The following is a 144,179-nucleotide window of genomic DNA, read 5'->3' as shown; positions in this document are numbered from 1 at the left end:
AGAGGCCCCCAAAATTAAAATTGTTTCATGTATAAGGCATACACATTGTGAAGAAGGCTAAGCTGAAAGATGTCTGCCTGGCATACATAGGGTTCAACTTTGACATAGGATGGCTTGAGATTTCAGAGTAAATTCTAGGCTGGTTATCATGACCATTAACGGAACATAGGCAGCTGCCATATACCGAGTCAGACCATTGGTCTATCTAGCTCAGTATTGTCTTCACAGCCTGGCAGCAGCTTCTCCAAGGTTGCAGGCAGAAATCTCTCTCAGCTAGGGATAGGGCAAACATCCTACTGAACTTTGGGTATTGTGTACACTCCGTATTTTTGATTGTGTGTGAGCAAACAACTAGGTAGGAGTTTGGATAACTTCATAGAGGAGAGGTCTATCAATGGCTACTAGTCAGAGGGCTATAGGCCACCTCCATCCTCAAAGGCAGGATGTCTCTGAATACCAGTTGCGGGGAGTAACAGCAGGAGAGAGGGCATGCCCTCAACTCCTGCCTGTGGCTTCCAGCAACATCTGGTGGGCCACTGCGCAAAACAGGATGCTGCACTAGATGGGCCTTGGGCCTGATCCAGCAGGGCTGTTCTTAAGTTCGTAGGTAGGTAGGTGTGGTGTGTGTGTGTGTGTGTGTGTGTGTGTGTGTGTGTGTGTGTGTGTGAAGAGCTGGGTCAATGGTGTTGTGCAGCATTTTAACAATGCAGGAGGAAAAGCTGTCCTGCCCAGCTCCCCTCAGATATGATCACTCCCCACCCCTTCTGCCTAGTTGTTTGCTCACACACGATCAAAAATTAGGGGTGTGTACAGCTCCCAAGGCTGAGTAAAACAATTGTCCTACCCAGTTATTGATTGTGTGGACTGCCTTTTGAAATTCTGAGGTAGCATATCTTGAAAGGGCAGAAAATGACAATTTAAAGCAGCTTTGTTTTACTGTTGCACATTTACATGCAGGGTTGTTCAGCACAAACTTCCTTAAATGACCCTTTAATTCTGAACACAATGTTATTTTAAACTGCAAGGGCCTTTAGAAGACTGCCAAAATCATAGCAGGCTCAGACCTTAATGATATGCTCAGATCCTAACCTGCACTTTCTGTATTGATGCCTATTTTAACATCTGAAATGGGGACTTGATGTTTCCCCTGTGCAGAATACTGTACCTCTTGAAGGATCACCCACACCTGCCCAAAGACAGAGAATCTGCACTTCAGACATTAATCTTATGTGGAAATGCAGAAATATGACTCATGCTTCCTATACTTATGCATATTATTAACATCCAAATGCACGCTTAGAGACAGACAAAAGGGCTCCTTTGTTATGTGGCAGATCCCAATGTAAAACATAATTTGTGTGGATGTGTATAACTACTCCTGAGCCTAAGGAATTAAAAAACAAAACAAAAACAAAAACCTATGAATGACTCTTTCTTTGGCTTAAGTCTGGCTGTTGTGCCAGTCCTGTTAGTAACGTCCAAGGCAGCTTGTCAGAAATGCCAGTTCAGGTGTTTTCCCTATACCTTGAACTTGTATTGTGCAAAATCAATCTTTCCTAAACCTTTGTTGCCCCCTGGTGGAATTTCCTAAGTGCACATTTACAAGCATACTATTTCATTGGTAAACATGCTGCATACAAGTGTACTGGGTATATCTGTCTAACCATCAATAGATATACATGCCATCCTGAGAAAGGGAATCAGGCATCATTCCAGGACAAACACTATTTATTTATTTAACATATTTTTATACCGCCCAAAACCATCTCTGGGTGGTTTACAACAAAATAAAAATAACATTAAACATTAGTTAAAAACAAAAACAAGAAATTTAAAATATGACAATTTAAAATTTTTAAAACAATATTCTAAAACAACATTAAAAACAATCAAAACAAAACAATCAAAACAGTATCAGTTAAAAGCCTGGGTAAACAAGTGCATCTTTAAAGACTTTTTAAAAATTGTCAGAGATGGGGAGGCTCTTATTTCACTAGGGAGCGCATTCCAAAGCCTCGGGGCAGCAACGGAGAAGGCCCATCCCTGAGTAGCCATCAGACGAGCTGGTGGCAAATGCCGATGGACCGACCTCTCCTGATGATCTCAATGGGCGGTGGGGTTCATAACGAAGAAGACGTTCTCTTAAATACTCAGGGCCCAAGCTGTTTAGGTCTTTATAGGTTATAACTAACACCTTGTATTTTGCCTGGAATCATATCAGCAGCCAGTGTAACTCCTTCAATATGGGAGTAATATGGTCTCTCTTAGATGCCCCAGAGACCAGCCTGGCTGTTGCATTCTGAACCAACTGTAGTTTCCAGACTGCGTACAAGGGCAGCCCCACATAGAGCATATTACAGTAATCCAGTCTGGAGGTTACCAGCAGATGTACCACTGTTCTGAGGTCATCTATCTCAAGAAACGGACGCAGCTGGGGTATCAGCCGAAGCTGATAGAAGGCACCTCTGGCCACTGCCACAACCTGGGACACCAGGGAGAGACTTGGATCCAGAAGCACCCCCAGACTGCATACCTGTTCCTTCTGGGGAAGTGTGACCCCATCCAGAACAGGCAGATCAAAATCGTCTCCCAAGTTTTGACCCCACACAATGAGTACCTCTGTCTTATCTGGATTCAGTTTCAGTTTGTTATCCCTCATCCAGCCTATCACCGACTTCACACAGGTATTTAGGGAGGTTATACCCTCTGCTGATGATGCTGACATGGAAAAATAGACTTGGGTGTCATCAGCATACTGATAACACCCTGCACCAAGTCTCCTGATGATCTCTCCCAGCGGTTTCATGTAGATGTTAAACAACATCGGAGACAATACGGAGCCCTGAGGGACACCATACAAAAGTTCAGATTTTGAAGAACAACAGTCTCCAAGGGACACCATCTGGAACCTGCCCGGGAGGTAGGAGCGGAACCACTGCAGAGCACTGCAGTGCCTCCCAACCCCCTCAGACCCTCCAAAAGGATAGTATGGAAAGCCGCCGAGAGGTCCAAAAGGACCAACAGAGTCACATTTCCTCTGTCAATTCCCAAGTGGAGATCATCCATCTGACCGACCAAGGCAATCTCCACCCCATAGCCCACCTGGAAGCCAGTTTGAAATGGGTTTAGATAATCAGTTTCCTCCAAGACTGTCTGGAGCTGGGAGGCCACCACCCTCTCAATTACCTTGCCTAGCCACAGAAGGTTGGAGACAGGCCTGTAGTTACTCAGCTCTGAGGGATCCAAGGTAGGCTTCTTCAGAAGCAGTCTAATAATTGCCTCCTTAAGGCTAAGAGGCATCCTACCTTCCCTCAGAGATGCATTTATAATCTCTACCAGGCCTTCTACAACAACCACCCTGCCAGATAGTATAAGCCATGTTGGACAAGGGTCGAGAGGACAGGTGGTGGACCGCACCATTCCAATCAGCTTGTCCACATCCTCAGGAGTCACAAATTGGAACTGATCCAACCTAACCACACAAGAGTCGTCGCTGGACACCTCCACATCAGACACTAAAATAATTGTGGAGATGGAATCTAAGTCGGCCCGAATATGAGAGATTTTCCCCACAAAGAATTCATTAAACACATCACAGCAGGTAATCGATGGTTCCAGATTCTGATTCAAGGGAGGAGGGACACATACTAGCCCTCTCACAACCCTGAACAACTCCGCCAGAAGTGAACTTGCGGATGCAATACTTGAAGAGTTAATCTAATCTTCTTTTTATTCTTGTAAATACGACTTTTTGTCTAGTCCCTAGCATATGTCGAATAAAATAAATAAAAATAAATAAAATATGTCGCCATCTTTAGATCTGTATTGCCCCTAAAACATGTTGGAATTTGTGCTTTTTGAAAATTATGGCTATCTAGAAAAGCGTATTTCCCTTTTGGTTTCACACAGTCCTTTTATGCATTTTAACCTTAGATTTTGCTACAAAGGCCAAGTACTTTCATCATAAATTGGACATTTGAAAAAGCAAAAGATAAAGATCTAGCCTCTGCTTCCTAATCTAGAGGTTTCCACTTCCTGCTGACATCAAAGTCAGTGCAATTAGGTCAGAACACATTCCTCAAGATGTGTCAAAAACCAAAATCAATATGACACATCACATTGCTGTACTTTGCTAAAAAGCAGGTGGATTCTTTCTTTCTTTCTTTCTTTCTTTCTTTGCTTCTTCTATGTTCTTTCATACATCAGTTTACTAAAACTGCAAAGGAGCAGAGTTCCTTGACCTAATAGCCCACCTCTTGAATTGTTCATATATTGCTTATCATAGTGATCAAGAATGTTTAGAACACTTTTTAAAACATATATATTCTGCTTTTCCTCCAAGGAGCCCAGAGCGGTGTACATAGTTCTGTTTCTCCTCACAACAACCCTGTGAAGTAGGTAAGGCTGAGAGAAAAGTGACTGGCTCAGAGTCACCCAGCAAGTATCATAGCTGAATGGGGATTTGAATTCGGGTCTCCCCAGTCCTAGTCCAGCACTCTAATGACTATACCACGCTGGTGAGAAGTATTTTCATAACTTTTTTAAGGATAATGATCAAAGCAGAAGCAGGTTTCAGGGTACTAAATATGACCCAAAAGTTATGGAGAGATCACCTTGTTGTTGTAGCATACCTCTTAAAGAAGAAGAGTTTCCTGGTCTTTCAGCTTTTTCTAAATAAGAAAAAATTAGCCATCACTAGTTTTCCCACTTGACCTATATTTCTTGAGCTTTTAACACCTGGAGCAAGTTGTTGCATGGATTTAAACTGTCTGGATTAAAACTGAAGGAGCACTTTTACTTTTCCACTCAAAAGGAGAAGGTACACACACAGACCCAGTCAGACGCCTGTGAGATAGCCCAGTTAATATTCCGTTCTGGCATCCTACTATTTGTCCAGTCAGCCAGGACTTGGGAATGGTACTGTGCTTTCTGGGCAATGATGATACTCATGGATTTCCCCACACATGTCAGCTACATTGTAGGCTTCATAAGGGAATTCCTATGTATCATTTTTCCCTCTCTTGGGTTGATGATGTTTCTCATATATTGGGGTGTGGGGGGTAGAAATCAGTGTTCCATGGGCCTCCATGTTCCAGTACATAGAGTGGTGGATGTACCCAACACAGGAGCTGAAGTCTTCTGAGCACACTTCCAAGCACACTAGTGTGCCTGACACACAATTTGAGAAGCACGCATGGACTAGAAGGACAGAGCAGCAGCCTGGATAGTGCTAAAACACAGAGCAGCAGCCTGGATAGTGCTAAAATACCCGCAGTATAGAAGCACCTGTAGACTTAGGAAACAACACATTTTAACTATGTTTTTAATTCACTCTCTAAGCTGCTAGATTTCAGCTTACCAAAGCCTCCTCAGTTCATAAGGACATTGACCCTAACATGGGATCAATTACTGCCATTTGCAGATATTCCCTTCATGTGTAGACTAGACATGTGAAGAGAGGAGCAGGGCTGTACCCACTGGCCCTGCTCCCAACATCATCATAGCCCACTAGCCTCACAGGCATTAGTTTGAAGGTCTGCACTTAGCCCATGTATGAGGGGACACCTGCAAGGGCCTATAGTTTTCTGAGTGTAATCACATTCAGTGAATTTTGAGGCCTCATGCAGACTGAGGTTCACAGCGAATTTTGAGGTCTCATGCAGATGCTGCCTTTGAGGAACATGACAACATGACTTTCAAGTTACCAGTTATGAGCAGAGATTATGAGCCAAAGTCATTCATCAGTACTAAAACCCTTGGGTTGCTTTTGTTTGGGTTGCTTGTGGGGGGTGGGGGGGCACTTTCCAAGCCTTCATCCTCATGGTTCCCAAGTTGAATTGATGAGCTGCTGCTCTCTTCTCTTAAACAAAAGGCATTTTGGACAATATCTAAAAAACGCCCATGCAGTACAGCAATGGCCCAAGCTATTATGGTGCCTGAGGAAGAAATAATATAACCCTACCATCTATTTGTGGTAAAAAGCCAATAATTGCCAAATTGCTATCCTTCACAGATAACTTCAGAATTATTGCCTGAGGTGGATTGCCTCACCTTCTAATGGTAAGATGAGGCTGGACATTAGCAGCAGGGTGGTGGTGGTAATCAGTTTCTGCTTTACACTCTCATGCTGATGCTATGAACTTATCCTCAACCCAGTCTGAGCTTCTTCCACTTGGAATCAAGTGCCAGCTACAAGTACTGCAGAAGCCCAGCAAAGAGAAAGGGAGAGTCCATCTATCTCCCACCCAGTGCTGCCTGGAGTGAGAGACCAGGTGGGTGCTGGGGATCCTTCTGCTGTTGCCTGCCTGATTTTGCTTCCCCTGTGGGGCTGCAGCCTCAAGTTAACATCTGTGGGAAGTGTGGGCAGGACTGGGACCAGCTCCTGAGTGACTCAGCTGTTCCTTGGGTCACCAGCTCAGTTTTGGGCTTTATAGGAAGGCTCCTTGTGGTGGCGGGTCCGCCACCAGCAGGGTCGCCACCCAAGGGGCGACACAAAAGGGGGTCGCCCATTTGGGGGAGCCACTTCAGGGGAGAACGAAGGTGAGGGCGAGGGCGAGAGGGCTTCTGTTTAATTAGTTTTAAGCTGTTTTAGACTTAGGTTGAAGTTGCTGTAATGTTTTTGGGTTCGTCAGAAGATGAGGGGACAGGGGGTGCCTTCGTTGACTATGGGGCAGCCATCTCGGTGGTGGTGGGGAATAGAAGAAGTAATGTTGGCAGGTCAGCGGGCCGTTTCAGGGGCAAGGGCAGTCAGAAATTTAATAGCTGTCTCCCCCTCCTTCCAGCTGTCCTGCCAGCTCTTTGACCTCGGAGAGCACTGCCAACAACCCACATAGCTTTTCCCTGCTCCTCTGTAATGTCAGGTCAGTCCAAAATAAATCTGCTCATCCATGATATGATCATGGATGAAGGGGCCGACCTGGTATGTATTACCGAGACTTGGTTGGGGGAGGCTAGTGATCCAGTTTGGTCCCAGCTTCCCTCCAGGATATTCTGTAGAGGAGCAGGTGAGAGGAAGTGGGCAGGGAGGTGGGGTGGCTGTGGTCTATAAGGATAACATCTCCCTTACCAGAGTCCCTGTCAGGGTATCAGACCATATTGAATGTGTGTACTTGAGTTTGGGGACCAGGGCTAGATTGGGACTTCTGTTGGTATACCGATCACCCCACTGCCCAGTGGAATCCCTTACTGAGCTCACGGACTTGGTCACAAAACTCACGTTGGAGTCTCTCAGACTCTTGGTGCTGGAGGACTTCAATGTTCATTTCGGGACCAATTTGTCTGGGGTAGCTCAGGACTTCATAGCGGCCATGACAACTATGGGCCTATCCCAAGTGGTTTCTGGACCAACACATATTGCAGGTCACATGCTTGATTTGGTATTTTACTCTGATCAGGGTGGTGTTCTGTGGGTGGGGACTCCTGTGATTTCCCCATTGTCATGGACGGACCACCATCTGGTTAAGGTTGGACTTACAACCACTTTCCATCTCCACAGGGGCAAGGGGCCCATTAGAATGGTCCGCCCGAAGAGGTTATTGGATCCACTAAGATGGCAAGAAGCCTTGGAGGGATTTAATGTTGGCTTTGCTGGTGATCCTGTTGATGCCCTGGTTGAGAATTGGAACAACTTGCTCACCAGGGCGGAAGACACAATTGCTCCCAAGCGTCCCCTCCGGCCCACTTCAGAATTGGCCCCTTGGTATACGGAAGATCTACGGGGGCTGAAACGGCAAGGTAGGTGACTGGAGCGCAAGTGGAGGAAGACTCGACTCAAATCTGACAGATTGCGACATAGAGCACACCTAAAGATCTATGCTCAGGCAATACGTGCGGCAAAGAGGTGGTTCTTTTCTGCCTGTATTGCCTCTGCGAGTTCATGTCCAGCGGAGTTGTTCAGGGTTGTGAGGGGATTACTATCTGCCCCCCTCCCTTAAACCAGAATTTGGAGTCATCAGTTACCTGCTGTGATGTGTTTAAAGAGTTTTTCGCAGATAAAATCTCTCAGATTCGGGCCAACCTAGATGGAGACTCGACAATTAATTTGATGTCTGAGCTGGAGGTGCCCAACGACTCCTTTTATGTGATTCGACTGGATCAGTTTCAGTTTGTGACTCCTGAGGATGTGGACAAGCTGCTTGGATAAATGAGGCCTACCACTTGTTCTCTTGACCCTTGTCCAACATGGCTTGTTCGATCTAGCAGGGAGGCTGTTGTAAACAGCCTGGTGGAAATCATAAATGCTTCTCTGAGGGAGGGCAGGATGCCTCCTTGTCTTAAGGAGGCAATCATTAGACCTCTTCTAAAGAAGTCTGCATTAGATCCCTCGGAGTTGAGCAATTATAGGCCTGTTTCCAACCTCCCATGGCTGGGCAAGATAATTGAGAGGGTGGTGGCCTCTCAGATCCAGGCGGTCTTGGAGGAAACTGATTATCTAGACCCATTTCAAACTGTCTTTCAGGCGGGCTATCGGGTAAAGACAGCCTTGGTAGGCCTGATGGATAATCTCCAATTGGGAATTGACAGAGGAAGTATGACTCTGTTGGTCCTTTTGAATCTTTTGGCAGCTTTCAGTACTATTGACCATAGTATCCTTCTGGAATGTCTGAGGGGATTGTGGGTGGGAGGCACTTCTTTGCAGTGGTTCCACTCCTACCTCACAGGCGGATTCCAGATGGTGTCACTTGGAGACTGCTGTTCTTCAAAATCTGAACTTTTGTATGGTGTCCCTGAGTCCTGTTGCCCACTTGCCACCAGATGTCAAGGGACTATAGCACCTGGCACGGTCCTTATTGACCCGGGCGACGACCGATCCGGTATAGATTTATTAAAATTACGTCTCACCATATTGTTGATGGGAGAGGCACTCTTTGTCTGGCTCCTCTGGTGAGAACTGTCCAGTATGGTTGGACCTCTGGCATAGCTCTCACCTTACTCAGAGCACACAAGCCCCACAACCACACCAAGGTATTGCCTCACTAGGGGGTTGTTGTTATATTATTATTATTATTATTATTATTATTATTATTATTATTATTATTAGATTTTATTTGTATACTGCCCTTCCAAAATGGCTCAGGGCAGTTTACAATTAAAACAAACCACTAAAACAGTAAAGAGCTAAAACAAATTAAAAAACAATATAACAATTAACAATTTAAAAACATTTTCAAAACAAAAATAAACAATTACAGTATTAAAAACCCCGAAATTGGGTTTTGAATTTTAAAATAAACCAGAAATTAAAGCACTCAAAATTTAGGAATCTGAGAAAACTTGGGTGAAAAGATGGGTTTTCAGGTGTTCTTTGAAAATTGCCTGAGATGGGGAGGATCGTATCTCAGCAGGGAGTGCATTCCACAATCTCGGGGCAGTGACCGAGAAGGCCCGTCTCTGTGTAGCCACCAAACGGGTTGGCGGTAACTGGAGACGGACCTCTTCAGATGACCTCAATGGGCGGTGGGGCTCATAATGAAGAAGACGCTCTCTTAGGTACCCAGGGCCTAAGCCATTTAGGGCTTTGTAAGTTATAACTAGCACTTTGTATTTTGTCCGGAAACCTATTGGCAACCAGTGTAACTCCATCAGTAAAGGAGTAACATGTTATCTCCGAGATGACCCAGAGACCAACCTGACTGCCGCCTTCTGAACCAACAGAAGTTTCTGGACTATGTACAAAGGCAGCCCCATGTAGAATGCATTAGAAAAGTCAAGTCTGGAGGTTTCCAGCAGATGTACCACAGTTTTGAGGTTGTTGATCTGCGGAAATGGGAGCAGCTGGCGTATCAGCTGGAGCTGATAGAAAGAACCCCTGGCCACCGCCTCAACCTGAGAAACCAGGGAGAGGTGGGAATCCAGAAGTACTCCCAGACTGCGAACCTGTTCCTTTTGGGGATGTGTGACCCCATCTAGAACAGGCAGATCAAAATCGTCTCAAGAATTCTGACCCCGCACAATAAGTACCTCAATAAGTACCACAATAAGTACCACAATAAGTACCCCGCACAATAAGTCATTTTCCAAGGGGACTCACTATCCCCTCTGTTGTTTGTAATCGCCATGACCACACTTTCACAAATACTAAACAAAACAGGCCTTGGATACCAAACATCTAAAACATCAAGTAGATTAAACCATCTGCTGTACATGGACGATCTGAAGTTGTATGGAAAGTCCCAGTCAGAAATCGAATCACTGCTAAACACTGTCCGTATATTCAGTAGCGATATAGCAATGGAGCTTGGACTAGACAAGTGTGCTGCATTAATAATGAACCGAGGAAAAATAAGAAAAACAGAAGGAATAGAACTGCCCAATGGAAGCAAGACCAAGAACCTGGAAGAGAAAGAACCTTACAAATACTTGGGCATTCTCCAGGCTGATAACATCGCACACACTGAAGTTAAAAGAAAAATGGGAAGTGAATACATCAGGATAGTTAGAAAAATCCTAAAGTCCAAACTCAATGGCGGGAACACCATACAAGCCATAAACACCTGGGCTATACCTGTTATCAGATACACTGCAGGAATAATAGACTGGACCCAGGCAGAGCTAGAGACGCTGGATCGTATGACCAGGAAAAATCATGACCATCAATCATGCTCTGCACCCCTGCAGTGATGTCGATTGGCTATACCACCCTCACAGCTCAGGTGGAAGAGGAATGCTGCAAGTCCATCAAACAGTAGAGTAGGAGAAAAGAGGCCTTGAAGAATATATCAAGGAGAGTGAAGAAGATGCACTTAAAATGGTCAATAACACGGAACTATTCAACACCAATGAAAGAAAGCAGGCTTACAAGAAAGAACAAGTCAAGAACCGAGCAGAAAAATGGAGAAATAAGCCACTGCATGGTCAATATTTGCACAATATAAGTGGAAAATCAGACATCACCAAGACCTGGCAATGGCTTAAGAATGGCAACTTGAAGAAAGAAACAGAGGGATTAATACTGGCTGCACAAGAACAGGCACTAAGAACAAATGCAATAAGAGCAAAAGTCGAAAAATCCACCACAAAGAGCAAGTGCCACCTTTGTAAAGAAGCAGATGAAACCGTGGACCACCTAATCAGCTGTTGTAAAAAGATCGCACAGACTGACTACAAACAAAGGCATGACAAGGTAGCAGGGATGATACACTGGAACATCTGCAAAAAATACAAGCTACCTGTAGCCAAGAATTGGTGGGACCATAAAATTGAAAAAGTTGAAGAAAATGAAGATGTAAAAATATTATGGGACTTCCGACTACAAACAGACAAACATCTGCCACACAATACACCAGATATAACTGTAGTCAAGAAGAAAGAAAAACAAGTGAAAATAATCGACATAGCAATACCAGGGGATAGCAGAATAGAAGAAAAAGAAATAGAAAAAAATCACAAAATACAAAGATCTACAAATGGAAATTGAAAGGCTGTGGCAGAAAAAGACCAAAATAATCCCAGTGGTAATTGGCACCCTGGATGCAGTTCCAAAAGACCTTGAAGAGTACCTCAACACCATAGGGGCCACAGAAATCACCATCAGCCAATTACAAAAAGCAGCTTTACTGGGAACAGCCTATATTCTGCGACGTCATCTATAACAACAGCAACAACATTGACAATAAAATTCAGCCATCCCAGGTCCTTGGGAAGGTCACGATGTCTGGATAAAACAAACCAATCAATAACACCTGTCTGACTGTGTAAATAAATAATAATAATATAGGCCAGTTGAGATATTTTATCCCACCTCATGTATGAATACTACTACTGCTGCTGCTACTGCTGCTGCTGCTGCTGCTGCTACTATTACTACTACTACTACATATGATTGTAGTCATTTACAATCCTTTGGGATCTGAATAGCATGAATAAAATCTCAAATCATTATTCCATACTGGAACAGTGTGACCGCTAAAACACGAGATACTAAGTCTGTACAGCAACAAAGAAATTTTGGATGCTTCATAAATTAATCATCCAAGTATATCATCAGCCAGCCACTGTCCTTCCTCTATGCTGCACCCGTTTTAAATTCTGCAAGGAGGCGAGGCTGTCCCCAGAAGGGAGCGTGGGGCCAGGCTGAGACAACATTTGGCACCTTGCCTCAGTTGCCCCAATACTTGAGTCACCCACCCCTGCCCATCTTTGATCAATAAAACTTTTAGTTCAACCTGAGATGAGTCATCTTCACATTATACATATTTTATTTTAAAATTATTTTTCTCCCACCTTTCCCTATTAAAAACTAGCAAAGGTTGGCTAACAGAAAATTAGCAATATAAACAGCATCATGAAAATAACAGTCTAAAAGTAGTAACCTAAAAACAGGAATAGTTTCCCTGTGTTTCTAGATATGCATCCATGCATCTTCCATGCATACTCTGTTCAGTATTAAATTTAGTGTTAGTTCAGATCATGAACATGGGAAGCTTTCGCTTACTGATTACAATTAGTGGCTGACATGATCCATAGACCTCCAGTGATGGAAAGGAGGGCTGAAGATCTTCAAACAGCCTTCTGCATGCCTGTGCTGAAGGCTGCTCTGAGCCGTGGCTTAGGTGTGGGCAGGGAGGAGAATTGATGTTCTTGTCTCTCCCCTCCCCGCAAAAGGCCTTGTAGAAATATATATAAATATACCAGCATGACCCTCAAGAACAAAGTAGAAAAGGCCTTTGGAGGGAGAGGAGAGATGATAAAACCACTCCCCACCATGCTTGGTCCACTATGCAAAAGTATCTTTGGCACAAGGACACTGAAGGCTGCTTGTGGATTTGCAGCTGAATGATTTGCAGTGGATTTGCATCACTGAAAGGCTGCAGATCATGTCAATCTTCATCATTATTAATATTCATATACTGCTTTTCAGCAAGCAGTATTTTTGACAATATGTCAAGAATCTAGATCACATGATTCATAAGAACTTAAGAACAGCCCTGCTGGATCAGGCCCAAGGCCCATCTAGTCCAGCATCCTGTGTCACACAGTGGCCCACCAGATGCAGCTGGACAAAAATTCTGGACAAAAGGCTTTGGCAAGTACAGGTCCATTTATTTCCCTCGCTCTTTAATATGTACATTAAACCACTGGAAGGCGATCAGGAAATTTGGACTGAAGTGTCATCAATATGCAGATTACACTCAGCTGTTATCTTGCACTGTCATCTCATCCTAGGGAGGCAGTGGATGTTCTGACTTGGGTGTTGAAGGCAGTGATGGGCTGTGTGAGTACCAGTGAGTATCTAAAGAGCTATTACCATAAGTCTCATTTTCCTGTCTTGACCATTATGCATGAAGAGCCAAAAAGAAACAATAAACACCCAAGCTGACACCAAGTTTTAATAATCTATTCCATTTGGTCATTATGAAGGCAGAACACAAAGAAGAGTGAATCACTAATGGCCGCTGTTGTAAACTGTATATTTAAGCAATGAAACTGACTATTTCTTGTTTGGATGGTGATTCCTTTGGCACATGAAATATTATTTGTTTATTTTAGCTTTAGAGCCTTTGGCAAAGAAGATTTGGCAAGAGCAAAGAATCCATGGCATTAAGATGGCCAATCAAGAGCATAAAATAAAACTGTATGCTGATGATGTGGTCCTTACAATTACCTGACCAAAGGATTCCCTGGATATAATATTGGAACATATAAACCAATATAGTAAGGCTTCAGGATACAAGATTAACAAAAGCACAACACAGATTATTATATGGAACTTGTCTGCTATGGAATTACTGTATTTGAAAGACAAGACTGGATTTCAGACAACAGCAAAACCTATTAAATATCTGGGGATTAATCTCACAGGGAACAATAAAAACCTGTTTAAAAACAATTATCTTCCAGTGTGGAAACTTATCTTAACAGACCTAAACAGGTGTAAAAAACTAATCCTCTCTTGGCTGGGAAAGATAGCATCAGTTAAATTGAATATTTTACTTAGAATGAATTTCTTATTTCAAATGATCCTGGTTAAGATAGAAGATAAGATGCTGAATACATGGCAGAGGCATATAAACTCCTTTATTTGGGCCAACAAGAAACCAAGAATTAACTTTAGGATTATGCAAGATGTAAAAGAACAGGGAGGATTGGCTGTTGCTAATTTGAAATTATACTATCATGCCAGTTGCTAGACATGGATCTCAGATTGGATATGGTTCGATCATGGACATGGAGGGCTCAGGCCTGTTGGATGGGCTACACAAACTTTTATGGACTAATGTAAGAAGAGATGATCAAGAAATAAAATCTCATATGATCAGAAACAGTTTGTTAAGTGTTTGGGATAAGTACAAGAAAAGGATTAGCCCAGATATATCACCTATGGCATCTATTTTAAATATTTTTTTCTATGAAAAAGAAATATCTAACAAGTTTTATCTCTGGAAAGAGAAGGCATACACCTTACAGAATCTAACTACTGGAAAAAGAAAAGCCAAATCCTTTCAAACCTTTACTTTGGAATGGTCTGAGGAACCCCCATGGTTTCAACATTTACAAATTAGTTCAATTGTACAGAAAGGAATACAAAAACAAGGTGGTAAACTCAGAGATTTAACGAAATTTGAAGTGTTAATAACTAAAAATGTTTTCCACCTACTGGGACTGATATATAAGTTGCTGTTGACATACGACTCGGAAATGGAACAGATTAAAGATTGCACAATTAAATGGATGCAAAACCTAAATAGAACAATTGATCTTCAACAATGGGAGCATCAATGGAAGGTGAATATAAATTTTACTGCAAATAGTACCTTAAGAGAAAACTGGTATAAAATGTATTTTTGCTGGTATATAACCCCTGCAATTATTAGAAAAGATGGACAGTAGCTACCCGGGAGACTGTTGGAAATACAAGAATCACCTGAGGACATTTTATCACATGTGGTGGACTTGCAGTGAGGCACAGCAATTTTGGGGGGAAATTCACACTAAGATGCAACAAATTTTAAATATAAATTTTCCGTACTCACCGGAGCTTTTTCTGCTAAACATGACTAAACCCTCTATACCCACCAAATACACTGAGCTATCTTTATGCATGATTACAGCCTCTAGGATCCCTTACGCTGCAAATTGGCAGTCACAGATAATCCCTACTTTGGACGAATGGTTACTAAAGATATGGGAGTATGCTTCCATGGCTAAGGATACCGCTTACTTGCAGAATAACTCAGATGAAACATTTGTGGCAACCTGGGAACCTTTTATAAAATTCAATATAGCACAAGGTCTACATCCACATCCAAGATTTGGTTTTTTAAAAAAATTGATGGCCGAGGGCTGTGTATTAGTAGATAAGTAATTGTTGTATTGCCCATATCCCTATCTTTGCCTTCTGTGACATTCGCGGAGAGGGAAAAGATTATTATTAAAGGGGGCATGTGAAACTTTGGATTGTCATATGAAATATGCCATATGTAGCTGCTGGAAGCTCAAGAGTGGATAATGTCTTCCCTTTTTCTTCTTTTACTTTTTAAATAAAAATCTTTTGGATTAAAAAAAAGAAATATTATTTGTGAAATTTCAGGCATCTTGATAACAGGAGTAACTGCAGGTTTTCTGTAAGTTAGACATCTACCCAGCATGACTGTGCTTAGTGCAGCCAAATATACGGAGAAGTGAAATATGTACTTCGCTCTGCTTAGTTCTTGGACACCACAAGAATCTTAAAGGGTTTGAAAATAATAACATTTAAGAGTTGATAGAAACCAGAGTCTGAATGCTTGTGCTCTTTTGAAAGCTGAAAAAGGTTTAGCCCTCATCAAGCCTGTAGAAAACTGTCACTGTAACATCATGGTACTATATAACTAACCCCACACACCAGTGTAACCCCTGTTGAATCCTAAGTGCCTGAGCTGCTCCCAAGAATGATGTCAGTATTTTTGGCACCAGTGTTGACACAGGAAATCAGTTCCCTGTTTCAGTACAGTTTCTGATACTAGTCCAGTTTGGGTTTGACTTCCTGTTTTTTGTATGCCTGAAATTAGGGAGTGTAACCTTTCCATATCTGAACTATAAACTGGACCAAACCTTTTTTTTCCCCCTGAGCCCAAATACTATTGAACTTTGAAGTCTCTTGAACACAAACTGAATTGATCCTTTATTTAAAAACAAACAAAAACACCACCATATGTTTCCTGCCTGTTTAGATTAGGAACTTCTTCCAATGAAATGTTTTCTTCTATGGGTGTGATTTTTCGAGTGATTCCTATGAAGAAATACATATGGTAAACATTCCATCTGAACTGCAAATTCAGATATGTTTATTTTCAGAATATATATTTATTTTCAGAAAAACATAAGCAGCAGCTGTTAAGAATCCAGTGTCCTGCTCATGGATCGTCCCTTAAAAAAAAAAAAAGCCACACGTATTTTCAAATCTGACATAATGCTTTCTACATGTAATCTTCCAACAGGATTGTCCCAATGCACTCTGATGAAGAAAAACATCATCAGAACCAATCCTCAATTAAAGCATTTGATAATGGCTATACACATGGCTTGTATCTGAGCTGGATTTATTCTACATGTACAATGAATCATAGGCCTGTGCAAATTCAGTTTCTAAAATTTGGATTTTATCTGAAATTGCCTAAAATCTGAATCCTTTTTAAATAAAATAAAATAAAAATCAGATTGGTAAAGTCAGAATTAATTCCAAAATATCAAAATTAATTTGGGCAATAATTTGGAATTAGTGAAATGGCATAGGATTTCTCCCCATAGAGGTGAATGAGGAAATAGGGGGGGGGAATCACTAAAAATCACCAGTTGGTCCTAGAGTATTGAAACATGCTACAAACATATGAAGGAGGTAAGGGTCCCCTATAGTGAACTTGAAGATAATTTCTCAATCTTCTGGTTTTTGGTGAATTTTTGAAATGTTTGTGGAAAATGGCTAAAAATGGTGAAGTCTGGCTTGTTTCAAGCCAGAAATTTACAAAAACTTCTGAAACTGAAGACCTGCTCCCCCTGGACTATAATTCCATGAGTATGTCAAGGAATCTGCCCTTTGCCTTCATTAAAGGGTAACAAGGGTAACAGCATCCCCCTGCCCTTTTATCTCCTGAATAGATGGATGGGCATACAGTTATGAAATCAGGCACACTTGAAGTCCACTTTGGCAGAACTCTGTGTTATTTTTTCAAGGCTATGGCTAATATCTATGATTTAAGGGGAATTTCGGGGGGCGGGGGGGCGCTAATTTTTTTTGACTTCCCCATTGCAGAAGCACACAGTCAATAGAACTGAAAGTACTCTGAATATTTCTTTTTCTGGTTAGAAAGAATTTCTCACTTTTCCTTCTAGTCATTAAGGGATTAAAAGGTGTGAAGTCCTTTTAATACTTTTTAAAAGGTCTGCCTGTTCCTATAATGGGGAGAGTAAAAACATTAATATGAAATCAAAGGTATGTCCTTTTTCCTACTCATGGATCCAATGATGGTCCAAGGAGGGGCTCCAGATCTAGAACCTTTTGTAAAGTTCTGGCTTAAAACAAACCAAATTTCACCATATTTAGCCATTTTAAAATAGAATTTTCAAAAAAAATCACCCAAAATCAGAGGATTGACCGATAGTTTTGGAAAAAAAGAATTACACAGGGTCCTGCCAATGTGGACTTCATGTGTGTCATATTCCATAACTACATACCCATCCATTCACGAAATATAAAAAGGGGGACAAAAGTGGCATGCTGTTACCCCTTTTCATGAGGGCAGATTCCTGCACATGCTGGTGGGATGCTGGACTTCTGTTTCAGAAGTTTTTGTAAAGTTCTGGCTCAGGAAAAAGAGAAAGCCAGATCTCACCATTTTTAGCCATTTTAACAAAAATTTCCGCATGCACAGAGGCCAGGTCAGTGCAGAAGCTGCATCACATCCAAATGGGATGGCAGGCAGGACACTGCTGCTCTGACTGGGAATGAGGCTTACAGGTGCTGGTCGCCCAGTGGCACTGCCAGTAATAACTTTTTAAAGACAAATAACTCTCACTGCCCCCCATACAAGACTTTAAAAGTTTTTTAGAAAATTTAAAACATTTAAAATGGCGCTCAGAACATTTGGAATGACTCGGAACATTCCTAGTTCATTTAGTCGGAACAACCAGCTCAGCCAGTTGTTCTGGTGAAACATTCTGCAAATTTGTGTTCCATTCTGAGCTCGGAATGAAACAAACAAACAAAAAGTTCCATGCACAACTCTATTCCGCCTCACAATGCTTACATCAATTTACTGCTTAAAATGTTGCACTAAAATAAACAGATCAATGTCTTTACTATGTGTTTTGTTAAAAGTATAAAAATTATCATATATTTTATTTGTTGTTTTAACACTGTTTCCATGTTTACCTCATCCTGTCTGTGACAGTCATCATAATAGAGCTTATCAGCCCAGTTGTAGCAGAAATCCTAGTTCTGCCAGTGTCAGCTCCTGGCTCCATGATGGAGACTTCTGACGTCTGTTTCAATACTGCTTGAATCTTTCCCCAATTTTACTAATTCTTGAAATACAGGGGTAACACAGTCCTAAAAGTCTAATCTGCCCCATTAAATTCAGTGAGAACTTTTGTTGCATATGCCACCACAATCCCTTTGAAATGTATCAAGCACAACTTTCTTAGTCCATATCCTCAAACTTGACTTGAAAGGACAAGAATTAATTTCTAGGGGAGATGTCTCCATGCCCAAAGTTCTGCTATACCACAATTTAGACAGAAGGCTGTGTCTACTGCTCGACAGCCGTTTTGGAGACAATGCAAACAATGGAAATAGTTACATGGTCTCTTAACCCATGGTACCAGACTATCAAGGGAACACATATTATACACTGCACATTTTGTCCCTTTGAATTCATATCAGAAGGCGTTAAGGCTTTATAGAAGCCAAGCTATTCTCTCCTTTTTAGTTGCATTTGAAAAGGAAGCTTCAAGAGTATTTTCTTGACTGAGAAAGGTCTGCTGTGATGAAACTTGAGAGTTCTTGTTCTGAAGAAATATGAAGTATCACAAAAAATGGATAAAATCCTGCCTATGCTCAGCATTATGCTCACTATTAACAGGACTTAGTGTGGATTAGTGAAAATTCATTTTATTGGAAGAGATAAACATGTGAAAGAGTTTAAATGATTTGGTTATATTCACTTATAGTCATTTCCAAATCATTTCATCTCTTTCACATGTTTATCTTTTCCAATAAAATGAATTTTCACTAATTCACACTAATTCCTGTTAATAATGAGCATAATGCTGAGCATTGGCTGGATTTTATCAGTTTTTTTGTGATACTTTAGATTTCTTCAGTCCATCCAACCCCTGGATGATAGGGATGTGCACGGATTGCTTATTTCAATTTGAGTTGTACCCAGATTGAATCACCCCAAATTTGTTTTGTTGCATCTGACTGAATCTCTCTCTCTCTCTCTCTCTCTCTCTCTCTCTCTCTCTCTCTCTCTCTCTCTCTCACACACACACACACACACCCAAATCACCCCAGATTCAATTTGTACCTGAATTTTCCGAATCTGAATCCAAATTGATTTGGATCAAAAAAGGGGTCCCAGGGCCAAACAAGTGAGATGTGTGGTAGTGCCCAATGGATGGAAGCTACCACCCAAATTTCAAAGAAATTGAACAAAGGGGTGATATTTAAAGAATTTTTGAAGTTGGTGCATCTTTAAGCTTTTCCCCATAGGGAATAATGAGGATTTCAGCAGCCTTATAGCTCCATGTGGGGGGCAACAGGGTGGCCCATAGTGGGTTGTGGTAGGTGGTAGTGCCCAATGGGTGCAAGGAGGATACCACCCATATTTCAAAGGTATTGGGCAAAGGGCTGATTTTTAAATGATTTTTGAAGTTTACGCGTCTTTAAGCTTTTTCCCATAGGGAATAATGGGGATTTCAGCATCCTTATTTATAACACCCAGGCGTGGGGGGGGGGGGTGGCACAAGTGTGGCCCAGAGTGGGTTGTGGTGGGTAGTAGTGCCCACTGGGTGCAAGGAAGCTGCCACCCAGATTTCAAAGGAATTGGGCAAAGGGGTGATTTGTAAATGATTTTTTAAGGTGGTATATCTATGAGACAGATTTGGGGCAGAAAAGGGGTTTTGGGAGAAGGAGAGTGAGTCGGGTAGTAGTGCCCCAATGGGTGCCTCCTACCATCCAGATTTCAAATAAATTGATGGAAGGGGTGATATTTAAATAATTTCTGAAGTTTGCACAACTTTAAGCTTTTTTTCATAGGGAATAATGGGGATTTCAGCAGCCCCATAACTCCACCTGTGGGGCACTGGGGTGGCCTAGAGTAAGTGGTGGTGTAGTCAACATAGAGTGCCAGCCACCCGCAAACCCACAAGCCCATGGGGCACTGGGTTTTGTTGCTTCTGAATTATTCTGAGAATAGATTCTCTGGTAGCAAATTGAATTCAATGACAAACATTGAATCCACTCTCATTTACTACCAGAGTAATCTGGGTGGTAGCAGGCACCCATTGGCACACTACCACCCAACCCACTCTTCTGCCCCCAAAGCCCCTTTTCTGCCCCGAATCTACCCCAAAGACATTCCAACTTCAGAAATTCTTTAAAAACTACCCCTTTGCCCAATCACTCTGAAATCTGGGTGGTAGCAGATTTGCCAAGAACAAGGTTTCCAAAAGACATGCACGTCCACTGTGTCACTCACCACATCCACTGTGTCCCACCATCGCCCCCCCACAACAGAAATGCAATTGATCTACACACAACAGTGTGAAACAACAACCATGAAATGCACTGGCCCACACACCCCTTCCCAATGCAGGATAACAGCAGCAGCCAGCAACAAGCAATCAAGGAAGTGTGGTACTACAGATGCAGCAGACTATATTATAGGATTAAGCCTATATTAAGCAGCAGCATTAATATAAGCTGATGCTGCACTGGGGAGTTGGCTGAAGGCTTTCTTTCTTTACAGGCTGCAGTTGGTGGGGTGGGTGGGTGGTAAATGGCCACTAATTCACACTAATTCCTGTTAATAATGAGCATAATGCTGAACATTGGCTGGATTTTATCAATTTTTTGTGATACTTTAAATTTCTTCAGTCCATCCAACCATCTGATGATAGGGATGTTCTGTACCTGAAACGTTTCACACATACCTATTGGATGATAAATGATTATTTATAAAGTTGTATGGTGAATAAAATTCAATACAAGTGCAGATATAAAATCATAACCTACACAATATACTTTTATTGTTAATTTGTACAGGCCTTATATTATCTTCTTTTTCTATTTAACTGAAAACCCCATAACATGTGTCAAAGGACAGAGTTATGAGACAATGATATATGGTATTTTGCAGTCTCTTCCCAGAATGCATTCTTTGTCCCTTTGTTACATGCAAGCCTGCAGACTTCAAGAAGGCATGCTAAGCCCCAACCCCAAAGCTATTATCTAGTCTTGGAGATCTCATTGATCCTGACATTAATTTATTACTAAATTCCTTGAATGTTGAGCTAATTATCTCAAAGACACTGCTTCCAATGTAAATCCTACTTTTACTTCCTACGATCAAATGAATAAATATGAAATATGGGTTATTAGAGCAATTTCATGCTTACTCAAGCATCCGATAATCAGCACAGTCCACTAATGAATTAGTAGTATTTGCTGATCTATTTTCTGGACTTCAACCCTTTTGCTTGTTCTGCAGTCCTTTATATAATAATGCAGATATAGCATGTGGCCCTTTAAATATTGTGTATTAAGATAAATAGTTAAACTGCTATTGTTAAAAATAAATATTCTCCAGGTTTAGTACTGCCTGGTAGGGATGTGTGAACTGCTTCAATGTCAAACTGGTTCAACGTAGAAATAGTCTCAGTTGGAAGGCTACTCTATGAAGAGCAGACACAGCTCAGAAGGTGAGCAAGCTTTTCTAAACATCTAGCCTTTCCCCCTTCAAACAAGCTAACAGGAAGGGGGAAGACTTTCAGGGGCTATTTCTCTTTAAGGGGTAGGTCGTAGTCTCTCTCTCTCTCTCTCTCTGTTATTTGCTAGGGTTAGAATTTCCCAGGGCTAGGATTTGCTAGGGCTACCAAACTCCAGTGTTTTACTTTGTTGTCCCTGCCTGGAGGGGGTGGAGTCAGCTAGGGCTGGGAGAGGTCCAACATTCCTTTGACTCACATCCTGTGTCTCAGTTGGAAGGCTACTCTACATAAGAGGTGAAGGCCTGAGAGCATAGCAAGCAGGGATAGCAAACAGGATGTAGGGTTTTGAAGGAGTTTAGCGGGAAGTATGTGGGGGAGCCTTGAACAAGTCCCTGAGATCACAAGGAGCCTGGTGGAGAAGAGAACGTAAGTCCAAATCCCTCCCTTGCAGGGCCGGATTAAGCTAGTGCGGGGCCTGTAGCATACGTTATAAAGGGGCCCTAAATTTCAAAAATGCACATAAATATTAAAACATAAATTATTTAAAATTATTCAATTTTTTAATTTGCTATAATCAGCTTTCTTTTAAAAAGCCCACTCCTTGGCTTTTTCATGAGAACCAACCCGCCCTAAAACAACTGACTTGAAGTAATGCCTATTTATTTTGCTCCAACCTTTCCCAAATTGAGGTTTTGGAGACAATAACCTTACGGACTCCAGCCTGGAATCCCCTCCAGCCTACTGGTGTCAAGATGATCATTTTCTGCTCACAAGACAGTATAAGACAGAGTTAGAACCTCTCCCTTCGCCTCATGGTTTTCTGCAAATCTCCATGATTCTCCTTGTTACGCCACACCCATGTTTGTCCTTATAGAGACATTTTATAGAGAATTTGGACCAGGGAAGGAACAGCCTGAAAGGATACTATTGCTAGCATCCCATGACAGTACAAAACTCCCTCCCCCCAGTCTGAGCCGGCCTGCAGCTCGAGCATGGTGAGCAGTGCTGCTAGAGCTCCTATGAGCTGCTGCTACTGTCCATACCAGACAGAGCTGGGAAGCTCCAAGGGCAGGGGCCGGGAGAGGGAGGAGGGAAGTAACGCAGCACCTCCTTAGGAGCTAGGCATGTTTGCTTGCTGCGAGAGAATATGACTCCTGACAGCAAAAGTCAGGCTCCGAGTGCCAAACAGGGCACAGAATTTCCTTCCCGGAGGTGTTTGGCTGACTGCAGAAGGAGGCATGTTACAAGCGGCAACTTGCTCCGTGTTTGCTGCCAAGTAGTTCAAGTTCTTTAATGTTACAGCCACAAGCCAAAACAGAAGAAAAAAATTACAGTTATATAATTGATTACAGTTTTATAATTGAATGTATGTAATTAAAACAGGCTGAAATTAGAATCAGTTAAAAAAAATTGACAAAATTGAAAACATAGTGGTAATAAAAAATTAAAACAGTAAAATATACTTATTAACCATCCGGTGACGTATATTTGTGGCAGCAGCACAGAATTTAGCCACATGAGATGTAATTAAACACTCTGAGTCCGAAAGCAACAAGGAACAATAAAATTGCTCCTGTCGACGGGGAGATTTACAAAGCAAAGGAGTAATGAAAGATTCACGGATATCCTTGTAAAACAGGCAGAATAATAGAACATGTTTAGTAGTTTCCACCTGATCCAACCCACAAGGGCAAAGTCTGTCAGCAAATGGAACCCCTCTATAGCGCCCTTCTAGAACTGCCGAGGGTAAACAATGGCAACGAGCCAAGGTAAAAGCTTTCCTTTACCTTGGAAATTCCAACCAAGTAAAATAATTCATTGCAGAGACTAGATATCTTCTTTCCGCTGAGATGTAAAATTTGGAGACCTTCCCGAGGTCATTTTGCCGTTCGGAGTCGAACACTCGTTGTTTAACCAGCAACCTTGCCTGATCAAATCCCAGCTTAGACAGAATTGTAACAGAGAGGCCCAAAGTAGCTATTTTAGCCTCAGGATGGGTGAGGCTAAGACGTGTTCGGCTGACTGCAGAGGGAGGCATGTTACAAGCGGCAACATGCTCCATGTTTGCTGCCAAGCAGAACCTCCCATCTCGCACCACTCAGCCGTGCTCACATTACAGGGCAGGCCAGACTGAAAAAGCAATCCCAGTGCATCTAGCTAAACACCCAGTTCTCCCGGCTATGCTGCACGCCACTGTCAGGCAAACAAACGCCCTGCTCTTGGCTGTTTGATCTGTTGCCGCCCCCCTTCCCCCTTCCTTTCTTTCTTAGTTCCTTCAAAAAGGGAAACATTTGCATCTCTGTTGCAAGGGCAACAGACTTTTGGCAGCAGCAGGCAGCGAGGACGGAGAAGCGGCACCAACTAAGTAGAGAGCAGAAAGAAGAAGGGGCAGTTCAAGCTGGGCATGCGGGGCCCTCAGAAACGCGGGACCCATAGCAAATGCTACATTTGCTACTACGTTAATCCGGCTCTGATCCCTCGTATCCCTCATATTCTTGGAAAGGCTGTTTAGACAGATAAATAGCTGACCATTACAGCTGAGACCTATCCTTCTAATAAACTATCCAATAAACAGATAATAAACTACTTCTAATAAACTATTTCTAAATATGTAAACAGCCAACAAAAACAGTATGAAGATAGAATGTCAGCAGCGGAAGGGACACTTCCCAGTGTATTGCACAGAGTGCCACATGTATGACTATTTGCCCCATGGGCAGAAGTCATGGGTGTGTGCTCGGTGCAAGGAGCTCCTGGCCCTCAGGGAACAAATTCGTTCTCTTGAGACCAAGGTGGCAGATCTGGAGAAGCTTAGAGAGACAGAGAGGCATGTGGACGAGACCTTCAGGGATGTTATAGAGGCACCCCACTCCAGAGCTGGTAGCTCCTCTGCTGTCAGGGAGAATGAAGGTCTTGGGCGAGGAGGGAAATGCTCCTTTAGAAGGGACCCCTTCCATGGATGATGAGCCCATATCCTCTCGAACAGGGGATACTCCTCTGGGGGGTGGGGACCTCCTTGTAGTGGGTGATTCGATCATTAGAGGGATAGAGCGATGAGTTTTTGACCTGCATGTTGACCGCACGGCGACTTGCCTGCATGGTGCGAAGGTTGCGGACATCACGCAGCATCTAGACAGGCTCTTAGGCAGTGCTGGGAAGGAGACAGCTGTCGTGGTGCACGTTGGCACCAACGATGTGGGGAAATGTAGTCAGGAGGTCCTGGAAGCCAAATTTAGGCTGATCGGTAGCATTTTGAAGTCCAGGACCCCCAAGGTAACATTCTCAGAAATGCTACCTGTTCCATGCACAGGTACAGTGAGACAGGCAGAGCTGAAGGGTTTCAATGCGTAGATGAGACATTGGTGCCAGGAGGAGGGGTTTAGATTTGTTAGGCACTGGGATGCATTTTGGGGCAAGCAAGGCCTGTACAAAATGGGCGGGCTGCACTTTAATCAAGATGGAACCAGATTGCTGCCACTTAAAATCAAAAAGTTTGCTGAGCAGCTTTTAAAATGATGCCTGGGGAACAGCCAATGGGAGCTGGGCAGTATCCCGTTTGGCAAAAGCCATCCTTTAAAGTGTGCGGGTGCAAAGGATTCAGATAAAAGAGAAGGGGACAGAGCAGAACCTCATAAAGAGCAGACAGGAGCCTGTGCCAGCTGGTCAAAGAGTCAAAGGAATAGCACACATCAGGTGAGAGATTCAGTGTATAGGTGCTTATATGCCAGTGCCAGAAGCCTCCGAGCCAAGATGGGTGAGCTGGAGTGCTTGGTTGCTAACACAGAAATAGATATAGTGGGCATAACAGAAACATGGTGGAACTGTGAGAACCAGTGGGACACTTATCCCTGGGTATAAACTCTATAGAAAAGACAGGGAGGGGCGCCTTAGAGTAGAGGTAGCACTGTATGTTAAAGAAGGGATAGAATCTAAAAAGCTCGAAAACCTAGGTGGACTGGAGTCCTCCACAGAAACCCTGTGGGTGACAATACAAGCCTGAAAGGGAATGTGCTATTGGGGACATGCTATCGCCCTCCAGTTCAAAACGCTGACAGTGACTGGGAGTTGCAGGAGGAAATCAGGGAAGTTTCAAGGAGAGGCAGGGCTGTAATAATGGGTGGCTTCAATTACCCACACATAGACTGGGTAAATTCAGTCAGGTCAGGACAAAGAGGTTAAATTTCTAGATACACTGAATGACTGTGCCCTAGAACAGTTGGTCTTGGAACCAACCAGAGGGAAGTTGACCTTGGACCTAATTCTGAGTGGCACCCAGGACCTGGTGTGTAAAGTCAGTGTCATCGACCCTTTAAGGAACAGTGACCACAGTGCCATCAGATTCAGCATACATGTGGGGATAGAATCACCAAGGATGTCTAACATGGACATTTTGAATTTCAGAAGAAGAAACTTCACCAAAATGAGGAGTATGGTGAAAAGAAAGCTGAAAGGGAATATCAGGAGAGTCACTTCACTCCAGAATGCATGGCGTTTACTCAAAACCACAATACTAGAAGCCCTGTTAGATTGTATACCCAAAAGGAGGACAGGCACTACTAAGTCCAGGAGGATGCCAGCATGGCTAATGGGTACTGTCAAGGATGCCATAAAAGGGAAGAAGACTTCCTTCTGAAATTGGAAGGCCTGTCCAAATGAAGAGAACAGAAAGGAACACAAACTCTGGCAAAAGAAATGCAAGGTGACAATAAGGGAGGCAAAAAGAGAGTTTGAGGAACATTTAGCCAAAAATATCAAGGGGAATAACAAAAACTTCTTTCAATACACCAGAAGCAGGAAACCTGCCAGGGAGGCGGTTGGACCATTAGACAATGAAGGAGTGAAAGGGATTATTAAGGAGGATATGGAGGTTGCAGAGAAGCTGAATGAGTTCTTTGCGTCTGTCTTCACGGCAGAGGATACTGAGTATATACCTGTTCCTAAACCAGGCTCTTTAGGGATGGAGGCTAGAGAGCTGAGTCAGATAGAAGTGACAAGAGATGATGTACTAAACTGTCTGGATAAACTGAAAGCTAACAAAACACCAGGGCCGGATGGCATCCATCCAAGAGTTCTCAAAGAACTCAAATGTGAAATTGCCGACTTCCTTGCTAAAATATATAACTTACTAGCCGACCCCCACACAGAGCATCTGTGTGCTCTTTGGGGCCAGCTACCTCTCCCCCCCACACACACCTGCCCCAGTCTCTGGCTGAGTCCCGCCACAGCTGGGCTGGCCGCCACCACCACCCGTGCTGCCGGGCCGGGCCGCCCCCGCCCCTGCCGCACCACCATCACCGGGCCGCCGCAGTCGCGGCCGGCCCCAGAGTGCCGCCACCGCCGCGGCCGGCCCCAGAGTGCTGCTGCCGCCGGGCCCGCCGCCAGGCCCGCCGCCTCGCCTCCGCGCCCGCCTGGCTCCCTGGCCATGGCCGCCGCCGCCTCACATAATTCTCCTGGGTGTGCGCCAGGACCAATCAGGCACCCCCGCAGCCCAGCCAATCAGCTGGGCTGCCGGGACGCATTTTTCCTGGGCATACCCAGGAGAAATATATATATGGATCCCTGAAATCGGGCTCTGTACCAGAGGACTGGAGAGTAGCAAATGTAATGCCAATTTTCAAAAAGGTGTCCGGGGTGATCCGGGAAATTACAGGCTGGTTAGCCTAACGTCTGTTCCAGGCAAATTGATGGAAAGCATCCTTAAGGATAAAATTGTAAAGCACCTAGAAGATCAGACCCTGCTGGGAGTGAGTCAGCATGGCTTCCGCAAAGGTAAATCCTGCCTCACCAACCTTTTGGAGTTCTTTGAGAGTGTCAACAAGTATGTGGATAAAGGTGATCCAGTTGACATAGTATACCTGGACTTCCAAAAAGCTTTTGACAAAGTTCCTCATCAAAGACTCCTGAGGAAACTTAGCGGTCATGGAATAAGGGTAGAAGTACATGTGTGGATTGCTAACTGATTAAAAGACAGGAAACAGAGGGTGGGTATAAATGGAGAGTTTTCACAATGGAGGGAAGAAAGAAGTGGGGTCCCCCAGGGATCTGTACTGTGGCCGGTGTTTTTTAATTTATTCATAAATGTTCTAGAAGCAGGGGTAAGCAGCAAGGTGGCCCAATTTGCAGATGATACCAAACTCTCCCAGGTAGTGAAATCCAAAACAGATTGTGAGAAGCTCCCAAAGGATCTCTCCAAACCGGGGGAGTGGGCAACAAAATGGCAAATGCGGTTCAATGTTGGCAAGTGCAAGGTGATGCACAATGGGATGAAAAACCCCAACTTCTTGTATATGCTGATGGGATCTGAGCTGTTGGTGACGGACCAGGAGAGGGATCATGGGGTCGTGGTGGACAGCTCGTTGAAAGTGTCAACTCAATGTGCAGCAGCTGTTAAAAAAAGTGGCCAATTCTATGCTAGGGATCATTAGGAAGGGGATTAAAAATAAAATGGCTAATATTATAATGCCCTTATACAAAACTATGGTGTGACCACACTTGGAGTACTGTGTACAATTCTGGTCACCACATCTTAAAAAGGACATTTTAGAACTGGAAAAGGTGCAGAAGAGGGCAACCAAGATGGTCAGGGGCCTAGAGCACCTTTCTTATGAGGCAAGACTACAACATCTTTTTAGTTTAGAAAAAAGATGACTGCAGGGAGACATGATAGAGGTCTATAAAATCATGCATGGTGTGGAGAAAGCGGAGAGAGAGCGATTCTTTTCCCTCTCACAGAACACTAGAACCAGGGGTCACTCCTTGAAATTGATTGCCAGGAGGTCTGGGACCTACAAACAAAAGTACTTTTTCACATGACGCATGATCCACTTGTGGAACTCTCTGCCACAGGATGTGGTGACAGCCAACAACCTGGATGGCTTTAAGAGGGGGTTGGATAACTTCATGGAGGAGAGGTCTATCAATGGCTACCAGTCGGAAGGCTGTGGGCCAACTCCAGCCTCAAAGGCAGGATGCCTCTGAGTACCAGTTGCAGGGGAGTAATGGCAGGAGAGAGAGCACACTCTCAACTCCTGCCTGTGGCTTCCAGCAGCATCTGGTGGGCCACTGTGCAAAACAGGATGCTGGACTAGATGGACCTTGGGCCTGATCCAGCAGGGTTGTTCTTATGTTCTTAACCGGTTCAGTCCAACAGTTCTAGGCCACACCAATCACCCCCCCCCCCCGGTTGGTTCAGCCTACAACCGAACCCCACCAATGATTGGGGCGGAGGGTTCATGAAATTTTTAAAAGTTAAAACAAATTTTTAAACCTTAAAATTGCTCTTCGAGGTAGCGTGGAGGTTCCCCCTCACCCCGACAGCCTTCAAAATGCTCCCCACGGTGGCCATGAGAAATATTTTATGTTATGTTATGTTATATGTTAAGAAATATTTTTTTATATGGCCACAGCACATGCACAAATGGGCTCTGCGAGGCCCTGTGCCATGCCACAGCGGCCACCGTTTTGGCTGCCACACCATTTTACAGAGGCCCGAATGGGCCAAAAAATGGGCCAAAAATGTCCGAGGCATTTTGAAGCCTGGCAAGGGGAGGGGAACCTCCGTGGACCCCACTCCCCCCTGCCTTGAAGAGCAATTTTAAGGTTAAATTTTTTTTTATAACTTTGAAATTTTCGCAAACCCCCCCCCCCCCGAACTGAACTGGGGGGCGGGGTTGGGGGGGTGCCAGACTGAACTAGCCCAGTTGGGTTCGAGTCTGATCAGACTGCCAGTTCTGTGCACACCCCTACTGACTAGTGCAAATGTAGACTCTGGGCACAATCCAGCTGACATTAAGTATTTATAAATGCCATTGATTTCAACAGGATAGTTATGCATGTGATTCATCTCTTTCTTTGAAATCAGCAGTAATGCATCTTTACTCAGAAGTATGATTCACTGCATGCAATGAACTTACTCCTAAAGGAGCGTGCATAAAACTGCAGCCTCAAAGGTACTTAGTTTTGGTGAGCACATATCCTCTAAGAATTTCCAGTGCTTAATCTCTCAGTTAATATAACAGGGTTTCAAGCCTGCATTGATTATACCAGAGAGATTGTGAGATCATGGTACATAGTCAGCTGGCTAACTGGCTATTGTATTGTAAGTTTCATCACTGGCTAAGAGGTGAAGGCATTTCAATAATGTTACTAATGACTCCAGATGATCCAAATGGTTCTCATTCTAAAGGAAACTGCCACTGAAAGTATGTGACAAAGGTATTCTCTTTGAGTATGTGACAAAGGTTTTCGAGGACACCTCTGAGTTATCCTTCTCGTAAGCTCCAAGGCAGGACAGTTGATTGGATAGAAATAGATAGCTATGCCTACTTGAAGCTGAGGGAGACAGCACCACCCAGTTCTTTTCTGACCTTGAAAGCTCCAGGCAGTGATTTTTTTCCTTCTCTCATATCTTTGCTAATTCTGATTGTTTCCTCCTCTTTTCTGATTCCCTTCTCTTCTTACCTTGAATATGTTATAACTTTTTTTTTAAAAAAAAACTACTTTTGTCTTTCTTCTTCTGGTCCCACTGTTTCCCTTACTCACCTCCCTCACTGCATGTGGTGATTGGGGTGATTAGAAAGCTACAGCGTTCGCCTTCCGAAGGGGAGAGGTCCCCACGCTGACTTTCCAGAAGGGCCGCATTCAGTGAAAGTACAGTTGGCCATGATCGCCTTTGGGCCGTCCATGCCCCTGACTTCGCTGCATTTTCCCCAGTCAGCCATGGCCGCCTCTGTGCTGTTCGTGCGCCTGGCTTCGCTGCATTTTTCCCAGTTGGCCACACCCGCCTCCGGGCCGTTCGTGCGCCCGACCCTGGATGTGGAGAGTTCCTCAGTGCCAGATATGGCTGCCTGCAGGCCGCTCGTACTGGCTGAGTCTCCACCCCCTTCACAAGCACCGGCAATTCAGGAGGTCCGGGAATCAGGCCACCTGCTGAGACTGCGCCTCACTCGCTCCTCATGGGCCCAGCACCAACTTTACAAACAAACTGTGGGAAATTGTGAGTTCCCTGGGCAGTGACTTTTCCTAGGTAAAAGGCTCCCAGTAGCTAATCCACCACCCTCCTCGGCTGAGATCAGGGCGCTGGGTGTTTTTAAAGGAGCAGCTACACCTAAGATGGTGGCAGGGGGTCCTTATAAAATGGCACAGAGTACCTCAGCGAATTTGGCGGGAAATGGAGAGAACAAGCCAGAATCCTCCCAATCTACCAGTTCTAACAAGCAGCAAAGTGCACTGTAGGGACTGAGAATCAACCATCTCCCTCTGTCCCACAATCTAATTTGTCCAGGTCTGTTCCCCCTAAGTGGCAGGCATGGTTTAAAAATGCCATAATTGACTCTATTTACCAGATAAGACCTGCTAAGAAACAAAGGGGATCCAGAAAGCACAAGAGGCAGGCAACTTCTTCAGAAAGTCCGGCTTCATCTAGCTCTCCATGTCCCTCTCCCCACAAGTCGACTTGTTAAAAAACATAAAAAGTCCAAGGATAGGGCTTCTGCCAGCAAGGACTACCATTCTTCTGAAAATTCCAGCCAAGACTCTGGGGATCCAGACCCCCTTCACCTGAGGCCCTTAGTTCAAAACAAGCTAACTTCAGAGACAGTGCCCATTGGTAATGGTGACACTGGCCTCGGAGATGATGTGGGCAATTTGGAGGGAGACATTCAGGATCAAGACTCCCTACCTAAGGAGGACGGTGAGTGGTCTGGGGGTGATGGTGTGGAACCTTGTAATATTTCCCAACACCTCTTTATTGCAGATGATTTTTCTCCCCTGATGTCAAGGGTCCTCAAGGCTATTGGCCTGCAAGCTAATTCAGGACCTGACCTTATTCAGTCTGGAAAGGGAGATTTAGTATTTCCTAGAGCTGTGCCAAGAGAAATGCTTCTACCTTTACCGGATTTGTTTTCTGAAGTTTTAAAGCAGGAGTGGGCATCACCGGCGGCTAGTAGAAAAACCCTTTTGGCTGCCACTAGATTCTATTCTTACCAAAAAGGAACATGTGGATCTCTTAAAGACCCCCAATACCGATGTTCCAATAGCCCAATTGGTCAGTGGCTCCTTAGTGCCAAAGGATGGCGAGGTCACACTCAAAGATTCTGCTGACAAAAAGGCAGAACTATCGTTTCGCAAGGTCCATGATGATACATCCATGACAATGTGGGCTGCAGCTGCAGCGTCAATGGTGGCCAGGGCTTCTCTGCTGTGGGTGGATGACCTTTTGAATGACACACTCACAGATCCAACAAAGCTGAGGCAGCAACTGCTTAAAATACAAAAGGCTCAGGCCTTTATGGTCGATGCCACTTTAGATTCAATCAGCTTTGTCTCACGGGCATCTGCTGCTGCGGTTGTAGGGTGCCTCCACTTCTGGCTTAAACATTGGAAGGTCACTGCCACTTCTAAAAATAATCTGACCACTGTGGCGTATGCCGGCACCAAGTTATTTGGAGAGAACACACTTAAGGATGTGCTAGTAGTATCCAAAGACAAAAAAAGGGCTATGACAACATCCCCAAGAAAATCTAATAAGCCATTTTTCAAAAGAACCTATCAACAAACTCATTCCTCCTTTCAGCCCTTTCGTGGATTCCGGTCCTTTAGGGGCCGGGGTCAAGACTTTAGAACTCAGAGGTTCAACTGGAACAGACAGGGTGGTTCCTATAGGAACACTGGTTCCAATACGCAGCCTTTCTTCCAGCATAAGCAGGCCAAAGGCCAACAATGACTTGCCGCTCCAAAAATTGGGCGGTCATCTGACGGAGCACCTCCACGCCTAGGAAGCATCCGTTTCAGACAATTGGACTTTAAAGGTGATACGGGCCCGGTACAAAATAGATTACATAGCTACCCCTCCTCACAGGTTCCTTGCAATCCCATGTCTGCGCTCTATTTTCAGGCACTCTAAGCTTCTTTGAGTGATTCATCATCTACAGGAAATCGGTGCAGTGGAACCTGTTCCACCCCTGCAATGGGGGGAGGGCATCTATTCTATTTTGTTCACCATTCCCAAAAAGGATAGAACAAAAAGAGCTGTTTTGGATTTAAAATTCCTAAACAGGTGGGTCAAAAGGGAATGGTTCAGAATGGAAACCTTAAGATTGGTTGCAGAGGCCCTTCATCATCAAGACATCATGACATCCATCGATTTGAAGGAGGCTTATCTGCATGTTCCCATCCACAATCACAGTCAGTCCTTGCTCAGGTTCCACTATGCGGGTCGACATTGGCAATAAATGGCACTTCTGTTCAGCCTGTCGTCAACTCCACGAGTCTTTATCAAGGTGTTGGCTCCACTGGTGGCACATCTCTGTCTTCAGGGTATGTGGATCCTGGTGTACTAGGACGATCTACTTCTCCTACCCAAATCAGTACAGACAGCACATCGAGATTTAAACACCACTCTGTGCACCTTCCGGAATCACAGCTTCTGCATAAACCTATCAAACAGTCAGATCTCAATGACCTGCTGTCTGCAACACCTGGGTGTCCTTATAAACACGCAAATCGACCGTCTTGTTCTTCCACACGATTGATTATTACTGCTCACCTCTGAAATCAGGCAGGCTCTCCAGAGACCTATGGTGTCGCTATCCACCTTGGCGAGGCTCCTAGGGCTCATGGTCGCGACCTATGGTGTTACTATCCACCTTGGCAAGGCTCCTAGGGCTCATGGTCATGACCTTCACAGCAGTCCCATGGGTGAGGTTTCACTCCTGTGCACTCCAATGGTTCCTTCTGCCTTATCAGCGAGCCATAGCTGTGAAACAGTTCGTACAGCTACACCCCCCAGATTCTGTGCACCTAGCCCTCAGGTAGTGGCTGCTTCCACAAAACCTTCTATGGGGGAAACAATTTCTGGACCCACCAAAGGTGATTCTAACCACAGATGCGAGCAACAAGGGCTGGGGAGCTCAACGTCTCAATCTAACTTCACAAGGAACATGGTCTGTCCAAGAAAGGAGCCACAGCATCAATTGGAAAGAGCTGCGGGCAATTTGTCTGGCTCTATTGGCATTTCAACACCGCCTCTGGGGAGCTCACATCTTAGTGTGAACAGACAATACCACCACAAAGGCCACGTAAATCAACAAGGTGGCATGCGTTCCAGGTCGCTACATCAGGAGGCCTCCTGTCTGACAAAGAATACCAAAACTCCGCGGTTCATGTCCCATTTTCCCTGCCAGGAAACAGAAGCAGTGGGCGCCCTATCCAGTCCCTGGCCATGGGGATTGCTGTATGCATTTAGGGATGTGCGAACCGGTTTGAATTCAAACTGGTTCAAATTTGAACCAGGGTGGTTTGAAGGATGGAATTCGAACTGAACCAGCCATCAGGTTCGAGCTGCAGGTTCGAATTTGAACCGAACCAGGAGGTGGTTTGATTTGAACCAGTTCAAACTGGTTTGGACTGGTTCAGACCTCCAAAAATGGGTGGGGTGGTATGTGGCACCCATGGCTACCTACCACCCAAACCCCAAAGCAATCGGACACTCATACGATTTTTTATGAATTTTTGAAAATTATTTTTATTTTTTCTCATAGGGTATAATGGGTCATGAACCAGCCCATTTTTCCTTATAGTGGAGCACCCATGGGTGCCAACAACTACCCAAACCCTGAAGCAATCGGACACTCAGACAATTTTTATGAATATTTGAAATATTTTCAATTTTTTTTTCATAGAGTATAATGGGATCCAAACCAGCCCATATCCCCTATTGTGGAGCACCTAGGGGCACAAAAGTGGGAAAGATGGTAGACAGACAGGGATGCTACCACCCACAAAACCCCAAGGCAATTGGACACTCCTCTGATTATTGGTGAAATTTTAAAGTATTTTTGAATTCCTCATAGGGAATAATTAGGATTGCAGCAAATGTATAGCTTCATGTCGGGGGGAAAGGGGTGTCCTAGAGTGGAGTGTGGTGGGTGATAGTTCCCAAGGTGGGCAAGGAAGCTATCAGAATTATTTGAAAGGAATTGGGCAAAGGGCTGATTTTTAAGTGATTTTTTAAGTTTATGCATCTTTAAGGTTTTTCTCCATAAAGAAGCATGGAGGTGTCAGCAAATGTATAGCTTCACGTCGGGGGCAAAGGGGTGTCCAAGAGCAGAGTGTGGTGGGTGGTAGTGCCCAAGTGGGGCAAGGTTTGTCATTTGTGGTTTGTCATTGAAAATCTAATATGCTACCAAAGAATCTACACTAAGAACACTGCGGAAACAACAAAACCCAGTACCCCATGGGCTAGCAACCCATGGGGGTGGTTGGCACCCTCTTTGCACTAGACCACCACTAACTCTGGGCCACCCCAGCACCCTACAAGTGGCTTTAAGGTTTTTCTCCATAGGGAAGAATGGAGGTTTCAGCAGCCCCATAACTGCACTTAGCAATAGCACTTAGCAATAGCACTTACATTTATATACCGCTCTATAGCCGAAGCTCTCTAAGCGGTTTACAATGATTTTAGCATATTGCCCCCAACATTCTGGGTACTCATTTTACCGACCTCGGAAGGATGGAAGGCTGAGTCAACCTTGAGCCCCTGGTCAGGATCGAACTTGTAACCTTCTGGTTACAGGGCGGCAGTTTTACCACTGCGCCACCAGGGGCTCTTGGGGGGTGCTGGGGTGGCCCAGAGCGAGGGTGCCACCCACCTCTATGGGTTGCTAACCCATGGGGTACTGGGTTTTGTTGTTTCGGAAGTGTTCTGAGTGTAGATTCTTTGGTAGCATATAAGATTTTCAATGACAAACCATGAATCCACTCTCATTTGCTTACCTTAAAGACACATAAACTTCAAAAATCACTTAAAAATCAGCCCTTTGCCCAAATCCTTTCAAATAATTCTGATAGCTTCCTGGCCCCCCTTGGGCACTACTACCCACCACACTCTGCTCTTGGACACCCCTTTGCCCCCAACGTGAAGCTATACATTTGCTGACACCTCCATGCTTCTTTATGGAGAAAAACCTTAAAGTCGCGTAAACTTCAAAAATCACTTAAAAATCAGCCTTTTGCCCAATTTCTTTCAAATAATTCTGATAGCTTTCTTTACCACCTTGGGAACTACCACCCACCACACTCCACTCTAGGACACCCCTTTCTCCCTGACATGAAGCTATGCATTTGCTGCAATCCTCATTATTCTCCATGAGGAATTCCAAAATAATTTTAAAATTCACCAATAATCAGGAGTGTCCGATTGCCTTTGAACTTTGTGGGTGGTAGGCATCCCTGGGTGTCTACCATGCACCCCACCTTTGTGCCCCTAGGTGCTCCACAAAAGGGGATATGGGCTGGTTTGGGTGCCATTATACCCTATGAGAAAAATAATTTCAAATATTCATAAAAAATCATAAGGGTGTCTGATTGCTTTGGGGTTTGCAGGGTTGTTGGCACCCATGAGTGCTCCACAATAGGGAATAATGGGCTGGTTCAAGTCCCATTATACCCTATGAGGGGAAAAAATAATTTTCAAAAATTCATAAAAAATCGTACGAGTGTCCGATTGCTTTGGGGTTTGGGTGGTAGGTACCCATGGGTGCCAGATACCAACCTACCCATTTTTGGATGTCCAATCCAGTTCTAACCAGTTCTAACCAGTTCAAAATGGTTCAAATTTGAGCCGATCCAGGGGGAGGTTCGAGCAAAACCAAATCCGAACCATCCCCTCCTGGTTCGAACCTGGTTCGAATTTGAACTGAACCGGGCAAACCAATTTTGTGCACATCCCTATATGCATTCCCTCCAATGCCTTTTCTGGCCAGAGTGTCGCGGAGCATCAGCATGATGCAGGCAACAGTCATTCTGGTGGCACCCTTCTGGCCGAGACATCCATGGTTCCCAGAACTTCTTCATCTGGCTATGGAAGAACCGTGGATTCTCCCTGTGTCCGAAGATCTTCTTACTCAGGGGCCAGTGCAGCACCACAATCCAGCCTGGTTTTGACTAGCCGCCTGGAAACTGAGCAGAGAATCTTAGGTCAGCAGGAACGTACCAAACAGGTACTTCAAACAATGCTAGCATCCCGCTGATCCTCAACAAACAAGATATATCAATACACCTGGTGGTTCTTCTTGCACTGGTTAACCAGACATTCAGTACCCAAGACCGATGTCTCCTTGAACCATCTCCTCCAATTCCTACAGGAAGGGATAGACAAGGGCCTACGTCCAAACACTTTGAAAAGACAAGCAGCTTTGCTAGCAGGGTTCATTTCCAGCACAACCATCCACACCTCCTACGTTTTCTTCGAGGGGCGACCATATTATCTCCCCCAACCGTTCATAGGTTTCCATCATGGGACCTATATACCTTACTAAAAGCATTGCAATCTTCTCCATTTGAACTACTGGCAGACATATCTTTAAAGTTATTGTCATTCAAATTGGCTTTCCTGGTGGCAATAACCTCCGCTAGACGTGTCTCAGAGTTAAGAGCACTCTCCATTTCTAAATCTCTCTGCATCTTCCAGGAAGACTCGGTTCAGCTGATTCCAGACCCTTCCTTTCGGCCCAAAGTGGCTACACCATTTCACTAATCACAAGACATTTTTCTGCCTTCCTTTTGTCCTCATCCAGTTCATCCCAAGGAAAAACAATGGCATAAATTGGACGTTCGCCGCTGTCTCAAAAAATATATTAAACGGACGATGGATTTTAGGACCACAAATACGTTATTTGTATCCTTTCATCCTAGTACCATGGGGTTGGCCGTGTTAGCTCCGACCATCGCACGTTGGATTAGAGCTTGTATAACATTGGCTTATGAGGTCCAACATCTGCGGCCGCCTATGCAAGTTCTCGCTCATTCCACCCAAGCAACGGCCACCTCAGCAGTATTCTCTACAAATGCTCCTGTCCATGAGATTTGTAGGGCAGCTAACTGGAAATCGCCTTCTACTTTTATTAGACATTATAAAATTGACCTACATGCATCTTCTCAAGCAGCCTTTGGAAGGCGTGTTTTGCAGCGGGTACTTCCCCTGGAATAGACAAGGACGTCCCTCCCTAAATGGGTCTTTGCTATGGTATGTCCCAGAGGTGTCCTCAGTCCCAGCAACAGAGAACGGAGCGTTGGTTTCATTTATTTAAATAAACCAAATTTGTTTAAATAAACCAAATACCAATAAACCATTTGTTTAAATAAACCAAATACTACCTAAGACACACTGTCAGTCTACATTCACTCTCCATCCAAAGGAAACCACATCCACAGTAAGTCTGTATCAGAAGGGACCAACCTGCTGCATTAATAAAAGCAAGGTTGCATCTGTTGACCTTCCAGATATTGGCTAGTCTTTGCATCGGTGAATTGCCCTTTGCTTCATCCTAGACACTGAATATGTATTGGCCAAGACTTGCTCTGCTGCCGTTTCTGACAACAAGACAGGCAAAGCTGAGGAGTCTCAATGTGCGGATGAGATGGTCGTGCCGGGAGGAGGGGTTTAGATTTGTTAGGCACTGGGATACATTTTGGGACAAGCAAAGCCCGTACAAAAGGGACGGGCTCCTTTTGAACTAAGATGGAACCAGACTGCTGGTACTTAAAATCACATGACAGCTTGCCAAAAAGGCCAAACGCTGGTAAGGGGGATAGCACACACCAACACCAGGTGAGGGACTTGGCGTATAGGTGTTGCTATACCAATGACAGAAGCCTCCGAGTGAAGATGGGTGAGCTGGAGTGCTTCGTTACTAATGAAAACATAGATAAAGTGGGTGTAACAGAAACCTGGTGGAACAGTGAGAATCAGTAAGACACCATTATTCCTGGATAAACTCTACAGAAGGGACAGGGAGGGGAGGACTGGGGGAGTAGTAGTACCATATATCAAAGAAAGGATAGATTCCAATAAGCTAGAAAACCTAGGTGGAACAAAGTCCTCCATAGAATCATTATGGGTAACATTATGAGGACTGAAAGGAAATGTGTTACTAGGGACGTGCTATTGCCCTCCGGATCAAAGCACTGAGAGTGATCTGGAGTTAGAGAACTAAGAGAGGCGTCAAAGACAGACAGGGCGGTAATAATGGATGACTTCAACTATCCACACATAGACTGGGTAAATTCACATTCAGGTAACTTTTATTTATTTATTTATTAAAAAAATTTTATACCGCCCAAAACTTACGTCTATGGGTCGTTTACAACAGAATAAAAACAAAGCAAAACATTCGCTAAGACAAAAATGGGGGGGGGGAACACACACATTACAACAATTTAAATTTTTTAAAATAATATTTTAAAACAGCATTAAAACCATTAAAACAACATTAATTAAAAGCCTGGGTGAAGAAATGTGTTTTTAAAGACTTTTTAAAAGCTGTCAGAGATGGGGAGGCTCTTATTTCACTAGGGAGCGCATTCCAAAGCCTCAGGGCAGCAGCAGAGAAGGCCCCGTCCCTGAGTGGCCACCAGACAAGCCGGTGGCAGCTGCAGACGGACCTCTCCAGCAGATCTCAGTGGGCGGTGGGGTTCATGCAGAAGAAGGAGTTCCATTAAATAATTACAGTAATGACAGAGAGTCTAAATTTCTAGACATGCTAAATGACTGTGCCTTAGAACAGATAGTCACGGAATGAACCAGAGAGATGGAGACTTTGGATTTAATCCTGAGTGGTACCAAGAACCTGGTGTGAGATGTCAGAGTTGCAGAACCATTGGCTAGCAGTGACCATAGTGTGATCCAATTCAGCATATATGCGACTGGAGAATTGTCAGACAAGCAGGGATGTGGAAATAGATTCAGGTACAAATCGATTTGTACCTGAATCTAGCTGATCTGGGTGATTTGGAGACAAAACAAATCACCCCTGTGGTCCATTGGCTAGATTCGGGTACAAATCAAATCGCGTCTGATTTGATTCGAATTGATTCAAGATTCAGATCCCTCCTATTTGTTCCCCTAGATTCCCAGCTTTCATTTAAAAAAGAAAGCTAAGCTCTAGCCCTTGTAAAAGTGGAGTTAGGGAGCAAAATGTGTGGTCACTATTTTTCAAGTGTTTGGATTCTTTGGTGTATAGTAACTTTCCCTCAATGAATCCCAATGAGGATTCAGTACACACCTTCATTTCTTCTATTCATTTTGACTGTCTTTTCGACAGTGCCAACTGTCAACTGCCATGTGCCAACTACACCCCACTCACACTCACAAGGCAGTGGGGTACTACTCAGTTTATGTTCTAGGATTTTTTTCAAGTGTTTAGGCTCGTTGGTGTCTAATAACCTTTCATCATATTCATTACACACCAAAGAGTCTAAACACCTCAAAAATCCCTAAAATATAAACTGAGTACCCAGTGGGTTACAGGGTAGTTGGAACATGAGATGCCACTTATTCCCCACCCCCACCTGCAAAGCACTGGGGTCAAAATGAACAGAAGAAAAATGAAAATGTATAATGAAGACACCAAAGAATCTCAACACTTGAAATGAAGGAAAAGTTATTACACACCCAAGAATCTAAACATTTCAATATTCCTAAAAATTATAATGAGCACCCTACTGCCTTGCAGGTGGTGGCGGTGTAGTTGGCACATGGCAGTTGACAGTTGGCACTGTCTAGTGACAGTCAAAATGAACAGAAGAAATGAAGATGTGCAATGAATCCTCATTGGGATTCATTGAGGGAAAGTTACTATACACCAAAGAATCCAAACACTTGAAAAATAGTGACCACACATTTTGCTCCCTAACTCCACTTTTACAAGGGCTAGAGCTTAGCTTTCTTTTTTAAATGAAAGCTGGGGATCCTTTTTAGAGATAGGATATGGCAACTTCGAATCCCCATTGTTTCCTATGGTGGAAATGTTCAAAATCAGTAAAACTAAAACAATTCATTAAAAAACAACGAAGTGTCCCACTGCCTTGAAATTTGGGTGGTAGGTGGCAACCATGGTGACCTACCCACCATCAAAATTTTGTGCCCCTAGGACCTTGTTAAGTGGTCTAAATTGGTCCAAATATGAATCAAAACAAAGCAAATGCAAATTGAATCTGGGTGATTTGGAGGGGGTAGATTTGGATACAAAACAAATCAGAGGTGATTTGTTTTGGGCACAAATTGAATCAAAAAAATCGACTTGTGCACATCTCTACAAACAAGTCCAACACAGATGTGTGGAACTTCAGAAAAGGAAACTTCTTGAAATTGAGGGGGACTGGTAAGAAGGAAGTTGAAAGGGAAAGTCAGGAGGGTCAAATCACTTCAGAAAGCATGAAACATATTTAAAACCACAATACTAGAAGCTCACTTGGAATGTATACCAAGAAGATGGAAAGGCACCGCCAAGTTCAGGAGAATGCCAGCATGGCTAATAAGTAGAGTCAGGGAAGCTATAAAAGGGGAGGAGACTTCCTTCAGAAAATGGAAGTCCTGTCTAAATGAAGAGATTCATGGACATATCTTGTAGTATCTCTTAGCCCTTCTTAGCTATCTGAGCTGATGTTACTATATGTAACCCACACATTTTCTTGCCTTCCCCGCCACAATCATACATGCTAGAAATTTATTTTGTAAAATAAAAGCTTAGAATTGGAACTAGATAATGCATATTTGTTCATATAAATAACTTCCAAGATTAAGGTCATGCTTGATGCTCACATACAATGATGGCACTGGTCTTTTCTGAAAGCTTTTCAATAGTTGTTTTTGTTTTTTTAAAGGTATGTAATATCTTTTAGACCATGCTTCAGAAGCATTCCAAAAATAACACCATGATTTCTAGCAGCTCCAAGGATCACGTAAGGCTTTCCACCCATTAGAAAAAGCTGGCAACTGTGATTGAAAGGGTCTTTAAAAGTCTTACTATTTAGTCTCTTTTTTATCCATTAACCAAGGTTCTCAGCACTTGGATGTCAAAACAAGCTTTACCCAGTCAAAAAGGGCAGGGAGTTATCTGGAAAGCTAATGACTCTGATCTTCTGTTTTGCTAGCAGTCAATATTGGCACAAACTCAGAACTTCAGTTGTCATTCAGCTCTATAGAAATTGGCTAAGATCCCTATACGTGGCTTGCTTCTACAGAAAGATTCTCTCTCATTCCTCATGCAGTGAAAAGCAGCCTGAAGGGCTTTTTAAAGGCTGACATGATGTACAGTGTTACATCTATGTAAGGCTGCACCTGGGCTGATGTGGACTCAGAATGCATCTCTGATGCTGTTAAGAACAGGCAGCTATGCTAGCTTGTCATGAATGGTGAAAACTGTAGAAGTGCAGCTAGTGGAAGCATCTGTTTTGAACAGCACTGGGGTTGTGTTCTATGTAAGTCTGCGGCAACCCCAGGTAGGGGTGTGCACAGAACCGGCTGGCCTGGTTCGGACTGAACTTGAACCCAACCAGGCCAGTTTGGTCCAGCACCCACTGAAACCCACCCCCTTGGTTCGGGGGGTGGGGGTGGGGTTCACAAAATTTTCAAAGTATTAAAAATATTTTTTAACTTTAAAATTGCTCTTCGAGGCTGCGGGGGGGGGTGTCAGTGGAGGTTCCCTCTCCCCCCATTGGCCTTCAAAATGCCCCCCTCAGGGCTTTTCAGCCCATTCATGCCTTCGTAAAATGGCGAGCCAGCGTGGTGTAGTGGTTAGAGTGCTGGACTAGGACTGGGGAGACCCGAGTTCAAATCCCCATTCAGCCATGATCCTTGCTAGGTGACTCTGGGCCAGTCACTTCTCTCTCAGCCTAACCTACTTCACAGGGTTGTTGTGAAAGAGAAACTCAAGGATGTAGTACACCGCTCTGGGCTCCTTGGAGGAAGAGCGGGATATAAATGTAATAATAATAATAATAATATGCAAATGGCTCTCTGTCTCAGGGGCAGAGCCACCATTGAGTGAACCTGAGCTGCTGCCCCTCAGGGGCCTCACTCCCCAGACATGCCCCATGTCTGACATCAGATGTGGGGGGCATGATTTAGCTCCCAAATGGGGCCATGTGGCCCCACTTATTTATTTATTTATTTATTTATTTATTTATTTATCATCATATTTTTACACCACCCAAAACTTACGTCTCTCGGCGGTTTACAACAAGATTAAAAGTAAAACATTAATTAAAAACAAAAACAAAAAATTTATAAGCAAGAAATTTAAAACACAATTTAAAATTTTAAAACAATATTCTAAAAACAACATTAAAACAATCAAAACAATATCAGTTAAAAGTCTGAGTCAACAAATGTGTCTTTAGAGACTTTTTAAAAGATGTCAGAGATGGGGAGGCTCTTATTTCACTAGGGAGCACATTCCAAAGCCTCAGGGCAGCAACAGAGAAGGCCCGTCCCTGAGTGGCCACCAGACGAGCTGGTGGCAACTGCAGACGAACCTCTCCTGATGATCTCAATGGGCGGTGGGGTTCATAACGAAGAAGACGTTCTCTTAAATAATCAGGGCCCAAGCTGTTTAGAGCTTTATAGGTTATGACAAACACCTTGTATTTTGCCCGGAAACATATTGGCAGCCAGTGTAACTCCTACAATACGGGAGTAATATGGTCTCCCCTAGATGATCCAGAGACCAACCTGGCTGCCGCATTCTGGAACAACTGTAGTTTCCGGACTACGTACAAGGGCAGCCCCACATAGAGCGCATTGCAGTAATCCAGTCTGGAGGTTACCAGCAGATGTACCACTGTTTTGAGGTCGTCCATCTCAAGAAACATATGCAGCTGGCGTATCAGCCAAAGCTGATAGAAGGCACCTCTGGCCACTGCCTCAACCTGGGACACCCTGCCTTTTAGGAAGAGCTGCTCCTGGCCAGATTGCAAATGCAGCGCTGGCTGGATTTAGCTCCTAAACGGGGCCGCGTGGTTCCATTTGGGAGCTAAAACCATGCCACCATGTCTGATGTCAGATGCAGGGGGAGGGCTGGGGGGGGCATCTGGCGGCAGAACCCACTGGCCTCTCTCCATGCCTGCCTGATCTTTTAGGGAGAGTGTAACCCCATTCAGAAGAGGCAGATCTAAACCATCTCTCAGATCCCAACCCCCTACAGTCAATACCCTCTGTCTTGTTTAGATTCAACTTCAGCTCGTCATCCCTCATCCAGCCCATTATCACCTCCAGGCAGGCAATTATGGGGGTCATGCCATTTCTGGATGAAGTTGGTATCGAGAAATAGATCTGTGTATCAGCATATTGATAGCATCCCAGACCAAGCCTCCTGATGATCTCTCCCAGTGGTTTCATGTAGATGTTAACAACAACTATATATCACTTTTCAAAAAAGTTTCCAAAGCAGTTCAATCAATATAATGGATCCCTGTCCCCAAAGGAATCACAATCTAAAAGGAAACATAAGATAGACCCCAGCAACAGTCACTGGAGGTACTGTGCTGGGGGTGGATAGGGCCAGTTACTCTCCTCCTGCTAAATAAAAAGAATCACCACGTTAAAAAGATGCCTCTTTGCCCAGGTAGCAGAGGTAAAAAGCACTGGAGACAGTATGGAGCCTTGTGGAATTCCAAACTTTCACTTTCGCTTTGTAGAACAACAATCTCCAACTGGCACCATCCAGAATCTGCCAGAGAGGTAGGAACAGAACCACAGTAGAACAGTGCCACCCAATCCCACCTCTTTCAAGCGACCTAGCAGGATACCATGCTCAATGGTATTGAAAGCCGCCAAGAGATCCAAAAGGATCATAAGAGTCACACTCCCTCTGTCGATTGCCAATTGGAGATCATCCATCAGGCTGACCAAGGCAGTCTCAACCCCATAGACCAACCAAAAGCCAGTTTGGAATGGATCTAGTTAATCTGTGTCATCCAAAACTGCCTGGAGCTGAGAAGCAACCACTCGCTCAATTACCTTGCCTAACCAGGGAAGATTAAAGACAGGTCTGTAATTATTCAACTCTTAGGGGTCTTCTAATAAGATCTAATAATAGCCTTCTTAAGACAAGGAGGCATCCTGCCCTCCCTCAGAGAAGCATTTATATTTACCAGACCATCTCTAATAATGTGGCCTCCCAGCTCTAGGCGGTCTTGGAGGAAACCAATTATCTAGACCCATTTCAAACTGTCTTTCAGGCAGGCTATCAGGTGGAGACTGCCTTGGTAGGCCTGATGGATGATCTCCAATTGGGAATTGACAGAGGAAGTATGAATCTGTTGGTCCTTTTGAATCTCTTGGCAGCTTTCAGTACTATTGACCATAGTATCCTTCTGGTACGTCTGAGGGGGCTGGGGGTGGGAGGCACTTCTTTGCAGTGGTTCCACTCCTACCTCACAGGCAGATTCCAGATGGTCTCCCTTGGAGACTGCTGTTCTTCAAAATCTGAACTTTTGTATGGTGTCCCTCAGGGCTCCCTATTGTTTCCGATGTTGTTTAACATCTACATGAAACCGCTGGGAGAGATCATCAGGGCATTTGGTGCAGGGCGTTATCAGTATGCTGATGACACCCAAATCTATTTCTCCATGTCAACATCATCAAGAGAAGGCATAACCTCCCTAAACACCTACCTGGAGGCAGTAATGGGCTGGATCCAGATAAGATGGAGGTACTTATTGTGCGGGGTTGAAACTCGGGAAACAATTTTGATCTGCCGGTTCTGGATGGGGTCACGCTCCCCCAGAAGGAACAGGTCTGCAGCCTAAGGGTGTTTCTGGATCTGAACCTCTCCCAGGTGTCCGAGGTTGAGGCAGTGGCCAAAGGTGCTTTTTATCAGCTTCGGCTGGATCCATTTCTTGAGATGAACGACCTCAAAACAGTGGTACATCTGCTGGTAACCTCTAGGCTGGATTACTGCAATGCGCTCTATGTGTGGCTGCCTTTGTACGTAGTCCAGAAACTTCAGTTGGTTCAGAATGTGACAGCCAGGTTGGTCTCTGGATCATCTAAGAGTGACCATATTACTCCTGTGTTGAAGGAATTGCACTGGCTGCCAATATATTTCCAGGCAAAATACAAGGTGCTAGTCATTACCTATAGAGCCCTACCATCTTAGGCCCCGAGTATTTGAGAGAACAAAGTTATTCACACAAGCAGAAAACAGGGTGACCTCCTGCATACAGCTGTAACCCTATTGCAAATCTCATAGCAAATACACAAGCACCTGGTGAAGCCTCGGCAGGGAAAATGAGAAACTGACAGTCACCATTACAGGGTTTCCTTCAAGGCAGGCAGCCACACTTGCAATGTTGGTCCTCCAGCCCTGCCCCTGGCGGCAGCAGCCCCGAGTGGCCAGGGAGGATCACGTGACCCGATTAGACCACTCAGAGGGCTCCAAGCTGCAGTCCCACTTTTCAGCTCCTTGATTGGTAGCCACAATTAACCCTTTCCTGGCAACTGCTGCACTGGCAGGCACTGAGTTTCGTCCCTGCTCACAAGGCAGGGATGGAAGGAGAGAAGAGAGCAGTTGCAGCTGCCAGCCAGCCCCAAAGGAAGAGCCAACATGAACACACACATACACACACCCCAGATCCAGGAGGGACACGGCTGTGGACGGTGGGGTGGGCAGGCAACAGGGAGTGCATACCTGCCTTCCTTGCCACTGCTGCCACTCCCCCCCTTCTTTTGCTGCAGCAGGCTTGAGTAGGAGCTGGCTCAGCTTGAAGGCTCGTGCTTGAATGCAGAGGGAAGACAGTCTGAGCTCAAATCAGGCCAAGCCTGGCTTGAAGCCCCAATTCATGAGCTGGCCTGAAGGGCTCAAAGGGGCATACCTGTGAAGGGTATACCTGGCATGGATTGCCCGTCCAAGTAAAAGGCTCCTCCATAGTAAGCAGCAGGTAGGGAGGGGGAAAGTATCTCTTTCTTTTAAAAACAAGCCACTAGTGATGGCTGTGGGGAGATTGGGGGGGGGGTGAGGGGAAAGAGACATCAGGACAGGTGGGTAATGGGGGACACCCTCCCCCACATGCCCACCCTCCTACACCCACTCACCTGGTAACACAAATGGCCTCTGTGCACACACAGAGGCCCAAAATGGGTTGCAGATTGACTGGCCTTTTATTTGGGAGACTGGGAGGCGGTGGCAGTGGTAAAGTGATGGGACAGCAGAGTCGCCACTTGCCTACAGTGGCAGTGAAGAGGGCAAGGGGGACGTTCCCCCTTGTACCTTCTACACACTACCGCTGTGCGGTGGGATGTTGGAGGCCACAGCTGTGGGGAGGATGAGGGGGCAAGAGGAAGGTTCCCCCTTCTACCTTCCCAAACCACGCTCCTATGTGGAGGGATGGGCTGCAGCAAGAGTGATCTCCTTCCAGTTCCCCATCCCACCACACATCAGCGTGGTTTGAGAAGGTAGAAGGGGTAGTGTGTAGAAGGTACAAGGGGGAACGTCCCCCTTGCCCTCTTCACTGCCACTGTAGGCAAGTGGCGACTCTGCTGTCCCATCACTTTACCACTGCCACCGCCTCCCAGTCTCCCAAATAAAAGGCCAGTCAATCTGCAACCCATTTTGGGCCTCTATGTGTGCACAGAGGCCATTTGTGTTACCAGGTGAGTGGGTGTAGGAGGGTGGGCATGTGGGGGAGGGTGTCCCCCATTACCCACCTGTCCTGATGCTGCCACTTGCCACTCTTGCAGTACTAGCGGGGTGGGCAGGCGGGTGAGTGGCATAGTGTCTCCTGCCACCTGCCCACCCTCATTGCCACTACTACCCTCTGCATTGTGATGGTGGTGCAAAGGGTGAGTGGCGCACTCAGGTAATTTGGGTGCCCAGACCGCTGTGAGCCCCTCCGCCACTCCCATTGCTGCCACGAGGCCAAACCACTGGCCTTTACAAGTATTCTAGTTGCCATGTGCATGGCAGCTTCCCCTCACCCCATGGCAGCGGTGGACAGAGCGGGAGTGGCTACTGGACTGACTGCCCACCTCAGCGACCCTTGAGTGGACAGTCAGCCCAGCAGCCACTCCCTCTCCACCCACCACGGGGGGGGGGGCTGCTCAGGCTCACCCCCACCAACTCCCGGCCACAAACATGGTGGCTAGGATACCTGCAAAGATCAACATTTGGCCCCACTGTGGCGGGCGCCCCCCGCAGCGGTGGGAGCTCCCCAGCCTTTCAAGGCCCCCTGGACCCTGGAGGCCTCAGGCCAGGGCCCCATGGTGCTGGGGTGAGGGCACGTCCAGAAGGATGGGTGATGGGGAACATCTGCCCACTCATCCACCCACCCATCCCCGTCTACTGGCCAGGAGGGTGCTAAAAGGGGCATGAGGCAAGTGGGTGCACACCCAGAACCCAAGCTCAGTGTCATCCAGAGCTCCCCCCCGCCCCGCCCCCCCGAGGTTGCAGCTTTCCCTTCCCTTTCCCCTCATGCAGCTCTGCCTTATAATCTGGGCAGGCTGTACTGGGATATTGTTGAAGTGGGGAGCAGTAGCAGCAGCAGCAGCTGGGGAGGGGGCCTGTGTCAGCTGCAATGGATCCATCCTTTTACCTCCTCAGTGCAGCTTGCCTCGGAGGTACAGCAGCCATTGCTGTGCAACTGGCAAGGGAGGAGGGGCTTCCTCGGCAACGCAATGGACAGAAGTGGCATCCAAGGGGGTGAGGCTGGCCCAGCTAGCATCCTGTCACACTCTCCCGTAGGGTTGCCAACATTTCATTGCAAGAATGAGGGACACACGTTTGGAGCTGGGGCCAGAGGGGAGGGGTGGGGCAGGGAGGGGGCAAGCAAGTGAGCAGGTGGGCGGGGAAGGGTCGAGCAAGCAGGTGAGTGAGGAGGGGGTGAGCGGGCAAGTGGCAGGAGAGAGGGATGAGAAGGACGGGTGAGTGAGCAATTGCAAGTGAGTGAGCAATTCCTCCACACTCACGCCATCCTCTCCATGATGCCCCTTGCCGCCCGACTTGATTGCCAGTGATTCCCTCTCTCTCTCCCCCATCGTTCTGCACTCCACCCATCTGTTTGAGGGCCTTGGAATCCCCTTTCTTCCCAGGGATCTCGCACCAGGACTGCACCTCCTCCCTTGAGCAGAAGCAGTCTGATCTCTCCACAAAGCTCACCCTGCCATGCCATCCTGCAGCACTCTGCAGTCATGCCTATCCCCCAACCGAAGGATGCCAGGCAGGCATCCAGCCACCCCACAGTGGTCCAGCCACCCCACCTCCTCTCTCCTCTCAGGAAAGAGTGGCCATTGGGCAGGCTAGCACAAATGGAGGGGGGCGGGCTGTGTTCCAAGAGGTTGCAGCCAAGGAGTAGGTGGCAGTGTCTCTGCACCTCACCCTGTACAGTGGGAGAGGGGTGATTTGGGACCCCAGCATCTTTCCTCAAAGGAGAAGCTCAAGGAGATTACAGTGCTTCAGAGCATATGCAGAGAGCAATGCTCAAGGCCAAACATCTGCAAAGCTGCTGCCTTGAGCTCCTGTCCCTTTATGTGCCAAAATGTCGCCCACTGGCAAGGAACACTCTTTGCTGAGTGCACTGGCTTGCTGCCTCTGGGAAGGGAGCACTGGTGGGTCCCCTCCAATGGAAGCCCTTCTTCCCATGGCAGCTTCTCTCTCCATTGATGCTGCCGCCCTACTACAGGCTTCTTCTTACCATATAGTGGACAGGAATACATTCCCTCCTCTCCCCCCACCCCCTGCTGGCGCCAGGAAGGGGAGAGCAGCAGCCCCATCACCTGTGAAGTTTCCTGGAAAGGGGCCTGTTGCCCTTGCCTTGGGGGGTGGGGAAGTATCACCTCTGGGGCAGCAGTGAGAGGAAGGAGCCAGTGGGTAGCTGCAGGGTCTGCTACTCTCTCATAAAGATGGCATGGAGGGGAAATATTCCCTTGAGCTCATTTGCAAGGTGCCTGCCACTTTAAGAAAGTTGAAGCAAGTGCTGCTCAGTGCTGTTGCTGGGCAGGCTTTTTACGAGTGTTCTGCTTGCTTTGCAGGGCACTCTGGTATCCAAGCTCTATGGTAGCTCTGTGAAGAGGAGGAGAAGGGGTTTCAAGCAGTGTCCTGCAGCATCCAGTGGCTCCACATGAGCACTGGGAGGGGGTGGGCAACCTCTTCTGCTTGCTTAACCTGGGCTTAGAGGTGGGGCTGGGAACTGGGTAACCTTCTTTTGACAGAGGCCTGTTTCAGGGCTTGCAGAGGTTTCACACAGGCGTGCTAACCCCGCCTTCAGACCTCAAGCCCTGTTTTTGTTGGTCGTGAGAATAGCTTTAACATCTTCTATGCCATGAGCCCCATCGCCTGCTAAGATCATCTGGAGAGGTTCGCCTGCAGCTGCTGCCAACGTGTCTGGCGACTACTCAGGAATAGGGATGTACAGACTGGTCCGGCGGTCCGGTCCGGGGATTCGTGGGTTCGTGGTTGAACCGAACCACACTCCCGGCTCCACCGGACTGGGACCAGACCGCCGGGTCCAGTTTGGCAGGTCCGCAAACTTAAAGAAAATAAAAATAAAAAATCAATGAAGTACCTGTAGCCCCTTTGGGGGACTTGCTGAAGCCGCAGGGTGTGTATGTGTCCACAAGGGTTGCCTCTCCCCCCGCCGACCTTCATCATCACCACTGCCTTTTTGGCCCTTTCGGGCCTCTGTAAGAGCAAGTGGCTGCCATTTTGGTGGCCGCTGTGCATGCGCAAATGCCCTCTGCGAGGCCTCAAACCAAACCGGGCCAGACGGTTCTGTGCACACCCCTACTCGGGAATGGGCCTTCTCCGTTGGAGCCCATGGACTTTGGAATGTGCTTCCTGTTGCAATAAGAGCCTCCCCATCTCTGGCAACCTTTTAAAAAGTAGTGAAGACACATTTATTCACCCAGGTTTTTAATTAGATTTATAGTTTTCAATAATTTTAATACTGGCTTTTAAATGTTTTTAATCTTTTAAATCATTTAACTGTTAATTGATTTAATGTTTTAAATGATTTTAATTGTAAACTGCCCAGAGATGCAAGTTTTGGGCGTTATAGAACTATTTTAAACAAACAAACAAACAGATTTGACTGCCAGATGAAATAAGCTAAGCTGGGCAAGGGTGAAGAGAGCAGGTGGTAGGGCATACAGTCCGAAGCAGTTTGTCCACATCCTCAGAAGTAACAAACTGAAAGTGATCCAATCCAACTCTACAAGAGGAATTGCTGGACACCTCTACAATAGACTCTGCAGTAACTGTGGAGTCTAGTTCAGCATGGATACAAGAGATTTTATCTGCAAAAAAAGTTGTTAAAAACATCACACAAGTGACAGATGGTTCCAAGTTCAAACTCAAGATGGAGGGAGCATGAAGTAGCCCCTCACAACCCTAGACAACTCAGCTGGACATGAATTTGTAGAAGCAATGCAGGCAGAGAAGAACTGCTTCTTCGCCACCTGCACTGTCAGAGCATAGATCTTCAAATGAGCTCTGTGTTGCAATCAGTTGGATTTCTGCTATGTCTTACTCCATTTGTGTGCTAATCGTCTACCTTGCTGCTTCAGCTCCCATAGTTTTTCCAAATACCATGGGGCTGACTTTAAAGGAGGTCAGAGAGGATGCTTAGGAGTGATTGTGTCTACCACTCTAGTAAGTTCATTATTTCATATTGGGTTGTGGTTGTAAGTCCTACCTTAACCAGATGGTGATCCATCCATGACAGTGGAGTGATGACCGGAGTCCCCACCCATGGAACACCACCCTGATTGGAGCAAAAGACCAAGTCGAGCGTGTGAGCTGCATAATGCATCGATCCAGAGACCACTTGGGATAGGTCCATAGTCATCATGGCTACTATGAACTCTTGAGCCACCCCGACAACCTTCTCCCAAATGGACATTGATGTCCCTCACCAGCAACAACCTGGGCCACTCCAATACCAACTCCACATCCAGGTCCGTCAGCTCAGTTAGGGACTCTGTTGGACAGTGGGTTGATCGATACACCAACAGAAGTCCCAATCTATCCTTGGTCCCTAGATTTAGGTAATCACACTCAACATAAGCCAATTCCCTGACAGGAGTCCTAGTAAGGGAAATTGTATTCTTATAGACCACAGCCACCTCACCGCCCTGCCCACATCCTCTAACCTGCTCCACCATGGAGTAACCCATCAGGAGGAGCTGGGACCAAACCGGGCCACTAGCCTCGCCCGACCAGGTCTCCGTAGTGCACACCAAGTCAGAACCTTCATCCATGATCAAGTCATGGATGATCTCAGGCTTATTTTGGACTGACCTGGCATTACAGAGTAATAAGGTGAGGTTCTGTGAGTTGTAGGCTCTGCTCTCCAAGGTCAAAGAGGTGATAGGCCTGATTGAGGGGGAAACCATGATTAAATTTCCTTCCCCTATTATGACCTGCTGATGTACCAGCACCAAAACTTCATCGATTCCCCACCACCATTGGAATAGCTGCCCCAGAGACACACCCTGCCTCCCCATCTCGGGATAACCCAAGACACATGCCTGTAGCAGGCTCAGCTAATTACAGGGCAACAACAATGTAACTAGTAGGGGTGTGCAAATAGGTTTGACATCAAACGTGTTTGATATTGAACCAGTTTGGTTGAACCGTTCAGGGCCAAACTGAACCATCCTGTTTGATCCAACTTTGGCCCGGACCTGAAAGGAGGTTTGTGATTAAAAATAATAATAATTAAGCACTTACTCCCCCTCTGGGGGAGTTGTTGGGGGTGGCGGGGGTCCACGGAGGTTCCCCATCCCCCCACTGGCCTTCCTCATGCACCTAATCAGGTGTTCAGCTGCTCTTTGGACGCTCTTCGGCCTTCTCCCTTTGCGCGGTGGCCATTTTGGAGGATGCCACATCTGTGCAATGGCCGCCTTCCAAAATGGCCACTGCACCAAGGGGGAAGGCCAAAGAGCAGCCAAAGAGTGGCTGAACGGCCGATTAGGCACATAAGGGAGGCTGGTGGGGGGAGGGGAAACCTCTGCAGATTCCCCCACCATCTCCAACAATTCCCCCAGAGGGGGTAAGAACTTTTTTTTAAAAAAAAAATCATGAACCCCCCTGGACCAAACTGGGGGTGGGTGGGTTTGAGGGAGTGCCAGACTGAACTGGCCCAGTCCAGTTCGAGTCCAGTACATACTTGAAACAAACCGTACCAGTCAGTTCCATGCACATCCCTAGTAACTAGCAGGAGGCTCCCTTCCAGGAGTCCAAAACAAAACGTTGACCTCACCCCTCAGCCCCACCTCCAAAGGCCGCCACCAAAGGCCGGCCCCCTTTGACAGCTGCCTGCAGGTAGCTCACCTGCCATCAATCTGTGCCAGAGGCTGCGCCTCCAGCAGACTGTTCTTTCTCCCAAACAGCTGACTCTCACTCAGCAAATGGGCAGGCTTGGCCCAGATGCTTGGCGTTAGAGCAATTAGACAGGTAGCCAACCAGAGGGGATGGAGAGGGAGCCTTCAGCAGAGCCTGGAGCTGACCTGACCACTCCAAACAGGGAAAAGGGGAAGGGAGGTATATAGAATATATGCAAACCTACTCCTGATATCTCCTGCCAAGTGCCAGCAGCCCAATTAGTAAACTGGTCATGGAAGCAAGTTTAGCATTGTCCTTTCTAAGCCAAAGTTGGAGAAAAATTTAAAAAGGCTCTCAGGGTTCTTCCCCATATTCACCTCAGCATACTGCTTGGTCCTGTTCCTCTGGGTCTTAGTCTGTACACAAGAGTGTTTAGCTGTGGTGTCTAACAGGGAAAGGTTGTGCTAGTGACACTAGATTCTGTACAGACTTAGGGGAGGGAGTGCCTCCTTTTGCCCATGACCGAGGATTGAGTTAACAGGAAAACACTAAACCATTTTCAATATAGTTATACCCCCTACAACTGTTGATGGATGAAAGGAAGTGTAGCTGTTGCTTCTGTCAGGAGCCTGTCTGTCCGGCCTCGAAGTCACAGTCTCTATCAACGTTGCTGCAAGGTCCTCAGAATCCTCTTCAGTCTGTAAGGAAAACACAAAAGAACAATTTACTATAGTATCAAGTTCAGACAGCCTCCCTCACAAACTTAGTCTGCTCACCAGATAGCACGGGTCCAGAACAAAAGGAGTGCAAGGTGTTCCCAGGGGAGACGTTGCAGTGAAGGCAGTTGTCAGGACCTGATCCAGTAGTAGAGTTGAAGCAGGAAAGCCTGGGTCTCTTGAAGCAAACACGAAGCTGGGGTTCCTCTGAGTCTGAGGCTCAGCTGAAGCAGGCTCAAAGAGACGTGTTGCTATTCAGAGTTTGGCTGCAGCCTTCAGACTTAATTTATCGTTGGACTTAATTGCTCTCTGCCTTCAGCCAGCTGGCACAGATTCAGGGTTTAACTGGCTTGTTGAGCAGCCTTCTATTTCTCCTGAGTTCTTCCACCTGTTGTTGGCGCTTCATCAATCTTCTCCTTCGAGGAGGCTGCAGAGGAGGTTCTTCGTTTACCTTAGTGTTCTGCTCTCCACTCCCTATCTCTGCTGCCTCTGACAGCCCCACTTGTTCTGCAGCTTCGACAAAACCCTCAGGTATCTCCTGTGGGCTGAAAGCCAGGCTCTGCCCTTCAAGTACCCCTGCAGCTGCTAGAGGACTGCCAGCTTCCTCTTTCTCCTCACTGTCTGAGGACAGGGGCATGGCAGCTTCCTGGAATTTCCTGTCAGTATACACTGAGGTATTATTTGCAAATAAGTTGTAACAACTCTGAGTTAATTTCTGTATCTTGGTCACGAGAAAGAGAGTGGGAGAATATGTTTAGCATTGGCCTTTCTAAGCCCAACTTGGAGAACGGTTCCAGCTTTGCCATTTGGATGTGAATCGCAACAGATAATAACATTCAGCGCTGTGTTTTCTGGCATGGAGCTGGAAAAGCCTTCTAAGATTCTGCTTGCCATGCCATTACAAGTTCAGAGGTTGTTACAGGGGTAAAGTGGCAACCCTATATCTCAGTCTTATTAGTACCTTCTGAATAGCACTATTGTTATAGTGAATGAGGTCTGTATGTCTCTCAACAACCACAGGTAAAAAGCAAGTATATTTAAAAACAAGGCTGAAGAATGCCAAGTGCCCTGATCTTTCTTTATCTCACACACACCCTTGTATATTAGCTTTGGAACTTACTGTAGCTCTCATTGCCAATATTTGCTGTGCAGTTTTACATGTAAATACCTGTTAATAATAATAAAATAAAAATAAAATATAGCAGTATAAACAGTATACATTGTCTAGTCCTTGAAAAGTACAGCTCCTTTTCAAAATAATGCATCAAACCAGTTCTGTTGCTTTCCCATACAGTATTTCTATGGAGTATTTGTTCATGATTATGCATGGAAACAGTCTTACATAATTTTGTGACTCATATGCTATTGTCCTAATATACCCAGGGACTCAAGCTTTTCCACAGTACTTGCTCTGAAATAATGCTGTGTAAATAGTATGTACTGAAGAATCTTCCATCCCATGCAAAGAAACCACAAATGAGTAGAAACTAGCCTGCCCTCATGAAGACACAAATAAGCAGATGAAAATGAAAAAAACAACTGCTTTGATGTAAAAAATGATAGAAGAAAAAGGGCAGGCCACAGCAAAAATTCAGTTTATTTCTAGAACAAGAATTCATTTTCTACACAGTATAATTTGTGTATATAAACTGAAATTGATGTTTCAGGAGAAACATGAACATAAGAACATAAGAACAGCCCTGCTGGATCAGGCCCAAGGCCCATCTAGTTCAGCATCCTGTTTCGCACAGTGGCCCACCAGATGCCACTGGAAGCCACAGGCAGGAGTTGAGGACATGCCCTCTCTCCTGCTGTTACTCCACTGCAACTGGAACTCAGAGGCATTCTGCCTTTGAGGCTGGAGGTGGCCCACAGCCCTCCGACTAGTAGCCATTGATAGACCTCTCCTCCATGAAGTTATCCAAACCCTTCTTAAAGCCATCCAAGTTGTTGGCCGTCACCACATCTTGTGGCAGAGAACTCCACAAGTGGATTATGCCTTGTGTGAAAAAGTACTTCCTTTTGTTGGTCCTAGATTTCCTGGCAATCAATTTCATGAGATGACCCCCGGTTCTAGTGTTATGGGAGAGGGAGAAGAATTTCTCTCTATCCACTTTCTCCACACCATGCATGATTTTATAGACCTCTATACATGCCAATATTTTACTTTATTTATTACATTGTTTATTCCACTCTTCCTCTGAGAAGTTCAGGCTCGGTAATAGTGTCTTCCCCCATTGTAGTATACTCACAATATCCCTGTGAGGTAGGCTAGGCTAATTGAATGTGGCTGGCCCAAGTTCAATCCGCAAGCTACATGACTGAGTGGGGATTTTAATTCAGTTTTCCCTGTTCCTAACAGTCTAACTATTGCAGCAAGTGTAGGGCTTCTAGCCTTACTGTACATTTCTTTCCTGCAACAGACTGAATTTTCTCTTTGGCTATGTTCCATAAATATCCAGTGTGTTCATTTTAGAATGAGAACAACATAGTACAGGTGGCCCTCATTATTTATGGGGGTTGCATTCTGGCCTACAACTGTGGATAATGAAACCTTAAGTCAGTGGGAATTGTGGGGGAGTATAGGTTCTGGAGCCCAAGAAAATGACTGAAAAATCACTGAAAATACAGGGTAAAAGCAGAAATAATGATGCAGCACATCATTGTACCTTGGCCACCATAGCTCTCCCGCTCTCCACATAACCCAGCAATGGCACCCAGCACCACCTGTAATGCGTGACTGTGAAGTTTATTCACCCCACAGTTAAAGTCCAGCACTACAAGCACAAGCTTCTTGGCCTGGTTGGTTGGAAGGTTGGCCAAACAGGCAGCACAAAATTAAACTGAATTAAATTAAACAAAAGTAGAAGAGTTACCTCACCACACTGCTTGAGTTTGTAGCACTCCAGCTCTCTTCTGTCTCTGGCCTGCAGCAGCAGAAATAAAAAATAAGACGCAGAGGAGTTAACTCACTCCACTGCTCTGGTGCTGGAGTTCAGAGCACTCCAGATCCAGTCTTCTGCTTGGAGCACAGATCAGGTAGCAGAAGGCCCTGGAGAGGCAGACTTGCTGCTGGCATTGTCATTGCCATTGACACCTCCTCCTTATCATCATCCTTGAAGACATAGAAAGTGAGGTTGTCACTTTCTGATAATGACTCTGGAGCTGTGGTGCTGGATGTGGCTACCTTTTCAAAGTAGCTGCCTATGGTGCTTTGCTTGGTCTTATGTTGCAGAACACAGTAGGGTGCCGAGGAAAAAACTGGGGTCCACGGAATGGAGGAGGGGGAAAAATGAAAGACCCATGAACAAAAAAACAAAATGAAAATAAAAATAACCAGCTCTCAACACAGGTAAGAATAATCAAACACATCTGTATAGTATGTAACAAAATACAATGACAAATACCAAATGAAATTACAAAATGCAATGAAAGAATGAGAAACCAGAATATCCAGGTGTCCAAACACATTCCGAGATGTCTTCAAAAAGAGGAATAGAAGAGTGCATACAGTACAGGTAATGAGTCCTCAAATCCAATTGGAGGAGACAATGTATTCAGTAGAATGTTATAAATACATGTAGTTCAAATCTTGAATCCTGCATATGAAGAAAGCAAGCAACCTGCTCTGTAATGACAGATGATGATTGGCGATGAGAGACAGGGTACACCAGGGAGAAATCACGATGAAAGACAGGGCACACCAGGGAAAAATCACGACAGCCACCCTGGGATAAGGAGCTGTTTCGCCGTAGGCTTCATCAGGGGCTGGTTCCCATTAACACAGGCTGGAACAATGGAATGAGAACATAAAATGGTATCTATAACATCATAAAGTATAAAAAAACTGAACGCAAAAAACACTCACAAAATATAAAGACAAAATACAATGCAATTAAGCTTATCCAGCTAATTAAAAAACTCAAGGTTTGCTTTACTAATAGAAAGCTCAACATATGTCATGAACACAGGCAATAATTAATCCAAAAGATTGTTTAGCTGTACCCAAACCACACCACTAAAAGATATAGTAGATAATAGTATATAATAAAGGCAGACCACAAACAATGTCATGTCGAATGGAACTCAAAACATAAAAAGTAGGTACTGCCAGTAAATTATCCCAGTAATAATTACAAAGCAACAAACTGACATAATAATATAGGGGAACTCCATATATATAAGGCAGAAAACATTACCAATACAATACAAAAGAATAAGTTTAGGAAAACTTACACAACAGTAGAAAAACATTTCGTATACGATCAAATTTCTCCAAGCGTGTTAAAGCCTCAGAGTTCTCCTAGCTAATGAGAGCTTATCCCAGGTTATAAAAGGAGGAGTATTGTATTTTGTATTGTAAGGAATTGTTGGAGGGAAACCAAACAATTAATATTATTTATGAGAAGGAGCAATTCCAAGCATAATTCCTCTGGGCTCAGGATAAATTTGTAACATGCCCCCCCTCTCCTTCCCCAATATCTTGTTTGTTTTGGAGGGAGCGGGGGGAGAAGGAATGACTGGTGTCCTTTAGCTTCTTTTTGAAGCTCCTTGTGTTTCTCTCTTCCTGATTTGTAATTTTGTATTATACTTGGCATTTGCATTATATACTGTATATCAGTTATACACAGATGCACTGATAAATGCCCTTAGAAACTGTTCCTTGAATCTGGGATCTAGTGTCAGTTGCACTACGCTCCCCCTAGAGGTCTAATTCATTTACCCAAATGTGTCTTGGCATGTGTAAATCTTAACACCAGTGCTGACTCACTCTGTACCCAGGATCTCAATATCCACAAGTATTATGATGCTTGTCCTTTCTTCCTGCTACCAGTCAGCTGCCACAATATGTAGGCTTCGCTCTCAGGAAATACCAGCCCAAACTAAGGTACTCTGAGACTTATAGATCTTGAGAAGCCCTGTCATGAAAAGAGGTACCTCTCCCTCTCCCTCTCTTAGAGTTCCCTGGAGCTTTTCCCAGTGGCAATTCAATCCAGCGTTGCTACCCTCAGGTTGAGGGGTAGTTTTTATACAAGGGAACCTTTAACAGTGATGTCAGGAGAGCAACAGAAGGTGCTGTTCATACAGCCAATGGTATTATTCAGCTCTTTCTCTGACAATTCACAGTTAATGTGTATTATACGCATTCTTAAAAAGTAGCTCTTTGGTGCAGTACACAAAACGGCCTAACTTTAGGCACTTCCTCCTGCAATAAAGCTGCCTGTCTTAGAAAGCTCCTGTACAATTTCTCTCGTTTGCTTTCTTTTTCTGATGAAGTAGAGTGCCTGTGATAACAGTTCACAGTTCAGAATGTTGCTTGTTCTGTTCTAACACTGCTTCTGATTGGCTCTATGAAATCTCAAAAATTTTGGAAGATCTGAACAACCCACACAGATACAGGGAAATAAATTTATAAAAACATCCTCAAACATGATCTATAATTTAGCCTTATCACCCCCCCCCCCACAGCAAAGTAATAGGGTTGGCCTCTTAGGACTATCTCTAGCTTATGCAAGGCCCCCCAAGATGAATAGACTTGCTGGAACTGGAAGAGTCTCCATTGTTGTGCTGCAGTGTAGAGCTCCTGTAATCACGGGTCCATAGTGACTGCCCCCTAACTCCACTTCAGAAAGCCCTGGGCCCTTCCTCTGCTCACTTGGGGCCTGGAAGGGAGGGAGTCCATTTTCCCAGTGGCCTTGTACCTCTAGCTGTTGGCAAAAGATAACTTTTAAGTGAATCAGGAGTCTGTCTCCCACCGGCCCCATTAGTCTTATTATACATCAAACTATATCATTTTCCACAAATGACAAATGTGAGATTCAGAAGTGGCCTTGCAATAAGTCCACATGAAATTATTAGCCCATGAAATTCCTACGAGACAGCCTTCCTTCCTACAGTTAGTCATGCAGGACTTACTAGAAGAAAAGTAACAAAGAGCTTTCATCTGGCTGCCCTGGTTGATCAGCTGAAGGCAAGTCTTACTACAGCTGACCACATAAATGGCTATTTGCACGCCTGGGGTCAAGCATGCTTTCCAAGAAGCACAACAGCACTTAAATTATTTTTAATAAAGTACTGGTTCTGTTTAAAATATCTATTTCAAAACCTAAAGTCAATTTGCATTTGGAGGAGTAATATAGTAATTTTCCTCAAAAATAAAATGTGAACATTTCAAAACAACAAATAATTACTTAAAGAGAGAAAGAAAATGAAAACTAAAAAACTGTCACCAACACAGCACAATCCAATCTAATTGTACTGGCAATCACTACTGCTGCAAACAAAAGTTGCTGTCCTAAATCTATGTAATGGTGGTACATTTGTGAAATGCATTTTTATTTGTTTGTTTAAAAGATAATTTTTAATAAAAGGATCTTCAAGGCAGTTTGCAACAGATGAAATATATAAAAAGCTATCCAGCAGCCCTTGTTCTGCTGGCCGATGAAGTCCCAGAGGGCGCCTGGCAATTGTAGCAAGATTCTTTCTGGTGGATGGGGGCAAGCAGTAAGTTCCCTGCAGCGGCTCCTTCACCAGCTGGTAGCTGGACCAGGCTAGTCTCCCCGTTGCCATCGAGTTCTTCCTGGGAAAGAGCAGATTCAGCCTCCAAGTGACTCTTGCACTACTGGCAGTAACAGAGAGCAGGGTCCTTTCCCTCACTTCTTCAGTCCTAGGAGAACAACATGCTTTTGTCAAGTTGGATTTCAGAATGTAGTTGTGGTTTCAAATTTTTAGTTGTTGGGCACACTACAAAGAAGGTTTGAGTGACTCTTCAGCAGTCTCAAGAACAACTGGTAAATTGAAGAGAGGTGTGGACACTTTTGTTGCTAAGAAAACTAAAATACTGGTAATATGCCATGGTTACACTTGTTTTTGCATGTTAGGATTATACTGTGACTTAATGCTCTAACTAGTCATTTCTAAGACCTGGATCCAAAGAATAGCAACCTACTTCCATACAACCAAGAAAAGGTTTCTGCTTGCAGTTCTCAAGCAGCAGCATCTGGTGAAGAGTATCCTAAACAATTTGCAATGCAGCCTGGAGATCTGCTCCTAAAAGCCAAGTATTTCATGAGGATTGCCTAACATTTTGGATGTACTGTAGATCTTGGATGTAATATAGGCCTTTGGATCCTGGATTATGCACAGTACAGGCTCCTGATTGTACTCTTCTCCTTGGCCCTTGCATTGCACCTTTAAAAAAAAAATGTAGCAATAGAACTGATGCCTATGGGGAGTGATTGGAAAATCTGGGATGTGATAAGAATGGTGTTGGACTGCTAAAGATACGGCCACAAGAATTCCAGATCTTCTGTGCTCAGACAGGGTACTCCTGATAGTTTGCAGTAGTTCAGGACCGAAGTGTAAACAAAACAAAACTCTATTGGCTGGCTGTGCAGTTCACATGGCTACAGTCACATGTGTCTGATTTTTTTCTCCCCTGCCAGGATATTCAGTAGCTGAATGTGCTTTACTGTGCAAGCATAAAGCCAATGAGAAATCGCAACAGTGCCACTCAGCCTTGCATGCTGTCCTCACTCATTTGCTTAGCAATTGTCAATATCACATAACTTCTGATCCTCGTTTGCACTCTTGTCCAGATTGCACCATGGACAAGTCCTTTCATTATCTCCACATAATGGTACTGTTGATTTGTATGGACTTTTGGCACTTATTTAGAAATAGTACAATCTCTTTACTTATTCTCAAAGGCACAATAGATAGGCAGTTCTTATGGCAGCTGCTGGCAAGATGGTTATCTAGTCACTTGGTGGCATACACTATTATCAATCTGAGTCGGCACGACCTTTCACTGTATAAAAGAACTTTGAATATAGTTAAACTATTTTACCATTTCATAGCCATTTTCCTATATGACCAATTGTTTTATTAAGGCTTATTGATGTTATAAACCATGACCTTCAAAAGATATGGAAATCATACTGCAATATAAATCCTTAGAAAGACAGACACGGCAGAAATATAACTCTGATCCTGTTAATAAAAAGAACAAACACAGCAGCATAACTGATGCAATCCAGGACAAGTTCTGCATGCTCGGAACTCCTAAAGAACCAAACATTTCCTTATGTCATATCACGAAATCTCTGTAGACAACACTGGCTGAAATTCTGGGCAGGGTAATGCAGGTGGTTATGGACTGCGCCACTGCAGGCATCTAAAACAATATCTGCAGTGCTGCAGAACAAGTCTATTCTCCTACTACTTAAAATTGCATAGTTGCAGATGCACAACACTAGTTCCCATGGTCACCGTGTCACATAACTGCAATTCTGCAGTTTTAAATAGTGGCTATTCCTTTCATACAACTCTGTGGGAATTGTTTTAGATACCCATTGTGGTATGAGAATCATCCATGTTCTCCTATGCTGAATGTTAGCCATTCATCAGATCAATAAGAGAAAGTGAAAACTGGAATCTAGAACTTAAGTGCAGTTATCTTTACCGAAAATGCCTTTTCCTTGACCTAGGCTAGTTGTTTTAGCAGTATTAGAAAGCTCAAATTGGAGCTAAGCTAAGTAGTAGGGATGTGCCCGAATGGGCATAGGCAGCCGCGGGCGGGCGGGAAGCGGTTCCCTTAAGAATCAGGTAAGCAGGTCCTAAGCTGCTATGCTGCTGCCCCACAACTGTGTGATGGCCTTGTGTGTGCTGACGCTGTGTGCAGGTTGCAGGGAACAGTGCCATAGTGGTGTATGGCCATTGTTAGAGCAAGCACCGTGCCCAGGAAAGCAACAGGGCGGCAGCGGGGCAGGTAAGGACGTGCTTACCTGTTTCATGAGGGAACTGTTCCCTGTCCCACTTAACCAGTTTGGCTGCTGGCACCCAAGCCGATTTAGCACTTCCCTAAAGAGGTGCCAATCCAGTTCATGCACACCCCTACTAAGTAGAAGGCAGCAAAAATAAATTGCAACGTGTACATTTTAAAACAAATTGAATAAATTTATAGGAGCACAGGGGAAGAATAGAATGATCATACAAAATATAGAAAACTAGCTAACCCGTGCGGCCACCGCTGCCCTGCGGGGGCCGAGTGCAGCCGCCGCCGCCTTGCCTCCGCGGCCGGGCCCAGCCCGGCCAGTCCCGCCGCCTTGCCTCCGCGGCCCAGCCAGTCCCGCCGCCTCGCTGGGCCCCGCCGCCTTGCCCCGCCTCGCTGGGCCCGCCGCTCGCTGGGCCCCGCCACCACGGCCTGGCCCGCCGCCATCGCGCTGGGCCCGCCGCCTCGCCCCGCCTCACGGCCGGAGCCGCCGCCACCTTGCTGGGCCCACCGCCTCGCTGGGCTCCGCTGCCGCGGCCCTGGGCCCGCTGCCTTGCCTCCGCAGCTGCCCAGCAAGCGAATTCTCCTGGGTGTGCTGCCAGCCAATCAGGCGCCCCCTGCAGCCCAGCCAATCAGCTGGGCTGCCGGGACGCATTTCTCCTGGGCACACCCAGGAGAATCCTTACCCATAAAAGCCTTGGGCGTGCGTCCGTGCCGCCCGTGTCTTTTTCGCCCGTTCTGGGCATGCGCGGAGATGGGCGGCCATGTTGGACCTGGCCGCCGGTGGGTGACTGACCCCGATGGCGGCGGCCGCCGCCACGGGAGACCAGAAGGAGCAGAAGCGGCGGGCGGAGAGTGCGGCCGAGGCGGCGGCGGAGCCGCGGCCTCGGCCAAAGGAGTTTGGGCCAAGGAGGCGGTGGCCGTGGCGGGGCGACTGGCTCCGATGGCGGCGGCCGCCGCCACAAGAAACGGCGGGCGGAGAGAGCGCCCGAGGCGGCGGCGGAGGTGTCGGCCCAAGGAGTGCGCCCGAGGCGGGTGAGGCGGCAGCGGGAACCGCCCCCCCACTAGAGCCCGTTATTACAACGGGCTTACACATACTAGTTATATATATATATAGATAATCAGCATCTTGAAGAGAGGCATGGGACATCTATTTGATTTCTTTCCTCTTTTGCCCTCAAGTAAAATGATCCAAAGTGGCTAAACATCAAGGTAACAATCTCAGTACATATAGAACAAAATAAAAAATTAACAAGGGAACAGCAGAAAATACAGGAACCAAGCAGGAGGAAAGAATGGGAGAGCAAGTGAGCGAGCGCAGCGAAAGTAAAATGTTGTTGGAACAAGAATATTTTTTTGATGCTGCTAGAACAGGGAAGGAGCAGATCTAACACCCCAAGTTAAGAAGTGCCACAAGAGAAAAAGCCCTCTTACATGTCACCACCAGTTGGACCTCTGATGGCCACGAATGTGCAAGAGAACCTCAAGAGGTAGGAGATAGAGCACTTAGGCGATAGAGCACATCTGCTCTGATACAGCTGCTCAGGAGCAGGGCTCCATGGAATAAATCTTTCCTTGCACTCTTGGGCAATATCCTGAGGTTCGACTGTGGCTGCCGCCAACTCATCTGGTGGCTACTCAGGAATGGGCCTTCTCCGATGCAGCCCCTGGACTTTGAAATGTGCTCCCTGTTGAAATAAGAGCCTGCCCATCTCTGGCAATTTTTAAAAAGGCACTGAAAACACATTTATTCATCCAGGCTTTTAATTAGATTTATAGTTTTAAATAATTTTAATACTGGGTTTTAAATGTTTTCAATCTTTTAAATGATTTTGATTTTTAATTGGTTTAATGTTTCAAATTATTTTAATTGTAAACCGCCCAGAGACTCAAGATTTGGGTGGTATAGAAATATTTTAAATAAAATTTATTTTTTAATAAACAAACAAACAAACAAGCAACATCTGTTTACTGTGCCAACATACATAGAGCCACAAGGTTCATATAAAATTTCCCCTGAGGTACCCAAACTCAAATCCCAGGGAAGCTGACAATTCATCATATGGCCATGGGCATGTTATTTTCTCTCGGCTGCTGTTCCTCATCTGAAAAATCTCACCTTGTAGTCAAGTACATTAATTATGGCATACATTTTGTCAGCTGCTCACAGGTGCTACAAGGATGAGAGAGAGAATAATATTTGTTATTATTACAGCTCTAAGTAGAAACGAGCTTAGAAGCTGTCAGAAACCCAATAAACACTTTACATAGACACACAGAAGCAGTTTGGAAACATTTTAGCCAAATTTGTATCCCTTTAAGTAATATGAGGACCTATAATTGGCCTGCCAATCTTTGCTGGTTTTAGGATTGTCTATAGACTTGCTGAAATAACACAAGTTGTTCCTCTAGTAATGGCTGCTTCCGCTGAAAGGGGAAGCCGAGATTTGTCTCATGATCTCTCTCTCTAGGGTTGCAGGGATTGCTCAAATAGTACAGTCACAGCAAGTGAGTGTTAATAAATATAGTGCTTATGATATAGAAGATAATGTAATCAACAAAATGTCTCATGAAAAATTAGCTAGTTCATGGAGTACACAAGACAGTGATCTAACAAAGGAGAATGTAAACCACCCTGAGCCATTTTTGGAGGTTGCATAAGTATGCAGGACTTGACTTGGGGAGAAAATAATTGATAGCAGTGATCAAGCGACTCCTATCACACATTCAGTTAGTTCCACCCTGAAGATTGTTTTTTTTTAGACAATTTTGAATTGGAATTTTTTCTGGGGGGGAAACCCCATGAAAATCCTCTCATTTGCATAAAATTTGCATTATTTTCCCTTAAAAAAAATAGTATACAGATTTTTCTTATACCCTAAAGAGATTCTGATCTGATTTCGCATGACCCATACAAACAGAGTCTCAAAGTTTTTCAAAGTTTCAGAAGGTTTTAGAAGTGGTAGAGATTCCAAAGTGATTTGACAGCAAATTGATTCTATGTGAATCTGGCTATTTTGAGTGTTTCTCCCTCAAAATGAATCACCCCCAAAAGGGGTGATTAATTTTGAGGTTTAATCGAAGTCAGCCAGGTTTGAGTAGAATCTCACCAAATCGATTCAGTCTTCAATGAAAGGGGTAAGGGGGAAGGAGAGCACTCAGTGAATGAGAACTGTGCCGTGTTCCTTTAAATGTCCTCTGCACAGGTGTGGGGAGGCCATTTAATGGAGTAGCCCAGTGTTCTTTTGTGCTAGAACACCAGTGCTTTAGCCACTGACAACTCAGCAAGTGAGCACCACAGCAAAGCACAGGTGGGCTATGCTGCATGTGGAGGTGCTGGAAAATGACCACACAACAAATGAGCTGTTGGTGACCATGGATTGCCAGATGGGGGAATGGCTGTCTAGGCAGCCAAACATTCACCAAGGGTTCATGGTCACAGGCGATGCTGCCAACATAACTAGGGCAGCTGAGCACTCAGTCTGTAGTAATCCATTGTGTGGTGCTTGGCCCTTCTGGGGCTGCAGCCTGGTGAGACATCCCTGCTACAGGCACTGAGTGCCATCCTGCTGCTGCTGACACCACTGCTCTTGTGGAGCAGTGCCACAAGACAGCAGCTTTTTTCCACCTGAGCAAAAACAATAGGCAGATTCTCAAGAAGCAGCAGCTTGAGCTCTACAAACCGGAACGCCTGATCCTTCCGGATGTTCCAACCCATCGTTCCTTTGCTCCAGTGCCTGCAGGAGGAAGAGGTGGCCATCCATGTCCTGCCAAGGAGCCATGGCTTAGAAGTGTGTGACCTATCCAACCAGGACTGGGTGCTCCACTCTGAGGTTCTCTTGGCATTTGAGCCACACTTTGTTGCCATGAACAGCTTGTTTGCCAAGACAGCAAAGATCAGCCAGGCTTTGCACATGGCTCTTCTTCTTGAGAGGACAATGGCTGAGCTCTAGACCTCGCTGGCTACTGGGGAAGCAATCACTTTGGCAGATTGGCTGAGGACTGGAGTGGTGGATTGGCTCAGCAACCCCTTGGGTGCATCGGCAATGCATGTTTTGTCCTGCCTATGTGACCTAAGGATGAAGGCCACATAGGATCCCTGACTGGCTGCCCAGCGGGAGGGACCTCCTGGTTGCAGAGGTTAGGCAAGCCCAGGAGAGGAGGTTGGGGTGCAACCAGGAGAAGGGTGCTGGAGTGCCTACTGCTAGTGCACATTCCACCCCTAGCTGCAGTATCACTGCCACTTCCTGTTCAGCAGCATGGTGTTCCTGGCAAGGCCAAGGGAGCTGGTGGTTCCACCTCCAGATCCTGTGGTTCATGGAGGGGTTTCTTGGTGCCTTGATAGGGGGACGAGAGGAGCCCACTGAGCTCTGCAGTAGTGCTGAGCAGTGTATGCTGTAGTACCTGCAGGAGTTGGTGGCAGGCCAAGAGGCAGTGCTGATCCTGTTTTGGGCAACACGTCACCAAGTCTGGACAGACTTGGCAATGGTTGCCAGATGGTTCGTCTCATGCCCACCAACCAGTGTCCAGAGCAAGAAAGTGTTTTCTGTGGCCAAGCATGTGGTGACACCCCATTGCTCACGCTGAAATGGTACAGTGGATGCTCTTACTGAAGGCTGGACTATCCTGAGCTGGCCATGGAAGGTGAGTGACTCCTGGATACCCGCACCTGCTGCAACACCACTGGCAGCTCGCCCCACCCTGGCCAACCCCAAACCCAGATGTATAATAATCTGTCTGTTAGTATTGCTGACACATACAGGCACACATGCACACCACCACCATGGCAGATGATGAGATAAGAAATGGTGCCCTGACACATGTGTCAGGCTATCAGCCGGGACCCCGCACCAATTGGAGACTGTGGCTGGGGTGTAGCTAGGGGAGAAGGGGACCGTGTTCACCCCTCTCCCTGGTGGCCCCTCCGGGGCTAATTAAGGAAGATAACGAAGAAAAAGGGAGGGGTGGAGCTGGCCCCCTGCAGAGCTGCGGGGCCTGGGTTCTTTGAACCCATCTGCTCAATGATAGCTACACCCCTGGCCATGTTATCATCCAGATGCAGGCAGGCAGGCAGGAGAGAGGTGTATGCTTATACTGGAGAAGATAAGAAATAAGACTTATTCTTATGGTAAGAGTCAAGATGCTTTTTTTTCCTTGTCAGATATTTGGTCCAACAGGCCTTTCCTCCTGTCTCTTTACAGGAGGCAGGGTGGAAGGAAGGAAGGAAGGAAGGAAGGAAGGAAGGAAGGAAGGAAGGAAGGAAGGAAGGAAGGAAGGAAGATTTATTGATTGATTGTTGAATTTATATACCGCCTTTCATTAAAAACAACCCCAAGGCGGTTTACAAAAGTTTAAAAACATACAATAAAAATGACAATTAAAATATTAAGCTAAAAATATAAAACAAATCTAATTCAAAAACTATAAAATACAAACATAAAAACTATAAATGAGTAAAAACACAGAGAAGCAGCAATAGAAACAGTCATGTAAAAGCATGGGTAAAAAGCCAAGATTTAAGAAGCTTTCTAAAAACTGTGATGGAGTCCGTGGAGCAAATGGCCACTGGGAGAGCATTCCAAAGTCTGGGGGCAGCAACAGAGAAGGCCCTGTCCCGAGTGCACAACAGCCGAGCCTCCTTCATTGTAGGCACCCGGAGCAGAGCCCCCTCAGATGACCTCATCAAGCAGGCAGCAACCCTTGGGAGCAGGCGGTCCCTCAGATACCCCGGACCCAAACCGTTAAGGGCTTTAAAGGTCAAAAGCACCTTGAATTGGACCCAGAAATGAACTGGCAGCCAATGCAACTCTTTCAGGATGGTTGTGATGTGCTCCCACCGGGCAGCCCTGGATAAAACCCTAGTTGCCGCATTTTGCACAAGCTGCAGTTTCCGGATATTCTTCAAGGGCAGCCTCACATAGAGTGCGTTACAGTAATCCAGCCGTGACGTGACTAAGGCATGCGTAACCATGGCCAGATCTGTCTTCTTGAGAAAGGGACGCAGCTCGAAGCCGTGCAAAGGCACCCCTGGCCACCGCCTCCACCTGAGCTTCCAAAAGCAGAGCCGGGTCCAGTAGTACCCCCAAGCTGCGTACTTGCTCCTTCAAGGGGAGTGCAACCCCATCCAGAACCGGTAAAATCTCCTCATCCCAAATGGCTCTCCTACTGACCAACAGTACCTCCATCTTGTCCGGATTCAATTTCAGTTTATTAGCCCACATCCAACCCATCACGGCCTCCAGCCCCCGATTCAGGACATCCACTGCCTCCCTAGGATCAGATGACAAGGAGAGATAGAACTGAGTGTCATCCGCATATTGCTGACAACTCAGTCCAAGTCCCCGGATGACCTCTCCCAGCAGTTTTATGTAGATTTTAAACAGCATGGAGGACAAGACCGAACCCTGTGGGACTCCACATGCCAGTGGCCATGGAGCCGAGCAGTAGTCCCCCAGCACCACCTTCTGGACCCTCCCCCCAAGGAAGGACTGGAACCACTGCAATGCAGTACCTCCGATTCCCAACTCGAGAGGCGGCCTAGAAGGATACCATGGTTGATGGTATCAAAAGCCGCCGAAGGGTCCAGCAGAACCAACAGGGACGCACTCCCCCTGTCTAGTTCCCAGCGTACGTCATCCACTAGAGTGACCAATGCAGTCTCAGTCCCATACCCGGGGCAGAAGCCAGATTAAAAAGGGTCGAGGTAATCCATATCATCCAAGACCCTCTGCAGCTGGGATGCCACCACACGTTCTATCACCTTGCCCAAAAAGGGCAGGTTAGAGACCAATCTATAGTTGTCCAGGCTGGAGGGATCAAGGGAGGGCTTTTTTAGTAGTGGTCTTACCACTGCCTCCTTGAGGCATGATGGCATCCTGCCCTCCCTTAATGAGGCATTAATAATCACCTCCAACCATCTACCTGTACCCTCCCTGGCAGCTTTTATTAGCCATGAAGGGCAAGTGTCAAGAGCACACAATGTTGCCCGCACACTGCCGAGGATCTTGTCCACATCCTCAGGCCGCACCAACTGAAAATATTACAACACAACGGGACCAGATGGTACCAGAGGCCAAAACTCTGGAGTCCAAATCAGCACGGATGCGAACGACTTTATCTGCAAAGTGACAAGCAAACTGATCGCAGCGGGCTGTAGATGATTCCTCCCGCATTACCTGGGGGGATGTGTGGAGCAATGTTTTTACCTCACGAAACAGCTCTGTTTGCACTGAGCAGATGCAATGGAGGTGGAGAAAAAACATTTCTTCGCCATCCCCACCACGACGGCGTAGTCCCTAAAATGGGCTCTAGCCTGTGTTCGGTCAGATTCTTCACGACTCTTCTTCCAGCGTCGTTCCAGCTGTTGTCCGAGTTGTTCCATCGCCCTAAGCTTTGAGGAAAACCAAGGAGCAGATCGGGCTTCACCAAGCCAGAGAGGGTGTTTAGGAGCAACCATGTCAACAGCCTGGGCTGTCTCTCCATTCCAGAGATTGACCAGTGCCTCAACAGGGTCACCAGCTCTGGACACTGGAAACTCCCCGAGGGCCGTCTGGAATCCAAGCGGATCCATAAGCCTCTGGGGGCGGACCATCCTAATCGGCCCACCACCCCTACAGAGGGCAGATGGAGCAGGCAAACTAAACCCCACCAGATGATGATCTGTCCATGACAAGGGAGTGGTCTCAAATCCCCCCACCTCCAGATCATTTATTTCCCGGTCGGCAAAAACCAGATCCAGAGTATGTCCTGCCACATGGGTAGGGCCCGATACCAACTGAGACAGGCCCATGGTTGCCATGGAGGCCATGAAATCCTGAGCCACACCCACTAGGGGGGCCTCAGCATGGACACTGAAATCTCCCAAAACAATAAGCCTGGGGGAACCCAAAGCCACCTCCGAGACCACTCCGCCAGCTCAGGTAGGGAGATTGAAGTGCAGCGGGGTGGTTGGTACACCAGTAGAATCTCCAGCCTATCTCGGAGGCCCACCCTCAAGGACAAACACTCGAAATTCTGAGATTGCCTGATTGGGCATCTGGAAACAGGGAGGATCTCTCGATAGATGACCGCAACGCCCCCTCCCCGACCCTCAAAGTGAGGCTGTTGCATGATCTAGAAATCTGGAGGACAGAGCTAAGAAGGACCAACCCCACCCAGCTCATCCAACCAGGTCTCCGTCACACATACCAGGTCAGCATGGTCATTCACAATCAAATTATTTTGTTCTTTTCTCAGCATTGAGTAACTAAGTATAATATGCTTGCTTTGTTTAGTGTGCTATTACTTGCTGTTAACTATCTGGTTTTGCTGGATCTCAGATTGACAAAGGCAGAACTTGGGTGCTTGCCTTCCTTGACTTGTGGTTTGGTCCATTTCTGAGATGGTGTTGTGGAAAAAAATGGACAGTAGCGGCTCTCTGTATAATATTTCTTGGTGATAGGTGTGATGAGCTCCATGTCTGGCCTTAAGACTTTCACTCACTGCTCCAGTCTGCTCTGCATTCTGCATTGCAAGGTGTACTCAGTCAAAATGTGGCTGAAGATGTTCTAGTTGAGCTTATGGCTATGCTTGCTTGCTGCTAAGGGTGCCACTGTGGCAGCTGTTGCAAGGATGGAGTCATAATTGTGTGTGAACAAGAAACTTCTGCCAATGATGTTACAACAGTACAGGCACTGTGGATGGCTGCTACCTACTACCCAACCCACGAAAGGAATGGGACAATTTTTAATTTGTTTAACCTTTCACCCAACCCCCCATAGATTCTATGGGTGTGTATTTTTAAAAAGTTAAAAAATATCTCCTGCTTGCCCAGTTCTTTTGTGGGCTGGGTAGTAAGTAGCACCCATTATGCCCTACCTCCCAACCCACTTTGGTGTCTCTAAGACCTAACTATGGGGAACAATGTAATGATTCAAGTTCCCCATTGTTCATTGAAACACTCAATTTATTTTTTTTGAGTGGCTGGCTGTTTCGAAGAATTGGTTCAAGTATTTGTAATTTGCTCTCAAATCAAATAGCAAAAACCAATTCATGCACATCTCTACTTTTCATGTTTAACTTGGTTACAGATATAACCAAGCTATATCTGATATAACCAATACCAACATCAGATATAATTGACACTGGTATTTGACAGCTTTACTGTAGCTAGTATGCTTGGTGATTTTAGTATCTTCTTGTCCTATCGATACTTTTCTTATACATAATTTCTTTTCTTACAGTTAAAACACTTGAGTATTACTAGATTATGTTCACTTGATGTTTCCGGTGATTGCTTTAACAGACCATGTTTGCTTTATTTATTCCTTTCCAGTACCTCCAGTGACTGTTGCTGGTCTCTATTTTATGTTTCTTTTTAGACTGTGAGCCCTTTGGAGATAGGGATCCATCTTATTTATTTATTTATTATCTCTCTGTGTAAACTGCCCTAAGCCATTTCTTTCAAACAGCTGCTTCTATTTGACGATCTTCTACTAAAAAGCCCTGGCTGTACATCTAATCTTCTGTTGATTCTTACTACTACTACTACTACTACTACTATTGTTTACACAGGATAGTACACCAATTAATTCTTCATGTTTTCAGGACAGAGAAGGCCTACCTATAAACTGGCTTACACAATGCACTAACTGGGAAACTAGTGAACAAAAACTGCAATATTAAAGTGGCTACATTCACACGTAACACGGAACTGTGGGTCCAATTGGCCTGTAGTTCTCCTCCCCAAGCCACCTCACTCTCCGGTCCTCATTCATATGAAATGGAGAGTGGGCTCTCTGCAGTCAGGGAGACTGCAGAGAGGAGGGGGATCTGGCTGTGTGGGCTTCCTTCTTGCTTGAAGGACAGCCCTCACAGCCAATCACAGCTGGAGAGAGAGAGGCACTTCCTCCCTCAGCTCTGGTTGGAGCTAATGCAACTTCCAGTACTGCATTCAGATGGAATGCTTTGGAACTGGAACCCTGGTTATGAGCAGCGAAACTCACTACAAACCGAGGGTTCAAACTGGAGTTTGTGAAGCAAAACATCAGGTCATTTTAAGAATGGGACCGGAATTGCACACACATTTGGACACACGGTAGGGAAACCTCTGGTCCCTGCAACTCTGGTTCCACATTATGTGAGAATGCAGACAGTGATTTCAATACAAAAATCATGGCTGTAGGCAATTTCATTTATTATTATTGTTGTTGTTGTTGTTGTTGTTTCTGGTATTTTTACCCTGTTCCTCTATAAACATAATTTAAACAGCCACAAAACCAAACAGCAGAAAACAGAAATAAAAGAGTACCCAGAATGTTGGGGGCAATATGCTAAATCATTGTAAACCGCTTAGAGAGCTCCGGCGATAAAGCGGTATATAAATGTAAGTGCTATTGCTATATAAATCCCAGAAAAACTGGTGATAAAGAAAAGAAGCTAGGTGAATCAAGTGACTTCAGGTTAATAAGTTGAAAAGATACTTAAGTGTCAATCAATCAGTCATCTTTATTATGGTCAAAGACCAGCACAGGAATAGTAAAAATACAATGAAATAAAAGATCATCAAAATTATTATAAACCAGATTATCTTGAAGTAGGTACAACTAAATTGCTGCAAATTTGTAACTATAATTAGACTCTGAGATTATGATTAGTGAAATACAACTCTAAACATTGTAAGGTGACTAATAAAATAAGATAAAACAAGGGTAAAATTAGGATTATTAAGATACAATCCTAGAAGTTGTGGGGAGATTAATAGAGATAAAGTAAGTATACTATCTTTAAAAATAAAGCATCTAAAAGTATAATAAATAGTTAAAATAACACATAATAGCTAAAATGTGAAGTAGAGCAACGAATTAAAAATTAGACAATCAAGTAAAATAATCAGTAGTAAAAAATCTGCTACAAGGGGTATGGACTGGCAATCAGGACTTGTTGGATCTTGCATGCTGCGATGCAGAACCTGGCAGCATTGTATGGAAAAGTCAGATTATCATCCAAGAGAAGCATCTTGGTATAGTCTTGACTAGAGCGACCAGGGTATCTGAGAAGCAGAGGGAATATGAGTTTGTCACAGCTGTCGTTATAAAAGGGACAAGAGAGGAGTACATGATCTATGGTTTCCACCTCCCCAGAGTCACAGGGGCAAAGCCTTTCCATGAATGGGATCTTCCTATATTTGCCTTCCAGAATGGCAGAGGGAAGGGCATGACATCGGGCAAGGATGAATGCCTTTCTGTGGCTTGGTATTTCCAATTGTGACAAATATGCAGAGGGGAAGACGGTCGATCTATGACGATCTGAGGCCAGGAAGCCTGGTGCTTTGCTTAGACCTGCCTGGTGTTCCATGTCCAGAATCCTCTGTTTGGTGGCCATTTTCACCTTGTCCCAGCCCATGGCAAGCAGGAAGGATGGGGAGAAGCCCAGATGCGCCACTTTGTTGTAGACTGCCCATTTCCAAGAGGATTGAAAGTTGTCCTGCAGGGTTAGCAGGGCCAGGCTCCATGGACAAAGAGCTAATTTGAACCACTGGTTGAGAACTGTCATCCAAACTTTAGCCTCAACTTTTATCATGTCAGTTTCCAGCCGTAGAGTGGCATTGGAGACACAGCAAGGCACTTGTAAGGTTGCTCTCAGGAATTTAGATTTGACACGTTCCAGTATAGCAAGAGTGGATGGGGATCCTGAGTGGGCGTCATATAGTAATTGTGCCAGAGGCTTGGCTTCATATAGTTTGAGTGCTACCGGTACATATACTGAAGGAACCTCAAGATGGCAGTGGAGCTGCTCTGTGCCGCTAGGACAACATTATCAGAACGAGCCCTTCTTGAGCCAGAGGCATTGAGGATCACCCCCAGGTATGTAAAGCAGGCGACCTGCTCAATTCTGTGTCCGTCAATATTCCAATAAGAGGTCTTTGGTCTTCTAGCAAAGGCCATGGCTTTGTTTTTTTGGTAGTTTATTTCAAGTTATTCACTCTTGCAGTGCTGTGACAATGTCACCAGTGCCCTTCCAAGGCCTACAGGGGTCTTCGAGAGGATAGTAGCAGCATCTGCATATAGTAAGATGGAGATGGGAGGGGTGGAGCTCGAGGGCCCTCAGTTCAGGGGCCCAGGTGCTTTGAACCCATCCACTCAATTATAGCTATACCCCTGATTCTAACTCAAACTACCTTCTCTCACAGTAAAGCTTGCAGTTTGGAAAAGCTCCTAAAGAACCTAGCTCCAGCACCTTCAGGTAGCCTAGCAGCTGAAAGAGCAACTGACTAGTGAAGATAATCACTTAACTGCCAACTTCCGGAAGATGAGGCAACTGTATTCAGTGGAGGACCAGACTGGATACTTTGTGCCTGAGAAAGCAGACAAAGCAAACTTCTTCAGCAGTTAGTCAACTGCAACAGAATTCTCAGGGATTAATATTCCAAGGCTACCTGCATTAACAGCTACCAAAGGCCAGGTAGGAAATGGGGGAAATGGTCTCTCTTATTTTAAGGCTTGTGTCACCAAGGTCCCTTTGTGAGTATTGTCTGATGGGCAGCAGCCCTGCAAGGTTTCAGACGAGAGTGTTTTCCTACCCTGCCAGGAGATTGAACCCAGGATCTTCTGCAAGCAAAGCAGATGCTCAGCCATCACTGACTTTTGTTTTGTCACCATGCTCAGCCACAGGCTCAAGTAACACATTCATACCAGGGATATATTGCAACATCATCATTATTAATTTTTTGTGAGTCCATATAAACCCATTGTTTTCTCCACATGAAACCAGAATTACATGTTTTGGCAGTACATATTTTATGTATTTATCATATTTCTGTACTGCCTGGTATAGACATCTCTAGGTGGTGTACAAAGTTAAAACATAACAAATGTAAAAGCATATATATCACAGTTAAAATTCACAAAACAAAAACAACAACAACCTCAAAAGATAAAAACATATTACAATTTTTAAAATTACAGTTAAAAGCCTGGGAAACAGGTACATCTTGAGGTTCTTCCTAAAAGCAAGCAGAGAAGGAGCTGCTCTTATTTCTAGAGGTAGTGTATTCCAGAGCCTGTGGACAGCAACAGAGAAGGCCCAGTCATGAGTCACCACCAAACGAGCTGGCGGCAACCGTAATAGCACCTCTCCAGAATAGTTTACTAGGCAACAGGGTTCATGACAGAGAAGGCACTCTCTTAAGTACCCTGGACCCAAGCCATCCTTATTATAGGCAATAACCAGCACTTTGTATTTCATTTGGAAACATAGCAGCAGCCAGTGCAGGTCTTTTAAATCAGTTTTGTATCTATGGTCCCTAAGGGTTGACCCAGAGATCAATCTGGCTGCCACATTCTATACCAGTTGTAGTTTCTGGACTACATACAAAGGCAGCCCTAGCAGAGTGCATTACAATAGTCAGGTCTGGAGATTACCAGCATTTGTGCCACTGTTTTAAGGTTATTTACCTCCAGAAATGGATGTAGGTGGCATATCAGTTGAAGCTGAAAAAAGGCGCTCTTGTCTTGGCAACTGCCTCAAAGTGAGAAACCAGAGAGAGTTTGGGATCCAGAACAACTCCCAGACTACATGCCTAATCATTCAGGGGGGATGTAACCCCATCCAGAACAGGCAGATTAAACCATCTCTTGAGTCCAGCCTCTACAGCCAGCTCTGTCTTATTTGGAATCAACTTCAGTTTAGTGCTGTACCGCCTGGCCAAGGCCATCCCTGCCTCCAAAGGCACACTTTCAGTCAACCGAGCCGTGCCCAGGATAGGCAGCCAGCTGCGGCCTGACATTGTGGTCCGCAATGAAGAGAAGAAGAAAATCATCATGGTTGATGTCACCATCCTCTTTGAAAACCGGAAAGCAGCCATGACGGAAGCCAGAGAGAAGAAGCACCAGAAGTATGCCCCACTCGCACAGGCACTCAGGGAGCAAGGCTATGAGGTCTCTGTCCACGCCCTGCTGGTCAGGGCCCTGGGGGGCTGGGACCCCGCCAATGAGTCAGTTCTGAGAGGCTGTGGTGTGGGCAAGCCCTACGCCAAGCTCATGCGCAAACTGATGGTGTCTGACGCCATCCGGTGGTCCCGAGACATCTACATAGAACACATCTCGGGACACTGCCAGTACCAGGAGCCAGCTCGCCCCCCTAACGTCCCAGGGAGGGAGCTGGACCAGCCCGCTCCCCTAACCCAAGAGGGGAGGGGCCACTGAGCACTCAAAGGAACGGCTTGCCCTCCTAAAACCCAGAGGAGGTGAGCCACCCACACAGCTTGCCCCGCTACGCCCACGGGGGCAAGCCAAGCCACCACATCCCATGGGGGAGTGGCTCGCCCTCCTAAAACCCAGAGGAGGGGAGCCACCCACACGGCTTGCCCTGCTACGCCCACGGGGGGCAAGCCACCACACACTCCACCCTACCTTGGTAGAGAGGAGCTCCACCAGAGCTGCGGACAAGCCCAGCGAGGTTTCTTTTTTCCCCTGCAGAAGGATGCCAGACCACCTGGAAACCCCCAGAGGACACCCCGGACGATGTGCCACCTCCCACCCACAAGTTGAGACCGGGTTCCCCCGCTCTCCTGGCTTGGACTCTATCCTGGACTTTGTCCAGATTCACATACGCGTGGAACCGAAGGAGGACTTGCATACATTGGCGATGCCTTGCAGCTCACGACTAACTCAGATGGACACTTATTTTCTTATGGCTGTCTTGACCTGCATGTATGTATGTACGTATGTATGTAACCTCCCACCTCGGGAACGTGACCTATAACATATCTGCATGCTAAACGAACCATGCCAGCACAGTGGCTGACCATGCCAGGAATTCCTGCTGACAACACCCCTGGAGGACCCCCTGGACCTGGAGAAGACCCTCCACCGCCGTCAAGGACCCACACCCAGAGGCTGCAATTGGCAGAAGAAGACTGGCACAGCCCTGCCGGCCACATGCAAGGTGAGGCTGGGATCTGTCCCTCCCTTGGACCTTTCAGACATCTCTCTCACTGAACTCTTAACCGGACTATACCCAATCCCACAGTCAGTCCATTGTTTTGCAATGCCATTAATCTCTACCGGTGAATGTAGGTAAAATGCAGCGCCCATACTCCTGCATACCTACCAGGTCCACCTTCATTTTGCGCCTGTTGGTTCCCACCCAATGGCGGGGGAATGAATTCAAAATATAAAGCATACCGAGGCTGGCGCTCTCTTCTCTAGACAAGGCACGTGCGGACCTACTCCCCGCCCCACTTGCCTCTGTGAGCAGGAAAACACAGCCCTGTCTCCTCTGACATTATCAGCTCGGTGTGTTTGCGACCAGTGAGCGAGGTATATTCGCCCCCTTCCGTTCCCAGGACCCACGAGATCCAAACCGCCCCTCCCGAGTAGCGCTCTTTGCCTCACCCGTCCTGCTCCCCACCCCAGTCTAGCTTGGGCAGGAACTGTCCGCAGCTTCCCTGGGAACCGTGATTGGCGGGGAGGGCGGAGCGTCGGAGAAGGAGACCCTGCTTGGAACTTCCCTGCTGCTGCTGCTGTGGCGGCTGCTGAGTGTTGAGGCGCGCTCGATTTGCAGTTCTGATTCAAGAAAGTGGCAGGGCATTTGCAGCGCGGCCGTGTACTGACCGATAAAGCAGGCAACGGGGAGCTGCGGTAGCCGGAGCAGCAAAGGAGGTGGCCACCATGAGCACCAAGTACGATGTGGTCGTTATCGGGGGAGGCATCTCAGGTCAGTGAACTGGCATTCAAAACTCACGGCTCAGGGGACACAAACATCACGTGACTCTTTGGGGCTTCTGCCCAAAATCACCACCTTTCCCCCTCGAGGGACAGAGAGCAGAGCGATTCGGCTGGAGGAGGAGCGTGGGAAGTTGTGTGTGCGCGGCGTCAGGCTGTCCTTGCTCGGCGTGCTCACTTCTAACGGGAGACCTTTCTGCAGCGACAGCGTGTACACTCTTCTTGTTGTGTTTTTTTAATGGTTCACAGAGAACGGTGAAGGTTGTACTAAGTTTCGTAAAGGAACCTTCGCCGTTCTACTTGATGGGGTAGTGGGGAGGAAGAAATATGAGCCATGTAGGGGAGCTCAGTGAGTCCAATAACCCTTGTTTAACAAATTATTAGTCATTAAGGTGCTACAAGTTTTTCTGTTTTCGCTGCGACGAACTGCGACGGCCTCCCCTTTGGAATTAAGCCGATTAGTTTCCTTCCTCTTCATACTCTCTAACCTCATGAGCTTGCAGGCAGGGCAGTAAAGGAGGAGTGGACTGTGTCCCCAGTGGAATAGGAATTTATCACCCACTGTGGTGACTGCAGACTGACAGACTTGCAAGTCGTTCTTCCGGATTAACTGAGAGAGCCAAGGGTGTGGTTTGTTTGCGATACACACTGTCAGTTGGTGTTCTTTCTTGTCCTGAGATTGCATCTGACCCAGAGTAGATTGACCCTGCTCTCCACTCGTACTAGGCTCTGGCTGATTCGTTAGGAGAGCTTTGTTGCTCTGCCTCCTCCAGCCTGTTTTACCCAAATAGCACTAATGAGTAGAGGAGAACCTCAGCAGGTGCTAAGAAACAACTTAGTATGAAAACATGTCACTCAAGTGTTCAAGAGGGCTAAAGTCCTGCTTTGAAAGCAATTGGAGACTACAAAAAGGGACACATTGAGTTGCTCCTCAGAATTGCTAGCAGTATCTTGCTGCAGCAGTTCTTCCTAGTAAGTTGCTTCCTGGCACCTGTTGAGGTTCTCTCCAATTTTCCTTACCCAAGATTGGCAAACATGAGGCAATCCCTTGCTCTTTGATACTTTGAACTCAAGTGCCACAGCCAAAGGGCTGCTGTATGCTTTCTGTCAAGGATCATAAGCCTATATGACTGCTTGTCACATTTCAGCTCACTTCCTTGGCCACTTCAGAGATATGGTACACACTTTGGAAAATCACTCAAGTTGCTAACTGGAAATATAACAGCAGAATTAAAACCAAAATGCAGCAGAGACTTAAGATTTCTGCAGATACTTTAAGAATTCTGTTCTTCTTTGATACACTGGCTTGTTCTACTTCTTATAGTGTCAAGTATGTTTGTATATGGTGTTGCTCTACAGAGAGCACCCATGTTTTTCAAACCTTGTGTAAGAAACAGCTGTTAGCAACTGTAACATTCATATGGCAAAACATATCCAGAGTAACTCTGCAAAAATACAGGGTACAACCAATCTGCACACACATACCCAGAAACAAGACCTATCTGAACACAGTGATACTTACCTGGAAGAGCTATGCATAAGAGAGGGACTTGAAGCTTCCTGTACCTAGCTAATCCATTAAGAAATTGTAAAAGCCCATATTCTTTGATCTGTATTTTTCTGCTAGCCGTTTGGATTATAAAGGATTGGATTAGCTGTAACAGCCAAGGCAACAAACACATAGTACCAGCCTTGTTCCTGTTCTTCAGTACCAGTTGGCTGCATCATATTGCTTCTTGGATGCTTGCCACAGCTAGTGCATGTGGAGAAGCTTTCAGTGAATGGAAAATGCACTGGAAATGACCTCTCTCTAAATCATGATCTGAGTTACCAAGGCTCAGACATACTATTCAGGCTGACATCAATTTTATAATCCTCAAGTAAAGTGAATGGGGGTCTTCTATCAAATAATTTGGACACAGGGCTTGATTTGAGCCAGGATGTGGGTGGTCCCTCCCTGGACTTGTTTTCAGCACCAGAACTCAGTTACAGATCATGTGAAGTAATACTAAATGCCCGGAAGAAGGTGCAGAGCATTTTCCAAATAGTTCCATTGAAGCTACCTCCCAGCCTGCAACCATTCAGCTTTGGGTTATGGGACTCTGGGGGAGCGGCGTGTGGCTTTAAGTGGGTTTAAGCTTCAGTCAGTTTCATCTGAGAAATTAAACACTTAATTGAAGTGTACATTTACAGTAATGAAAGAGTTGCATTCAGTGTACGTATATGATAGTAAAACAAACTGCAAATTTGTTGCACGATACTTTTAGTCAAAATAAAATCAAACTCTGCTGGGAAGCCACAATTATTCATTTTTCTTATTCTTGTAAGAAAATTACAAGTATAATTTACACATATCGCTGGATGTGTAAATATGAAGTTAGTTTAGGAGGCATAAAACACACTTTCACAATTGCATATGTTTTTGTGCACTTAACTTATGTATCTATTTACTGCTGTGTGTGTGTGTATGTGTGTGTGTGTGTGTGTGTGTGTGTGTGAGAGAGAGAGAGAGAGAGAGAGAGATGGGGGATGAGCGAGTGAGCAGGCAGATTATACGGTAGTTATTTGGCAACTTGTGAGCATTTTTTTTAAAACTCCCTTTTCAAAATTTATTTGGAGCAGATGCACCTAGCCTGTCATTAGTTTGGCTAAGTAAAATCACTTGTTGCCCTCAGGAGATCTGTGGGTTCTGTTTGGTCCCCCCACCCTCAGCTTATTTGGGGAAATAGCATGGGGTGGACACTTGGGCATCTAACCCTTTCTCCTATACAATTTTCCAAAAACTGCCCCCTTCCAGGAAGTTTTTCACATGGGATTTTTAAAGCCCTTTTACTCACATCTCCTCTGGAATGGAGGGAATGTGTTCACATATCAGTCAGATTTATCATGACATCCCTGTGAGTTATCAGGGAGCTGTTGACACACAATTCAGGTTTTTCACTGCATGTTAGTGTAGCCCGATCTATATCCAGGGTAAAAAAATCTATTTGTGTCGGTTTTTGGGGACAACTTCGAGTTTGCAGTAAACTCATGGTAAAGCCTGCTGTATGTAAAAGTCCCAGGCTGCTGTTTGCTCAAGATGCCTGTATTTTCCTCAGATGACCATGCCAATATTCCCCCCCTTTTTAAAGGAAAGAGCAGCTTGGGATGAGTGAGAGTGAAAGAAAGAAATGGCATAGGAGGAAACCCCTCTCATCCCTGTGCCACTTGTCCAGTGAGATTACCCCATGCATGTGCACATTCCCCAGAGCTGTCTTTAGTTTTGTTTTTGTTTTTTAAAGTTGGGAGTTCAGTCAGTCACCAATTTGTCATAAAATGTCATTTGGCCTTCAGATAAGAATCCAGCCTTGTATTTTTTTGTTGCATAATGTGTTCATTGCTCTTTGGTGTGTGGGGTGTGTGTGTGTGTGTGTGTGTGTTTCCCATAGCAGTGTTAGGGGTTCCATGCATTGCCAATTTTGTGTGTGTGTGCAGAGGAATTCAGTGAAGACTTGCAGTCTGCCCTAAACATATTGGTCCATATCTTCTGCAGTGCTACAAAAGTGGAAAATGGGTTCCGTCCACACAGAACTGGAGGAAGCTATCTGTTGAAGGCTTCTTCCACAGACTAGCATGGGCAGAGGGGGATGGGGAAGCAATTTTTCCTTCTCTTCCATCCACCCTAAAGCCCTTTTCCTTTCTGGGAGTATGCCTCTGAGGTCTGCATGAACCTCAGGGACATATTCCTGGGAGGGGAAAGGGCTTTTGGAGGGATGGAAGAGAAGCAAAAATTGCTTTCTCATCCCTCTCTGCCTGCACTGGGCTGTGGGGAAAGCCTTCAACACAGCTATGCTGCTCTCACTATGTGAGGGAGGAGCCCTTGTAGCACTGCAGAAGATGTGGACCAGTGTGTTTAAGGCAATAATATCTGGTTTGCACAACCTTCCATGCACACAGATATGGGGAGAGCAAATTGTCTTTAGAGAGACATTTATTGGAAAGGAGTTCCAGAGTTGTAAGGCCACCATGACCAAACCCCCCCCCCCTCTATTCTTTATCAGATGTTTTAAAAGATTTGTCTTGTGCATCTTATTTCTCAGAGGTAAGAATAGCACCAAGTCAAAATTACAAATTTAAATGCTGCTATTTTAAGAAAGATAAAAAAACTTTCTCCTTGTTGCCATTAAATATTTACATCAGCCTTATGTTATGCAAAACATAAAGCCCAGGGGCTGGATCCAGCCCGCTGGGACATTTTTGCTGGCCCACAAAGCCTGGCATTTGTGTGGGGCTGGAAAAGTCAGGTGCCTCACTGACTGAGCAGGGACAGGGCTTATTTTCTGCCTGATATTCTTGGTTAAAATTGTGGGGCCTCTGTGGGGAGGGAAAGACCCACAAGTAACTAGTAATTGCTTTACTTAATACTTATTAATTTCAACAACACAAATCTGTTGTTGTTGTTAATTTCACTGAAATAATCAGCTCACTGAAAATTGACCTTCCCCCACTCCATTACAGCAAGTCATGGTTGTTTCTGGCCCACTGGGGCATTTGAGTTGGGCACCCCTGGTTTACATCGACTTCGCTAATATTCATTTCATTCTTCTTTCTGCCCAACCCTCCTCCAGGCTATATTGCACAGTCTAAAATCATGCCATTGTCTCAAGAGGAAGCAAGTAAAAGCCACTTCTCTGAATAATATTGGTGAACAAGGATCTCAGTTCATGGACAATTTTAATAGTGGTCAAGGTTCTCTGATCTTTTATAGTGCTTTAGGAAAGTATATGAAAAAGAAGTTTATAAAAAAGAAGAACCCTACAGTCAGATATATCTCGAAGTAAATTGGAGACATGCAGATTCTAAGCTATTCTCATAATTAGCATCAAGGATGATCTGATTTGGCATGGATGACTTTGATGTTTGAAGCAACAATCCACTTACTACTGTATTCAGAGATGTCCTGCTGTCAAACCAAGTGGCATCTCAAATTTTCTGGTAGCAATAGGACATGAAAGCTTCCTACCAGATTTATCCATTAAGCAAGATCAAGATGACTGGGGGAAAAGAAAATATATATTCCTGTTTCATTCTTTATGATCTGCAGTATTGCTAATGCAACTATATTTTCAAAATGTACCTTAAATTAGTTTCAAAATATTTCAAAATAGGAAGTGGAAGTGGTGTGCTATGAATGTTATAATAGCAACAACTGTATCTAATGATATATCACAGTATTCATTTTGAATAATTGTTTGTTTTCTGTTTTGGTTTTGGACTGAAGACTAGGAGTTTGCTTTTGGAAAGCAAATGGGAGAGACAGAGCATGTGTGGGGAGTTTGTTAGTGCTTTAGGAAAGTATATGAAAAAGAATTTTATAAAAAAGAAGAACCCTACAGTCAGATATATCTCTAAGTAAATTGGAGACATGCAAATTCTGTTCTATTTGAACAGAAGCGAGAGAAAAGGTGTGCTGCAAATGTTTTGTGTTTCACCATGTCCTTGCATTTCTTCCCAGATATGTATAGAAGGCATATTTGGTAGGGTGCCCAGGAGTTCTATAAGAACATGAAATCACTGGGAGAGGTCATCTGGGGGTTTGGACTGAAGTGTTATCAATATTTGTTTGTTCAATTTTTATACTGCCTTTCATGGTGTATCTCGAGGCGGTTTACAAAAGTTAAAGTATAATAAAATTCCATAGAAGTTTTACATTTAAAACCTTAACACCAACATTAAAAACCACAAACACACCAAAGAACAATTAAAAAGATAAACAGAAGCAAGAAAGCTGAGAAACCTGGCAGCCTCTAAGTGGTAAAAGCCTGAGTAATTAAAAAGGTCTTCAGTTGTTTTTTAAAGCAGCCCAATGTCAGAGAGCAAACATTAACTAGGAGAGCATTCCAGAGCCTGGGGGCAGCAACCCTGTCCAGTGTTGTAACTTTGTCTCAGAGCTAGCTCACATGAGGGAAAGAAAATGCTGAGTCATCCCTGCTGAGCTGCCTGGGTGGGCTTCTCATAAAACCTTTCTATATTTCTGGTAGATTTAAAATGCTGCCACCAAGCACCCTAAATCTTGTGCACACACACACACAAGGACCAGTGGATTGGGTGCTTTAATCCAAGGTCCCTTTAACTGGGTATTAGGCAAATACCAAAAAACAAAAAAGCATCCTTCCACGTCTATGCCTAAACCAGATGAGAAAAACTGATAACTGCTGAGCACCTGAGGACACTTTTGTACCAGAGAAATCCCCTTTTGTGCCCCCGCTTCCTGAGTTAGAAACCAACTCTGAGAGGCTTATAAAAAGAAAAGAACAAAAAACAGTTTTATACAGTTACTACAGACTGCTTCTGTCTGAGGCTTTTAGTTTTAGATACATTCAAAAATACTTAGTATGTTACAAAAATAGGTTGTCATAGGCTTCAGTTTTAGGTTGCATTTAGGTACACTTAGATGTTTACAGAGTCTTTTGCAATGCCCTTTTGCAAGGCTAGTGTTTCTTATTTTAATTCCGTTGCAGGTAAACAATACTAGAACACTATCAGGGATATACAAAGCACACACACAAAGAAATATAAGTTTCTAACGCAGTCTGACTCAACAAACCTTTCCCTAAATTAATCTTCCTGAAGCCAAACCCCAGGCTTTCTTTCCTTGAACTCACCAAACTTCTTTTGTGAATCAAGCTCCTGAAGTTCTATCTTCCAAGAGCTGCAGTCATCCTGTTGCAGCAGACTCCATTGCCACATGTCCCCTTGCTCCTCCAGCACATAATTTCCTTTCTTGTTCCCAGAATTCCCAGCAGCCGATCTCTAGGTCCCACCCACCTGCCATACTGATTGGTTGAGCCCTGGAGTTCACTAGTCTGTCATTCAGGACAAGGGTTAACTCTTTAAAGGGAGGGAAAGCCAGCCACTACAAGTGTGCATGGCAATTTAGCCTTTCTCAATGTCTGCACACAGAACAAAGTTGATAATCTCTGACAATCTCGTTGGGCAGGTTGTCCTTCAGGTATCCAGGACCCAAACCGTTAAGGGCCTTAAAGGTAATAACCAGCACCTTGAATTGGATCCAGAAACAAAGTGGCAACCAATGCAGCTCTTTCAGAATAAGTGTAATATGCTCTGAATGAGCAGTTCCAGAGAGAACGCTGGCAGCTGCATTCTGCACCAACTGAAGTTTCCAAATATTCTTCAAGGGCAGCCCTGTGTAGAGCACATTGCAGTAGTGAACTAGTAATCCAGCCGCAATGTGACTAAGGTATGGGTAGCCATGGCCAGATCTGCCTTCTCTAGAAAGAACAGCAGCTTTCGCACTAGCCAAAGCTGTGCAAAGGCACTCGTGGCCACCACCTCCATTTGAGCATCGAAAAGCAGAGCCGAGTCCAGCAACAACCCCAAGCTGCACACTTGCTCCTTCAAGGGAGCTAGCCCATCCAGAGCTGGTTGAATCACCCTATCCTGATTGACTTTCCTAGTGATCAATAGTGCCACTGTCTTGTCTGGATTTAGCCTCAGTTTACTAGCCCACATCTAGCCCATCACCGCCTCCAGCCCTGAGTTCAGTACACCCACTGCCTCCCAAGGATGACACGGAAAGGTAGAGCTTAGCGTCATTTGCATATTGAAGACACTTTAGTTCAAACCTCCTGATGACCTCTCCCAGAGGTTTCATGTAGATGTTAAACAGCATGGGGGACAATATTGAGCCTAGCGGGGACCCCCTATGCCAGAGGACAAGGAGCTGAGCATAAATCCCCCAGCACCACCTTCAGGAATCTCCCCCCACCCACCCACCCAAGAAAGGACCAGAACCACTCCAATACACTACCCCCAATCCCTATACCTGAGAGGTGGTCCAGAAAAATAACATGGTCAATGGTATCGAATGCCACTGAAAGGTCCAGAAGAACCAACAGAGAAACACTCCCCCTATCTAGTTCCTGATTTAGGTTATCCACGAGGGCAACCAAGGCAGTTTCAAGCCAAACCCAGGGCAGAAGCCAGATTGAAAAGAGCCTAGTAATCTGTATCATTAAAGACCCTTTGCAGCTGCACAGACACCACATGCTCATATCACCTTGCTTAAAAAGGGAAGATTTGAAACAGGTCAATAGTTATCAAATTTGGTTAAATAAGGAAGGGCTTTTTAAATAATGGTTTTACCACAGCCTACTTGAGGCTCAAAGGCATCTTGCCCTCCATTAGTGAAGCATTAATAATTTGCTCCAACCACCGACCTGTTCCTTCCCTGACAGATTTTAGTAGCCATGAAGGGCAAGGATCCAGAGCACATGATGTTGGCCACACACTGCCTAGGATCTTGTCCACTTCCTCAGGCTGCACTAACTGAAAATAATCCATCACAATCTGACCAGATGGCTGCCAAGGCATGTCTCCTAGAAATGCCAAAATCCTGGAGTCCAGATTGGCACGGATGTGAGCAACTTTATCTGCGAAGCGACATGCAAACTGGTCACAGTGGGCTGCTGGTGGTTCTTGCCCTGTCATCCAAGGGCCTGTGTGAAGCAATGAAATGGCTCCGCTGGCCTAAACTGGGCAGATGCAATGGAAGCAGAGAAGAAATGTTTCTTCGCCGTCCCTACCACCACAGAGTAGTCCCTAAAAATGGGCTCTATCCTGTGTTCACTCAGATCAGTTATAAATCTTCCTCCAGTGTTGCTCTAGCTATCATCTGTGTTGTTTCATCACCGTATGCTCCAAGGAACAGAATGGGCTCCACCAAGCTGGAGAGGGCATTCAGGAGCAACCATGTCAATAGCTTGGGCTGTCTCCACGTTCCAGAGATTCACCGGAGCCTCAACAGAGTCACCAGTTCTGGACACTGGAAACTCCCTAAGGGCTTTCTGGAAACCAAGCAATAAGCCTTCGGGGGTGGGCCATTCTAATTGGTCCACCACTCCTGCAGATGTTAGGGATGTGCATGGAACTGCAGATGGCCGGTTTGGTGTGGGGGGATTACCTTTAAGGAGCAGGGAGGGTGCTCTTACCCTTCCCGCCATGTTTCCCCTGCCGGCGCTGTCTGCAAAATCACTGGTGTGGGGTGGAAATGAAACGCGGGGGTGAGGGCGAGTTAAGAGCACCCTCGCTGCTCCTTAAAGATAACTTCCTCCACTGTCAAAATGGCCAGACAATCAAACCAGTTCAGAGGTCTATACAAGGGCCTCTGAACCAGTCACATCCTGAGCAGAGGTTGGTCAAAGCAATCAAACTACACCCCAGCAGATGATGATCTGTCCATGACAAAGGAGTTATATCAAACTCCCCCACCTGTAAGTTATTCAGTTCCTAGTTGGCAAAAACCAGGTCCAGTGTTTGACCCACCTGGGTCAAATAGAATACGACCCGATATTAGTTGAGTTAGGCCCGTGGTTATCATGGTGGCCATGAAGTCCTGAGCTGCTCCTATTAAGGGGGCCTCAGCATGGACTTCAAAGTCCCGCAAGACAATAAGCCTAGGGGAGACCAACCCGACCAGCTTAGGTAGAGAGACAGGGGTGCAGCGGGATGGTTGGTACACCAACAGAATCCCAATCCTATCTCGTAGGCTCACCCTCAGGGACAAACAATTGGAATTCTGCTATTGCCTAACTGGGCATCTGGAAAGGGGAATGGATTCATGATAGATGACTGCAACTCCTCCTACCCTACCCTCAAAGTGGGGCTACATATTACACCTATTTTGAAAGAGCTGCACTGGCTGCCAGTTAGGGATATGCACGGAACCTGCTGGCCCGGTTCGGTTTGAGTCCAAACTGAACCTGAACTAGGCCAGTTTGGTTCGGCACCCCCTCGACACACCCTTCCCCTGATTTGGTTTGATCCAGGGGGTCCACGATTTTTTTTCTTGAAAAATTATTATTTTTCATTTATGGGGGACTTCCTCTAGGTGACAGGGGGTGTCCATGGGGGTTCGCCCTCCCCCCACTGGCCTCCTTGCCACCCTAACTCTTTGGCCTGTTCGGGCCTTCTCTCTCTGGTGCCGTGGCCATTTTGGAGGCTGCCGCAACTGTGCAATAGGCCTCTGTGTGGCCTGTCTAGATAGGGTGGCATGGGGGCCGGCAGGGGGAGGGGTAAACCCCACGTACTGCCCACCACCACATAGAGGAATTCCCCCAGAGGAGATAAGTGATTAAAAATATTGGGGGGGGGGTGGTTTGAGAACCCTAAGTGGGGTTTGGTTCAAAGTCGGCTCAAACGGGGTGGTTCAGTTCAACCCTGAATGGTCGAACCTGTTTGCACACCACTATTGCCAATTTGTTTTCAGATCCAATTCAAGGTGCTGACTATTACCTTTAAAGCCCTTTAGTTTTCAACCTGGATACTTTAAGGACTGCCTGCTCCCAAAGGTTGGTTCTGCCCAACCAACAAGGTGGCCAGAGGGGCCTTTGCTTGGTTAGGAGAAGCTAAATTGTTGTGCACACAGGACTGGGTCTTTTCTGTTGTTGCCTCCAGGCTCTGGAATGGTGAACATCCACTTTTTGACACCTTTAAAAAAACAACTAAAGTTGTTTGTTCAGGCTTCTACCACTTCTGGATTGCCAGGCCTCTCAGGTATCCTGCTTTTGTTTTAAAGAAACAACACAACCCACTACCCCTATGTGCACTGCACCACCACTTGCTCTGGGCCACCCCAGTGCCCCCCAAGTGCAGTTATGGGGCTGCTGAAACCTCCATTATTCCCTATGGGGGGGGGAAATCTCTTATAGACACATAAACTTCATTAATTCTTTAAAAATCAGCCCTTTCCCCAATTCCTTTGAAATAATTCTGGTAGATTCCTTGACCCCATTGGGCTCAACCACCTACCACACTCCACTCTGGGCCACCCCTTTCCCACCAACATGAAGCGAGACATTTGCTGGAATCCCCATTATTCCCGATGGTAAAAATCATAAAGATGTGTAAACTACAAAAATCATTTAAAAATCAGCCCTTTGCTCCTTTTGGAGTTCCTTGAGAGTGTCAACAGGCATGTGGATAAAAGTGATCTGGTTGATATAGTATACTTGGACTTCCAAAAAGCTTTTGACAAAGCTCCCCACCAAAGGCTTTTGAGTAAACATAGCAGTCAAAGGATAAGGAGACAGGTTAATGTGTGGATTAGTAACTGGCTGAAATACAGGAAACAGGGTGGAAATAAATGGAACATTTTCCAGTGCTCTTTAACTTTTTCATAAATGATCAAGAAGTTGGGGTAACCAGTGAAGTGGTCAAATTTGCAGTTGACGCTAAACTCTTTAGGGCAGTGAAATCCACAACAGATTGTATGGAGCTCCAAAAAGATCTCTCCAAACTGGGTGAGTGGGCGACAAAATGGAAAATTCAGTTCAATGTAACCAAGTGTAAAATGATGCATATTGGGGGGGAAAACCCTCCAGCTTCTCATATACACTGATGGGATTTGAGCTGTCGGTGACTAACCAGAAGAGAGATCTTGGAGTGGAGGTGGACAGCCCATTGAAACTGTTGACTCAGTGCATGACAGCTGTGAAAAAGGCCAGTTCCATGCTAGGAATAGTTAGGAAGGGGAGTGAAAATAAAAATGCTAATATTATAATATCCTTATACAAATCTGTGGTATGACCACATTTGGACTACTGCATGCAATACTGATCACCATATCTTAAGAAGGATACTGTAGAACTGTAAACGGTACCGAAGAGGGCAACCAAGATAGATGATCAGGGGCCTGGAGCACCTTCCTTATGAAGCAAGGCTACAGCATCTGGGGCCTTTTAGTTTGGAAAAGAGGCAACTATGGGGAGAAATGATAGAGTTTTATAAAATTATGCATGGAGTAGAGAGAGTGAACAGAGACATTTTTCTCCCTCTCTCTCTCTCAGCACTAGAACCAGGGGTCATCCCATGAATCTGAAGGCTGGGAAATTTAGGTTCAACAAAAGGGCATAATTAGATCCAACACAGAGAGCATAATTAGTCTATGGAATTCTCTGCCATGGGAAGTACGAGAGCCACTAGCCTGGATGGCTTTAAAAGGGGCTTGGACAAATTCTCAGAGGACATGTCTATCAATGGCTATTAGTCTGGTAGCTATAGGCTACTTCCAACCTCAGAGGCAAAATGCCTCTAAATACCAGTTGCAAGGGAGAAACAGCAAGAGAGAGGGCATGCCCTCACCTCTTGCCTGTGGGCTTCTCAGAGCCATCTGGTGGGCTCAGGGGCGGCTCGTGAACTCTCCTCCGGGGGTGTGGCAGGTGGCTTTTTTAAGGTAAATGGAGTCGGTGCTCTGTGCTGCCCAGCAGCCCCTGCAGTGGGGAATTGCCTCCACCACTCACCTGGCTCCCGCGGAAGTGAGCCCCTGCCAGCGGCTAGGTGAGTGGCGGATGCGATTCCCCGCTGCAGTGGCTGCTGGGTGGCACGGAGCACCAGCTCCGTTTACCTTAAAGAGGCCGCCCGCCGCGCCCCCCCCCCCCCCGGAGGAGAGTTCACGAGCTGCTCCTGGGTGGGCCACTGTGTGAAACAGGATGCTGGACTAGATAGGCCTTGGGTCTGATCCAGCAGGGATGTTCTTATCAAGTTTGTTCTGATAATGGATTACTGCCTGAAGAGACCTTGAAAAAATAGTTTTGCAGCAGTGCATTTAAGTTGTTATTGGACATAAACAAAATACCATTAAAGGGCAATTGCATATTGGAAAAGGGAAGTATGGGCTGTAAACCTTTTCCCTGAGGGTGTGGTGTGGAAATGTTATCAGGCTCATATTGGCTGCTTCACATTTATTTGGCACAGAGATTCCTGTTTGACTAATGAGAGTTGAGGTCAAGATGGCCACTGCCAGATTTCATTTCTCAGCTGTGTGTAGAAATAATTAGATTTCCCATCAATGAAGCAGTGAAAGTAAATCACAGAAGAAGTGCATCATTATGGTGGAGCTTAAATGTAATAAAGTAACATTGATAATTAGCTTTCTTTACCACTAACTGTTGTGCTGTAGGAGAATAAAGAAAAAAGTTGGCAAATAAGCACCCAGTATGGCCATGGAGAACTACTAAGAAAAGACCATTGAAGACTTTATTTGTATGTATTATTTAGCTAGTCAGGGTAAAGCTATAACAAGCTCACTACTTTTTAATGAACTGCAGTAACGATCCTCTCATTAAGAATATGCATATTTTCCTGCACAGGAAAATTGTGCTAATATAATTACATTCTGGAATAGTATCCCTGAAACACTGCACAAAATTAATAGAACTTACAATAATAGATGTTGCAAACAAGAGATAGTTGTCTCTTTTCCATATTTGCCCATGTGATTATGCCACAAGCTATTGGATTCAAATCAAGAGAAGAATGGAAAACATTTTGCAAATAGTACTGATGCTGCAAGAATCTGTTCTGTGAAATACAGGAAGTTAAGAGTTGTTCCTAATGTTAATGAGAGGGAATTGAAAATATGTCATTTTGTCGTAATCATGAAATTAACTGCCATGATGAAAGTGGGAGATGGACAACAGAAATGTAATAGATGTATTAGAGATAAGAGATGTTTCATTGAATATTGGCAAAATAAGGCACACTGTTTCAGTAATAGATTTGGATTACTATGATTTATAGCCCTACTGTGTATTGGTAAATCATGTCTCATGAACATTTTGGAGTTCTTTGAGAATGTCAACAAGTGTGTGGATAAAGGTGATCCAGTTGTCATAGTCTACATAGACTTCCAAAAAGCTTTTGATAAAGTTCCTCATCAAAGACTCCTGAGGACACTTAGCAGTCATGGGATAAGGGGACAAGTACATGTGTGGATTGCTAACTGGTTGAAGAACAGGAAACGGAGGGTAGGTATAAATGGAGAGTGTTCACAATGGAGGGAAGTAAGAAGTGGGGTCTCCCAGGGATATGTACTGGGACCGGTGCTTTTTAAATTATTCATAAATGTTCTAGAAGTTGGGGTAAGCAGCGAAGTGGCCAAATTTGCAGATGACACCAAACTCTTTCAGGTAGTGAAATCCAAAGCAAATTGTGAGGAGCTCCAAAAGGAGCTCTCCAAACTGGGTGAGTGGGCAACAAAATGGCAAATGCAGTGCAATGTTGGCAAGTGTAAAGTGATGCGCATTGGGATGAAAACTCCCAACTTCAAGTCTACGCTGATGGGATCTGAGCTATCAGTGACTGACCAGGAGAGGAATCTTGGGGTTGTGGTGGACAGCTCGTTGAAAGAGTCGACTGAATGTGTGGCAGCTGTGAACAAGGCCAATTCCATGCTAGGGATCATTAGGAAGGGGATTGAAAATAAAACGGCTAATATTATAATGCCCTTATACAAAACTATGGTATGGCCACACCTGGAGTACTGTGTATAATTACCTTTAAGGAGCAGGGAGGGTGATCTTACCCTTCCTGCCATGTTTCCCCCGCCGGCGCTGTCTGCAAAGTCACTGGTGTGGGGTGGCAGTGAACCTTCTTGCTGCCCCGGTCAGCATCAGACCAGAAGTGGCCAGTACACTGTACCGGCCACACATATATATATAAAGAATGTGCTTTACTGCTCAGTAGTAGAAGATTGTAGTAATTACTTGTTTTGACTGTATGCTAAAATAGAGCAAAATAAATGCAGCACATTAATGCACAGGGACATCATATAAATGAAATTATTTTTGCCTGTGCAAATAAGATCACTTTCCTCCTCTTGTAGAAATGACAATTGATTTTGTTTTTAATGGCATACAAAGATGTTTTGAGGTTTGGATGACTGTGGTTCATTTGAGAGAAACATCTCTTTAAAACATCTCATGTTGGGACCCAGACATCACTTTTTGGCCATAATTTCTCTGACATCTCCTAATGATGCAACTTCAAAATTTATTTATTTATTTATTTATTTATTTATTTATTTATTTAACCATCGTATTTGTATATGACCCACTACTCAAGTCTTAGGCAGTTTACAGCAATAAATATCACCTTAATGTTCTTTCAGGGCACTGGCGTGTGTTTTCACAGTTGTCAGAGTTTACAACAAAGTAGGTGTAAGAGTAGCCTGGAAAAGTGTTAAGATTTTAAATGTGTGACAACAAATGAGACAAGAGTTATAAAGCATTTAACGCACTAAAAATCAAATCTTAAGCAAAGTTTAGCATGCTGAAGCCCATTGAGATCAATGGACTTAGGGCAGGCGTATATCTCCTTGCTCAGGCTGTGAAATTGCTGTACAAGTTTAAAACTGCAGTTATATAGAGATAATCTCAACATTCATCATGCCAGCAACTTGGCACTTATACCCTAACCCACATATAGCTTGGATGGTGCTTCATGTACAGGTGAAACTCGGAAAATTAGAATATCGTGCAAAAGTTCATTAATTTCAGTAATGCAAATTAAAAGGTGAAACTGATATATGAGACAGATGCATTACATGCAAAGCGAGATAAGTCAAGCCTTAATTTGTTATAATTGTGATGATCATGGCGTACAGCTCATGAAAACCCCAAATCCACAATCCCAGAAAATTAGAATATTACATGGAACCAAGAAGACAAGGATTGTAGAATAGAACAATATCGGACCTCTGAAAAGTATAAGCATGCATATGTATTCAGTACTTGGTTTGGGCCCCTTTTGCAGCAATTACTGCCTCAATGCGGCGTGGCATGGATGCTATCAGCCTGTGGCACTGATGAGGTATTATGGAAGACCAGGATGCTTCATTAGCGGCCTTCAGCAATTCTGCATTGTTTGGTCTCATTTCTCTCATCCTTCTCTTGGCAATGCCCCATAGATTCTCTATGGGGTCAGGTCAGGCGAGTTTGCTGGCCAATCAAGCACAGTACACTGTATACTTTTCAGAGGTCCGATATTGTTCTATTCTTCAATCCTTGTCTTCTTGGTTCCATGTAATATTCTAATTTTCTGAGATTGTGGATTTGGGGTTTTCATGAGCTGTACGCCATGATCATCACAATTATAACAAATTAAGGCTTGACTTATCTCGCTTTGCATGTAATGCGTCTGTCTCATATATCAGTTTCACCTTTTAATTTGCATTACTGAAATTAATGGACTTTTGCACGATATTCTAATTTTCCGAGTTTCACCTGTATATCACTTATGTAGAATGCTGGGATAACTAATTCAAAAAAGTCTATGCATCAAATAATTAGTCTTGGGACTGTTGCTACAGCAGTCCAAGTTCATCACATCAGCACCTGTTTAGCAGACTTAAAGGTGGAACAAAATTAAGTAACAGTTTATGCATGCTGTTTAATGTTAAGATAAAGCTGCCAGTCTACAACTTGTTTACACAGGAAATGTCCAACAACTTGAATGGGATTGCTATGAAGTACATTGTGGAACACAGCCAAAATAAGTATGCCTTTTTTACTTGACACAGTTTCCACACACTTTAGGATTTAAGTATCTCTTTTAGTTACAAGTATAATACTTTCTTCACACCAAGTATGGGTTATTTTACAATTGGCAGTGTAATCCTGCCTTGTGAGATTTCTTTAACTTTCCATATAAATGAAACACAATAACAACAATTAAATGATAACTTTGCACTTTGAAGTTCCTTTCCTAACACATATAACAGAATTTGCAAAATAAAATAAATAGGTTACAGAGACTTGCTCAGATTCATGTGTCCAAACTGAGGGATTTTTTTTCCTTGTTGATGGTGGTGTTGGCTTGTTTAGAGTTCTTTCTTTGCTGTGGTGTTAAGATACAGTCTCTGTCTCCCCTTCTTGAAAGCCTGAAAATAATAAATATAGGCTTAACAAATAACCAGCTCTCTCTGCAGGGACCTTCTTCAGCAGGCCTCTGGGTCCTCTGAGGAGGATTGTGCCTTTTTTAAAAAAACAACACCATATTCAACATGCAGCCCCCTACTGGACAAGTCTATATTGCCTGGTGTTTTAACCCTTAAAGAGCAGGGGGTTCCACAAGCAAAATGTTTCTTCAGCAACTGTCCACTTACTAAGCAATTTGTTGGACAGCTGTTAGTTTGTAAACTAACTTTACAATTTAATAGTATTTTTAATATTAAAAATAATATTAAACAGTAACACAATATAACAGTATATAATATAATAGTAACACAAATTGTAAACAGTATATTGTTATGTATCGGTGTGAGTTTTTTATTCAAAGTAGGTCAGTGCTGGTGCTCTATGTGGCAAAAGTAGTTTAGGTCTCTAATGGCACTGCAGAATCGATTTGGGATAGGGTTTTTTCCTTTTCTTTTGCAGCACCTCCAAGTAGATGGAGCTTGGCTTGAGTTGCTATAGAAACCTCTGGGCAGCCTGTTCAAGTGGCCATGACTTATTCATCCTGATCTAATAACATTCTGGTTATACAGTGCCAAGAGCTTGCAAACAAGTCAGATTGTTGATAGGAATGTGTTGTTTTGACATACTGGTGAACTGAACCTAGCTACTACTGAACATGATGAGGGTCATGCATTCTAGTTAGAGAAACAATGGTTACATTTGAGAGGGTTATAACCAGGGCTGACTGTAGGATAAGTAGCTCCTTGGACCAGACATGCCTCCTCACCACTCAGTTTAGTTCTACAGTGTAGGCAAGTTGTGTGACCTGTGCAAACTCGGTTCAGAGGAGTCAGGTAGGTGCCCTAGGCGACTGCCTGGTTTGCCCACCCCTAAGGCAGAGCTGAGGACTCTACCCATTCTGGTGATATGAATGCTTGTCTGTGGAAATCAAGATGAAAATGTACCTTCAAGGTGGGTAAGACAACTAGTGTCCCATGGTAGCAGTTTGTAAATTTTATTTATTTATTTATTAAAACATTTTTATACCCCTCAAATCTTACGTCTCTGGGCGGTTTACAACAGGATAAAAACAAAGTAAAACATTTGTTAAGACAAAAATGGGGAAGGGGAAACACACACACTACAGCACTTTAAATTTTTTAAAATAATATTTTAAAACAGCATTAAAACCATTAAAACAACATTAATTAAAAGCCTGGGTGAAGAGATATGTTTTTAAATACTTTTTGAAAGCTGTCAGAGATGGGGAGGCTCTGTGGGTCAGTGGGAAGAGACTTAATCACTGTGTGTCAATGGGTAGAGACTACAATCACACTGAACGGCAGTCATCTTTAGTTTCAGGGGTGTAGCCATCATTGAGCAGATGGGTTCAAAGAACCCGGGCCCTGCAGCTCCTGAAAGCCCACCAGCTCCACACCTCCCTATGTTTTTCATTATCTCCCTTACTCTGAGGGGCTGCCGGGGAGAGGAGTGAACACAGGCCCCCTCTCCCCTAGCTATGCCCCTGTGTAGTGTTATATGTCAATTTTGTTATGGAAGAATTTTGGCATTCTTTTGGCTGAAAGAAAGAAGCCATATTATTCTTCTTTCTTTTTGCACCAAAAAGAGTGCAAAGGTTGTTGGGGTTTTTGTTGGGTTTTTTTTGCTGATTTGGCTGATTGCCTTAGTGATTATCTATGCTGCTAGTAGGCATTAGACTTTCAGCCTTCAGCAAAGAAGCCAAGGAAGTCAAAATAAAGTTTGACTCCTCTGTTGACCATGCTGTCAAAATTAGCAGCTGTCTTGTCTAGAACACTTTCCAGATTACACCCTGCAGCGGGGTCATGGCAGATCTCGGAAATGTGCTTCCTCACTTCCTGTGTTGTGACACTGCAGTCTCTACGCTGACAGCAGGGTGCTGTTCACATTTCCGATGCCTTGTTTCGAATTTAATCATTGTGATATAGTTCTATGATGTTGTGTATCCGGCATTAAAAAGTTGCTGGGTTTTGGGGTTGTTAGTTTCCGTGAGACTGCTCCCCCTGCTGTTTACATTTTGAATCCAATTTGCCTGAACGGAAGCATTTTGCTGCTGTTGAACAGCTAATCTGGAAAGCACCTAGAAGCAGGGTGGATTTGATTTAAATCAAACTGATTTAAATCACGATTTAAATCACTAGCAGGGTGGATAAAAATCAATGATTTTTTTTAAAAAATCAAAAAAATTGGATTTTTGATTTAAATTGGATTTTTTTGATTTTTTTTAAAAAAATCATTGATTTTTATCCACCCTGCTAGTGATTTAAATCATGATTTAAATCAGTTTGATTTAAATCAAATCCACCCTGCCTAGAAGTGGAACCAAAGACTCTTTATTTGAGGCAATACATTTGTTTTGGAAAGGGGGAGAAGAGAAGTGAGATGAAAAACAGTATAACTGTCAGTGTTCCGGAACATGAACTGAGAGCATCTCCTAGAAACCAGGTGGAAGGCTGTGTTCTCTCAGTCACAGCGATCCTGGCTAAAACATTAATCGGGTTTGCTGAGCTGTGCAAGGCTGGTTGTGGGATTTTCCAGATTTCCCAGGCAATCCTGGTCAAACCACTGTGGTCAAACTGCATTTAATCAGGAGATATAACCAGTCCTGGTTGTCCTCCCAGTGTGTTCCTTTATCACATGTGGGAATAGTTCAAAATACTAGGATTAGTATTTGGGTCATGTGCAGAGCAGCAGTTTGGATGAGCCACCCCCTCACCTAAAACACTCTCACACAAAAGGAAGATGCCAGGAGGGCATCAGGATGTTTGGAAAGACATTAGGATGGGCACACTCTTGGCATGTCCCCCTTCTTAACTGTGTGGGCTGGTTCTGGTGGGAGGGAGAGTATCATTTGGAACAGTTTTTTGTTGTGTGGCCACTGGCTATAGTTGGTAGGGATGTGCACAAACTGGTTTGGAGGCCGTTTTGTGGGCTTCCGAACTGGTTTGAACCCTGGACGACTCAAAGGTTTGATGGCAGCGGGGTGGCTTTAAGGGTGGGGGTGGGTGCACTTACCCCTCCCCCCATCTGGGTTTCCCCCGCTGGCATGAGAGTCCCTAAAAGCCCATCAGGGCAGCAGTGTACCTCCCTGCCACCCTGTGCCGACGTTTACCGGATGTAACCAGAAGTATGAGCTGCAACTGCGCACGCCACTCACGTGTGCGCGCATGCTGCATGCATGCAACGAACGTGCACATGAGTGTATGTTGTGCACATGCAACTGACATGTGCGTGTACACAATGCGCAGTTCCTACTTCTGGTTACATCCAGTAAACATTGGCACAGGATGACAGAGAGGGCATCAGGATGTTTGGAAAGACAAAAGGCTTTTAGGGACTCATGCAGGGGGAACGCGGGGAGGGGGGGTAAGTGCACCCACCCCCGCTGCTTCCGTGCACATCCCTAGTAGTTGGCCCATAGTGAGTTTTCAAGTGGATACCACAGAGGCAATCTGGTCCAGCTACACTCATGTATTTGGAACTCTGGGGAAGAAAGCAACAGCAAGGATCTGATCTGGAGTGGGAAAACTGCTGGCAGAGAAAAGATTAAGCTCTTTTCCATTTTGTCTATCATCTGCTCCTGAAGTTGTTCTTCTTCTTCTTCATTAAAAGAAGTGTTGCATGCATCTGTGCATAACATCTAGAGGCTATTTACACGAGTAGTAGAAACCAGGCTAAGAGAGCCAAGCCTGGCTTTTGCTGCATGTGTGAGTGTGAACCATCGCACCCGAGCCTGGTGGCTACAAGGCGGCAAACCCGCCTATGTAGCCTCCCAGTTAAACAAAGTTAGGAGAGCAAGCACTCTCCTAACTCTGTTTTTCTGGTCATGTGTCTGCCGTTGCAGCATGGAGCCGCAGCGAGAACACTCGGGGGGAGAGGGGCTCCCAGTAAAGCACCACGCACTTGCACGGTGCATTATTGGGGCAGGGGGGGGCACTGACTGTGCGGCAGTGCTTCCCTGCATCCAACCCCCAGAGCTGCCGGGCGAGGCGCAGGAGAGCCACCGGAGAGCAGCCGCTTGTCTGGGTAGGCAATCCACCCACCTGAGGAAGGATGAGCGATCGTCTGTGGGGAGAGCGGGTCAAATCCACTCTCCCCGCAGACCTCCTTTTGGCACTTCACACTGCTTATGTGAAGTGCCTCCTAGTTTAGCATTCACTCATAGAAAAAGCAATACTTTCCTTGCTCACTACCCCTTACTAGTAAGTAGGAATTATGAAGATCTCGGGCAGCAGCAATATAGGAAGATGCTGAAAGGCATCATCTCATCCTGCGTGGGCGATGGCAATGGTAAACCCCTCCTGTATTCTCCCAAAGACAACCGCAGGGCTCTGTGGTCATCAGGAAACACTGACTTGACGGCACACTTTACCTTTAGTAAGACTGTGGAGTGGAGAGAATAGCTGGCATAAGCATGGAAGTCTAAAACAACGTTGACCAGTTTTTGTGATTTGAACTCTACTTTGTAGGCCACACTATATAACATGACATTTCCATCCTAAAGCCAGACATGGTGCTCCAAAGAGCTTTCCCCTCCTGTCCTGCACAGAGCTATGGTTGCCAGCTGGGGACTTTTACAGAGGACACGTGCATTTTTGGGGGACCAAATGACACTTTTTTGCATTATTAGGAACAGAGGTTACTTTGTGGACTGAACAGCATTTTTGCATTTGTTGTTGTGTTTGACATTCTGGGGGCAGCTGGAACGTCTGGTTCGCTCAGAACACTTTGCTCTCATAAGCAGCTTCTCTTCCTTTGTCTCTTTCCCCTACCAGCATCTTACCGACTATCCATCCAATGGAGAAGCCAGAATGTAGGTTCTGCTTCAGAGGCAGGTTGCAGAGCCATGGGATGCAGGAGCACATATAGGTGGGCCCAGCAGGAACAGCTTGCTTCCTTCATGTGGTGAGAAGTTAGCAGATAGCTAACTAACTTTACTCAGTAGCAGTTACCTTTTAAAAGTGGTGAATCTCTTATTTTTATCATGGGGAGAACTGGCCCTATCCAACACCTGCACAGCATTCCTTCAATGGCTGATGCTGATGTTACCTTGCATTTATTTTTAGAATATTAGCTCTTTGGGGACAGGGGAGCATCTTATTTTTCTTTGAAGACTACTGTGAAACCTGTTGAAAAGCAGTATATAAATGTTTGTAGTCACAGAGAACAGCAAGTGAGTGGAAAACCATGCACGTACCACTACACCAGCATGCAAAGAGGCTGGCTTGGTAGCTAGCGAACTGCCCTGCTTCGAGCCAAAAAGTGAAGTTGCTGGCCTGGCTGGGGAGAGCAGGCTGGGTGATCCATGAGGGAGGAGGACAGAGGACTGTGTGCATGGTAAACCTAACAAGGAGATCAATTTACAGTTAAGAAGCTGGGGCCTTGAGAACTCTGCACCTAGACAGCAGACTGAGCAGACCTACAGCTCACCTGGTCACTAGTTTCACAGTGGTGATCTGTATTTTATTCTCCAATTTTTTATCAAAAGATGCATATATAATACCAATAAACATATGCAAATTTTATGCTGAGTGGAGACGTGTGTGTGTATAATATATATATAAAAGCATCCTCATTCCACTTTTTTGGTGATGGATATTGACTTTTTTCACCATTTGTACCTGGCAGAGCACCAAAAGATTGGCAGTAGGCCTGCTTCCTTCCTCTGATTGTTGGGAGCTCTGAGACACTTTGTGTGCCTAAGAAATTCTCCCTCACTTAGGCGACTTTCAATATCCCTAGCCAGTCTACCACTATTTAAAACATTACTTATCCTGCCATTTTTGTTTTTAAAGGCTTTAGTGTTCTTTGTGAAGGACTGTTGCTTAGCACTATCATAATTTCAAGACTCTCTAAAAAGTGTTTGACCCAGTTTCAGACTCCTGACTTAATTGAATGGCCTTTCATGCTTTTTTTTTAATGGATTCCAGCACACAAGGTGGAAATTCAGTATATGCTGTCTACCTGTTGTCTAACTCCTCCATTTTTGTTCTCTTATCAAGCTGTATAATATGTATCATTCTGAACTGAGGACAATCAAAACATTCAGTGGGATACAAGATTCATGGGATTGTGTCACCTCAGATATTCATGTGAGGGAAATGGGGATTAGATGTTTGAATGTTCTCACATGTGTTGCGGGAGAAAACTCCTCTGGAACTCTGCCTTCCTGTTTGATGCAGCCCCTTCGTTCATCCTTCTATCACATGGATAGAGAATGGAGCGTCTTGCCAGAACCAAAGAGGATTAGACAGAGTTCCCACAATTTTGCTTGTAGCCTGACTGAAGTTCAAACAACAAGGGTGCAGTGCTCAAAATAAGCTTTTATTTCAAGACATGAAAGGCACAAATACAGTCAGAGAATATCTGGCTGATGCTGCATGCCAAAGCCATACAGCTGGCTAGCTTTTATAGGTTTCAAACATCAAAGCATATCAATAAAGCAATTAATACATGTTATTTGTTATTAAACATACATATTCCAGAGGTGCCACCTAGAGCCTGGGAAGATGAGTTACTACCTGGCCTTTCTGACAACTTTAATCCCTATTGTATCTCCTTGTACCAGCAAGATCCTCTTTCTGCTGACTGAGGAATTTGGCTGATGGCCTGTGTTTGACAGGTCCTGGTACCTGTTATCTCTGATGGGCTTCACACCAAACATCCTTGAGAGGGGCCCACGTTCTTGGCTTTGGCCTCTGTTACTGAGAGGTTTCTCAATTCTGAGCAATTCTTATTTCAGTCCTGTTGGCTTTATATTCTAATAGGGACTTGAGCCGGACCACCTTGAATTATACTTTGATACACACTTTTATATACTTATTTGTAGGCCTGGATTAAACAATTCGTTATCACGTGCTGGCCTCTTTGTTCATGCAGTGGTCATATGTCTGGGAGAAGGTTGACCTTCCCTGTACAATAAGTCCAGCTGAATGGTGATTTGTTACACATTTGAGCTATATGTAATATAGGCACTATGGAGCAGATTTTTTTCTGTTCTCCTCAGACTACTACTTACTAATATCAAGATAATCCTAAAGAAGGTTAAGCTAATTGTTGGATCATATGTTGTTCTGTATGTCTAGCATTTCTCATGATTTCTCAAACCAGCTGTAAAGGAAAACTTCAAAGAGATTATAGAAAATAGAATTGAAGGGAAATACTTGACCAAATTCAATGCAAGTTCTCTATTGAATGCCAAACCAGCATTCATACCATGAGGTGCTATCAGTAAATATATCTCAAGTTGCAGTCCTATGCCAATTACTTGGGTGTAAGCCCAGTTGAACCTGGTTCTGAATAAGCATACATAGGATTGAGCTGCATGCCTGATAGAACCTGAGCTTGTAAAATCAATAAGAATATATGAAGTAGCATGAGGATTATTCTGTGGGCAATATGTGGTGTTGCTTCTAATATCAATGTTTTGGATTAATGGTAAGAATACGCATAGTTTAATTATGCTGAACCTAATCTCATGTAAATTATTTGACATCTTAGTAAACAGTTTCCCAATTCACAACCATCAGATATTCATTATAAAATGTTCACATGGTATTTAAATACTAATATATTAAGAAGGAAATTTGATACTGAAAATTAAAAGTCATGGTTCAGGTGAGGAAAGAAGATGGAAGTACATGAAGAACAGAATGTTTCTAGGATCATCTGTGCAGCAATAGGTTTGGAACTCAAAACAAATGCTAGAGCATCAGTTCACTTCCCTGCTAATTGGATATTAATTGTCTGGTGTGTTGGCTTAGAAACAACATAATGGTTCGTCTGATCTGGAGATTAATTTTAAAGATAATTTTGTATGTTAAAACAAATTACTTCTCCCCCGCTAAAAAAAACCACCCCTGTTTTAACTTTGCATTAGGTATGTCAGCAGCCAAGTTGTTGTTTGACTCTGGACTTAGTATTGTGGTTTTAGAGGCTCGTGACAGAGTTGGAGGACGGACTTTCACTATTAGGGTAAGTAGCATTGAATTTGTTTTTAATTGTCACAATATATGACATAAACACTGTAGTATATGGCATTCTGAAATGTGTTTCAGTACTGGGAAAGTCTCTTTGATCACATATAGCAAGGAGCCATGGCACCTTAAAAGCTAGTAGATTTATTCCATTATAAGCTTTTGTGAGCTAGAGTTAATTTCATTAGGTGCTCGGGTCCATAAAATCTCTTAGTCTTTAACGTGCTACAACATCCTAAATCTGTTGCAGCAAAACAAATGAACAGACTTGGAGATCTACTCCTCTGGGTATTCCTTCATGAACCATAGATGCTTGATATAGTAAAGGAAAGGAAAGCAAATTAAAAACCAGTGTCCTGGTCCCTATAAAACCATTAACTGCTTGGGTCCAGGTATTTAAGAGAGTGTCTCCTTTATGAACCCTACCACCTATTAAGAGGTGGTTGCCACTGCCACTGGTGGCTTCTCAGGCTGGGCCTTGTCTGTGGTTGCTCCAGGGCTCTGGAATGCCTTCCCTGTCAAAATAAGAGCTTCTCCATCTCTGGCTGTGGTTTTTTAAAAAAATTTAATCCTTAGGACACACCTGTTTTCTCAGTCTCTTAGTTTTAAATTGCTTGCTTTTATATTGTAAAATTGTTTTAATCATTGTATCCTGTTTTACATTTGCTCTATATTAAATTATGTACACTGTCTAGGGATAAATAATTTAAGAGAAACTTAACTATGTACTGGGCTCCTTGGAGGAAGAGCGTAATATACATGTAAATAATAAATATCAGGCAGTATATGCCTCTGAACTCTCTTATTCTTCAATAAGGTTGGAGTGGGCTCTGGGACAAGAAGTGAAGATGGGCTTCTGCCCTCACCTTCTGCTGAGAGGCACAAGGGGAGAGCAAAAGCAAGCTGTCATCCAGCCAGTGGGCACCCTCCCTCAGGTGTAGGGCATTTGTGTCCCGTCCCCCCCGCTGCCACCATTCAATTGTAGCTATGGCCCTGGGAACAGCCTTGTATAGTACAAACTAATCTGCCCAGCATGTTCCAGCTAGAAAAGAGATTAGTGTAGAAAATACCAGTTTCCTTAGGAAGTAGGAAATTTCTTTATAACTCTTTGTTATCAAGAGGTAGGTTTCTGCTGTTTACTTTTAGTGAGTTAAATTGAGTTGTAGCTCTCTCACATTTTAGCTACTGCAAGCGGAAACACAAGCTGTCTTTCCCGGGAGGTGTACATAGAATGCTCATGGGGAGAATGAGATCATGTTGGCAACCCCACTATATGCACATTCATTTGCACACATGTATTGCACACCTGCATTCAAATTGTACGTGCATCGGCTCTCCACCTCTCAGAGGTGGTTTTACAGCATCCTCAACTGTGTGTCCACCTTGGATCATGAGAAAAGGGCTGTTGGGCTTAGACCTGGGAAGAATCAGTCACAAAGACTTTCACTGTTCCAAACCTGACTGGATAGTCTTGAGCAAATTGTAGTCCCTTGAGTTAATTACTTAACATGCTCTGATGATTGCTTTGATGGTGAAAATGTGAATTAAGGATATATTGTAATCTTCTCTGAATATGCGAGCTAGACTAAGAAAACAAATTCTGTGCACACAGTGCTTAAACGAGATTAATAATTTCCCCCAATTGCATTATGTGTAAATCTAAGGTCCTTTGGCAGGGGTTTGGGGTGGGTGGGTTGATATGCAACTATGTGGTTGCTGACAAGCCATTAATATGAAATCTGCTTCTGCATATAGTGGTGTGGTGTTAGCTTGCAAAACTGCTTGAGAAGCTGATCACAAAAATGGCTTCCTTGTCATATGGAGCAGCTTCTGCTTCTGCTCAGTTGCATTTAAAGCAGCAGTCATGGAGCCTATATAAATCAGGCTTAACTCTGTAACGGAGGTCTTTTGCTGTAAAATATAAATGCTCTCTAGAGCTTCTATTGCAACACATCTATTAATCATATTTCTTATTTCTTACATACCTCCAAAAGATGTGGTGTATAGTATAAAATATAGAATTGACTCTTGTGATTGGCTTCTATGATGTCTGCATTTTTCCCCTCTTTTGACAGAATAAGCAAGTGGGCTATGTAGATGTTGGCGGAGCCTACATAGGACCTACTCAGAATCGAGTTCTACGGCTGGCTAAAGAACTTGGCATAGAGACATACAAAGTGAATGTCACAGAGAGAAATATCATGCATATAAATGTAAGAATGCCATGTTTGTATCTACAGCACATTGTATACTGGAACATATTTGTAGATGAACCATGGTGTGAAGGGCCTTGATCTCAAGCACGGCTGATTGTTTGTTTGTTGTGTTGACTGCTGAAAGGCTTCTTCTTATTTATTCATATTCCAATGGTGAGCTTGTGAAGACAATGTGGATGAGCAATAATGTATTACTGAGTGAAGGCTTGAAGCCCAGTAGATTTGCAGAACACTAATGAAAATTTAATGTTCTTCCAAAGTTGTTGGGTTTTTTTTAGCATAGACTTGCAAGCTGTAGGGCATCACATCTTGCTTCATATGCTGAATAGTGTGCCCATTATTCCAGCCATGGAAACAACAGGGGTGGGAGAACAAGCTTTACTTCAATTTAGAAAGGTGCTTTCAGTTGTGAATTTGAGGTACCTAGGGTGCTGAAAACCAGTTCCCAGCATGCCTCAGATTCACAACATACTGTTTTTCTGCTACTGAATGCAGAGATTTAAAGAACTCCTCTTCCTGCACCACCACCACCCACCCCACCCTGTGGTCTAGGAAAACAGTCTGTTATTACTGAAGTTAAATGGAGTATTTGCAGAAAGTCTCGTAACTAATACAAGGCCTCCGCCTATGGACTATGTAGCAGAACAACTGTACTTGAATTTTTACAATGATGATTTTAAATGGTTTCTGCTCTGGATTTCTGAGAGGTGGTGTGATTCAAGTCAGTTCTTTTGGGACCTGTAAGACACCTATAGGACAACCCACCTTAGGTGGCGCAGTGGGGAAATGCTTGACTAACAAGCAGAAGTTTGCCAGTTCGAATCCCTGCTGGTACTATATCGGGCAGCCAAGGAGAAAAACGGGAGTCCACAGAAGCTTTTTTGTTCATGGGTCTTGCTTTCTCTTCCCTCCCCGGTACTATATCGGGCAGCAGCGATATAGGGAGATGCTGAAAGGCATCACCTCATACTGTGCAGGAGGAGGCAATAGTAAACCCCTCCTGTGTTCTACCAAAGACAATCACAGGGCTCTGTAGGCACCAGGAGTCAAAATCAACTTGACAGCATACTTTGCCTTTAGTGCATCACAATGGAAGAGGGCATTTCCTAGCCTGTAAGGCTGTGGTGGGGTGGCATGACCGCTGGCTTCTGCTGGTGGTGCCAGCAAGGAGGGCAGGACAGGGGAGCTCATTGCCTTTTGCCTTGAGCAGTGAATGACAACAAGCTGTCTCTGCTCAGATGACCCCTGTGAAAATCCACCCCAGTTGCTGGTTGCCCCAAGATGAAAGCTGCCATGAGCACCAACTTGATTGCATGTTTGCAAAACCAAATCTGTGAGAACAGCTGAAATAATGGAAATTCAGTGTTGAGAGGCTAGAGTACCCAGCTGTTGGTAATAATTAACTTTTATAGTCCTGAGGCAATTGGATGGTGAACTTGAACATTGTCCACTGCATTTTGTTGCATGGTTGACAGAGTGAATACTGTGAGGATCCCTCCACACACACATGCACACACTTTTCAAAAACAAGAGTAGAGAGGTGTGTGTGTTGAACATTTTAAAAGTCTTGTTAAGATGAATGCTATGGCAAGCTGCTTTTCATGGCAACCAGAAAGCTTTTAAATATACACATATCTTGTTGCTTTTTATAGCATTTTGAATCTGAGAAGTTACAAGGTATGAATAAGTTGTACATAAATGTATGTGCAAACCAGGACTGGTGGGGAGGTGGAGGTTGTTTTGCCACAGCCTATATCTGCCTCCCCTTGGCTTTGCAGACATGCAGGCCAACAAATATAATGCTGTTTCAGTAGTCTATCTTCCCCCTCTCCATGCTTCAGACACTGTCCTTTTATATTTTTAAAGTGCAGAATATACACTTCAGCAAATTGATATTTGAACCTTCCTTTAAAAAAGCAAAATGATTTAATTAAAAAAAATGAGAAATTTGATTGGGAGCGATGTCGCAATGGTGAAAACAGCAAATTCTATGCTAAGGGGTTAGTAAGGAAAAGACTGAATTTAAGATTCTCAGTATTGTAGTGCCCTCATATCAATCTGTGGGATGCTGCGTACAGACCTGGTTGTCCCATCGCAAAAAGATAATGCAGAGCTGGAAAAGATGTAGAAAAAGAAAAAAATGATCAAGAGCCTTTCCAGACTGTGAGCTTTAGTGAGGGAGAAAGTGGTCTAACATTGGACTACTTAAGATGAGAGTAGTTAAAGCGGAAGTAAACATTTTCAGGCATAATTAGGAGTAAAGGCAGGAGCAAGGAGTGCTTTTTATCCGCTTCAGCTGATATGCCAGCTACGCCCATTTCTGAAGGTAAATGCTCTTTAAAAAGTAGTACTCTGGGCTTGACTAAAGTAATGCACTCTGCATGGGGCTGCCTTTGTATGTAGTCTGGAAACTACAACTGATACAGAATGCGGCAGCCAGGTTGGTCTCTGGGACAACCGGAAGGGACCATAGAACACCAATTTTTGAAGAATTGCATGAGCTGCTGATATATTTCAGAGCGAAATACATTACCTATTAAGCCCTGAATGGCTTAGGTCCAGGCTACTTAAGAGGGTGCCTCCTTCGTCATGAACCCTGCTGCCTATTAAGATAATCTGGTGGGTTGCCACCAGCTTGTCTGATGGCGACGCAAGTCCAGGTCTTCTCTGTGGCTTCCCCAGGACTTTGGAATTCACTCCCCGTCAAAATAAGAGCCTCTCCATCTCTGATTGCTTTTTAAAAGACCCTTAAGACACCTGTTTTCTCAGGCTTTTAATTAAAACTAATTTTAAACTGTTTGTTTTATGTGAAATTATTTTAATTCTGTCAATGTTTTCCCCTGTGACAATGTTAATTGTGTTTATTTTATTTTTATATTGTAACTTGGATTATGTACACCTTCTAGGTATATATCAGGTTGTATATAAATATGATAAATAAATCTGGGGTCATTAATATTCCTATATCTTTTGAAGTTTCCTTAAGTCTTTCCCAAGCAGAGATTGTTCATACTGCATGTTCTCTCTGCTGTCCTCCTGGCCCATATTTACCCAATAATGCAGAAAAGGCAGGTGCCCCACCTCCTCCTTTCTTTTTAAGTGCACAGGTAGAAAAGGAGCAGGATGTGCACATGTCTGGTGGATACCCTGCATTCTTTTAAACCTTTACAATTTTTAAAAAATCAAAGGTTTTACTCATTTTTTAAAAAATAATAATTTGCTGGGTGTCTTGCACAAGGCTGCCACATGTCACTATAGCCAGCTACAGGGTTCTAGCTACAAGGTGGTTGTTGTGGGTTTTTTTAAACAGACAGTAGAAAATTTGGGGGGGGGTATCATAAGTTGGGAAGGGCTTTTTTTTAAATTTTATGGTGTTTTTAATGTATGTTTATCCATAATTTAAATCTTTTTGTGAATTTTAAATGTGATATTTCATGTTTTAACTTTGTAAACCACCTAGAGATTTTTATACTAGGCGGTATATAAATTCAATAAAAAATAAATAAATAAGGGCTTGCCATGGAGCTCTGAAACCAGGCACAGTTGTAGCACAGAACAGTGGACACTATATATTAAATTTGAAGGCAAACTGTCATATGATTGATTTTTAATACTCTTCTTAGACATGAAGGTGTTTCACCTTTTTGTCCTTGTCCCCCCATCAATCTTGTACAAGACTGCCATCTGGTGGCCAATATCAGCCTTATGTAAAATCAATAGGGAAATTTTTAAACGAAACACCCTCTCTGTTTACAGTTTTTTTTTCTAATTAAAAATTAATCAAGTGATGGATCTGCTTCAAATTTAACACACACAATCTTACTATTCTGTGCTACAACTATGCCTGGTTTCAGAGCTGCGTGGCAAACCCTTCCCAACTTATGATTCCCCCCCCCCCCATTTTCCATTGTTGTCTGTAGCTGGCTATAGTGACATGTGGCAGCCTTGTGGAAAACCCACGGCAAATTATTATTATATTCTAAATCAGTCAGGCATTTTAGGATGGGATAATTTAAAAAAACAAATAAATAGAAATGAATGGACAGAAGTTGACTCCGGGGCACAGGAAACAAGTCGGCCCAGAGTATTATCATGTTAGCAGACACTCGGCAAAGCCACATCTCCTTCTCATCTTGATCCACTTTACTTGTGGGTTATCTCCACACATGGGCAATACTCCACAGAATGACTTTTCCTGGATTATCTCAGGAAAACATTTTAGAAAATGCAACTATTTTTGACACACATTCTCTGCATTACACTCCAATTGTAAAGATAAAACCTGAGTAATTCCGCTTGCTTTATGAATGGTACCTTGCTGTCTCTGTACTGAATTTGGACTCAATTCCGTCCTCATATGAATGCACCCCAATCATCAGTGTGCAAAAGTGCTGTAAAAGTCACGTGCAGAAAAGCTCCAAGAGCACCTTCTGTATGAGTAAAGACTAAAGATGGCTAAGTGGAAATGTAACAGAGCTTTAAGCATAGTTTGAAGGAAGTCGGTGGAGAGATTTGTTTTCACCCTTAGGGTCACTCAATGAAACTGGCAATAAATTTAGGCTAGACAAAAGAAAGCTGGTCTTCATGTAATGCATAATTAATTAATTTAGGTCACTGCCTCAAGATGTGGCATAGACACTGACTAAGAGGCTTTAAAAGCTTAAACAAATACAAGGAGGATAGGTCTATCAGTAGCTGTTAGGTATGGCAGAGATTCCCAGCCTTTGGTCAGCAGATTAGGCTTTGTGCAATACTCTTAATCGGCATTGACTTTGCAGTTTCCCTTGGACTGCTGTCTGGATTTATGGGGAGATTGCCATAACAATCAGTCATGTGTCTTATGAGCATTGGGAATGGAGAGTCCTCTGATCACCTCTTAAGGGTTCAGACTACATGAGAGATGCAGGCTCTGCCACAGCTTGGATTCCAAACAAAGAGCCATAATTTGAATGTGTGACCCCAGAAATGAAAGGAAGGTTTACGTAACAAGGCACTATGAAAATGGGGGAAATCTGCATTTTTGTTGGTTAAATATTAAAACCCATACATGTTGCATAGGTCCTCAGAGTTAACAGAGACCAGTATCCAGTTGAAAATTGATCTAGTTCAAAGTTGCTGACAACAGAGCAAATTGTCAATTATTAACTAATGAATAAGATACTCTTGCCTATGGGTTGAAGATAAGAATAAACATGAGAATCAATGGCTCAAAATTATGTTGATATTATTGTTTAGTTTTTAACACCACAATGTAAATGTGTTGTATCCGGGCTATCTGAGCTTTAGTGACAGTTCATGCAATCCCATCATTGATGCATGCAGGAGTTGTACAACATTTTTACTAGAGAGGTGCAGAGAACCATTTCCCCCAATTCGGTTCAAATTAGAATAGAACTGGGTGGCTCAGGCTCAATTGAGCCAGGCCTGGTCCAGTCCAACCGTCAAGCCCTGCCGAGCTGGTTCGAAGGGTATATTTGTAAAGGGAAATCTGGCAAGGATTCCCCTTCACAAGTAAAGGGCTTTGCTGAGAGTATTGTGGGCGGGGGGAGAGAGTCTCCGTATCTTCAAAAACAAGCCAAGCCAGTCTCCACACCTTCACAAACATGCAGATGTCGGCTGTGGCAGCAGGGATGGTGGTGAGCGTGGCAGGGGATTGCAGCAGCGGCCATGTTGGTGGTGGGGGCCAGGATTCCTCCAACCCTGCCTCCCAAATCACAGGCCCAGTCATGCCTGTGGCCAGTTTGGGAGGTGGGTGGTGGGGTTGGAGGAGCCCTGGCCCCCACCAGCACTGCATCCAACACCTCCACCATAGCCACCGCCATTCCCCGCCATCTTGGCCGTGATCGTCGCCATCTCTACCAGGTCATCCCTGCCGCAGCCAGCAGAGGCTTGTTTTTAAATCTACAGTGATTGGCTTGACTTGTTTTTTAAGAGGAGTAAATCTACTTGGCTTGTTTTTGAAGGTACAGAGGTATGGAGACATTTTTCCTTCCGCCCCTCCCCACAATTACTCCTGGTAAGCCCTTTACTTTGTAAAGAGGAATCCTTGCCAGATTCCACAAGTATACCCCTCAAGCCAGCTAACAAATTGGGCTTTTGAGCTGGGGGTGGGGTGACTCAGCTCGAACCTGGACTAGCCTCATTTTTCAGAGGGGTGGTTCAGCTCCAAATCAAGCCTTCAAGCTGACCCAGTTCAACTTCGGGTTGGCTTGAATTTGAGCCAGCTCACAGAGCCCTAACTTTTACTCAGCTGAATATATCTAGAAAATTCTGTAAGTATTTGTGTTTTGCTTGGTGATTTGACTCGTATATGTATATCTCTAGTGGGGGGTTATGATTTTGCAGCGGAATCTCTACCTAATATCACTATTATGACAGTGAGATCAGTTAGTTTTAATACTGAACAATGATCAAAAAACTGGAATGCCTGTCCTTGAACTGTGGCTGTGGGTTAACAGTCTGCAGTAGAGATATGCAATTCAATTAGCGCTGTCTCGGGGGTGATTCATGAATTCAACCTCAACTTAAACCATCTCTAAAATGGAGGGCCTGATTCAAGGCCAAATTGAAAGCCCTGATTTGATGTGAATCGATTTGAGCAATATGTGTTGTAGGCGCCATTTTGTGTCTGCTTTCTCCCCTTGCTGATTGGCTTTATGGCACTGGCTTCTGATTGGCTTGAGATCTCCTTGCCTGGCTTGTTGTCATTCAGATCAAGGGTTGGCATGGGCAACTGTGCCCCCATTGGCTTGGGGGATAGAACAGGGAGAGGGAGGCCAAAGGGAGTTTTGAAATGTATTTAAGGGGCTGCTTGTGGGCAGAGAGACAGAGAGCTATTTGTGCCTCAAGAGAGAGGGATTAGAGAGAGTCTTCAGCAGCACAGAGAGGAGAGCAGAGACTGCTGGTGGTCTAGGCTTGCTTGCCTGCCTGGCCCAGTGAGTGGAGAAAGAGACTGAGAGTCAGAAAGGCTCTATTTTTATTTTTGGTAATCCTTTTAATTTGCTGTGCCAACTACCCCTTAATTTTTTTCCTAGTGTGTGTTTTTTAAAAACGTACCAGCAGCACCAGTGGCTTTAACGGAGTACTGCTTGGAATTTTATTTTCTTCTTGCTTGTAGCCAGCCCAACCCTGAGTGGCTTTAACAACTGAGGTGATGTTGTGCTGATTCCCCCCCCCCTTATTATTTTAAAATTGTACCAGCAGCCCCAGCGACTTAACTTGGTGCTGCTTGGAGTTTTTTTTTTCCTTGTGCGACTTCCCCCCCCACCCACACAAGTGTATTGCTTTTGGATTCTCCTCCCCACCACCACCACAAACTTGCAGCTAATCCCCAATGGCTTTAATAGCTGGGGTGCTGTGCTGGGTAGTTTTCTCTCTTGTAGCCCAAATCTGAATGCTGCTGCCTGGACTAAATTTTTATTTTGACTTTTTTACAGGCTGGTGTGCTGTTGTGACTTCTGTCTGATGCCCAGTCTGCCTAGGCTCTCTGTTCCCAACCACTTTGGGTCATCCCCCACTTTGTTTTTGATTGGGTGGGTGAGTGGATGCCTGACTGGTGAGAGAAAGAGGCCACCGTAATCCCATGTCCTTGGCCTTCCCTTCAACTTGACCCATTGTGGTTTGGTCCCTTCTAAAAGCAGCGCCCCACATAAAGCCACCTCCTTTATTTGGGTGGATTTAATTTTTCTAGCTTCTCTGTGTGGAACACAGTGCTATAGGTAGTGCTGTGTGGCACACAGAGCATAAATAGAGCACTACCAGGCCCACCACACCCCCTTAAAGATGCTTCTCCCCACACATCAGAGTTAGGGCTTAAAAATGTAAAAAACCTCATGATGTCTGGGAGGGTGTGAAGCAGACTCAGGAGAAGAGTGGTGGTGGGCAGAGGGAGGGGTTATGCTGGGCATGGTGGACAACAGTGAGAGGGGCCTACTCCCTGAGTCATCCCACTGATGTGCTTGTATGCAGGCTCTCCTGTCTGGGGGAGCCTCGCCCGCTGCCTGTAGCGGCTGAGATAGAAGGAGGTTCTCCCTCTCAGGAAAGAAGTTGTTGTTCCTGTGGCAGCAGAGGAGGTGGTATCACCGGCTGCTAGCCCAGCCAGATCACTCTCTCTATCCTTCCCAATCCCCATTGGCCGTGCAACCCTCCCGCATTTGATACTGTGGAGGAGCAGGCAGGAGTCACGCCGGTTGTTCCTGGACCTTCTCAGTCCTGGACAGAGTGCAGTGCTGGTGGTGGCCCCCCAGAACAAACCAACAGCCTGAGTGCTGACACCACCAAAACGGTCCCAGACCAAGAGCAGCATGGTGTGGGATCACTTTGAGCTCTGCCCTGGTGATGCACACCATGCTGTCTGCATCCAGTACAAGGTATAGGTCAGCAGGGGTAAGGACCCAAGCATCTTGGGACGATGGTGATGCTGCAGCACCTGCAACAGCCAGCATTCCCTCTAAGGTGTGTCCATGTGCTTGCGCTCACATGGTTTTTGATATCTGCTCAGTAAATTTTAGATTCTGCTCAATTTTAGGCCCTACTCTGAATGCATGTGTGCATATGCTGCCTTGATACTGCTGCCCAGAACAAAACTAATTCTGCACACAGATAAAAAATATTAAAGAGAACACTGGCGATGACATCAACCCAGGATTCCCTGCTCCTCCTGGCAGCATTAGGCCTGGTGTGTCCTCAGCTAGCAGAAAGGCACCTGTTCCTGTTCCCAAGGAGGGGAAGTGGCCTCATCACCTGGGCCATTGTGGAGATGATAGCTTTGGATGACCATCCATTCCAGGTGGTGGAGAACACTGGCTTTTACTAGCTGCTCCAACTGCTTGCCCCAGACTACAAGATCCCCAACCACACCACCTTCAGCAGGGGGATGGTGCCCTCCCTGTACTGGTCATGCAGGGAGGCTGTGTCAGGGCTGCTTCATGCAGCAGTGCCTGACACCAGTGTGCTCTTCACTGCGGTCCCAGTGGGAGGCACACTGCTATCCTGTACCTCATGGCACACTGGTGGGGACAGAAGAGCAAGGGGGGACATCTGCTGCTGGTGGCATGGCAAGCCCCTCCCATGCAGTGAAGCACAGGTGGGCTCTGCTGCATGTGGAGGTGCTGGACACAGACCACATGGCAGGTGTGTTGTCAGTGGCCATGGATTGCCAGGTGGAGGAATGACTGTCTAGGCAGCCAAACTATCACTGAGGGTTCATGGTTACTGACTATGCCACAAACATAACAAAGGCAGTTGAACAGGGTCAGTTAGTGACTGTCCATTGTGTGGCCTGGTACAGGATGTCTTTCCAGTTGTTGCTGGACTACTCCTGGGATGATGTTAAGGTGAAATATCCCCGCTGAAGATACTGGGCACCATCCTGCTGCTGCCAAGGCTGCTCTTGTGGGGAAGACTGGAAGATCAGCTCAGGACACCCTTGGATTAATCGGCAGAGGATGTTTTGTCCTGACTATGTGATCCAAAGGATAAAGAACAAAGAGGTCACCCCTGACCAGCTACTGAGGTGGAGGGACCTCCTGGTTGCAAAAGTTAGGCAAGTCCAGGAGAGGAGGCTGGGGTGCAGCCAGGAGGAGGGTGCTGCAGCACCTATAACTAGTGTGCGGTATCACCACCACTTTCTAGTCTAGCAGCATTGTGTCCCTGGCAGGGCTAAGTAAGCCAGAAGTTCTGTCTCCGTGTTCTAAGCTGTGCTTAGTGTGCTATTGCTTGCTGCTAACTGTTTTGCTGGATCTCAGATTGACAAAGGTGGGACTTGGGTGCCTTCCTTCCTTCCTTGAGTTGTGGCTTGGTCTTTTTGTGAGATAGTGTTTGGGTGAGAAATGGACAGTGGCATCTCTCTGTCTAATATTTCTTTGTGATTGCTGTGATGATGATTTAGTACATTTATACAATGCCCCATGCAGAAATGTCCCTGGGCGGTTTAAGGTCATTTATCTCCAGAAATGGACGTAGCTGGCAAATCAGCCAAAGCTGAAAGAAAGCCTTCCTGGCCACTACCTCAACCTGAGAAATCTGGGAGAGGTTTGGGTCCAGAAGTACTCCCAGACTCCCAAATATCTGCTCTTCCTAGGGGAATGCAAGCCCGTCCAGAACAAGCAGATCAAACCAATTCCTAAGTCTCAACCTCCCACAATGAGTACCTCCATCTTGCTTGGATTCAGCCTCAGTTTGTTGTCCTTCATCCAGCCCATTATCGCCTCCAGGCAGGTATATAGGAAAGTTAGGCCATTTCCTGATGAAGTTGACATGGAGAAACAGATTTAGGTGTCATCAGCATACTGATAAAACCCTGCACCAAATCCCCTGATGGTCTCTCCCAGCGGTTTCATGTAGCTGTTAAAAAGTGTTGGAGACAGTATGGAGCCTTGTTTGACTCCCCACCGGAGCTCTTGTTTTGCAAAGCTACAGCCACCAAACAACACCATCTGGAACCTAGCCGAGAAGTAGGAAAGGAAATACTGCAAACCTGTGCCTTCAACTCCCAAAAGGCCGACCAAGGCCACCTCAACCCCACAGCTTGCCTGAAAGCTAGTTTGAAATGGGTCCAGATAATCTGCTTCCTCCAAGACAGCCTGCAGCTGAGATGCCACCACCCTCTCAATCACCTTGCCCAACCATGGGAGGTTGGAGACAGGCCTATAATTACCCAATTCTGAGGGATCCAATGCAGGTCTCTTCAAGAGTGGTCTAATCATTGTCTTCTTGAGACAAGGAGGCATCCTGCCCTCCCTCAGGGAAGCATTAATGATCTTAACAAGGTCCTCTCCAATAACTTTGCTGCTAGATCATATAAGCCATGTTAAACATAGGAAGCTGCCATATACTGAATCAAACCATAGGTCCATCTAGCTCAGTATTGTCTTCACAGACTGGCAGTGGCTTCTTCAAGGTTGCAGGCAGGAATCTCTCTCAGCCCTATCTTGGAGAAGCCAGGGAAGGAACTTGGAACCTTCTGCTCTTCCCAGAGCGGCTCCATCCCCTGAGGGGAATACCTTACAGTGCTCACACTTCTAGTCTCCCATTCATATGCAATTAGGGTGGACCCTGCTTAGCTAAGGGGAGAAGTCATGCTTGCTACCACAAGACCAGCTCTCTTCAAGGTTCGAGAGAACAGGTGGTGAGGTTCAGTGTCCCAAGTATCTTGTCCACATCCTTGAAAGTCACAAACTGAAATTGATCAAATTTAACTACACGAGAGCAGCTGCTGGACAACTCCACAATAGACTCTGCATTAATGGTAGAATCTAGTTCATCTCGAATAGGAGATATTTTATCTGCACAAAACTCATTAAAAATTTCACAGTGGGTAACTGGTGGGTTCAAATACTCATTCAGGGGAGGAGGGGCAGGTACTAGCCCTCTCAAAACTCTGCTGGAGGTGAGCTTGCAGAAGCAATGAGGGCAGAAAAGAACTATTTCTTTGCTGCACACATTGCCATGAACTCCGTGTCTGCTGTTTGTGATTTGATCGCTTTTGTTTATTGAATGTTACTGACTTAACCACTATAATTGCACATTAATTATTGCCTGTGGAGACTTAAGATTACAGCAGAAAAATCCATGTTTTTCTTATATTTGTCTTTTTCAGGGAAAATCCTACCCATTCCATGGTGCCTTTCCTCAAGTATGGAATCCTTTTGTATATCTTGATTTTAACAATTTTTGGAGGACTATGGATGAACTGGGAAAAGAGGTACTGTATTTTAGGAACCCAGAAGGTGCATTGTAGCTAGGTGAACTGTTGAACAAGTATCTGCATTTATGGAGACTCACATGGAAAATTATTGGATCACAATGGAGGTATTAATCACTATAAGAATCTACCAAGGAACAGAAAGTATTCTTCATCGAATCACTACACAGAATATGGTATCTCTCATTGAGATATGGTGTAAATGAGTTTGTACCATCTGGCATGATAGCCAAGTTCCCCTGTGACATGTGGACTTCAGAAAAATAATTGCCTTGGAGGCACAAGTCTGCCCTTCCTTATATGCAATGGAATAGCTATGCTGATATGAAATACAAGCACTAGAAGCCTGTTTGTGCTCGGCATTGCTGACCCTCTTGAAGCTTTGGCACTGCTTACTCATGCATGCCCTTTTCTCTTCAGCTCAGACCTCCCCCCCACCGCCCTTCTTTCTATTTTGGGCTAGTTCTACTTTTGAATACCCCAAACTGCCACCATCCCATCTAGTTGCTTAGCCCTGATAATTACTGAAAGATCAATTGCTAATGGCAGAATTTTTGAAATACAATAAATAATGCTCTGCTGATGCAGAAATGTGTTAAATGTGAATGAAATATTGACTATAAAGCACATCACAGCTTAAACCTAGATTCAGTGGACTTCTAGAACTTGGAAAATATCTCTGAATAAATTTCCCCTCTTTGAATCACATTTCAGCTGTTCTGACTGATCTAAACAATATCCCTAGTTCACAAAACTATAATTTATCCATTTAATTTTATTTTGCATGACTTTTCTCCACATCTGTGAAGCAGCTCTATGGATATAATTCTGGAGTTATATTAACATGTTTTGATATTTGCATGAATATATTAGTAGGGACTGTGGAGTATATATAATTGCCTGTATGTCATCTTGGTCATAATAATACATGCACACAGTATTGGTCTTGATCTTAGCAAATTTAGCCCAGGAAATAAAGGAAGTGTATTAAGATTGCAGCACAAATTTTCTTTCTGTTTAGATCCCTGCTGAAGCACCCTGGGATGCCCCACATGCTGCAGAATGGGACAAAATTACAATGAAGCAGTTCATTGAAAAACATTGCTGGACAAAGTTGGTGATTTAACTTGTTTTTTATAAACTCATTGATGAACTCTCTATTAGAGTCAGATTTCCATCCTCCAAAATTAGGCCAGCAACCAATTCCAGCACTGCTGTATGCAGATGACTCCGCAATTCTCTCCTTTACAGAGATAGGCTTGCGCAGAGCTCTTCGAAAATTTGCTACATACTGCCGAGAGGAAGAACTAGAAATTAACTATCTGAAGACCCAAATTATGCTGTTTCAGAAGGAATTTGTGCAGCATAAGTGGCAAATTGATGGCCAAGATATAGAACAAGTCAAGCACTATGGGTATAGTTTTCTAGTTGAATGGTTATTGGAGAGCACATCTGTTCCACATTACACAAGAGGCACAAAAGAGTGCAATGGTGCTCATTAGATTATTTTTCAGGAAAGAAGGTGGTTATGCCCCTGCTGCAATTCAGATCTTCAAAGGAAATTTTTTAGCCCAACTACTATATGGCTCCCAGCTGAGTAATTACAAGGATTTCTGCCCCCTAGGGTTGGTACAAACCAAATTTATTAGAACAATCCTTGGGTGCCAAGAGCGACACCCAATGCAGCACTAAGGCTAGAACTGGGGTTAATACCAATTGAAGCACATGTCTGGGTTGCAAAGATCCCTTATTATTTGAAATTAAATCTTGGTCAAGCAGGCCTCACTCCTCTGGTCCTGAAGGACAACTTTTGCATCTGCATGGAAAGAGGGAGTTGAGAGGAAGTTAGAAAGTTATGGGCTCTGTATCCCAATGTTGGCCTCCTTAGGGATCTTAAAAGCCAAGGAGATAATTAGGCAGCAGATCTGGGACATAGTGACTTAGGAAGACAGGGCCCAAGTCAGATGTTTACCTTCCTTAGGTAATGCAACTCACCCTCATAGACCAGCTAAATATTTACATGAGCTTCTTGCCAAATCGAGAAGGGCATTTGCCTTGGCATGCTTGAATGTGCTGCCCTCAGTTCTCTTAGAGGTTCTTTATCTCGGTATTCCTTTTGCTCAACAGTTATACACATGTCAGTCAGAAGTGGATGAGACAATTGATCATATGTTGCTTTACTGTTTATTTTATAGAGATATTTGGCTAGCACTTTTGTCACCTAGTTTGTCTAGATTCCCAGGTAGGCCATTGGCCTTTTATGTGTCTATCCTTTTGTCCAACAGTGATATTAATTTTTCCACCAAGGTGGCAAAATTTTGCTACATTGTGTAAGGAAACAATTGGTAAAATCATGAGTGTCATATATTGTTGTAAATGATGTTTTGTAAGAAAATACTGGAAGAATAATGATTGCTGGATGTTATGACTTATCTATTGTGTTTTATCTGATCAATGACTAAAATAAAGATTCCATTCCAACTATCAGCCCTTGCTTCTGGAAAGTTCTGGACACTTAGTCCCAGTAAATTATTTTCATGTGTTCAGAGAGACCCAAATTGAAATCCTTGATTTCACAGTTGCTTCCCTGTTTCTAAATTGAGATAAAACTCTGTAGTGCAAAAATGTAGATGGGCTTCATGACTGGAGGATTTGGATTATAGTCTTAGGTAGAAAAAAGGCTCTTTTCAGATACAAACCAGTATTTTTTTAATCATAGCAAACCACTTAATATGCACAATTGCTCAGGAAATATATGAACTGGGGAACTTAACACTGAATTTAAAGCAATGATTTAAATCAGTATTTATTCTTAGCAAAGTAAATCAATAATTTAAATTGCATTTTTTTTAAAAAAAATAGCAGATGTATTGTGACATAAACTTTTGTGGACAAGAACACACTTTGTCAGATGTTCCAAAATGGACTCTAGTCCATGAAACAGTATGCCACTATAAATCTGCTTGCCTTTAAACTGCTCTTGTTGCTTCTACAAAGGACTAACAGGGCTATCCTTCTAGGATTGTCTTCCTCCCTAGTGAGAACTAATGGCACAATGAATGGAATAGCTTTTGTTACTGTACCTTTAAATTAATACTCTGACAGATTGGCCCAAGCCCAGACAAGCAGTGGGGGGAGGGGAATCAATGATAAATGTGACAAGTTTATGAAAATTTTGAGATAATCAGTGTGTAATTTCAACCAAGAGGATGACAGAGTAGGGCTGCACTCCAAAACATACTTGCGAGGGAGTAAGCCCCATTGAACATGGTGGTGCTTTCCTTTGAGTCAAAATGCATAGGATTGTCTACAAATTCTATGCTGTTTTGTTAGGATGTCAGCCAACAGCTATAAGGCTTCATCCTCTATAACAAAAGCCCTGTGTGTGATCCCGTGCCGCCCGTGTCTTTTTTGGCAGTTCTGGGCATGTGCGGAGCGCATGCTCAGAACCGCCGAAAAAGATACGGCCGCCCAGACACGGGCGGCCATGTTGGCCAAAGTAGCTGAAGTGCCCCAAACAACGGTTGATGTCCCCATCGTCGTAGCAACAAATTGCTCCCGCGGCCGCCGCCGCCAACCGCCCGCCCTCCCAGCTGCCCGAGTCCTCCTTTCTAAACCAAACCCCCCCCCCCGATTAAGGGCCAAATCGGCCCATGTAATTTCCCCCCGCGGCCGCCGCCCGCCCACCCGCCCTCCCAGCTGCCGAGACCTCCTTACCCACACAAGACCTCCACAGCCCCAGCCCACGTCCTTCGGCGGATAACAGTTCCTATTTAGAGAAGGAGAGAGGAGCTCGCAAGCAGAGCTCCTCTCTGTGCAAAGTCACTGCCCAAAATGGCGCTATGGACGCAAAGGACACAATAGGCGTCCTTTGCGCCCAAAGCGCCAGTTCGGGAAGAGGCTTTAAAGAGAGAGGAGCTCTGCTTGCGAGCTCCTCTCTCCTTCTCAAAATTTGGACTTTTATCGCCCGAATGACGTGGGCTGGGCTTGAGGAGGACTCGGCAGTTGGGAGGGCGGGCGGTCAGCGGCGCGGCCGCGGCAGGTAAGGGGGGGGAACCACTAGCGCCCGTTATTGTAACAGGCTAAAAAACACTAGTAATGGCAATAAAAGCTATAAAACACCCTTTACAACCCCTAAAAGCCTTATCAGATGGAAATATTATACAAGTGCTGATCCAATTGATCTTTTGGGCAGGAACATTCCACCATGAGGGTGCCACCATAAAAAAGCTCATACTGTCTCCAGAATTTCTAACTGGGGGAGTTTCCAATCAATTTCCAAACTTCCAGTCAGTTGCTGTACCTGTTGCAAGCATTGTAAGAAGCAGCAGCAACAAAGCAGATATCATAAATTTTAAACTGGCCGTAGTACTTAATCCATCAAATCACCAATCAAATCATGATTTGAGGTCCATGGCACAGAGTTTCATATATTCTGAATATCCCAAAATATAATATCCTGGTTGTAAAGGTGATGAGCTTTCACAAATCTTCCTGGATTTCTTATGCCCGGAAGTAGGTAATTAGGATAGGAGGTACTTACTGCTGTGCTAGCACAATGGATAAAGCACAGTACACTGACATTGTAGGCAAATATGTCAGCTCATAGATGAAAGGTCAGGTTGTATAATTCCTTGTATCCTAATATTAAATACCTTATAATTAAGATTTTCATTACCTCAAACTTCTGTTTGTACAGACTGTTCAGGAATAGGCATTCCCTTCCCAAAAACAAAAATGGCAAAAACAACAACAAAACGTATAAGTTCCTGATATGTGTTCTAAAGAATAATATAACTTTATTTATTTATTTATTTGATTTATATACCACCCTTCCAAAATGGCTCAATTTACGGGAAGAGGGGAAGGTGACATCAGTTCACATCAACATTTAATGGAGCTTTGATTGCTGGTAGTAAACATGTGACATTTAAGGGTTCACAGAGAATTGTAGTAGAAATCAAGATAAAGGTTGCTATCTGTCTGCCTTCCATGGGGTTAATATTACATGACTCAACCATTGCAAAGACCTGTGCTTTGACCATAACTCTGTGTGTGTGTGTGTGCGCGCGCGCGTGCGCGCGTGCACGCACACACACACACACGCCACTATGTAGGTGTATTTTCGCCTTCATTGGAAGGGTCAGCACACCCCAAAGGACTGAAGAATACATGCCAGAAGGAAGTTGATGTGAGGTATTATTTCCATTGACATCAGTGTGGTTTACACTCCAATGCGTTCTGCCTTTACTCAGAAGTAGTCTGATTTCATTGGCAATTATAGTACCTCCAAGTGTGGCATCTTTTGCACTTTATAGGAAGCAGTAAAAAAACAAAACACCACTTATTGCTTAGGGCTTGAAGTCTTAAATACATGTAGTTTATTGTTTAATGTTTTGAATCCCTGTGTCCTCAATAGGACATAAGCATGCTTAACTTTCTCTTGAGTGCAGATTGAGACCTAAATCTGAAAAGAATTGGTCAGTAATGCTCCCCATTCCTTCTGCATAATATGTGCCATCTGCCAGAATTGTGCCAAGATCATACAGACAATTATGCATCAGAATAAAGTCATTCTACCATCAGAAGCAAAGACAGAAAAAGTTGTAAAGATCCAACCATTAATGCAGTTGCAACACTGATGGTTTGCAAAACTGTTTAGCATTGACATTGTTAGATGCCATGTTTAAAACTTGAACAATAAGGGCAAGACTTTGAATTAGCTCTTTCCAAATTGATACATATATGGGAATAACTGTCTGTTCTTGAATTATTTGAAGAGCAAATGAAAAGGTTTTGGTATGATATCTGGTACCATTCCTCATAATCTGATAGATATCCCACAGATCCACCTGCTTCTCTATGTCTAAGCATTTTAGAAGCTGAGCGAAAGGAACAGATAGAACTTTGGCAAACCAGTGTGGGGAGGTGTGATCACTTTAACCTCACAGTGAGTTATGCTTATGAGATACCCTGTAAAACTTACACTACAGAAATAGACTTTTTTGAAATAAAGAGACAAACTTCACTACTAAATATATATTTTTTCTACAACACAGATATCAATCACCATTTGCACTCAATTAATAATTAAAGCCAGAATACAGGGCTGAATCGGGGGGCCCTTGCCAAACTGCACTCCATGGGCCCTCTCCTGCCTGGGTAGACCCTGAGAAAATCACACAAAAATTATGGGTGTGGAAGTGGTCTCAGAGATCAGCAGTGGCCACTGAGTCCTGCTCAGCCATTGATGGGTTCCTACCTGTTGTGCTGAATCTGATAATTCTGCATGCCCATTGCTTTTTAGACCAATAGCCAAGAAGAGGTGGCTGCCTCATTGTCTGTTTATCATTGGTTTATACCAGGCCTACTCAACAAAGCCCCCCACAGCTGTTTTTGGACTACAACTCCCATAATCCCCAGCCACAGTGGCCAATAGCCATGGATAAGGAGAGTTTTAGGCCAACATCTGCAGGAGGGCCATAGTTGAACAGCCCTGGTTTACTATGTTACATAGTACAATGTTACTATGCTGTCTGCTGTTTAAATGGTCATAGTCTTTGCATGATATAGAGTGTTTGGATGTTCTCTAATAAAACTGGTAGCATCTGGAATGTAATAATGAAGTAATTAATGGCTAAGAGGGGAAGGCCTATGGCACTCTTCATATCACTCATGCATACAACCTCTTCAAATCAAATGAAGAAAATTCTTCATACTCTTCTGATTTGTAAAGTAGTCCCCTTAATAACTTATTAAGAGAGAAAAGTACTCTAAAGCACAGAAAAATAAAATGGATGTGTCTCAGTTTATGTCATCTCTGCCTTTTGGATTGTACACAGAGCTGCCAGGGAGTTTGCTACACTCTTTGTAAACGTCAATGTCACTTCTGAAACACACGAGGTCTCTGCTCTCTGGTTCCTGTGGTATGTGAAGCTGTGTGGGGGAACAACTAGGATATTTTCTGTAACCAATGGAGGGCAGGTAGGTAAATTTATATTTGTGCCCTTCCTTTCAAGAGTTTTTAATATGGTATTGAACCATTTGTGATTGATAGAGAATTTAAAGAATAATTAAGAACATTGTGCAAAAAGTCAATGTGGTTTAACAATCCTGGAATAACCAAATAGAAGATAAAAGTCATTTTGTGGCTCCTCATTTAGGCTTCTGTTGAAATTAGATTAATTTAATTTCTTACCCTTCTCATTCACACCATCTTGCCTTCAGTACAGTGTTTGCTGTGTGTTGTACTAATGATCCTACTTAGTTTCCATGGTTACCAGTCAGTTACTAGGTATTTAAGAATTCCTCAAGCAAGTATACCACCAGCATATCTAGCTAAATATATATGCTACTGAAGTATTATTTACTGGATGACCTAATCACAAGGGTATTTGGGAAAGTCCATCAGTTAGAGCAAACCTATTTAAATTGTTGTTGTTTCTGAGAAATAATAGTCATGGAGAGAGACCTTTTCAGAGAATGTTGTAGAATTCAATTTAAAGGCAACAGAGCCCAGAAAAGACTTTGTCTATCCATACTGGACATGATGGAGTAGCAATTACAAAAACAAATTATCACAAATGAGGTCTCATGATACATGGAGGGGAGGGGATACAGAAAACATTGGAAGTTGATGATTTGGTAATTATATCATGTGGGTGATCTTTGAAAAAAATAGTGAATGAAGAATAAATGTGAATCTCGATTTGTCCTCAGTTTGTCTTTCGGGTACTATGCATCCTTCACCCGGCCTGCTTAATTTCCGAAGTAAAATATCTGGAGAAATCCTGCCTAGAAATCCTATTCCTTGATCTAGAAGTGCTGATTCCAGATGTGTGGGAGCAGCTGTGTAACTCAGTACTGAGGAAAGTGTATTTTATATATGCTCATGGAATTCAAAGTATTTTCTCAGGAAGAGCCCTGGTCGATTACTCAAATAAAGCCCAGATCTCTTCCTTGGCTTACATTTCGTGCTCACCAAGTATAAAATGGCTTTCTAGACAAACTTTGACTTATCTAGCTAGAACTGCACTGTTTATCAATATTCTGCAGTGTCTTCTCCTCACCAGTAAGAACAATCATGAACATTCCATGACTTCAGAGCAGCTTAGACAATAACTTTGGAGTGAAGAATTGCAAAGAGGTGGTTGTAAATAACCAACCTATTTCATATGGAAGATAGCAGGCATCACATTTGCCCATTTCATCTGCTTTACTGCTTTGTTACTATTTTAAATTAATCCTAAAATATGTTGGCTCGGGAACAACACCACCAGGTGCTTCTCTCGTGATAATTTCAACATCTCTGCTGCCTACAATGTTGCTAATAATAAGAGGAAGTCATAATATCTCTGGTTCCAGGAAGGTATTGTCCTCACAAACAAATAATTCTGACAGTGGCACTTGAATTTTTAATTTTTTAAATGTTGATTTGCTGGCTTTTCTTAAAAATAAAGAGAGCGTGACATTTTCTTTTGGCATACAAGAAAATGAACTGTTTCTGCAGTTTGTCCCCATTCTGGTATCAGTGTCAAACGTACTAGAAAGCTGCTTACTATAGTTCTAGTAAAAACACAACCAGTGATTAGCTATTTGACAGCCACTTCGTGTCCATATATGTAGGTACTCTTAATACACTTTCTTTCTTACCATTGCAGTGCTTTCTTTTCCAAGAAAAGAAAGCTATGTCATTTTCTCTCAAGAGAGCATTAAATTAAACCTCTGTTTTTCATTCTGCAGTCTTCAGTGATGCAGAAACTAGCTGATGTATTTGGTGTTCATGAGAGAGTACATATCTCATTAACATTTGAAACACTAAAATGTCACTGTTAATTAAGTGGTGACCTGCTAGTAATAGATATTTCTAATTGTTTGTTTGAGATGTTTCTAACTTTTCTGCCTTGACATGAGTGTCTAGTTATTAATTTTACAAAATAAATATTTATGACAATATAGTATTCCCAAACGTATTAAGACTGTAATGTCTAACATACAGAACTTCTAAATGTGCTCTTGGTTCTTATATTTGAAACCCATACTATCCCTCACCTTCTGGAAAATATAAAGGTTCAGAAAAATCAAAATGCCTGTCCACTCCATTCCCCCATATAAAATCAGCACCTCAAATCTTTAATCTTAAATTAACAGTTATTTCCAATGTAGGAACAGTGAATAAGTCATTCTCTCTCTCTCTCTCTCTGTGTGTGTGTGTGTGTGTGTCCTGTGCTCATGCATTCTGGTGGTGATTTTTTAATTTTTGATCTCCAGATAGGGCTGAGAGAGACTCCTGCCTGAAATCTTGGAGAATCCACTGCCAGTCTGTGTAGACAATACTGAGCTAGATGGACCAATGGTCTGAATATGGCCTCCTATGTACCTCCTATGTAATGGTCTCCTATGTACCTTTGTCATTCCTTGCTTCCCTTTTCACAAAGTTCATTGGGCCATCTGCTGGCCCTCTTACAAACTTGATCACTACAGTTCAAAACCACGTTGACAATTACAATGGGACACACACACCCTCCATCACACAAAATCAATGATTGTCAGCAACACAGGATCAACACTACACACTCCCTGTTCTGAAGTGGGGCGGGGAATGTTACCAAGATACACATTTCTTCCCATCATTTTTGACAGGTACTTCAGCTAGGTAAATGTAATTTTGTATATCATTAAATCAGCCCAAATGTGTTTATTGCCCTGCTAAACAAAGGACACAACAGGATGAGATAGTGGGTGATTCTGAGGGGTTATTTTGATGTTTGCTTCTAAATAACCACAGGAAAGGGTGATCAGGCTGATAGTACTGGATAAAAGAGCTACTCTTCCTCTCTCAGCACTGTTTTCTTAAGTAGAATTGTTCTCCAAAGGGGCTATCTGCCCTATGGAGCAAAACATTCAGGAACTTCTATAACTGTAGCAACTGCTGCAGTAGCTTTAAGGTGACTTCTTGATATCCGAGGCTGTGTGCTCATTGACATCAACACAGATGCTCTTGCCTAACAAAGGCAATCCACATGGATCATGGTCATACATGGATTGCCCTTTCAGATAAGATTCAGTGAGTGCTGCAGTGAGGAGGGGAAAGGAACCCTCTTCCAGAACTTGGGTAGGTGTGTGCATGATGCTCCTTCCACAATCGGGTCCCTGGTCTGTCCAAATAATGGTCTGTGCTGGTAATTGACCATGTTGATTACCTGTTGGGTGGGTGGTTTTCAGTGCTGTCCACCTTCCCATCAGGTAATCAGTGCCGATGTCACCATGCATCTTTTTGGCAGTAACATGGTAAACCTCTCCACATGATCATCTAAACCTGGATTAGAGGCAGATAACCCAGGGTTGCATGCCCATGTGAGCCAGGGCAAATCCTTCAAGCTCTCATAGTCCGAATCAGGGTAACCCTGCTTCCAACCCTTAAATCTTAACCCAGGTCAGTGAAGAGCCCCAGTACCTTGGGTTGTTAGGTCATATGACTGCTTTTCCTGGGTTTTCAAAGCTGGTTGCCGTGTTTCTCAGAACACTACAGAGGGGCTGTGAATGTGCCACTCTGCACAGCACGTTCTATGATCACTTGCTCAAAATGCACCACCTCCTTCCTCCTCATGGCCTGTCAGAGGGAATCTGATGATGTTAGGAGTTTTCCCTTCTCCCAGCAGTGTAGAGCACATTAGGGAGGCTTCCCCAGTGTTGGGAGGCTCCTTTCCCCACTCCACTCTAGCTCCCATCTGCAGCAATGGAGAATGCAGCTGATGTGCTCGTCTGGAAGAGGGGGCTTGCAGAGCCAACTGAGCTCTGCTCATCAGTTTTAATAGGACTGGTGAATTATTCCCAGCCCCAAACCACCCTCTTATGATTCTGTGTAAGACCCCAGTAGCTTCTCTGGTGCCTATTGCTCCGTCAGAGGATATTTTGTCTGAGATAATTTCTCCATGTTTTTCAATGTAGCTGCCTTTAAGGCAAGTGCATTTCAGAGATTATGAAATTCATATATACCACTTCTGTGTTTTAGCTGAGGAATAGTTGTTACACTGATTTATATGATATGTGGGTAGGAATAGCTTTATTCCCCTCATAATCCAAATCTTCAAGAGACCATTCTTCTTTGTGGACTGTTATAATTTATTACTATAAATTGAAACCTAACTCTGGATTTCTTTCTCTCAGACCACCTACATACAGGCTCTTGTATACCAGTCATTTACTACTGAGGATAACAGTATCTTAAAATTCTGTTGATGTGATGATTGTTCCCAGGAGAGAAAGTTTGTCGGGGGTTCTGGACAGATTACGGAGAAGATAATGGAGCAACTCAAAGGCAAAGTTAAGCTGGAGAGACCTGTAATCCGTGTTGATCAGTCAGGTGATAATGTCATTGTGGAGACACTGAACCATGAGATATATGAGGTAATCCAGTAAGAATAAAAAATAGTATGTATTTAATAGGAGGCATATCTGCTATAGCTTTTAGCCAAATGCAATCAGCCCCTTGTGCATCCTTCTCACACTACTCAGGAAGTCTTTGAAATCTATTTTATTGATGTATTTATGATGGCTTCCCCTCACAGGATACTGTAATCAGATTCTGGCATTTGTCTGCCGTCTTTTGTACCTTGCTTGCTCTTCTGATTGTATCACTGGACCACCGCAGTGCTCACAGCTTTAATCTTGGGCAAATGTACATGCTGAGTTGATTGATGTGATGTCCTGAGCAAATGTATCCAGAAGATGTGTAGTACTCCTATATAAGAGGCTCATGCCCAATATGCATTGGTCTTTATAATTAACTGCAACAAAAATGAGTTTTATTCTTATGAAATATGTGTCTGATGTTTACCTGTTATATTCTTACAGGGCAGGTATGTGATTAGTGCCATTCCCCCAGTCTTAACCACAAAGATCCATTTCAAGCCAGACTTGCCAACAAAAAGAAACCAGTTAATCCACCGCCTTCCCATGGGTTGTGTTATCAAATGCATGATGTACTACAAAGAAGCCTTCTGGAAGAAGATGGGTATGCGTAGATCAACTATATCACAATTAAGAATGGTCTCAAATTCTTAATCTCAGAGCCAATCTGAAGTAGACTTTACACAGAATTTCATGTAACTTTCTCCTGGCATTTTTTTTTAAGAAGAGAAACTGCTGGAGGCTGCAATCAGGAATAGAAAAAGAGTGGGTGGGACTTAACCTTTTCCCTACCTGGCTGTTTTTCTTTCCAATCTCCCTCAAACTGACTTCTGCCTACAGGAGAGCTTATAGGGGGATATGTTGTTGTTTGAAAAACCATAACACTTCTGAAGTCTACTATACAAAGGTGCCTCTTTGCCAAGTTAGCAAAGCACTGAATTAACAAATAATTGTTGAAGCTTTGGTACTGCATCAGGAATGTCATGTATCATTTTATTAAACTTCACAACATTTTTCTGAGGTAGAAAATAATTTCTTTTTTACCACTTTTACAGGCAAAGGAGTAAAATTGGGGTGTCATGCTTAGGGTCTGGGACAGGCAGGCACAACTTGTGATGTACCAAGCATGTATGGTACCTCTGAGGAGCTCAATAAATCTTTTGATTTCTGAATACTTGGGACTGGAAAAACCAGGAGTACGGGTAGAGTTATTCAGCACCTGGCAGGCCACAATAGATGGCCTGACAGGAAGGGTTCCATCTTTCTAGCCCGGCAATCTTATACTCCATTTATGCCATCCAGCACCATGCATACAACAGCCTAATGGTGGCCTAGTATAGTCAAGACCATATATCAGATCCTATATAAGATAGGAGGACCAGATAAGAGATTAGAGCTGGTCTTGTGGTAGCAAGCATGACTTGTCCCCCTAGCTAAGCAGGGTCAGCCCTGGTTGCATTTGAATGGGAGACCACATGTAAGCACTGTAAGATATTCCCCTCGGGGGATGGAGCCGCTCTGGAAAGAGCAGAAGGTTTCAAGTTCCATCTTTGGCTTTTCCAAGATAGGGCTAAGAGAGACTCCTGCCAGCAACCTTGGAGAAGCCGCTGCCAGTCTGTGTAGACAATACTGAGCTAGATAGACCAATAGTCTGACTCAGTATAAGGCAGCTTCCTATGTTGATGTTAAGCTGTCAGCAGTAAATGTTTTAAAAAAAACAACTATGTATGTGGCTGAGATGTGAGCTTGGAAATTAATTTCAGGTGGTCATCTTGTTTTTCCTTTTCTGTTTCAGGTTTCTGTGGCAGCATGTTTATTGAGGATGAAGAAGCTCCAATTTCAGTTACTTTAGATGATACTAAACCGGACGGTTCTGTACCTGCCATCATGGGGTAAAAAAGTATTGTATATTTATCTGGAAATATTTGCATAATGACTTACATAATACTGACTGGTGAGAAGTTATGGGATGTGACATACATAATATGCAAGACCTCCATGGAGGGACCATATTTATGCCATGCTGTTAGTTCCGTCTAGGGATGTGCATAAAGCACTGCAAAATTTAACTTGTCTTTACAGAAACTTGTCTTCCCTTGAACATTCTCAAATGTTTTTTCATGAAAGAAACAGTAACATTCACTTTGAATGCCACTTTTCCAAAAAGTTCATACCCAACCCTACTTTTGTCATGTGTGTCTTCAGCTCTGTCTTCTCTGTTTCACATAAATATGCAAACATTGCCCTTTATCATTCACTGTTGTGCTTACGGAGCACACCACAGTTACATACTGCTCAGTAGACCTGTGCAAATATTCAGCTCTGAATATTTGAGCCATAGAACTGTATGGGGACAGTGCTGGGAAGGACTTCTGCTTCCCAGCACTCCATATGGCCCTTCCTGCACACCTTACCAGATGTTGCTGGGGCTTTCTCTGGCTTTGGTTCTCTTTAAGTGACCTCCCTGGTGCTGGATGCAGCACTGCTCTTCATTGAGGTGAGAAGTGGAAATGGCCACCTCTATGCAGGGCCAAGGGCAATATGAACGTTATTTGGCTTCAAGTATTCAAAGGTAAAGAACTGCACAGGCCTACTGAGCAGTACCTATCAGGGAGTTGGTTTCTTGTTGATTTGTCTCTTAAAATACAATTTTGACATCACCGTTGGCTGTTGAAACAATATATTAGCATCATTATTGAGTGTTGCCCAGATAAAATTACTTAAATGCCCAAACTGATCCAACATAGAGACTCCTGGAATTTATTTCATGGTCTGTATGGATGGCAGGTGGAGGTGTAGATATTGCATCCAGACTTGTTTTGCTCCTCTTTTTCTGCCACACATGCTATTCATGCTATCGGCAGGCAAGAGCATCACTTGCCTTTTTTATGCCAGGCAGGTTCTGTAGCAACTTGCAGGTAGCTTTCTGTTGTGCTTGAAATTTCCCAAATGGATGACACTATGTGCGACATCTACCTTATCTACTTTAACAAAAAAAACCCTAAGCACAAATTTTTGCTTCTATATATTTCTTAAATCTGTACATTCACTTGTAAAATACTGATGTGTAATTTTTTTTTCATTTAGCTTTATTCTCACAAGAAAGGCCTTTAAAATAGCAGAGGTTAGCAAAGAGGAGAGGTAAGAATAAGCAACTTCTAAATGTATCTCTGACTTAAAAGTCTGTTTAAAGAACAAGCACATTATTTTCATATATTCATATAGTAATATACTGGGCTTGGATGGGTTTGCGGGGAGAGTGGGCTAAGCCCGCTCTCCTTGCAGACGAGCAGTCAGTCCCTTGCAGACGAGCAGTCGAGTGGCCGAACCAGCCGCCCACACGACTGCCAGCTCCGTTATTGATCTGGAGGAGGCTGGGAGGATCGGGGGACCATGCAAGCACACAGGGAGGGCATGCTGGAGAGACCCCAGAGCCAGGAGGCTGCTTTTAAGCCTCCTGGTTGGGGGTCTACTTCTGAGTTGCCGTGGTGCGGAGCCGCGCTGTGGCAACTCACGATCATAGAGCCCGGGTTAGTGGAGCACTTGCTCCGCTAACCTGGGCTTAGGGGAGGGTTATTTAAGCAGGTTAACCACTTGAAGGCCACCGGGCTCATCTGCGAGCCCGGTGGTTCTCACAGTCAGGCAAAATCGGGCTAGGCTCCCCTAGCCTGATTTCGCCTGATCGTGGGAATAGCCTCACTGTGTTTTATATTTCCAAAACTTTCTTGCAGAAACCAGACTTTTCAGTGCATATAGTCAAGACCTGATGGAAGACTGGGATTAGCTAACAATAATCATCCCTATCATATAATTTGTTGTTTGTTTATTTATGATATTATACTTGTAATTTGTCCTTCCTGCAAAGGACTCATGACAATGTGTTAGTCCTTGATGAATCAGCAGAGAAACATCGTTTTTGTTCTCAATGTCATCCATCTATACAGCTGAGATTCCAAACACAGATTCCAAAATGCATCGTGACCTCTTTGTTGAATGCATTTCTGATGGAAACATTGGATAATTGATTAGTGTTAAGATGTTTGAAGCAGCAGAGACCTGAAGTTCAGCAATCCATGAAACAAAAACCAAGCAGCAAAAACCAAAATATTTTATGCTTATTTTGCAAAGCAGACTGCGTCTCTATACATATTTTCAGTACTTTGTAGAGACATCTTCCTAGTTAGATCAACTCAGTTTTTAAAATATATTTCTATACACGTTAGAGAGGCGGAAAGAGACTGTTCCTTGTGTTCAGAACATGTCCAAGAGACAGAATGTTTGGAACTGGTTAGCAAAAGAGAGGAGGCACTCCATCTAATATGCATTGCTTTTGATCACCAGCTACCATGGAATTTGGAAGAAAAAACAATTATGTGGAAAGGAATAAAAACCTTTCCATTGGGTTGCTCTTTTCAACTGTGACAGGGTCAGAGTGCTGCAACTCAGATGCACTCAGAAAGAGGTGCCAGCTTTGTATTATGAACTTCAGGATAGTGCAAAAGAGTTGTTGCTGGTGAATACATATACATTTGAATATTTGGTCTGCAATGTGATTTGGATAGTTGTTTGACATGTTACAAGAACTAATTTTGATATCATTGGTTTAAAACCTAATGGTGGATTTGAGTCTTCCCACATGTTCTGACCATCTTTTCCTCCTTCATATTAGGAAAAGAAAAATCTGTGAACTATATGCAAAGGTATTGGGCACAGAAGATGCTTTACATGTAAGAAAGATGGTGGAGTAGTAATAATTGTGATATGTTAAACTGTGTAACTATTTGAGGTATATGCCCATTGTATACTTTGTCCAGTATCTTCACTAAAAATGTAGAAGTACTGTCTGTAAAGCACCTCTGCAGTATTTAGTTATCTGGAGTCCTGCTGTGTGAATGGGGAGACGATTTTTGCCAATCTCTCCTTCCCCTGAAAGTGTTCTTTAACACCCATAAATGTGTCTTTGAGGGTTGTGCTGCCTCCAGGAACATATTCAAGGGAAGAAGAGATTGGCAACCCTCATCCCCGCATCGGCACAGTAGGACTCTGGATTACTAAACAGTACAGAGGCACTTTGCACGCAGTACCTTCCTACAGTTAATGATGTTGGCCTTTTGGTTCCTCCTAGACTAAAATGTTCAGTTATGCCAACTAATTTATGTCTTAAAATTTGAAGGAAATCCTGAGATTTAATCCTCAAATGCTTTTTATACTTGTCAGAAAGCACAGCAGGGAGGTAGGAAAGAAGTTGTAATGATTGTTGAGAGAGCACAAAACCTTGCTGACCCTGTGTACAGAAGTTCCTTAGTGCTAAAGCTGCATAATTATTCAGTTTTTGTGGATGGAAAAATGCCTGAAGGATTGCAGTCTCATTCAGGAGCAGCCGTGCTGGAATCCAGCTCAGTCCAAACTGATTGCCTTGAGTTAGAGCTCTGTGGAAGTGCAACCATGCTAAGTTTAGACCAATAATAGATATGCCTCCATATAGCAATAATGGAAAGTGGGGAAGTATCCAGCATATCTTATTCCTACAATGAATCTGTGAGTTCCTTACTTTGCTTTGTTTCTCATGTGTGGTTTATACTTACAGCCGGTGCATTATGAAGAAAAGAACTGGAGTGCTGAACAGTATTCTGGTGGCTGCTACACAGCTTATTTTCCACCAGGAATTATATCCCAATATGGAAGGTAACACTAGATGATGATATATTCTGATTTTTCCCCAAATCCTTGGCATACGAAATCTATTAAATATACAGCTTAGAGCATTAAATACATTGGCCAGCATCCTGCACAGCATAACATGGGTAGTGTCAATCCACCTACGCTGTTGTGAACTCATTACACTGACAGTCTTGAGCTTTCGTGCAAGAGCACAAATACTTCAAGTTGTGCTCCTGCATTCTGGAAATGCTGGTTAGATTGGAAGCATATCACTGATGATCAAGCGGTGTGCTTTCCGATTGAACTAGCACTTCTAGAGCACGGGCACTTTACTTGAAGTATTTGCACTTTTTTGCAAGACCACTGGCTAGAACAGCAAGACCACAGCTACAACAGCAGCACAGTTGGAGCCGTACCACCTGCATTATGCTTTGATGGATGCCAGCCACTGTCAACATCACTGGTGAGAAAATGCCAGAATAGCAAAGCTGTTGCCAGAAGGTACAAAAATAATATTTTGTATACAGTACTTGCTTTAATACACTGTAAAAGTAAGTACATTTTACTTCAGTGCCACAGAACGGAAGTAATTCCATTACAGTGATGGGCTTAATTGCAGATTATACACATGTGTGGCTGGAAATATATGGAAGGGAAATCAACTTGGGGGTGGGATTTGCAGAGAAGTAACAGATGGGGTTAAGCACTCCCTCCCCACTACTTCTCTGCTCAAAACTGCCCCTTCCCAAAGCAGTTTTTCTGGGGAAAGAGGGGGCTATGAATGTTCAGTCACACATGTTGTGATCTGATCTGAATAAAGGACTTGATCAGATACTCATCTTTGCATGTAAGATGGAGTTAGGCCCATGGGGAGAATTCAAATGCAGCTAGTTATTGTCTTTGGCTGTAACCTTTGGGCAGCATTAGTGATAAATGTGAATCCAGTTTCCAGGATAACTGGCACTGAAAAACAATTATTCAGTGTTCCTTTCCTGAGCTTTTAGAAACAGAATATTGCATCCCTGGTCTGGGATGCAGGAGGAGACAAGGGAGAAATAAGAGGTAACTGATGCCTTGCTTCTGTCCCATGTGGACCTTTAATACTTTTAAGGACTTGTCCAAACTAGAAAGAAAGGGTTGGTTTGAGCTGGAGTTGCAGGGGATGTGTGAAATGATTCAGGTACAAAATGATCTGTACTTGAATCTGGCTGATTCGGGTGATTTGTAGACAAAACAAATCACCCCTGTCCTCAATTGTCCAGATTTGGGTACAAAACTCCAGGCGGTCTTGGAGGAAACTGATTATCTAGACCCATTTCAAACTGGTTTTCAGGCGGGCTATGGGGTGGAGACTGCCTTGGTCGGCCTGATGGATGATCTCCAATTGGCAATTGACAGAGGAAGTGTGACTCTGTTGGTCCTCTTGGACCATATCGACCATAGTATCCTTCTGGAACGTCTGAGGGGGTTGGGGGTGGGAGGCACTGTTTTACAGTGGTTCCGCTCCTACCTCTCGGACAGATTCCAGAAGGTGTTGATTGGAGATTGTTGCTCTTCAAAATCTGAGCTTAAGTATGGTGTCCCTCAAGGCTCCATACTCTCTCCAATGCTTTTAAACATCTACATCAGGGATTCTCAAACTTGGGTCCTCAGGTGTTATTGGACTTCAACTCCCATAATCCCCAGCCTCAGTGGCCTTTGCTTGAGGATTATGGGAGTTGAAGTCCAATAACACCTGAGGACCCAAGTTTGAGAATCATTGATCTACATGAAACTCCTGGGAGAGATCATCAGGGGATTTGGGGCTGGGTCTTACCAGTATGCTGATGGCAACCAGATCTATTTCTCTATGTCAACTTCTTCAGGAGTTGGCATATCCTCCCTAAATGTGTGCCTGGAAGCAGTAATGGGCTGGATGAGGGAGAATAAACTGAAGCTGAATCCTGATAAGACGGAGGTACTTATTGTGCGGGGTCAGAACTCTAGAGACGATGTTGATTTACCTGTCCTAGACAGGGTCACACTTCCCCAAAAGGAACAGGTTCGCAGTCTGGGAGTACTTCTGGATCAACGTCTCTCCTTGGTTTCTCAGGTGGAGGCGGTGGCCAGGGGTGCTTTCTATCACCTCTGGCTGATACACCAGCTTCGCCCATTTCTTGAGATCAATGACCTCAAAACAGTGGTACATTTGTTGGTAACTTCCAGACTTGACTTTTGTAATGCGCTCTACGTGGGGCTGCCTTTGTAAGTAGACTGGAAACTTCAGTTGGTTCAGAATGCGGCAGCCAGGTTGGTCTCTGGGTCATCTCGGAGAGACCACATTACTCCTCTGTTGATGGAGCTACACTGGCTGCCAATAGGTTTCCGGGCAAAATACAAAGTGCTAGTTATAACTTATAAAGTCCTAAACGGCTTAGGCCCTGGGTATCTAAGAGAGTGTCTTCTTCGTTATGAGCTCCACCCCCCATTGAGGTCATCTGAGGAGGTCCATCTCCAGTTGCTTGCAACTCGTTGGGTGGCTACACAGAGACGGGCCTTCTCAGCTGCTACCCCGAGATTGTGGAATGCGCTCCCTGCTGGGATACGAGCCTCCCCATCTCTGACAATCTTTTAAAAACACCTAAAAACACATCTCTTCAACCAGGCTTTCTCAGCTTTTTAAAACTTGTTTTTAAATTGTTCTGATTATTTAATTGCTGTTTTATGTTTTTAATTGTTAATCATTGTTTTATGCTTTATAATTTTTGTTTTAATTATTAACTGATTTTAATGTGTTTTAATGTAAACTGCCCTGAGCCTTTTGGAAGGGCTGTATAAAAGTTTTAATAATAATAATAATAATAATAATAATAATAATAATAATAATAATAATAAAACAAATCAGCCCCAGTTCAGATCTGAAAAATTTGGAAATTTAGACCTCCATTTTGTGGCCAAAGTGGGTTGGGTGGTAGTGCCCAATAGGTTGAAGCTACCACCCAAATTTCAAAGAAATTGGGCAAAGGGGTGATATTTAAAGATTTTTTTAAAAAAAGATTGTGAGCCCTTTGGGGACAGGAATCCATCTTATTTATATATTATTTCTCTGTGTAAACCGCCCTGAGCCATTTTTGGAATGGCAGTATAGAAATCATTAATAATTATAATAATCATCGTCATCCTCTTAATGTGTTGTGATGTTTAATATTTGTTTTAAAGGGTAATTCGGCAGCCAGCTGGCAGGATCTATTTTGCGGGCACTGAGACGGCTACCCAATGGAGTGGCTACATGGAAGGGGCAGTGCAGGCTGGAGAGAGAGCAGCCAGAGAGGTAAAGAGAGTCAGGTCTCCTTGGGCATCTTCATTAAAGGCCTCGATAGACTAGCTGTGCCAAGGTGTTTTGGCCTTGGGGTTCATATTTGAACTGTTGTCATTGTTCTAAAGAAATAATTTCAATCAAATTAAATGTAAATTATTTTCTAACAATGGGCTGATGATGAATCCCAGTTACTGCAGTCTAATGTGTCCTGGAAACTGCTCAGCCAAAGCATTTTTCTGTATAAGCATAATTTTTCAAACAAAAATGCTAATTAAGCCAAAATAATTTCAGTGACATGCAATTGCTATTTTAATTTCAACTCTAAATCAGAGTCCTTGCAATATTTAAGTCATCGTTCAGGACCAGCTCTTTCTTCAACCACATGAATACAATTTCAAGTGACATGTTTGACACTAAATTATCGTATGCTCCTCCCCTCACCAAGCTCTTTCTATTCCACACATTGTTACATTTTATGCATTAGCTATAGGTGACCCAGATAGAGGAGCCTGTTATGTATGACTCTGCTCCCTTCCGTTTGAGTCTCCCTGCTTTGTAGGCACTTTACTGCAGGACTGGACAGAAGGTTGATTGGGATTTACTGGTAGATCTATGGAGTGGTTTTTAGTTAATTTAACAAGGTTTCCTGAGTCTGGGCTGTTAGTGTCCCTGAGCCATTATTTTGTAGTTGGCTCTGCTTGGTGGACCTCTAGGTTCTAAACCAAAATAGGTCAGGCAAGATCTCCCCACTTCTATAATCCTGGCATGGGAGTTAACTAGGGGTGTGCAATTCGGATTTTCCGTGTTTCGGTTTGGACCTGAACTGAAACACCCCTGTTCTGTTCTGTGCCTGAATTTTGCCCACCCGAATCACCCCTGATTCGGTTCGGATTCGAATTAACCCGAATACGAATATGAATCGATTCGGGTTAAAAAAATGGGTCCTGGGGTGAAAAGAGTGGGGTGGGGTGGTAGTGCCCAATGGGTGGAGGCTACCACCCAAATTTCAGGGGGATTGGTCATAGGGCTGATTTTGGGTGAATTTTTGAAGTTTTAGTGTCTTGGGGGCATATCGGGGGCAGAAAGTGGGATCTGGGCCAAAAGGGTGGGTTGGGGTTCTAGTGCCTAATGGGTGGAGGCTACCACCCCAATTGCAGAGTGATTGGGCAGAGGGCTGATTTTTGGTGAATTTCTGAAGTTTACGCATTTTTAAGGTTTTCCCCCATTAGGTAGAATGGAGGGTGTATCGCTTCACATCGGGGGGAAAGGGGTGGCCTAGAGTGGTGTGGGGTTGGTGGTAGTGCCGGGTAGGGGCAAGGAAGCTACCTGAATTTTTTCAAAGGATTTGGGCAGCGGGCTGATTTTTGGTTAATTGTTGAAGTTCACATGTCTTTAAGGTTTAGATTCTATGATAGCAGATGAGAGTGGATTCATGGTGTGTCATTGAAAATCTCGTTTGCTATCACAGAATCCACACTCAGAACACCTCAGAAGCAACAAAACTCCAACAAATAAAATCACCAAAAATCAGCCCTCTGTCTAAATCCTTTGAAAAAATTCAGATAGCTTCCTTTCCCCTACCCCGCACCACCACCAAGCCCACCCCACTCTAGGCCACCCCTTTCCCCCCGACATGAAGCAATTATATCTAAAGGGGGGAAACCTTAAAAACGCTTAAACTTCAGAAATTCACCAAAAATCAGCCCTCTGCCCAATCCCCCTGGAATTCAGATGGTAGCCTCCACCCATTGGGCACTACCACCCCACCCCACTCTTCTGCCCCAGATCCTACTTTCTGCCCCAATCTGCCCCATAGACACTAAAACCCTCAAAAAATCACCAAAATCACCACCCATTGGGCGCTACCACCCCACACCACTCTTTTGGCCCCAGGACCTTTTCAATTAAAGTGACAGGAAAGCAATTTCTGCATTGAAATCAATGGAGGCAAAAAGGCGGGAAATTCAAAGAGACGTCAAACTGAAAATGGAGGGGGAAGAAGAAGACAAGGCTGGCACTTTTCTGGGGCACAAAAAGGAGACCCCAAACACCCGAAAAATTCAGACCTGAAACAGGGGTGATTCGTTTCGGGTCCAATATTTTTCGGGAATCGTCGGGGGTGATTCGGTTTGGCTCCGAATCACCCGAAATTGGTCATTTCGGGCACAGATCATTCTGTGCCCGAAACGTTTTGCACATCCCTAGAGTTAACCCTGTTGTCTGTCTGTCTTGCATGTCCTCCCCATTTCAGACATTAGCAGGTGTAACATAAGAACCGATGCTCAGTAGCCTTTTGAGCCGTTCCAATTCCAAGATTCCTATTATATAAAAAGAATTACTGCTAATGGGATACAATTGTCTATCTTCCAGATATTGTGCAACATGGGGAAAATTTCGAAGAATGAAATTTGGGTCACGGAACCAGAATCAAAGGCAAGTGTTATCTTTTATCTTCAAGTAATACTGGCTGGAACATTCATGTGACTTCATCCCTGTGATTCCTGAGCATACTAGGTTTAGGATTTCCCCAGTTAGACCAGTTAGACCAAAGAGGAACCTTTTAAAAGTGGTGATTATTGAGCAGGGGAAGAACTGGCCCTATCCAACCCAAGCACAGCATCCCTCCAGTGGCTGTTGCTGGTGTCTATCTTTTTAGATTGTGAGCCCTTAGGGGGACAGGGAACTTATCTCTCTTTTTCTCTTTTTCTCTTTTTCTTGAGATACTTGATAGGAAACTAGCCATGAGCTTAACAACAGAAATGTTGGCCAGATTATCTAGAGTGTGTGCGCAAGTCAGATGTACTTCATCAACAGGATGTATAGAGCCCCACACACTCTCGTCTGAAAGATGAATAAAAACCAGTCTTTCTTCCACTTGCCAGTAGCTATCTTACCTCTTCACTACCTTACATACATTGCAATGGGCATAATTTCTACATAGGGAATTCATAACATTTAGAGTGGATCAACTTATTTTATGCCTGCTGGATAGACATTATGACAGAAGGGTGGGGAGGTTATAAGGCTCTGTTCTGCTGGAGTTGGAGGATATGAACTACCACTGATTGTGGTGGGAATCATGTCCATGTGCACTTAAAATTAAGCAAAGGATGGTCAATTAAATCAACAAAATCAGAAAATTTCCAGTTGCACTGTCTTGCAAAACAAACTCAAATTTATCTCTTCTGGCTGTAGTTTTACAGCTGAAAATCCTGTGTTTGCATTTGAGTACTCAGTTTGTATTTAGATATAGAACAAAGTTCTCCCTCTACCCTCCCATTCTTCTGCTCTGCACTCTAAACTGCCCACCTGCATGTTGATCCCTTGGAACTTATCTGTACCTCAGTTTCCTAGTTCCTTCCCAGCACTCTTAACGAATTCTCCCACAATTGTCTCCCGTGGCATTTTGTTGTCCTTTGTTCCAATTGCAACTGTATTTCTGAAGATTCAGAAATTGAATTGAGAATACTGCACCTTGTAGCTGTGTTAGCTTATTTGCTGAGAGAGAATTCCAACTTCCTTCAACTGTTTCCTAGGATTCTGCTTTAATTGAATTGCAAGGTAGCTGAGGATGAAAAGTGTCTCTCTTGCTGTAATGTGCCATGTTCTAAAAATGAATGTTCTCTCACCTAGGATGTCCCTGCTCTGCCAATCATGACTACATTTTGGGAGAGAAATTTACCATCTGTTCCAGGACTGCTGAGATTTATTGGATGTTCTGCTCTCTTCACCTCAGCTGGACTCTTTGCCTATAAAAAGGGACTCATTTCAAAAGTGTTTATGTTCCCTTGATGCTGTAGTGTTCTTAAAGAAAAGTCTTTCAGACACAATTTGGGACAGCCAAGTCAGCACATCCAAACCACTTAAATCAGTGTCCCTGTATAGCCCAAAATCAAACTGTAGTGGAGTAAATGAAGGTTCTGTTTTCTTTCCTCATTGACCCTGCTTGATTCATAGAATAAAGTCATCTAATGACAGCAAACGAGAACGGACACTTTCCAAATTTCTCAAAGCCTTTGGAAACTTCCACTTGTCTTAATTTTTATTGTGAACAAATAAATGCTAAAAGCTTGCTCTAGTGGCTTATTAAATGAGATGTTTATGCTCTCAGGTGCCTACTGTACTTAATATTCTGTGCTGTTAAAATAGCAAAACCTGTAAATGTACTTTTGGCTATTATGTATGAAACTCAGCATTGAGATGAAGAAAAATAACTCATGTTAATCGCAAAATCAAACTAATAAAGAGAGGAAAAATGAATAACCTCTAGGGTCAAGTCAATAAACAAGGGGTGGGGGGATAGGGTGTGTCTTAGTAATTTTGCACTTTCGGCATTACGAAAGATGTTGAGTCCCTCATTCTCTTCTAACATATTTGATACCATTTTGCCATTAAAAAAGAATTAGAAAGCTACAAAGCACTTAGCTTGTACTAGAAATTAAGGAAGAAAAGAGTGATTGTCATGTACAAGTTAAACAATATTTGTCCTTTGAACACAACTGAAGGACAAGAAATCAGCTGAATGAGAATGAGTGCACTCTCTATAAATGCCCTTCACCTAAGTCCACAAACATGATAAATGGTACCTTCTCCCCCCCCCCGATAATCAGAAGTTTTCTAGAACCATTCAGTTTGCCGTATAAAACTATATACATTTCCTAAATGAGCCAGACTGAAACACATTGGATTTTCCACTGGGATAGTCAGGCTGGAGCAATCCATGTTTACCCAGAGAGAAAAATCTGTTCTGTTTGTCTTACCACCTTGCTCACTATAATTTGGTTATTTATGTATATTCACAGGGAACTACCCACTCCACCTGCATATTGCAAACATGGTGATATAATATGCACTGTGACAGAGCCAGAATGCTCTGTGTTGGGGCTGCAGTATAAACAGAAGGTAACCCTGACGTTAGAGAGAACCGACAGTGTTGTAAACAGTGTTGCTGTTTCTCCTGTTGCTACAAATGGAGGGGAAACAGTGGAAAAGCTGATTGACTGGTTCTCTCCAGCATCGGTGCTACTTTCCGCTTCCACTACAGCCCAACAGGGGAAGTGTAAAAGCACTTTCCAAAGAATTGCTCCTCACATACAACTGTCACAGAGGAGTCTGCTTTCTGACTTCTAGCTTTGCTAGTTTTGATAGCTTTGCCAACTGCCATGTCAAAAACAATGTCTGGCAACTTGTGCAGTGTTATATCTCCATGATCTGAGCTGTCAGTGACTGACCAGGAGAGGGATCTTGGGGTTGTGGTGGACAGCTCGTTGAAAGTGTCAACTCAATGTGCGGCAGCTGTAAAAAATGCCAATTCCATGCTAGGGATCATTAGGAAGGGGATTGAAAATAAAACGGCTAATATTATAATGCCCTTATACCAAACTATGGTGCAGCCACACCTGGAGTACTGTGTACAATTCTGGTCATCACATCTTAAAAAGGACACTGTAGAACTGGGAAAGGTACAGAAGGGGGCAACCAAGATGATCAGGAGCCTAGAGCACCTTTCTTATGAGGCAAGGCTACAACACCTGGGGCTATTTAGTTTAGAAAAAAGATGACTGCGGGGAGACACGGTAGAGGTCTGTAAAATCATGCATGGTGTGGAGAAAGTGGATGGAGAGAAATCCTTCTCCCTCTCCCATAACACTAGAACCAGGGGTCATCCCATGAAATTGATTGCCAGGGAATCTAGGACTAGCAAACAGAAGTACTTTTTCACACAATGCATAATCAACTTGTGGAATTCTCTGCCACGAGATGTGGTAACAGCCAACAACCTGGATGGCTTTAAGAGGGGTTTGGATAACTTCATGGAGGAGAGGTCTATTGACAGCTACTAGTCGGAGGGCTGTAGGCCACCTCCAGCCTCGGGGGTGGGGTGCCTCTGGGTACCAGTTGCGGGGGAGTAACAGCAGGAGAGAGGGCATGCCCTCAACTCCCGCCTGTGGCTTCCAACAGCATCTGGTGGGCCACTGTGTGAAACGAGATGCTGGACTTGATGGGCCTTGGGCCTGATCCAGCAGGGCTGTTCTTATGATGGTGTGCTGCTGCGCTTCTTTGTGCTTCAAAGGCAGCATTAGAGTTTTATGAATGGGGTGCTTCCACAGATTTCCCCAGTGTCCCAAATGGGGAAATGTTCAGAATCATGGCTTGCACAACTGTCCCATTTGTGCAACCTGGTGCTGCCTTTGAAGCACAAAGCATCCTGGAAGCACACTGTTACAGAGATATAACACTGCATTGGATGTTGGCCATTATTGATTACATTTTATTCCACCCTTCTCCTTTTATATTCCCAATAACCCTGTGAGGTAGATTAGGCTGAGAGAGAGAGTGACTAGTCCAAAATTACCTAGTAAGCTTTGTCGCTGAGTTTTGTGGTTCTCCCTAGCCTAACACTCTAGCCATTCTACCACACGTGATGTAACCGGATAATGTAATAAATGGTTTTCTGAAAAGGAAATATTTACTTTGTTTAAAGTAATAGGTTGACACTAAACAAATGCAACTTGGTGATAAGGGACTCAAGATCAGTTAATGTTCTTGTTAACTGCTTTTGTAAGTCTGTCCTCATTTAGCTCTGTAACTTAAATAAATGTGTTCTTGATTATCCCTTAAACTGCCATTAAAGGATCAATTCAAAGGATTCATCAGAACATTCAAACTGTTTCATTTTGATGACTTTAGAAAAGTTATTTATTTGCTACAAGTTACCCATTACACATGTGCGTGTATGTGTGAGCACATACAAGGTGGTGGGGAAATAGATCTTATGGCTGGTGCCAGAGAAAAGGGTAAGAATATGGGTCTTTCAAAAACTGACAGCATTTCAATGGTATCTAACCCCACAGAGATTAAGTCATATTTTCCTAACATGTCAAGATACTTGCTAGAGATGTGGATATACTGGAGCAAACCTCATTCATGTTTTCTGGAACTGC

At 44.3% G+C, this 144,179-nt stretch overlaps 1 protein-coding gene across 2 annotated transcripts; it reads left to right on the top strand.

Annotated features, from left to right (window-relative positions):
- Positions 1-77,827: 77,827 nt before the first annotated feature.
- LOC128350393 (amine oxidase [flavin-containing] A-like) lies at positions 77,828-143,884 on the top strand. Of its 2 annotated transcripts, XM_053308654.1 has the most exons (16): positions 77,828-78,188; positions 99,744-99,873; positions 102,848-102,942; positions 105,020-105,157; positions 116,760-116,864; positions 117,886-117,977; positions 123,707-123,848; positions 128,124-128,273; positions 128,721-128,880; positions 130,072-130,168; positions 131,364-131,417; positions 132,946-133,003; positions 133,864-133,961; positions 137,136-137,247; positions 139,606-139,668; positions 140,869-143,884. In XM_053308654.1, the coding sequence occupies exons 3-16, from the start codon at positions 102,850-102,852 to the stop codon at positions 141,025-141,027; spliced, it is 1,521 nt and encodes a 506-aa protein (XP_053164629.1). In that variant the 5' UTR covers positions 77,828-78,188; positions 99,744-99,873; positions 102,848-102,849; the 3' UTR covers positions 141,028-143,884. The 2 variants fall into 2 exon arrangements, with proteins under 2 accessions (XP_053164629.1, XP_053164628.1); XM_053308653.1 differs by lacking the exon at positions 99,744-99,873.
- The last annotated feature ends 295 nt before the right edge of the window (positions 143,885-144,179 follow it).

This window comes from Hemicordylus capensis, chromosome 3 (assembly GCF_027244095.1).
Source record: "Hemicordylus capensis ecotype Gifberg chromosome 3, rHemCap1.1.pri, whole genome shotgun sequence".
Classification (NCBI taxonomy): Eukaryota; Metazoa; Chordata; class Lepidosauria; order Squamata; family Cordylidae; genus Hemicordylus; species Hemicordylus capensis.
The sequence above is the reverse complement of the archived record's forward strand: the minus strand, read 5'-3'. Positions and strand labels throughout refer to the sequence as shown.

Bases quoted from the DNA above. Each gene is read 5' to 3' on its own strand.
- LOC128350393 (XM_053308653.1), top strand. From the start codon at position 78,143: ATGAGCACCAAGTACGATGTGGTCGTTATCGGGGGAGGCATCTCAG. The intron at 123,849-128,123 runs GTAGGTAAATTT...GATTGTTCCCAG, and splicing joins CTGTAACCAATGGAGGGCAG to GAGAGAAAGTTTGTCGGGGG. The intron at 131,418-132,945 runs GTAAGAATAAGC...CCTTCATATTAG, and splicing joins GAGGTTAGCAAAGAGGAGAG to GAAAAGAAAAATCTGTGAAC.